The 140013-nt window shown below is 47.2% G+C and overlaps 1 protein-coding gene across 1 annotated transcript; it reads left to right on the top strand.

Annotated features, from left to right (window-relative positions):
• The first annotated feature begins 20761 nt into the window (after positions 1-20761).
• Positions 20762-102416, top strand: LOC119444632 (nose resistant to fluoxetine protein 6). The gene is made up of 12 exons (XM_049664676.1): positions 20762-20781; positions 21044-21153; positions 32319-32492; positions 33276-33369; positions 38728-38823; positions 39215-39380; positions 42821-42900; positions 43738-43860; positions 81895-82015; positions 96206-96392; positions 100172-100314; positions 102104-102416. Exons 1-12 carry the CDS (start codon positions 20762-20764, stop codon positions 102404-102406), a joined length of 1617 nt encoding a protein of 538 aa, XP_049520633.1. The 3' UTR covers positions 102407-102416.
• Positions 102417-140013: the final 37597 nt, after the last annotated feature.

Raw genomic sequence — 140013 nt, 5'->3', positions numbered from 1 at the left:
CTCTAATACTTAACACACTCTGGGCCGCCTGAGGTGGCGAGTTCGAAAGAGTACGGTTTCTGCACAGGTCAGACCAGCTCTAGCCACTGGGTATTTTAACTTTCCATGCACGTACGTTGCCATCTTTACTTTGGATGCAGTCACTCACTACACCAGCTTTCCAGGACATTATGGTAGCGTTGTCTTCGTGAATAAATCACAACACTTTACTTATGCTATAAGTTTTTGATGCCTTGCTCATGTGAACGCTTCAAAGTGTCAGGAGATATTCACGAAGCCATCGATTTTATACTCATTCCAATATTAGCTGCCTGTGGACCCGCAAACTAAGCAGCTCAGTATTCCACTCTCCCCGTTCATTCGAAGTTTAGGATTATACAGGAGACGGCTGCCTAACAAAAAAATGAGACGGGTTAGAATGTCTGGTTCTTAAGAATAGCACAATAAAGTTATGGGTCTGCAATTGACAACGGCTTCACTTTCACTCAGAAGGTGCTCAGTTGCTGTAGGTCAACAGACGCCTTTCCCAATGACTAGCGAAAGCACATCTTAACAATCCTAGCAGCTCCCAAAAGCCACCCCACCAAGGAGCTCTCTGCAATAAATTTCCAAGTTGTGCCGTGGTCCGCAGCTAGGGCTTTCGCTTCGGGCTCGATCTCGCGGGAAGCAACGGCCATCCTCGGCAGCGAGGGGCTGCCGGTTTCACACTATAAAATGGTTCCCGGCCCACATGGGGGCCAACGTACATCCCGATGTTCCCAACGCCAATGAATTCGCCCACGACCGTGCGCGAGGTTTCGCTCCCCGCGGCGGTGCCGGCGGATTCGAAGGCGGGACGCCGGGAGGTACAGGGACTCGCTCCTCACTTTCCACGAGATCTTGACTCATTATCATCTTTCGCGGAGGGCTTTTCCCTTCCTCACCCTAGACTCACTCGATCGCAATCGACGGCCTTTAGGATGCTCCAAACGGGGTGTTTCCCTTCGAGGGGCAGATTTAGTCACTTCTCGCCCAACATCGAACCGCAATGTCCGGACTGCGGAGAGGCGTACTGCTCATTAGCTCACATGCTCTGGCAATGTCCTGCGTTACGCGACACAGAGTTCAACAACGAAGAGGTCTGGGAGGAAGCCCTTAAAAGCGGCGACCTCTTGGTTCAACTTCGGGCTGTCCAGAGGGCCTGCGAGAGGGCGGAGGGCCACGGTCTTCCGGTCCTGCGTGGGAGCGGCCCGCGACTGCTACCGACTCCCCCTGAAAGGGGCGTCCCAAACGCAGTTCCTCAGGACCTGAATAAAAGTTCTTTGTCTGTCTGTCTGTCTGTCTGCCGTGGGTAGAGCATTACTGGCTGACTTCATCTTTCCCGAACAACTGGTGCATCGAAGCTAGCTAACGTGCAGTTTTCTTAAATGTAGTAGTGCTGTCCGAGTATACTATTCTTGCACAAAATCTTTTGAAGGCCATGAGGAACGCGTTTCCAGTAAGTCCAACCACATGCTCAAAGCTGAATTGCTCTAACTATGTACACTTAACACCACTGCAGTCTTTCACAAAAAGTGGCCCTGCAAAGCCATTCCCGTAACCCCAAAAAGGCGCGAATTGCCACACGATCACTGGGAGGAGGGGCAGCCGGTGAACTCGCAGCCTTCAGTCGGAACCGAGCACAAATCACACATTTTCGCAGCAATCGCTTCACTGCTTGTCTCACACTGGCACCGAAAACCAGACGCGAAGTTCAGGTAAGGTGTCACGGACACCTCCACGAGCACCGTTCTGTGCGCGTGAAAAATGACGTGAGTAGATGTGAGTTTAGTTTCTGCCATGACAGGTTATTAGTGATATGGCGCCTAGATACTTGTAGCTGACGACGAACTGAGAGGGCAACCGTTAAGATTATAGCCCTGAGAAATGGACTGGTTAATCTTTGGAGACCCCTCATTGATTTACATTTGTTAATGTTTAGTTCATAAGTCATTTATCACACCAATAAGAAAATTTTATTAGGTCATATTGAAGAATGGAGAGTCAGACTCATTAGAAATTACGCGGGTACAGAACGCATTCGTCCTGCAAAGAGTATTATATTAGAAGTAACAAAATTAGGCAGGTGATTATATAATTAGAAAACGAAGAGGCCCAAGCACTGACCCCTGATGAACACCGGATGTTACATTGCATGATTTAGAGTCATGTTCATGACATAAACGTACTGTGTTCTATTCTGAAAGAAACATTCAATCCATTTAAGCAAGCTACAATCAAGATGGAGAGCGCGAAGTTTCAGTCATAGCAGTCGATGTGAGACGGTATCGAAAGCTTTCGCGAAGTCAAGGAAGATGCAGTCAATACTTGAAGGTCGATCTAAAGCGGAAGACAAATCAATAGTAAAGGGTAATAATTGAGTCTAACAAGAATAAGGTTTATGAAAACCATGCTGCTGTGACGCAAAAAAAGTTATTAGACTCCAGAAAACTAATCAGGTTGCAGTAGATTATGTGCTCTAATAACTTGCCTGGAATAGAAGTTGAGGATATCGGCCGGTCGTTTAAGGGGTTATGTATATCACCAGACTTATGGACTGGAATCACCTTCGCCGTCTTCCAGCCGTCCGGAAGTGCTGAACTCTGCAAAGACTGAGTAAGAATATATGACAAGACAGCAGATGAATACGCTACAGTACTCTTAAGGAATTTGTAATTTATGGTATCAACACCTGCTGATGAGGACAGTTAAGCTTTTTTAATGAAATTGTATATGCCATCAACGTCGGTCGATTGGCTATCGCAAGGTATTGGCTATGTAATTGGGCTCCGCTAAGCACTACCAAGTCATCCCCAGCATTTTTCGGAATTTATTAATTATTAATTGATTATTTATTAGCTATTGATTGGCTATCAATGACTGCCTAAGCTTAACTAAGCATCCAGGCTAAGCATTAGTACCAACAATGCTTAGCCTGGATCGGCCCACATTTTTTGGCCCTGACGGACGGACTAACGGCCGGCTTAAACAGCTACACTGTTTAAAACGCCGCCTAGCTTACCTAAGAACTTCTAGATATCGCTGTTAACCGAAGCCGCACTTCAAACCTGTCTCCAGCAGGTATACAAATCATATTATGTCCGTCGCTAAGCAAACATAACGTTGCAGTCACCGAGATGCACGTGTGCAAAATAGTAACGCAAAAACGACCGCGTACATCAGCATGTACTACATACAAAGCTCAAACAAATACGATACTCAACGCGTAATCAGCGCCTAACAGCCGAAATGAAAGAGCAGCAGGCACTTTTCAACGTTTGCCTCGCATGCTGCAATGAACAGCCGATGTAATTTCTTAAAATACATAAATTTGTCTCGGTGGTGGAGTTGCAGAGATGTCTGGGAAGCTCGTGCGCAGTGACCCACGAGCGGGGACTGCGGTGCTGTGGTTGACCAGCTGACTACAACCAAGATGCTGGCAGTGCTACTACCGGAAAACCAGCGCATGCGCAGATCGGTCGGTGGGATCGGTCTTCGCTGGTCGATCTAGAGCGGTGTGTTAAATCCACGAAAGAGCTACAAAAAATGGCACGGGGCAACCCAATGCAGATCGACCAGTGAAAAATAAACATGCTCCGGCAGGGAACGCAGCGGAAGTACGTTGGGCGCCCGCCATACCGCCAGCAATATCGCGATTTCATGATTTGCAGCTCAAGCCTTCAGCAGCGCTTCTAGAATGCTGGAGTGGGTGCAGCGGACGCTTTGGCAAGCGCCGAGGGTGAAGCAAAAAACGCTGAAATTGCGGTGACGACGCCGTCGCCTTATCCTGAAGCTCCCGCTGTTTCGGCAGCGCCTATTGGCTAGGGCGAGCTCACGGCAGTGGCGCACCGAAGGGGGGTGGGGGGGGGGGATTCGGGGGTTGTAACCCCCCCCCCCCTTTTGTTTAACCCCTTTTCTTTCTTTACGCATTTGAGTACTGCAACTAAGATGTCAGACGCGCAATCGTCTGCACACTCGCAAAAAGCGCATTTTAGACAATTTCCCGTGTAGAAATCAAAATTAGTCCTGTTTAGATGGTATTGGCAAACTGTCAACCCCCCCCCCCCCCCCGGCAGAGATCCTGGGTGCGCTACTGGCTCACGGGCTCAATAGCTGTCTGCTTTACGCGCCATCGTTGTTGCGTCGTTTCCACCGCTCTTTCTCAATTTTATTGACCGCGTATCAAAACAACATGCAGCGGAGTGAAACGCCTGTCACAGCGCCATGTAGCTGCGCTATAGGGTCTCCGACGCGACCAGCGTCCTGCCGGCGCTACAGTGTGGTATTTACGATGGACGCCTCAAAAAAGAGCTGAAAACACATGAAGGAAGGAAAAGAAACGAGGGAGCCTACCGCAACGCGATTGACGCTGACTGTGGTGGCCCAACACGTGGTGAAAACGTCAAAGCACGGATGTAGGGTGGCTAAAATTCTAGCCACCCTAACGGAGGATACTCCAGAGTGCGCGATAGAAGTACTATTGCCGGTTGATTTTTGAGGGGCGAAGCACCTTAGGGCCGAGCCTTGTCCCTCGTCCGTTGTCCATAGCTCTGGTTTGCATGGAGACCTCTAGGGGCGCTGCGGTGCACAAGGGCTTTACACGTGTACAGGGCTTTATACTTTACACGTGCGGTGCTGCGGTGCACAGCGCTTTATACTTTACACGTGTACAGTATATATATATATATATATATATATATATATATATATATGTGTGTGTGTGTGTGTGTGTATGTGTGTGTGTGGTGTGTGTGTGTGTGTGTGTGTGTACGCCAGCTCCGGCTTCCGGAAGCCGGCTACCGCTTCCGGCTTCACTTCCGGTTCCGGAAGCCGGCTTCCGGTGTTTTGCCTGAATGATCCCCCTGTGCTTCGCCCACTCATCATTATTCACTTCGTGGATGTGCGGTGTTTTTTTTTCAATACACATTCGAAATCATTTGCAACTCTTGAAATAAACAAAAACAAAACCGAGGGAAAAAGAACCAAGAAAAAATCTTTTTCCTTCCTGCATGTGAGCAGCTGCCGGCCGAGCACGCACTGAATAAAAACTACCGGTAACCAAACGTCTCAGCAAATCTCGATGCTCCGTGATCTCGACGCAAGAGGTCACGTGTTGGGCCACCATTGCTGGCTACACGATGTGTTCGCTTGCCAAGGCTGGCTGCGTGACGTAATGCTTCCTCCTATATTTTCCTTCCTCCGTGTGAAAACAGACAAGCCAGCGGACCAATCCGGAAGTGACGCCAAGCGTCGTCGGAGTTCCAGTGAAATCCGTCTCTGCTCGGCTGAGCAACGAGCAACGATCCGTCGCGGAGCGGGTTGATCCCAATCGACCAGTGGAAAACTCAAACTTCCTCTAGATCGACCAGTGGAATTCAATTTCTTCGCCACGGAGCAAAGAAACGTTATCCAGATCGACCAGTGGCATTCACCATTAGATATAACACAAGACAGCCTGTAAATTTTTAACAGCGAAGCAGTTTATAAACCAGCCGTAATTTGTGGTTCGTATCAAGAAACTTTCAATAAATAAAAGAAAATAAACTTTCCCGCCGAGGCATGATTCGAACCCGCGTACCCACAAGTCCCAAGGCGAGCTTCGTAACCATTAGGCTATACAGTCACTTCTTTTTCTTTATTGCATGGAAATATTAGTAGTTATATGCGAAAATTAGTTGCGTTACATTTATATACAAATGAAAAACAAATTCACACAGGCTAGGCAGTCAAATGAAAGCTCAAAAATCGGGCAAACAAACACAAGCGTCCAGATACGAAATCCATTCAGGAACGGGATCAAAGGTTTTAACCACACTCCGCACTTGAGCAGCCTCTTCTCGAAAGACAGACCTTGTCGAGCGTGGTGGCTCGGCATGTCTGTCGATCATTCGGCTTCTCCATAATGAATACACTCCTAATAACACAAACATATCAAATTGTGCATTACTGATTCTCTTTTTGAAACGAAGGAACCGGATACCGTAAGGTGTGAGAGGAAATTCTTTTTTGATTGTTCCTTGTAAAATGTCCCAAAAATAAAATGCATCACGGCAAGGAATAAAGCATTTTATTGTCTCAGGTTGGTTGCAAAGTCTACAATTTGTATTCCACGGTATCCTTTTCCATGAAGCCATGTTTTAACTGGCAGGGTGGAAGTGTGCAACTTAAAGAAAAATGTTTTCGCTGCTGGCGCTATACACATTCGACGAACACGGCAAAGAACATCTTGACCAAATAGAGACAGATACGGCTTTTCATACATAGGTGCAGGGAAAAGGTTATTTACAAGTGCTATATTTACCAATGTTCGATCAACGCTAAATAAATATTCAAACGTGCATCTGGCGTTTAAAAATCAAATAGTATCCACGAGTTCGTTTAGGAAGCCCCATAACGGCAGTTCTTGAGCAGTGTTTGACGTGACAAAAAGAAAAGGCAGGTGTCAAGCAAGACGTGTTCTATTAACTGCAAGAAGGAAAGGATTACAGACATTTTTAAGGCAAAATAATCGCGCGACAAATTGTCTCACAAACAAATGCACAAGACTGAGACCTCCCTTCTCAAGTGGAAGAAAAAGATTGTCCCTTATCATGGCTTCACATGATGACTGCCAAATAAAATATGCAGATATTCTCTGAAATGCCTGAACATAAATGCGAGGGCAGTGCAAGACCTGCAGAACATAAAGAAGCTTAGAACCAAGAAATATATTGCACGCCTTAGCTCTTGCGAAAATGGAGAAGTCAAGTCCCTGCCAGATTGTCACCTTTCGATGGATAGTGGTTAACCTCCCTGCCTTTACTCTCTCGCTTGCTCTCTTCTCTCTTCGACGGATAGTGGTTGTCGCGAATGTCCAATGAGGTCCACTATTAGGGAAGTTATCGAGAGGCACACCAAGATATGGCAGCGAAGACTGATTCCAATGAATATTCGAGAACATCGAGGGAGTTAGAGCCCACATGTCTAGCCAAAACCCCCTACTTTTATCAAAATTTACACTAGCTCCTGCCATTTCACAGAAACGCAAGATAGCGTTTATTGTCTCAGTATTACTGGGATTATCGACGCAAAAGAAGGCAATATCATCCGCATAAGCTAGAACTTTAATTTCTTCATCTGCATACCTGTATCCTTTAATGCTTGAGTTATAAAGTACGCTTAAGCAAATAGGTTCCAAGTATATTGCGAAAAGTAAAGGCGAGGGCGGACAACCCTGACAGACGGATGACTGTAGCTGTATTACACCTGAGAGGGTACGGTTCACAATTAAGTTCGTAGTGCACTCTTTATAACAAAGTGCTATACCATTATATAACGCATCACCTAACTGCCGATGTCGTAGTAATCGGAACAAAAAAACTGCTGAATCTTACCAAAGGCTTTGGCGAGGTCAATCTGAAGAAGAGCTACCTTCTAAGCACTCAAGTACTGAACGAGCGATATGAATATTTGTTTGTATAGCGCATCCTTGAATTCCGCATGTTTGATGGTCACCTACTAATTTAACAATGACTGTCTGCAACCTATTTGTAAGTACTTTTGCAAATATTTTATAATCGACGTTATATAATGATATCGGCCTATATCCGTTTGCTCTCTTTAATACTCCATTATCAGTGCTCTTTGGGATTAGAATCGCATGGCCCTGATAGAAAGATAGAGGAAGCTCACCGTGTTTATAGGCGTCTTTGAAAAGCCGCTCAAGAAAGGGACATAGGAATTCCTGAAATGTTACACAAAACTCGGCATTAAGGCCACCAGGGCCAGGCGTTTTGTTTTTCTGCAGAGCTTCTACTGCAAGTTTAATTTCCTTTCGAGTTATTGGCTCGTCAACGCTGACTCGATAATCTTCTTGTAATTGTGGCATAAGAAAAATAAATTGATCAGCTTTTTCTTTGTAACCCTTCTGAAGCGTGCCTGCAGTGAAAAGATTTTTTATGGTGATCTTGAAATATGGTGGTTATCTGCGACATTTCTGTATATATGGAACCACCAGATTCAATTTGTAATATTTGCTTGGAAAGTGCGTGTCGCTTTTCATCCCCGAGAGCCCTTTTTGTGGGCTCCTCATCCGTGAAACCTGTTGTGCGTGAACGCACCACTGCTCCTCTGTACGCTTCCATCTCATATTTCTGTATTGCTGCTCGAACTGTATTTATCTCGTCGCTATACAACCCTGGCTTCTGGCTTTCGAAATCGTGCAGCTTATGAAGTAGATTATAAGAAAAGGTGATGTTTTTCTGCATTTTTTCTTTGAGACAGCACACATGAAAAAGCACTCGTTTCATTTTTTACTCTCTGTTTGAACATTTCCCATTGAGCAAACAGTGAGAGCTGTCGACATTGCGTTATCTCTAGTAATAATTTTTTCACTTTGTTTACAAACTTTTCCTCTCTTGAAAGTTCTGTGTTACGTTTCCACAATTCCCAATTTGGAGTAAACTTGCGAAACTTTCTGGGATACCATGAAACAGCTACTAGACAATGGTCTGTGAAAAATATAGGGTTTCACGGCGTAGTTGTGAATGTGAGACCAGAGATCCGTCGAAACATACACATGATCAAGTCGAGCATGAGAGACGCCTTGAAAGTGCCTGAACCGCACGAAAGAAGGCATGTAGGCTCCCAAGTCTATTATATTGTGCTCTTCCAGTAATTGCTGAAGCAAAGTTGCACTTGCATCATAACGCTCTGTTAGGTATGAATGATCTCTAGGATCACAAACACAGTTAAAGTCTCCCAAAACCACGAAATCTTTGTCGGTGTCTAGGAACGGAGCAAGACACAGAAAGAAAGCCTTCCTGTCACTCACTCTTAGGCGAGCATCATACACAAATAAACCGCCAATTACGGGAACGAAAAGAGAGGTCACAACATAGAAAGCGGCCTTCCTCATCAACACGTAGTGACAAATAAGCGTGATTCAACAGCTTTCTATACTAACAAAAAAAGCATCCAGCGGAAGCACCACACACTTGGCTAACACACACCTCGTAATCTGGTTGAAAAACTTTCAGCGCAAGGTTGGCATCGGTAGTAGCAGAAATCTTGGTCTCCTGAACTGCACCAACATGAATTTCATACTGCCTAAGCACGTGGAGTAACTGCTGCTGACGCCTTATACTCCGCAGCCCACGCACGTTGAGTGTCACTACACATAAGGGGAGGGTGAAGGCGGTAGCCGTTTTGCTCACCTAAAGCTTTTGTTCTTCATCGCCCTTGGCCACAGCTGAATCTGTGGTCTTGCTCCCTTTGCACTTCTTTATATAACTCTCCTGACTTCGCTGACAAAGCCGCCGCGGCACACCATCACCAGGGGTGGGACCTCGTTGAGCACTAGAAGGCACACTCTCCGGTGCCGGTACTGCACTCCCCGTTGCATCATCGGTGCACGTTGCCGGACGCTTCCTCGCTTGACTGATGTCCATCGCCTCTTGTTGCTTGTCGCCATCAGGGGGCTTTTCTTTAAGGTTTCCTAGGTCATGTGTGCAAACCGAGTTATTGCCAGTAGCTTCGCTTGTGTTACTTGGGCTGCTGTGGCTGCACGGCATTGGCTCTGAAGACTGCTGTTCTTCGTCCCTGATGCCGCCTGTAGCTTCTGCGGTGGCATAGACTATCTCTGTAGCATCCATGAGATGGTCCAGTTGTGGCTCTTCTGCGATATGCTGCCCAGAACGAAGCTTATTGGCGTAGGTCGATACACAGGCGTCCACCCAGTGACCAAATCGGTTGCAGTGCAAGCATCTCGGCGTTCTGCATTGTCGACGGACGTGTCCCACACGCTTGCAACGAAGAGACAGCGGAGGCCTGCGGGGATAAGTACCAGGCACTGGTGTCCATAAATGGACATAATGTGTGGTTTCGAGCTTACGGTGACAGTATCCTTGAGCACCAAGGAAACCTCCCGGTTTGTCGTCACCCACTGTTCCATACCAGTGCATCTCCACACCTCTCTATCGACAGACTTCACCTGACCGTACTCCTGGAACGCCTCTTGAACACTTCGAGCTTCAAGGTGAGGCGGAAGCGATAGTAACTTGAGCTTGATATTTTTAGTCTCCGGATCTATCACCATGCACTTCTGTCCTTTGACACGGAGCTCACCACAGGCGACGAGTGTCTGTTTCGTCGCACTACTAGCGCAGGTAAACATCCATACATGGCTCATCTGATACTGTCCTACACCTATAATATTCGCAGTATTCACTACTTCAAGCAGAACGTCTCGGAAGTCAGGAGGACGGTATGGTGTGCCACTCAAGTCCGCATGAAGAAAAAAACCGGCAGATCCTACGCCCTGTAGGAATCGATATTATGCGAAGCCCTGTGCGGGGAAGCCTACCAAGTTAACGAAACGACCATGAGAGCACCAAGACGTAGGCGGCTCTTTCATGACTTACACGACACGCATGTCATGAGTCCTCAGGAGTCCCTTTAGCTACACCTAAGAAACCCTACGGCGAAAGCCTTAGTCATACTCGTGACTTTGACTTCTACCACTATCCGTTAGTGTTTCCTTCACTTAGTACCCACGTCCTAACCCATTTCAGTGTTTTTGAGTGTTAATTTTTTTTCGCTGAGTCATTGTCATTTTTGCTCAGTCACGGTCATGACTATGACTTCGACCAACAACCTTAGCCTCTTCCTTCACCTAGGATCCCTTCCGGACTCACTCCAGTGGTTTTTGAGTGTTAATCTTTTTTCGCTGAGTCATTGTCATTTTTGCTGTGTCGTTCTCATGACTATGACTTCTACCAGCATCCTGTAGTGTTTCCTTCACTTAGTACCCATGTCCGAACCCATTCCAGTGGTTTTTGAGTGCTAATCTATTTTCGCTGAGTCATTGTCATTTTGATGTGTCATGCTCATGACTATGACTTCTACCAGCATCCTGTAGTGTTTCCTTCACTTAGTACCCACGTGCGAACCCATTTCAGTGGCTTTTGAGTGTTAATCTTGTTCGCTGGGTCATTGTTATGACCTACATGACACGCAAGTCATGACATTTATGTCATGACCTATCACTTATGTTCTTCATACACTCCTGTCATACAATACCAATTTTGGTATCTACCTAGTAATAACAAAACAATCATGAGAGCCCCAAGACGTAGGCGGCTGTTTTATGACCTACATGACACGAATGTCATGGCATTCATGTCATGACATATAATTTATGTTCGTCATATACTCTTGTCATAGAATGCCATGTTTGGTACATACCAAGTTAACGAAACGACCATGAGAGCACAAAGTCGTAGGCGGCTAGATAGATCATCATCATCAGCAGCAGCCTCTATTTTATGTCCACTGCAGGACGAAGGCCTCTCCCTGTGATCTCCAATTACCCCTGCCTTGCGCTAGCGTATTCCAACTTGCGCCTGCAAATTTCCTAACTTCATCATCCCATATGGTTTCCTGCCGACCTCGACTGCACTTCCCTTCTTTTGGTATCCATTCTGTAACCCTAATGGTCCACCGGTTATCCATCCTACGCATTACATGGCCCCTACCCAGCTCTGTTTTTTCTCTTAATTTCAGCTAGAATACCGGCTATCCCCGTTTGCTCTCTGATACAGACCGCTCTCTTCCCGTCTCTTAACGTTAGGCCTAAGATTTTTCGTTCCATCGCTCTTTGTGCGGTCCTTAACTTGTTCTCGAGCTTCTTTGTTAACCTCCAAGTTTCTGCCCCATATGTTAGCACCGGTAGAATGCAATCATTGTACACTTTTCTTTTCAACGACAGTGGAAAGCTCCCAGTCAGGATTTGGCAATGCCTGCAGTATGCACTCCAACCCGATTTTATTCGTCTGTAAGTTTCCTTCTCATGATCAGGGTCCCCTGTGAGTAATTGACCTAGATAAACGTACTCCTTTACAGACTCTAGAGGCTGACTGGTGATCCTGAATTCTTGTTCCCTTGCCAGGCTATTGAACATTATCTTTGTCTTCTGCATATTAATCTTCAACCCCACTCTTACACTTTCTCGGTTAAAGTCCTCAATCATTTGTTGTAATTCGTCCCATTGTTGCTGAATATGACAATGTCATCTGCAAACCGAAGGTTGCCGAGATAATCGTCGTCGATCCTCCCTCCTAAGCCTTCCCAGTCTAAGAGCTTTAATACTTCTAAGCATCCAGTAAATAGCATTGGAGATAATGTGTCTTCTTCCCTGACCCCTTTCTTGGTACGCTTTCTACTTTTCTTGGTGGAGAACCAAGGTAGCTGTGGAAAATTTGTAGATATTTGCCAAGTTATTCTCGTATTTCCGTAGATGACTATCATGCTGGCGGCATCTGGCGGCCGAGAAAGAAATTATCGCCGTCTTGGTCGCCAAGGCAACCGGTCACGTGTGTTGCTCCCGTTCGCAACCGCGCGCGTTGCTCCCGTTCGGCCGCACGCCTCACAAGTTCTCCTGAGGGCACTCACGCGTCCCACCTGCGTCCCCCCATCTGAGGCTAGCAAATTCCGAACAAGGGTACACTGCACGTATCAGCACTGTTAGTATTACGGCCCTCGAACAGACACCGCTGTTCTTTGACTTAAAGGCCCACAACAGCAACGTTACGGCGTGCACACTGAAGCGAACGCCGTACGCCCGTGTCGTCTGCTTGGCGTCTGCTTTGAGCGGGAGACACGGGCGCCGCGGAAAGCGCCCGAGCAGCCCGCCGGGCTTCTGTTTTTTTTTTTTTTTTTTTTTTTTTTTTTTTTTTTTTTTTTTTTTTTTTTTAGAGGCGAAGCTCCTTATAGCGGCACCCGTTCCGTCCCCGTCGTCGTAGTAGTAGTGTGTAACCAGTCTGAGAAAAATGAGAAAAAGAAATTCCGAAGTTGTCCGTAGCGCGGAATCGAACCAGGGACCCCTCGCTTCTGAGCGCGCGGCGTTAGCCCACTACGCCACGAAGCGAACATAGACACACGCACCACGATGGCAATAAATACCCAACATTAACGAAAGGCCGCGTTTCTAGCACGTTTCTAACGCGTTTGTGCTAGCGCGTTACGGCCCGTGTAAGAAGCTGGTGTAAGACGCTGTGGCCTCTCCGCCTTACCTTCAACGCGGTTCGAACGCGCTGCCCAAGGCGGTGGCAAGTCAAGTTCAAGTCGAGGAGCGTTTATGAATACGGGGGGTATTCTCTCTCAGCAGTCATGTGATGGCCTCGGCAAACGCGGTGCACGTTCCGGCATGTGTAAATGGCTGCGTAAGACGCTGTGGCCGCTCCCCCTTACTAGAGAGTACTGCACGTTTCTAACGCGTTTGTGCTAGCGTCCCCTTAAGCGGGAGATCCGATGATTCCCTCCGGAGCTTCGCCCACTCATCATCATTCACCCCTTGGATATGCTGTGATTTTTTTTAATGCGAATGCATTTCTTAGTCGGGGAATTGTCAGGCGTCTGTCGGTGTCCGCGCGCCGGCAGGTGTTTTATCTCTCCGCTCTCACTCCCTCTCCCATAGCAACAGCTGCGGGCGCGCGCGCTTATCCTGGCCCCAGCAACCGGAGCAGATGTTGCAGGCGGAGTAGCGGAGTAGCGGAGAGGAGGAGCGCGCTCTGGCGTGTGAGCGCGCTCGCATCGCGGGAACTCTAGGGTGCCTCGATGCCCAGCACCGCCGTCCAGGGTGGAGACAACCCCGCTGGCGCCGCCATATTGAGTCACACGAGCTGAGACTCAGCTACGCTTGCGTTCATAAATAGTGTTACTCGCGGCGGACTTCCAAGTGCTTTGTCTTGATGAGGATTTTTTTATCGGTATCGCATCTGCACATCTTTATAACCAATAGCGTTTACTCGTCGAAGGTCCAAGACGTAAATGTATGGCGCCGGGAACATGCCCCAAGTGGCCTAATTCAATTCACATTTAATATGCCGTGTGTTTGTTTGAAATACGCACTATTTTTTTGCGCTTCGATGCTTGGTATATAAGGTTTGCGACCCCCTGTGTGTGGAAGTTTTTCTTTTTCGCTGTTGTATTTTGGTTTACACGTCAAGCCTCCTTTACCGTGGCCAGCCACTCGCGCACAGCGGTTAGTTTCCCTTGCGTTGCGCGTGCTCTTCGCGTTCGTTGCAATTATTTGACGATATCTACGCGCAATTTTGCTTTTTTTTGCCCACAAAACTGTGTGCTGACAGGATTAAGCTGGTGTAAAAATAACTGCGATGTGAAAATAAGGTTTAGTTAGTGCTGTAGAGAACCATGTAACGTAATTTGTCTGTGTCAATCTTGCGTAGTACACACCAGAAACCAAACGATGCAGAAAATACATTTACTTATAATGTCTAGTACAATCAATCATGAAAGACATATGTACATGAAAAATTATATGTAATGTGGGGCGCCTGAAGGTTATGTTGAAAGACGAGAGAAAAAAAACTTCGCAAGGTAGGCTCGACACACAATTCGGGATAGTGAGAGTTTTTTTTTAATTTATTCATTACATGGGGGGGGGGGGTTCAAGTGAGTACGTCAACCTTATTACACACAATATAAATCGAAAACAAGAATGAAAACAAGAAAACGCAACCGCGGGTAATTTTAATCAAGATATCCAGCCAGAATACATCAGCTACCATCGAATACGTCGCATCAGCCAAACACATCGATGGCGAGTACAGAACATTTTATAAATAACCATTACAACACTGATAACTACATTGAAGAAATAAACAACACTGCATACATATCGCGTACAAAAACCGTAAATGAAACTAAGACAGTCAAATACGCTTAGCAATTGTTTTCACTTCGAAAATATAGTCCATGATGATGTAGGGCTGTTGACTTTAACAGACGGCGCCCATCCTGTCGATTTCCCCCGTACTGGTCCTCTTCAAAGTGTTTCTAAGTACAAGTAAAACAACAAAAGTGATTATTGATATGAATAGTTGCCTTGTAAATACAGAGAACCCATTACAGTGCTTAAAAATAAATTTTCGCAGAAGTAATGCTGCATTACCTCGCTTCACACGTTTCGAAGAAATGTACAGGCTACAACAAACACCATGCCAGAAAGCGCCGAAACATTTTGGTCCCATGATGCCCCTTAACTCCACTACACCTGGACATACCGTGCACAGGCATTTAAAGACCGTCACAGTACCCACTACGATCGGGAATGAGCACGAATGACCATCGGCTTACGAGCACCACGCTACAAATATATTCGTCTAAAAAATCAGCTATATAACGTAACAACCTGAGACCCGCAAGATATCTGCTGAGAATCGAGTAAATCACAATGCTTCGCTTACCACGTACACAACAGCCGCTCTCCCCAGAAGAAGCACTGCGTTCTTTAGTCCCAAATAACCAGTAGCGAAAAAGAGAAACTGAGGGGAAAAAAACGAAACAAGAGACACACGATGTGTGCTTCCCGTGAAAAAGTAAAATAGGTGGTTTACATGACGATTTGTAGCTAATGTAAGGCTATTTCGCGGCGAAGCATTTTCGTCAGTTCTTAAAATAAGGGTACTACTCCCATAGACTGCTCCGATCAAAACGGCAAAAGACTATGCGACGCGCGCTCGCAAACCATAGGCTACTCAGCATCGGTGCAGTGCTTAGTTCGTGAGCGAACGTAGGTACGTGAGCGAGGATCAGAGAATACTTTCTTATTTATGAAAAACACCATGCGATAGTCTAAACTTTCTTGACACTTACCTCGCAAATGTAGGAGCTATCCGTTGCCTTCCAGTGATACCGCTTTACTTGGGCTTCCCATCTCTTCCTTCGCTCTGGGTCCCGGGGGAAGCGTAAACAACGAAGCCCTTTACGCGTCGATCCGGTGCACTTGGGAACACAACAGCCCGTCATGTCGACTCGATGCACTTGACAAGCTTGTTATTCATGCGGCTGAACACTGTCCAGCAAGTAGAAGCGTCAGCGAAGCATCCGCGCGCACTGTGTCTCCAACTAAGCACCCGCACCAAGCACTCGCAACCGCTCGCTGTGACTCAAGATGGCGTCGCAGAGAGAAAGCGGCGGCGCGGGTGCGGTCAAAGGATGGCACCACCCTGAACGGCGGCGCTGGCATCGAGGCACCCTAGGGAACTCTAGGGTGCCTCGATGCCCAGCGCAGTGCCGACGTCCAGGGTGGAGACAACCCCGCTGGCGCCACCATATTGAGTCACACGAGCTGAGACTCAGCTACGCTTGCGTTCATAAATAGTGTTACTCGAGGCGCACTTCCAAGTGCTTTGCCTTGATGAGGATTTTTTTATCGGTATCGCATCTGCACATCTTTATAACCAATAGCCGTTAACTCGTCGAAGGTCCAAGACGTAAATGTATGGCGCCGGGAACATGCCCCAAGTTGCCTAATTCAATTTACATTTAATATGCCGTGTGTATGTTTGAAATACGCACTATTTTTTTGCGCTTCGATGCTTGGTATATAAGGTTTGCGACCCCCTGTGTGTGGAAGTTTTTCTTTTTCGCTGTTGTATTTTGGTTTACACGTCACGCCTCTTTCACCGTAGCCAGCCACTCGGCCACGGCGGTTAGTTTCCCTTGAGTTGCGCGTGCTCTTCGCGTTCGTTGCAATTATTTGACGATATCTACGCGCAATTTTGCTTTTTTTTGCCCACAAAACTGTGTGCTGACAGGATTAAGCTGGTGTAAAAATAACTGCGATGTGAAAATAAGGTTTAGTTAGTGCTGTAGAGAAACATGTAACGTAACTTATCTGTGTCAATCTTGCGTAGTACACACAAGAAACCAAACGATGCACAAAATACATTTACTTATAATGTCTAGTACAATCAATCATGAAAGAGATATGTACATGAAAAATATATTTACTGTGCGGCGCCTGAAGGTTATGTTGAAAGACGAGATAAAAAAAAATTCGCAAGGTAGGCTCGACACACAATTCGGGATAGTGAGAGTTTTTTTTAATTTATTCATTACAAGGGGGGGGGGTTCAAGTGAGTACGTCAACCTTATTACACACAATATAAATCGAAAACAAGAATGCAAACAAGAAAGCGCAACCGCGGGTAATATTAATCAAGATATCCAGCCAGAATACATCAGCTACCATCGAATACGTCGCATCAGCCAAACACATCGATGGCGAGTACAGAACATTTTATAAATAACCATTAGAACACTGATAACTACATTGAAAAAATAAACAACACTGCATACATATCGCGTACAAAAACCATAAATGAAACTAAGACAGTCAAATACAGATTAGCAATATTTTTCACTTCGAAAATATAGTCCATGATGATGTAGGGCTGTTGACTTTAACAGACGGTGCCCATCCTGTCGATTTCCCTCGTACTGGTCCTCTTCAAAGTGTTTCTAAGTACAAGTAAAACAACAAAAGTGATTATTGATATGAAAAGTTGCCTTTTAAATACACAGAACCCATTACAGTGCTTAAAAATAAACTTTCGCAGAAGTAATGCTGTATTACCTCGCTTCACACGTTTCGAAGAAATGCACAGGCTACAACAGACACCATGCCAGAAAGCGCCGAAACATTTTGGTCCCATGATGCCCCTTAACTCTACTACACCTGGGCATACCGTGCACAGGCATTTAAAGACCGTCACAGTACCCACTACGATCGGGAATGAGCACGAATGACCATCGGCTTACGAGCACCACGCTACAAATATATTCGTCTAAAAAATCAGCTATAAAACGTAACAACCTGAGATCCGCAAGATATCTGCTGAGAATAGAGAAAATCACAATGCTTCGCTTGCCACGTACACAACAGCCGCTCTCCCCAGAAGAAGCACGGCGTTCTTTAGTCCCAAATAACGAGTAGCGAAAAAAGAAACAAGAGACACACGATGTGTGCTTCCCGTGAAAAAGTAAAATAGGTGGTTTACATGACGATTTGCAGCTAATGTAGGGCTATTTCGCGGCGAAGCATTTTCGTCAGTTCTTAAAATAAGGGTACTACTCCCATAGACTGCTCCGATCAAAACGGCAAAAGACTATGCGATGCGCGCTCGCAAACCATAGGCTACTCAGCATCGGTGCAGTGCTTAGTTCGTGAGCGAACGTAGGTACGTGAGCGAGGATCAGAGAATACTTTCTTATTTATGAAAAACACCATGCGATAGTCTAAACTTTCTTGACACTTACCTCGCAAATGTTGGAGCTATCCGTTGCCTTCCAGTGATACCGCTTTACTTGGGCTTCCCATCTCTTCCTTCGCTCTGGGTCCCGGGGGAAGCGTAAACAACGAAGCCCTTTACGCGTCGATCCGGTGCACTTGGGAACACAACAGCCCGTCATGTCGACTCGATGCACTTGACAAGCTTGTCATTCATGCGGCTGAACACTGTCCAGCAAGTAGAAGCGTCAGCGAAGCATCCGCGCGCACTGTGTCTCCAACTAAGCACCGGCACCAAGCACTCGCAACCGCTCGCTGTGACTCAAGATGGCGTCGCAGAGAGAAAGCGGCGGCGCGGGTGCGGTCAAAGGATGGCACCACCCTGAACGGCGGCGCTGGCATCGAGGCACCCTAGCGAACTCTAGGGTGCCTCGATGCCCAGCGCAGTGCCGACGTCCAGGGTGGAGACAACCCCGCTGGCGCCACCATATTGAGTCACACGAGCTGAGACTCGGCTACGCTTGCGTTCATAAATAGTGTTACTCGCGGCGCACTTCCAAGTGCTTTGCCTTGATGAGGATTTTTTTATCGATATCGCATCTGCACATCTTTATAACCAATAGCCGTTAACTCGTCGAAGGTCCAAGACGTAAATGTATGGCGCCGGGAACATGCCCCAAGTTGCCTAATTCAATTTACATTTAATATGCCGTGTGTATGTTTGAAATACGCACTATTTTTTTTTGCGCTTCGATGCTTGGTATATAAGGTTTGCGACCCCCTGTGTGTGGAAGTTTTTCTTTTTCGCTGTTGTATTTTGGTTTACACGTCACGGCTCCTTTACCGTAGCCAGCCACTCGGCCACGGCGGTTAGTTTCCCTTGAGTTGCGCGTGCTCTTCGCGTTCGTTGCAATTATTTGACGATATCTACGCGCAATTTTGCTTTTTTTTGCCCACAAAACTGTGTGCTGACAGGATTAAGCTGGTGTAAAAATAACTGCGATGTGAAAATAAGGTTTAGTTAGTGCTGTAGAGAAACATGTAACGTAACTTGTCTGTGTCAATCTTGCGTAGTACACACAAGAAACCAAACGATGCACAAAATACATTTACTTATAATGTCTAGTACAATCAATCATGAAAGAGATATGTACATGAAAAATATATGTACTGTGTGGCGCCTGAAGGTTATGTTGAAAGACGAGATAAAAAAAAATTCGCAAGGTAGGCTCGACACACAATTCGGGATAGTGAGAGTTTTTTTTAATTTATTCATTACATGGGGGGGGGGGGGTTCAAGTGAGTACGTCAACCTTATTACACACAATATAAATCGAAAACAAGAATGCAAACAAGAAAACGCAACCGCGGGTAATATTAATCAAGATATCCAGCCAGAATACATCAGCTACCATCGAATACGTCGCATCAGCCAAACACATCGATGGCGAGTACAGAACATTTTATAAATAACCATTAGAACACTGATAACTACATTGAAAAAATAAACAACACTGCGTACATATCGCGTACAAAAACCATAAATGAAACTAAGACAGTCAAATACAGATTAGTAATATTTTTCACTTCGAAAATATAGTCCATGATGATGTAGGGCTGTTGACTTTAACAGACGGTGCCCATCCTGTCCATTTCCCTCGTACTGGTCCTCTTCAAAGTGTTTCTAAGTACAAGTAAAACAACAAAAGTGATTATTGATATGAAAAGTTGCCTTTTAAATACACAGAACCCATTACAGTGCTTAAAAATAAACTTTCGCAGAAGTAATGCTGTATTACCTCGCTTCACACGTTCGAAGAAATGCACAGGCTACAACAGACACCATGCCAGAAAGCGCCGAAACATTTTGGTCCCATAATGCCCCTTAACTCTACTACACCTGGGCATACCGTGCACAGGCATTTAAAGACCGTCACAGTACCCACTACGATCGGGAATGAGCACGAATGACCATCGGCTTACGAGCACCACGCTACAAATATATTCGTCTAAAAAATCAGCTATAAAACGTAACAACCTGAGATCCGCAAGATATCTGCTGAGAATAGAGAAAATCACAATGCTTCGCTTGCCACGTACACAACAGCCGCTCTCCCCAGAAGAAGCACGGCGTTCTTTAGTCCCAAATAACGAGTAGCGAAAAAAGAAACAAGAGACACACGATGTGTGCTTCCCGTGAAAAAGTAAAATAGGTGGTTTACATGACGATTTGTAGCTAATGTAAGGCTATTTCGCGGCGAAGCATTTTCGTCAGTTCTTAAAATAAGGGTACTACTCCCATAGACTGCTCCGATCAAAACGGCAAAAGACTATGCGACGCGCGCTCGCAAACCATAGGCTACTCAGCATCGGTGCAGTGCTTAGTTCGTGAGCGAACGTAGGTACTGAGCGAGGATCAGAGAATACTTTCTTATTTATGAAAAACACCATGCGATAGTCTAAACTTTCTTGACACTTACCTCGCAAATGTAGGGCTATCCGTTGCCTTCCAGTGATACCGCTTATAACTTGGGCTTCCCATCTCATTCCTTCGCGCTGGGTCCCGGGGGAAGACGTAAACAACGAAGCCCTTTACGCGTCGATCCGGTGCACTGGGAACCACAACAGCCCGTCATGTCGACTCGATGCACTTGAACAAGCTTGTTAGTCATGGTCGGACTGAACAACAGGTCCGCAAGTAGAAGCGGCAGCGTAGCATCCAGCTCCCCGCGCACTGGGTTCTCCAACTAAAGTCACCCGCACCAAGCACTCGCAACCGCTCGCTGTGACTCAAGATAGGCGTTCGGCAGCGAGAAAGCGGCTGCGCGGGTGCGGTCAAATGGATGGCACCACCCTGAACGGCGGCGCTGGCATCGAGGCACCATAATGGAACTCGGCGGAGCTCGAGTCTTTATAAAGCAAATAAATCATGTCTCATGGTGTATTTTTCAGGGTCGTATACTCTACATTGGCATTCTTTGTTCTTCTGGGAACAGTATTCGACGTGCTAGAAAGGTTTAGGAAGAACGAGCCTCCTCTCCTGCGGAAGGACCAGAAGACAGGTGAGACATCCGGTGAAAGTGGCTAGTGAATGGTCATGAATAGTGAGTAGACACGACTGACTTCAGGTTGATTTTGTGTGCTTGTGTATATTCAAAAACAGCTGCACATAGTGTTCAGAGAGGGCATGGAAACGTCGAAGAGAGAAGTTTCGACCCCCTTTCGTCGGTGTGCTCATCAGTGGTCATTCACGCCGTGTATATTCGATTATTTTGTGGACATAGCTGGGCTCATGACAACCTGAGCCACACTGCCATTCTCGGCATTCTGAGGTGATATTTGCCCCCTCTCAGAATATACCTCAATGTCCGCCCGGCTTTCATTAATTTCCTCAAAGGTCACCGATCCCCAATTTTCAAGCTGAAGCCCCATAGCTAGAAACATTGAACCTGCTCATCAACAATGACGCTAAGCTTCGGAATATGAAAACAACTGTTGCTAGTGCAGTATATGCAAAGGAACGTTGTACTATAGATCAGTTTATATATCTTTGCTGTGCCCCCTGGCTCTGCCAGCTGCTCAACAAGCTATTTAAGTCGTCTGTCAAGTAAAATTATACAATTTGCGGCTATCTTCGTCCCGCAAATAAAGGTACTATCACTGCGAGTGCTGCTATGCATCTTTTCTCTCCTATGATGCAGACTTTGTGGCTTAATTTAAATTACCTGTTTGAATTCATCGCTCTTGCATATACACCAGACTGCGCCTTTTCAGTCCGCATGCTAACCGAACCTCCATATGCATGCATGCTAGGCGACCCACTTCCCGTGGTGTTGGTAAAGCTGGCCTTCCGCTTCCTTCGATTGACTGCTTTTATGCCGCTAGTCAATAATCATCACCTTCCTGGTGATGATTATTGTGCGTGTGGATTCGACATACGCTATGCGCCAACTTCGTAGTGTTGACCGTTTGTGCACTGTACTAACAGACCTTCACAGTTCTGCGGCGTTGTGCCTATGAGTATGCTGGGTCCGTCTGTCAAATATCAGCACGCATGTCGGAGTGAATTCTACCAGTTATCCTGCGATGCTTGTCTGCTAGAATACTCTCGTTGGCTTCCGGAGATAAACATTTTAGGGGCGAAGCTCCTTAGGGTGTGGGTTGTTCCCTCCTCTGTAGTAGTAGTATGTAGCCACCTGTAGTTTTATGAAGTGTTCACTAGATGGCGTTCCGGTTCCGGTTCCACTTACGGTTCCGGTTCCACTTCGCGCGTTCACTCGACGTCCGCTCCCGTCGAGTGAAGCCGACGGGAGCGGACGTGTCGAGTTGAGGTGCCGTTTCAGCGCAGCAGGAGCAGCGTGCCAAATAGATAAGATTTCTTATTTTATAGTTCCTCTTTGTTTTGTTTTTTGTAGGAGGGTTAGCCTAGCCAAGCAATCTTTATAAATTATTTCATGCTTTTTCACTTTCTTTGTCTTCTCGCTTAGGTAGAAATAGGTAACAAATTGTTTTTTTTTTCTTTTCTTTTTGTCACATCCACGCCTTGTTAGTACGAGATCATGGTTGGTACTCGGGGAAACCCACGCGTGCGTTGTTCTGAGTGCGAGCGTTCCTACGCGCTGGAAGAAACGCGGTTTAAGTCTGCACGCGAAGCGAATGGTGCCGATTTTATCTGTAGGATGTGTGTGCTAGGGTCGCGGCTAGACCGTCTCGAGCAAGAGAAAGATAAGCTAGCTAAGCGGGTTGGAAAGCTTGAAAAGGAACTTAAAAGTGAGCAGAAACAGAGGGAGGAGGTAGAAGAAAAGCTAGTTAACGTAGAGATGCAGCTGAGGGCCACCATTCAGCAAAGCAATGGTGAACCCATCGAGGCGAGCACCGTGAATGGAGCTGGCTCCGATGCGAGTGCAGAGACAGCCGAACCCGGAACCGTCAGTGATAGTCACGAGGGGGATACCACTGACGCAGCCGCGGAAGAGAACAAAGGCAAGGGCAAAGATAAGACAGGAGGGGAGGCCATTGTGACCTCGGGGGCAGCTTTCGGCGGTGAGGGGGAAGAAAAGCGTCGAGTAGTCTTTGTTGGGGATTCCAACATGCTTAGAGTAGAACCTGACGATAACAGAGAGGGTAGGTGCAGGCGAACGAGTCCAGGTTAGCGCGCTTCCGGGAAAGCCGATTAGAAAGGCGATAGCGAAGGCCAAGGAACGAATGTGGGACACAATGGAGGAGAGACACCTAGTGGGCATAACGGGCGGAGTGATTGATGTACTGCACGGACGAGCAGCAGGGATCACAAAGCAAATAGCCAAAGGGGTCACCGACCTGCGGAATGTTTCAAAGGAAGTGCAAATCGCGGTGTGCACGGTGCCAGAGGTTGAAAGGCAGGGCTATGAAATTGAAAGGGCAATTCTTGCAGTAAACAGGGAAATTTGGACTCTAGCTAAAGCAATGAATTTTACGGTCATTGACATCAACCGAGAAGTGCACCGAGCAGGCCGCGAAGGCGCTTTTGTGGTTGACGGGATACATTTTAGCGAAAGGGTAGCAACACCGGTCGGACGTCGATTCGCAGCGCGAGCTGTAGCTTTTTTAGGCGGGCCCCAGGCAATCAGGAAGCAGGATTAAGTATTGAACGTAGCGAAACACCAGTAAAGGGCAGAATTAGACGACCAGGAGTCAGGAAAAGACGCAGAAAGGATAAGAATAGAGAAGGTAAAATTTGCTACATTAACATGCAGGGTGGTCGCAAGCAGGAAAAATGGCTGGAAATTCAAACGCAGCTGAATGATGAAGCGATTAGCGTGTACGCCTTGACCGAAACGCATCTAAGAGATTTGGAGCAGCCGCCTGTTATTGACAATTTTGTATGGGAAGGGTGCAACAGAATGACCGGGTCAAGGAAAGGCGGAGGCGTAGGCGTACTAATTAGGCGAGGTCTGAAGTGGCGAAGGGTAAACGAGACATGTAAAGAGCATTTATGGATTAGTGGCACATGGCAAGGTAAAAAGACGTGGCTGGGAGTAGCTTACCTTTGGACAGGTAGTGATAGCAGAGAAAAAAATAAGGAATTGGTTGATTGCATTAAAAGCGATATTAATGAGTTCAGTAAATCGGGCCAGGTGATATTACTGGGAGATATGAACGCACACATGGACGATTTAGACGGATATACTGATTACAACGGCTCTCTAGTGCTGGATCTGTGTGATGAACAGAACCTTATAGTAGTTAACAGGGAGAATAAGTGTCATGGACAGGTAACGTGGCAATGCGGAAACAGGCAGTCATGTATCGACTACGCCTTAGTCTCAGAAATGGTCTACGAACAACTAGACCAAATGATAATAGACGAAAATGGAAAAAATAGCCTGGGAAGCGATCATAGACGTTTAGCATTAAATTTTTGGCGAGATACTAGCGCAGAACATGAACCAATAGCCTCAGAATTTTTAAAAATGAATGACGAGCAAATAACAGAGATCGCAAACAACATAGAGAAGAAAATTGAGGATTTTCCTACAGCAGTCTGGGAATATAAGGAACTGGTAGACGTTATGCAGCATGAAATAAGGCGGACACGGCAAAACAATTGTTGGATTGGCAAGAGGAAACCACGTAAGTGGTGGAACAAGGAAATAAAACAAGCTATAGAAGAGCGTAAAGAGGCATCTAGGGCTCATCGAGAAGCCAAAAAGTTGGGATTACAAGAAGAAGAGGTGCTCCTTAGATGGAATACATACCGAGAAAAGAAAAGGGTTGCGAGTGAGCTCGTGCAAGAGAAAATTAAATGCGCAAGTGAACGTTGGGTGCATAACATTCACAAAAGAGACAAAAGCGCTCCAAAAAGATTCTGGAACCATATAAAAGCACTCGGAGCTCCAACTAAAAACTCGCAAACGGCTATAAGGGATGAAGACGGTAACATCTACGAAGGAGATGATGCGATGCGGTACATCACAGACGTTATTAGGGATAACTTCGGCACGAGAAAAAGCGCAGTTCAGACAACAGATCCAGCAACAGCAGAGAGGCCAGAGAGATCAAAATTTAGCACAGAAAGCTTTTATTGGAAAAAGGCAGCAGAAAATGTCCCTAACAACACGGCAGCTGGACCCGATGAAATCCCAATACAGCTAATCAAAAACCTCGGTCCAAAAAGCAAGGCACTGCTGACTAATGCCATAGAGCAAGTGATTAGAACAAAGAAAATTCCCGTTGGATGGCGTGAAAGCAAGATGAATCTCATCTACAAAGGCAAAGGAGATAAGGATAAGACGAGCTCGTACAGGCCAGTTAAAGTAACGTCGGTGATATATAGAATGGCAATGGAAGCCATAAAATTAGAACTGTCGAAGTGGGTGGAGAAAAACGATGTATTGGGGGAACTACAGAATGGGTTCAGGCCAGGCAGACGCTTAGAAGACAATATGTTTGTACTAACTCAGTGCATAGAGATTTCAGTAGCTCAGAAAAGACCTTTATGGATAGCATTTCTAGATATTAAAGGAGCTTATGACAACGTAGACAGGGAATTGTTGTGGGATATTCTTCAATACGAAGGCATAGATGACGATTTCGTGGAGCTGCTGAGGGAGATATATAGAGACAACCAAGTACAAGTGGTATGGGAAGGTAGAAAAGGAAATGAAATGGTGGGAATTCACCAAGGATTGAAGCAAGGATGCCCTCTGTCACCATTGTTGTTCACGCTTTACGTCAAGGGTATAGAAAGACGACTGGAAAACAGCGAATTAGGTTTTGATTTATCCTACATGCGTAATGGACAAATGGTGCAACAGAAGGTCCCCGGACTGATGTACGCAGACGACATTGTGCTACTAGCGGACAATAAAAAAGATTTACAGATACTTGCGAATATTTGTGGGAATGCAGCGACAAATCTAGGCCTTAAGTTTAGCACAGAGAAATCAGGAATTATGATCTTTAATGAACACAGGAGTAACTTCGTGGTGTCAATTCAACAGCAAGTAATACCCATAGTGGAGCAATATAAGTACCTCGGCGTACACATAAACGAAGGAAAGAATTACTCAAACAACCACCAGGATAATCTGAAAATAAAGGGGAAGCGGAATGCAGCAATAATGAAACACAGAGCACTGTGGGGCCACAATAAGTATGAGGTGGTGCGTGGAATCTGGAAAGGAGTAATAGTGCCAGCGCTAACATTCGCAAATGCCATTATATGCTTAAAATCGGATATATTGGCGGGTTTGGAAGTTAACCAAAGATCAGTAGGCCGGTTGGCTTTGGGAGCCCACGGTAATACCACAAATGAGGCAGTGCAGGGTGACATGGGTTGGGCCTCTTTTGAAGTCAGAGAAGCACAGAGCAAAATTAGTTTTGAAGAAAGGCTCAGGAACATGGATGAAAATAAATGGGCGGCTAAAGTGCACAAGTATCTCTACATGAAAAGCGTAGACACAGAATGGAGGAAGAGGTCAAGGAAGTTGGCAACCAAGTACAGGATAATCGAAACTGCAAATAGACAACCAGGAGTCATCAGAAAGAAAGTGAGAGAAATAGAGACCGTGAATTGGATGCAAAGAATGGAAACAAAAAGGACAATGGAGATTTACAAGAATGAGAAGAAAGAAATTAGAAGGGAAAATCTGTACGATAACACAAAGGGCAGTGCCTTGCTATTTGAGGCTCGAGCCGGTTGCCTAAGGACGAAAACATATCGGAACAAATATTCGGAATTAGATGAGACATGTGCATGCTGCAGTAAAGATCCAGAAACCGCTCAGCACATCCTGATGGAATGCGACGGGATCCACCCAGCGAGAACCGTAGGTAACGTGCAACTCCCAGAAGCGCTTGGTTTCAAAGTGGAAGGAAACATAAACAGATCAGCCGTAGAGATCAGCAAGAGACGATTGGAGTACTGGTGGAAAAAAAGCAGGGAAAAGATGGATACGACCTGATCTCTTAAAATCATAGGCAGCGGCACAAGTTAAATTAAAAAAAAAAAATAATAATGAGAGGTATACAAAAATGCTAGATAAAGAACATGTATAGTATACCTGATTAAATCAAGCAGGCTAGGTGACTATTTGTCGCCGCCCCGTTTCAAAGGGGATGCCAATAAATCATCATCATCATCATCACACCGCGCGCGTGGAACGTTTATGGCAAGCGGAGCAGACGCGTTGTACGCAGTGTCTAGGCGCGGAGTCTTGCGAAGCTATCACACAGCTGGTATGGGGTTGCTAGGCAACGCAGTGACGTCATAGCTCGGTGAGGTTTTGTGGCTCGCGGCACAAATTACGGCCGGCTTAAACAGCTCCGCTGCTAAAAGTAAAGGTTGAGAGTGGGCTGAGGTTAGCGCTTGGGACCAACAGCAATGCTTTAGCGACATCCCTTCTTTCAAACATGCGAGATTTTTGTAAATCCCACGTTTTATAAAAAAAGTTGCAGTGGCTTAGCTCGGCTATGCCAGGATATACGTAGCGTTAGCAAAGGTTCAGCTGATTATTCCTTAGCTTTCCTGGTTGTCTAGATTGTCAAGAATTAGCTTGATTGTCATGCTTACTGCTGCTCCAATGACACACACGCGGTATACGTATTATGTGGCACATGTATATAGCCTTCTTCTGTTCATTCCTCCTACGCTCAACCGCTAATTGCCAGGCAACTACTTCGGGATCCGATGAATCAAGCTTCTCCGTTCTTCTGCGCTGTTGAGCAGCATTTGCGCTCTCCTTCTCCATGGCTATACCACACTGGCAAACGCCAGTCAGAAGCGCAGCGGCTCCAGCGCAGTGTCAGACGGCGACTGCACAGCGAGCGCGCGCCGGCGCCAGTGCGTCTACCACGGCTACGACGTCACTCCTCTGGAATGCGCATACCGGCGGCGGTGAGTCGCGCGCGGCGGCGGCGGAGTGCGCGAGAGGTGCCGGCTCCGGTGGCTCCGGTGCGCAAGCCGTGTGACATCACTGATCCTTGCGCATGCGCAGCACGGCTCTTGATGTGCCGCGCGAAACGGGCTTGGCTGGGCCAGTGTAGCTAACGCTACAAAACTTTCTTCGCGAACCTTCCCAGTATTCCTGTCCATGGCGGGGTGCTGCTGTCTTGCCGCATAGCTTATACGCAGGACAGCATTACTATCTTTATTACCCTGTGGGAAAACGCCTCGGTCCCACGGTCCACGGCCACAGCTCAGTCCCGGCCGGCCGCGCCCAAGGGTGGCAAGCCGCCGCTCGCGCGTCCCTCCTCTTCTTTGTCCACGGTTGGCTCCTATCCACTATTCACGTCAGCATTCCCATAACCCTTACAGGTGTTCTGGCAGCCGGCCTTGTTTTTTACGGAATTACTGCGTCTTAAAACAAATGGTACCTAAATATCTAGTTGCAGCAAAAAATTTTCACCAAGCGCATAATTCCTTTAATAAAAGAAACATTTCGATACCTAATTTACTAGGGTTTGGGGTCTGGTGCATCCACCTGCTTGGTTGGTTTTCGCCGAGCAAAGGGAAGTTTACTGTTAAACTATCTTTAGGATCGGGCCGATCTAGTCGCCAGACCGACTTTTGGATACAGTGTCACGTGGTCGGGGTCACCGCGTCTTGCCGTCTTCACTAGAAGACAGGTAATAGCTAAGGTGCAAAACACTGTGTAGAATATTATCACTTGCGTGGCATTTATATAACCGCTTCACGAAAGATTCGCTTCTCAGATTCCAATGCGTGGGTTGGAGCTGCGTAACTTTTAATATAAAGCTTTCAAATCTGATTTGAAAGTTCATACTCAAACTTTACCAGGATATATTTTGCGGCTTTGGAATCGTTTCGAGCCCCTATGTGGAAAACGTAGGTACAAGGCTTCAGTCCCGTATGACTGACTCAGTGGTAGTGTGCATGATGGCATCAAATAAAAGCTTTTCCGACGAAGTTATAGGTGCCCTGAAACACTTTTCGAACTTAATATGAAAACGCTGCCGATCTGCTGTAGAGGCTGCTTGAACATTTGAGCGAATTATTACTGCACTGCATGCAGCAGGGAATTTTCGATCTACTGTCAAACTCAGCGAAAAGTCACTTGCTCTCGCTTCCGCGATGTCGTCATGCAGTGTCATCGAAAGCAGCTGGCCCACCAACGCTATTGGCTGATTGCGTGATCGCCATAGCATTTTCAGTAATACATAATTTTCAGTAATTTTGAGTTGTATAAAGACAAATGATTATGTCTGCGATCTCAAAAAGACAGGAAAATCATTTCATATTTGCACTGCACATAGCTGTGTGTGGCCTCCAAGACTACAGTGGCGTGCTGCGTAGTGTAGTCTACTGCGGCCGCCGCGGGGTGCCGCGACGAGCCTTTACGTCGCCGCGACACTCAACTTTTAACCGGGGCTTTGCCCTCTTCGCTTTTCCGCTATGTAGCTTCTAGCGTGCTCACGGAGACGAAAGGAGAGAGAAAGCTGGGTATCGGTGCGATAACTCCACTTGTTGCCCCTTTTCGCGGAGCAGTTTGTTTTAGAGAAACGAGATGGCGCTCACGGCGGCGCGCCATACGTGTCCTCGGCGACCGCGCAGGAATACGAAACCATTACCGCTTCTACCTTGCTTCTGTGTGATCAGCTGCCGGAAATGCAACTGAGTTTTCGCTAACACACTGTACTCCAATCATGCTAGATTGAATCACGTGGATTGAAGACGTGTGCAGTAGTTGGCTGCAAAAATAGTGACTGGCATGTTAAGGAATGGAATGAATCTGTGTGGCCAAGTTCGCGGACCGCTGTTGCAACTTTCCGAACGTGTTACCGGCACTTCGAGATGGACGGCTTTCCTTGAGGATACAGAAATTTGCTCATCCGCCAGCCTTGTATCGCTAACTTCAAAGAAAGGGATTCATCCCCAGAACGTCGGTAAGAGCGAGTACCACTCGTTAAACAATGACAAAGGGAGTAGCGGCGCTTCCTGTCATAGTAAGTTTCTCGCACGTTATCTATACACATCTGTCCCAAAATGGCAGGAAAACTTACGCCCACTCTATCGCCGACGTATCAAGAAAAAATGTCGCAGTTTCACCCGAAAGGCGAAGCATCAGTTGCGATAGCAAATTAGTAGAGAGCTATACGGAGTAAGGATAGTAGTTTTATCAGCTGTATAAACTTGCACATGCAGCAGCACCAGCAACGCGCAGAACTGTTGTCGCGAACGCGCGCGGCGTTGGTCACTGTTGCCGGTGCCTCTGGGGGCGGCTCGGAGGTTTTCGACGAGATCAGAATGGGACACTCGCCGAGCAGCGTTGGGAATCTTACCCACCTTCTTGCCTCGCAACGTTTTTATATAATACACGTAGGTCTTCGAGCCATTCTACAATAAATACTTTTTTATCATCATCATCATATAAATGCACATTTGGTGCCGCAGCTAAACGTCGCCTCCCCTCCCTTCCTCCCGTCCCCCCACGGCCTTTCGCCCGATGGAAGAAGCCGCGTTTGCTCTCTATATGTGGTGATTGTAAAGGAGGAAAGATACGCTTAATTCTTCCGCCCTTCAGGGAGCACGGCGCAGAACGCGCGTTTGCTCGCCGACGTGCGTTCGCTACCCGTGAAAGCGCGCGTCCCTCGCGCCTTTTCACTCGCACATACAGCGTCCGGGGCGCGGCGACGATTTCATCGCCGTTGACGTCATACGGAACCTCACGCCGACGCCGACGGCAGAAATCTGCTTTGGAGTGTCCATACAATTGCTATCGCAATAATAAGTGAATGGGCGCACACTTGTATATATGCGCACTGTATACACACAATAAATGACGGACTACACCGATGGCACACGAATGGTCGAAGCTGAATGTTTCGTGACGGTCCACAAGAGTAAGCGAGTTACTAGCTGTAATATATATTTGCTACAATGTATTACAATGTACAAAAGAGCTAAGTTTCAAGCCTTGTGCGCAGCGAGAACAAATATATCGGAACTGAGCACACCCGCGAGCGATTAGGCAGAGAATAATCAGATAGTGGCCGCACCGAGGAACTTCACTGAGCCAGAAACTGACAAGCCACTGGTTCAATATACTTGCCGAATAAAGAACAAAGAGCAAAACACATTATTCCTGACTGAATTCATGAGCGGAATGTTTGGATAGCTTGGAATACATATTTAGCCCCGCTTTTAGAACAAGCACAATATACGCTGCTGGCGCCGTTTGGACATAGCTTAATCAGCTCCGAAAGCACTTTTGCATGTTCTCTGAAGCTGTGATCAAAGCTTCGTGTCGTCCACCTAGTCACCGTCTACGATATCTCCGAAAACAGAGATTTTCTAAGCCGCGCCGGCGTCATGCACTTCCATTGTAAACAAGGAGGCAACGGAGGCAGTTGAGGCAAGCAATGGACGCGTCACCACGTGATCGAACATGGCAGCGCCCACGGGATCGCCGCGAAAAGGGTCAATAGTTGAAGGACTCGAAATATATTGGCGGCATGAGATTCGGAAGAAACGTACTTTAATAGGGAGGCCATTTTATGACTCGTTAGAAAAGTGCTTCAGCGCCTCTTTCATCTACATGATTAACAGCACACTGCGGGCAGTTTTAAATCAAGAAATTGCCGTAATTTCACAAGCGTGCCTCAAGGCGAACGAATAGACGGGCTGGTCTAGTCACCTGTGTCATTTTACTGCTGCTGCACGTTGACGAAACCATACACTTTACACAGGCACATTGCGCCGCACCCACATATAGCTATGATAATAAGATTACCATACGGCACATGTGACAATGGCGTTTTTTAAAATCTGTTCCTAGTCGAGGAAATATTGCATTGATTAGAATCGAAGACAAGAGTGCAGTGGCAAATACAACGCTATCCACCTCAAAGAGAATCTGTATAGATGCTCCAGCATATTAGATTCTCTCATTTCCGGAACGTCAGAGCGGAAGCGCGAGCTCAGCGTGTCCTTCCTCCCCCTCCCCCTCCTCTCTCTATCTCACCTTTCTATTCCCTCTTTCCCGTCCCCCAGAGTAGGGTAGCCAACCAGACGCATTTGTGGGTAACATCCCTGCCTTCTCTTTCTCTCCTCCTCCAGAGCGGAAGCGAACTTCTTCCAATATCTGAGTCTCTCGGGGACTATTTTTGAAGCGCGTAGGCGCACAAAGCAGCTGCAGGTCCTTTTTGTGGGTGTATCTTGTACTGAATTCTCCGACTATCGCTCACTATACGTTCGACATAACGGTATTCAATCGGCCTCCCGCAGGATTCTGGGCGGACACGTTGAAGGCGTTTTCTGCCGTAAGAAACACGGAATTGCTGCTCAAGGAAACACCACCCGAGCACGAGTGCCTCAAGTGCCTGAACGGGCTGCGCTTCTTCACCGCCCTGTGGGTGATCTTGGGACACAGTTACAACATACTGGACCCGCATATCCTCGGTGGGTCCGCTTACAAGTCAGCCGTACCTTCAACCGTAAACACAGGTGGTATATTGAGCGCACTGATGCCAAAGGAACTAAGACGACACAGAAAGCAAGTACAACTGGACCATGGAGCTAACTACCAAGTAAATTTTATTGGAGGAGCCCCGAAAGAAACAAAGGAAAGAGAAAGTGAACAAAGAAACGAATATATGAAAAGCTGAAGGGAAGTGCGTCAGCACGCCACCACTTGTCCTATCTGAAAAAAAAAAAGTTCACTCCTCGATAAACACACGGTAGCTACCAGTGTCCCCTTTTATGTATGTTTCTTAAGGTTCATTGTTTTCTTGCTGTTGCAGTAAAGTCTGGAAATGACCGATGACTAAAATGGCCGATTTAGTTGACATTCAGCTCTGGCTCTGTGACCCTTGTTTCATGTGTTGTCCTTGTCCTTTTAGTGCTGCTTCACTACACCATCAAGATAGACCAACTCGCCCGAGTCAAAGTGTTGTTAGGATAAATAAGAGTGTCAGAAGTACACGGCGCGGATTGGCGTTCGACAGATCTTGGCCTGGAAATCACTGGCTGGTTCATTTTAACCAAACATGCGTCTTCAGCGTTACATAACACGGAATGATGATGCTCAAGGCCAGTTATCTTGCTTGTTCATATTGTCTTCTACACCTCACTCACACTGCTCCTCACTAAATTTTGAAGCCACTGGATGCCGAATGTATGTAAGTGGGCAGAACGGCAATCACTTCCCTCATTGCGCTCTTTGCCTTTTCTTCCTTTTTTTAGGAAGAGGTCTTGGAATCTTCGAGATGACGCATGAATTTTTCTTTTGCATTATCGCGAACGCCTACCCCAGTGTTGAAACCTTCTTTGTTCTCAGGTGAGGTGCGCTAAATAGAAATACCAGTCAACCTTGACTCATGCATTCTTTGTTGAAAACTCTGTAGCCGTTTATTTGGCGTAAAATGTTTGGTACTTAGCGGAGAGGATGAAGATACAGTTTGTCAATTTTTAGTGTCATGTTAGGGCAGCCGCAATCGATGATGTCAGGCTTACGTCACAAATAGCGCTGTTTTTCGGTTATTGACGTCAATCTTTAGCAAAAGTTGCGAGCATTGGTCTTTACTTACTAATGGATGCAATGCAATCAGTTTTACGGCTGACCATTTAACTCAAGCCGAGCAAACACTAATGGTGAATTGCACTGGTCGATCTGGAGCACGTGTTCTTTAAAAATTCGAAACATTTCTTGGCGAACATTTGCCACTTTGAGAGTATCTATCTATCTATCTATCTATCTATCTATCTATCTATCTATCTATCTATCTATCTATCTATCTATCTATCTATCTATCTATCTATCTATCTATCTATCTATCTATCTATCTATCTATCTATCTATCTATCTATCTATCTATCTATCTATCTATCTATCTATCTATCTATCTATCTATCTATCTATCTATCTATCTATCTATCTATCTATCTATCTATCTATCTATCTATCTATCTATCTATCTATCTATCTAGCCACCTACGTCTTGGTGTTCTCAGGGTTGTTTCGTTAACTTGGTATGTACCAAAATTGGCATAGTATGACAGGAGTCTATGACGAACATAAATAATAGGTCATGACATGAATATCGTGACATGCGTGTCATGTAGGTAATCAAACATCCGCCTACGTCTTTGTGCTCTCATGGGTAAAAAAAAACCAAAGTAGCAAGGAATCGAGAATTATAGATAGTAATGGGTGCAAGTATGGTTATGATAGTAACGATAATGATAGTAGAATACAATAATGACATAATTATGACTATGCCTCAGCAAAAATGACATTGACTCACCGAAAAAAGATGAACACTCAGAAACCACTGGAATTGGTTTGGACGTGGGTACAAAGTCAAGGAAGCACTAAAGATTGATGGTAGAAGTCATAGTCATGAGCATGACTTGGCAAAAAAGACAATGACTCAGCGTAAAAAAATTACACTCAAAAACCACTGCAATGGGATCCGACATAAATGATAGGTCATGACATGAATGTCATAACATGCGTGTCATGTTATGACATTAAAAAAAAACAGCCGCCTACGTCTTGGTGCTCTCATGGTCGTTTCGTTAATTGGTAGGCTCCCCGCACACTGCTTCGCATAACATCGATTCCCAGAGGACGTGGGATCTGCCGTCTTTTTTCGTTTTTTTCCTCCGTGGCAGAGAACTTGAATTCCACTGGTCGATTTACAGCTAGTTTGTGTTTGTTCTAGTCACTAGTCGATTCGGATCAACGTGCTCCGCGATGGGGCGCTCCTTGTTGATCCACCGAGCAGAGACGGATTTCACGAGAACTCCTCCGACACGTTGCTGTCACTTTCGGATTTTCCGGGTGGCTTTTCATCTGAAGGCCGAAGTGAAAATGCAATATGACGGGAGGATGCCGGATTGAACTTCCGCTGCGCTCCCTGACGGAGCATGTTTATTCTTCGCTGGTGGATTTGGATTGGGTCGCCCCGTGCAGGGTTTCGTTGCTCTCTCGTGGATTCTGCACACCGCTACAGATAGGCCAGTGGAATCCACTATAAGTCAATGACCGTGCCGGGAAATGGGGTGGGCACTGAAAAATGGCGTCGCCACCGCTTTATTATATTTTCGTCTTTTCTTGCTTACCAAACCTACGCCTATAGAACTGTTAAAAATAGCCTATTCGCAATTCCATACGTGTGCTCTGCCAGTGTGAGTTAGTATTTTTCTTGGGCGTCCCTTCAAAAACTTGCATTTACAAGAACTATACGTTGTCACGGCTGCTAGCGTATTTTTTTTTCTTACAGCGAAGCTGTTAAGGGCTAGTTCGCCCAGGATCGTGTCTGTGTGTAGAAAAAACTATCTTCATCAGCATTTCGGCTCCATGTGCATGGCGGTTTCCTGCCAGTTGCACAGGTGTCAAAACGAATGACATGTTAGTCTGATAGGTCATGACATAAATAACATCACATCCTTGTCAGTTATGTCACAATTAACGATAATAAAATGACGTGTGGCGCATACCCGCATTGGATATGCTGGTATGAGCCCGGGATATGCGGTTATGAGCCAGCGACAAGAAATAAAGAAAGAAGGAAGGAAGGAAGGAAATAAAGAAAGAAGGAAGTTAAGAAAGAAATCACGTGTGGTCATACCCGCGTTGGATATGTGGGTATGAGCCGCCGAGAGCAGGAGCGGGAGAGATCTCACAGGGTCCTGACGCGGCCGTGCAATGTGCCGCGGCTCTGAACGCTGTGACTCATACGCTAGTCTATGACGATGTGGCGGACTTGCAAGAGCAAACGAATTACTTGGCCATCGCGCCGGTCGAGAAAAAAGATGCCAGTGTCCTTTCTCTTTCACGAACATGCCGAAGACGCTCAATATAATCAATAATGATTCACTATATACATTCACTATAGCAGACCCACCATGGTCACAGCTTCGTTGGCTTCCATATTCACAGTAGTGCAAGGGTTCTTAATTTTTTATTAAAAAATTGGCGAGCTTTCTTACAGAAAACCAAAAGGGTCAGGACTAAAGGCACTGGCGTGTGCCTGACTGAGGCGTAAGAATAAGGAGAGAAAAAAGAAGGGGGGGGGGGGGGAAGGACCTGAACAAGGAATTCATGAGGCAAGATCGAGAAAAAAAATGATACCCTACAACCTAAGAAAAACAAGCACGATGATGGAAACCAGAAAAACAGCATGAGTACATACTGAAACTACACAGTTTGGGCGAATAATAAAAAATATAATTAACCATATTTGTAGTACTGCTATTTCTATTCTTAACGGAACGATTCGCTACAGTACGCCTTCGGGAACAAACATATAGAAACGCTACAGTATTCATTGGGCTGAAACTGGCGGGAATAAGTATTTACAACGTAAAACACACAAAATTCGCATGGAAACTACACATCACACCAACTAACTATATTCGGTTACATATATTTCTTTTATATAATTTTATTGAAGGCGATTGCTTTATTAGGTCTAACATTTTCTTGTTTTCATTTAGGAGCTTAGGAATTGTATAAATCCAGCTTTTAATCACATATTTAGTTCTAATCTTAGGTAGTTTATGGTTAATCACACGAAATTTGCAGTCTGTGATCGTTTGAAGACAGATAGACTCAAAATTTGCGCAGTTTTTTTTAAAATTTGCGTGAACATATAAAGCGAGAGTTTGTCTGTATAAAGAAGACTTTGTTGAACTAATTTATACCTACTTTTATATGGAGATGTGGTAACACTGAAGCGGATGCGTTCAAGAGCTTGGACATCTCTCTCTCTTTTTAAAACCACTAGTTTATTTAAATTAGTTGTCGCTGTGGAGCTCCAGACCACTAAGAAGTATTGTAGGTGGGACTGAATAATGCATGGTTTATAACCGGTTAATTAAAGAATTAAAGAATATATTTTCCATAGTGCGCCAACTGTTCGGGATAGCTTCCTTTGGAGGTGGGATATGTGGTCATTCCACGATAAATAATCCTGAAAAAAAAATACACCTAGGAAATGTTTACTGTTCGTCTTTTCAAGCAATACGTCTTGGAAAGCAGGTGGAAACTATTATTTATATGCGAGTTGCGACCTCTGAAGATGACATATTTCGTTTTACTTGTATTAATTTAGGTGTAACTCATTTGCATCTAACCATAGTGATAGTTATCTTAGCCATATATTAGCTTTTAATTCGGTATCTCCTTAATTTATAATTAAAAATACATTTGTATCGTCGGCGAAAAGTAATGTCTCCTCAGTATGGTGTGCGTTGCAGATGTCATTCACATATAAAAGAAATAAAAAGGCGACCTAATATCGAGCCTTGTGGTACTTCCATTGTAATTATGTTGGGATCTGAAGAACAGCTGTTTAATGTCAAGTAGTGTTTCAATTTTCTAGATCACTTTTGATTAACTGTTAAGCCTGGATAACAGCATAGCTTATTTAATAGTATAGAGTGAGTAACTGAGTCAAACACTTTCTTAATATCTAAAAATATTCCCAACTTAAACTGTTTGTTTTCAACATTCTCAACCAGTTTTTCTTTAATGCCTAGGAACGCTAGCTCAGGGTACTTGGTTTCTTGAAATCCGAAGTGCTGGAGTACTATGAATTTGTGTTTTCCTAGAAAGTCAGTTATTATTTTAAATATAACGCGTTCAATTACTTTCGAGAATACATACGGAACGGAGATAGGACGATAGTTTCCTAAGTCATCTTTTTTTCCACCTTTATGAACAGGAGTTACGCGTGATACTTTTAATTCAACGGGAAAGTATCCGTCTTTCAGAATGCAGTCACAAATGTGTGCCAGTGGAACTGAAATCATTGGCGCTACAGCTTTGATAGGATCAGCCTTAATATCATCGGGACCAGATGCAGTTTTACTATTAAACTATTCACAGATTCAATTATACTAATTATTTCGAATTCGCTAGTAGGCACCAGGTATAAAGTATCAGAACAATTTATGTTTATATAACTGCTTGGGTAAACATTTATTGTATTATTTAATTTCCTACCACAAGTTAGGAAATGGTAATTAAATTTGCTGGAAAGGTCTCGACCTGTGATAACTTTGCCAGCAAATTTCATTTCATCAGGGATCGAATCGGGGGGCTTTGAATGACAGATTTCATTATAGATATTCCATAGTTTATTGGAATTATCAACGCCATCAAATTTATTGCCGTCAAAATTGTCTTTTGCCTTCCTGATTTTCTTGTTCAGGTCAATGTGATACTTTTTATATTCATTGAATTTATCGCTATCTTTCAGTCTCGAGGACTCTTGAAACAGCTTGTTCCTGTATTGTATTTGCTTATACATTGGAGGTGTCATCCATGGTTTCCTAACGTTTTTCTGTTTTTCCATATAACTACTGGGAATGTCTGGTAGTATAAGTCCAGTATCTTTTCGTAAAATCTTGAAAAATAGACCGAAGAGTGGTCTTCGTTCAGGACTTCGGAGCTGTCTGCATCAAGCACGATCTGCTTGAACATATCAATTTTAGATTAATCTATCCTTCTAAATTTATGACACTTATTATATTTCTTTCTTCCTTAATGTTTTTCCTAAGATAGAAAAAAACAGGCAAATGATCACTGGCATCGATTGACAGTGCTCCAAAGACTATATTGTTTTTCACACTATTTGTAGATTGGTGTTGGTGAGAGACACCAGTGTTTTGTCTTTTTCTTTTTCAGTGGTTTCCTTCTAGTGTACCAGATGTATCCCAAGCTCAAGGACATGCGTTCAAGGATAATAGTTTTCTTCACGGCTGAGATAAGACGCTACATCAGGTGCGTAAGCGCTCCTTTCTTTCTCTGCATTTTTTGACGCTCGGGCATCATGAGAGAGAGGTTCACAGGAAGATGGCCCTGACGAAGACAAGTCACTGTGTCGAAACGTTGGCTTCAGCGACATTCCATTTTCTGGTTCTGTTACAGTTAATCATGCATGATGTAAGGTTGTTTATCACAGCGTTTATTGCAGAGGGAAGAATTATCTCGCTGACATATTAGATATGCCCATAAGAACGACACCGTAACAATGCTGTAACATTAGCGCGATCCAGATGACAGTGAAATTTATTATTATTTTTAATTGTCAGGCCTGCGACATGTATACTATTCCCTTATTGCGTAAATATGTACCTCCGTCATGTATTATTCCCTTCCGATGGGTCCGCAGATTGACCGTGCCGACGGCGTTTCTGCTGGGTGTGGTGTTCCTCTTGCCCTTGGTGGTGCGCGGCCCCGCTGCCGACCAGTGGTTGCCGGGCAAGGTCGCCAAGTGCTACCAGAGCTGGCCAGCCGTGCTCCTGCACTACAACAACTGGCTCACGCACGTCCGCATTGTGGGTTTACTGTCTCTTACGTTTTGGAATATCGAAAGTAGGGCGTGCATGTACTCTTCATTCGTCCCGGCTATGCCCGCCTATGAGGTCACTTTATGGCACATCATCTAACGGCAGACATTTACCGCCACGGAATAGAACGAGTAGCAGTACCGATTGAGCTGGGAAGAAAGGAACGATTAGAAGAAAGCTTTTCCTCTGTAGCTGCTATCTACATTGATGGAGGCGGAGAGATAGTTTTGCATGGCATCCACGTTACCTTGCAGGTACTGCAGTACTTTTGTAGAAAAAAAAATGCACCAATAGGTAGTAGGGGAGGGGGGGGGGAGTTTGACAGACGGTGTCAGAAAATTTGCACACTGTCCGCTTGCTTTCTGCATTCAGTGGTGGCACCTTTTCTGCAGACGTTCTGCGGATAAACTACCATATTTTTTTTGCAAGGGGCACTGGAAAGCATCATCCTGGCGTATTCCTTCGGCGATTTTCTTTCAGCTAAGTTCGTAACGTCTTCACATAAAATATTTTAACTTTGACGGGTTTATCGGCAGTCCATCGTAATTCGTGACTGAAAAGGGATATTTCCGAAGCTTTAACGAAGTAGTGTAACTAAAATAGTAGTAGTTAAAAGCTAAATTTTACAATCCGTATAACGTCACGCTGTAGTGCCACGTCTCAATGTGTCCACGTTAGGTTCTTCTCATGGGAACGTTCAAATAAATACCCCGCCAAATTTGGGAATACGTCTAAGAACACAAGTTTATATACGCAAAATAAATATTGTGAGATGATTAACATAGTCATAATTATTTGCTAAAATCGCTGAATGCGCTGTATAGAGCTCCATCCAAACCGTAGCCATTCCACTCTGTGAAGGTGAATGACCAGAGAAGCTGTTTAGCACACGACACAGAGGTGACATAGAATTTTGAACAAAGGTACGAACATATTTATTGTATTGATGGGTGGTCATCGTGACGATACGTGGTACGTACACTCATTTTCGTATCACCTATAGTCCGTACTCTCAAGGAGCAACGCGCCTACAAAGAGCGAAGGCAGGAAGAGAGACGAGAATGCAATTGTCGCCGGGAGTGTGGAGTAAACGCGGCCTCCCCATTACGACGAGAGAAGAGAAGGGAAATTAAAAATGGAGAATAGCACCTTGTCTTATACACACGCGCGACGGTGCCACCACCATGGGAGAGAGAGAGAGAGAAATAACATTTATTAGCCCCGAAGGAACTAAAGCCCAAGTCCGGGCCTCCTGGTAGGCTCATGCCTCCTGGCCCAGAACGTTCTTGACGTGCTGCACCAGAAGCGGCCACCATAGTTTTTCAAACCTTCGTGGGGGCCACTCCTCCCAGCTGCCAGGACGCTGGTTGTGGGGTAATTTGGAAAGTATTGTCTTTTTGAAGATGGCGTTTGCAGGGCACTCCCACAAGATGTGTTTATTTGATGGATAGGCCCCGCACTGCTTACAAATGGGGGAGCCTAGGTCCCTGTTAATATAATGCGTACAGTGTAGTGTGAATAATGTGTGTGTTTGGGTGCTTTTCGTATGATTGAAGCGTCCTCTCTCGAATGCGTGTAGGATGGTGTGTTGAGAATTGTTGATGCTTCCCTGCGAGACTTCAAAGTATGTATCCTTTCGTTCCGCTGCATCTTCTGCTCTTCTCTGGGGTTGTAAGTATCTTCGACAGGCCAAAGGATAGGAGGTCCCGGATTTTCTGCGCGGGTGAGCTGGTGTGCTCTTACATTTCCTCGCAATCCTTGATGGCCTGGAACCCATTGTATGTGTATGCGTAGAAGGGGGTGAGCATGCATGTACATGTGGAGCTTTGTGCGTATGGGGTAAGGAAGGTCATCATTTTGAATGTCTCTGCAAGCGCTTTGACTGTCTGTTCGGATTGTGATCGTGTCAGATGTGTGTGTCATTTCCGTTATGGCGAGCATTACTGCCAGCAATTCCGCGTCGTGAGGCGTTGGGACTCCCAAGTAATTTTTCACAAGCGTCGAGTCATGGCCCACGACCGCTGCTTTGCTGATTTCGGCATTATGACTGGCATCTGTGTAGTACGTGCTTTTATCCTCTGTCCTCTGCATTACATTTGTTCTTATTGAGCGCCTATTTCGATTCTTTTCCGGGTGCATATTTTTTGGAATGGGATCTACGGTTATCCTTGGCAGATCATCCCGTGGTGGTAGTTTCGGGGGAATTGGGGGTAAGTTAGCGGTTTCGTATCCCAATCTATTCAGTATTCGTCGACCCTGATTAGATGATTTAAGTCTCTGTATTTGTGCTTGATTGTGCATGTCAATTCTGTCTTCTAGTGAGTTAAAGAGGCCGGTTGCTTCAATTTTATGGTTAGGTGCAAACTTAGGAACTCCCAGGGCAAGTCTAGCACACTTTCTAATTATAATGTCTATCTTTTTGCGCTGAGTGCTGGTTATCTTAGCGTATGGTAGATAGTACATTATCCTAGAAAAGATCAAGGCTTTTATAACCTTACGAAGTTCATGTTCTTTCATTCTTCTCCTTTGTCTAGTTATTCTACGTATCATTGCAAGGATTTGTTCCAGTTGTACGGTCAGCTTCTGCACCCATGTTGATGCTTTACCATTGTCCTGTAGAAAAAAACCGAGGATTCTTATGGTATTCTTGCGGGGTAAGATTGCGTCTTTCATTCGAAGTTTGATTAAATTTTTATATTCTTCGGCTCGCTTGCTAACGTCTTCACTAATGACAATATATTCTGATTTCTGAGGGGAACATTCTACCCCTAGTGTTTCGGCGTAGTCACGTATAGTATCTAGTCCACATTGAATAATGTGTTCTTGCCATCCTGGTGATCCTCGACAGCACCAAATAGTTACATCATCGGCGTACAGATTATGTTCTAGGTTTGGTATTTGTTCTAGTAATGCGGGTAGCTTCATTATCGCAATGTTAAATAAAGTCGGCGAGAGAATAGAACCATGGGAGAGTGGTAGGAAACTAGGCACGCAAGCGGTTGGAACGCCGACAAAGAGAGGATGGTGCGCACGTAGACATGGCCGACGCAGATAGACCTTTTTTGTCTAAGAACCGATCGTAGTATCTGTTACCCTTGTTCATGGGACCTCTTTAGGTCCCAGGAGTATCAAGGGTAGTTCAAGGGCCCGTAACAGGTACAGGAGCTCACCACCCGGAGCCCACAGGGGTACGGGCAATTGCACTTGGACCCTTTTTTCCCAATCACCAGGATCAGGTCACATTTTTGCAAATGCACAGCAAAAAATGCACGGAAACCTAGCCATAAACACTTTAGCTGCAAAACTGATTAGCAAATCAACCTATAACTCAACGCGATGCTGTGTAGTTTGCGCAGGGCTGCACATCATGTCACCGAAGAAAAGCTGTCTCTGTAAACGCAGCATCTCACTTGCTCGTTTTTACGCAGTGCTCCGGCCACCTGTGGTACATAGCATGTGACATGCAGATCTTCACCCTCGTGTCCATCCTTTGCATCCTACTCTCCATGTGAGTGACGAGCACAGTTTTTTGCAGATGTCTATAGCTGTTGTCGAGTCACGTGGCTTGCCATTCCTCAGTCACATAGAGTATTTTCAGCTCCACGGACCACTTATACTTGTTTACACCAATTTCCACCATGAAGAGCCACAAGTGTAGTGCGTCAAGGTAACCAAATAGCCAACACCTTTTACTGCAGTAAACGGTGACAGCCTGCAGGCCATACTCGTGTAGACGCCAACACCGCTATACTCGTTTAATAATGACTGTATACGTGCCGACACCCTAATGAAATAAATACGGCTGCGCGGCTACCAGTGCGCTCCGCGTAGGGTTGTAGGGTTGCGTTTCTCAATATAGTAAAACAACATGCGACTAATGGGTACGCGTCAACACATTTCATTGCAAGGTATCTTTGGTGGAATGTTCCCAGTGCTTGATTACGTGGGGAAACATGCACATGAGGGTAGGTGCTGGGTTATAGTTTATCAACTGTTAAAGTCTGAGAAACAAACAAACAACGTGTTGCAATGTGTGCGTTACGAAAGAGGCAAATCGCAATGTAATGTCATGTTGTAATGTCAACACTCGTGTTGATGATTGGGATATTATCCACAATAAACTAACCTGAGGAAAACCATTCTGTCGCTGTCCGACGGGCTGTCCAATGCAGTGCCAGTAGCCTGATACCAATATTACTCTAACCTGTTGGTAATTATGCTGCCGTTTGATAGCGTAATGGATAAAATATGGCCGTTAGATAGCGTTAATATTGTGTTATCTAAAGAGCCGTTTGCATTTATAACTTTTACCGCTTTTCTGTTTGTTTCGCCCGGTGCTTTGTAGAAACGGACGGCTGGGAATCGCTGCCATGGTGTCGGTGTCGATCGGGTGCAACGCCTTCATCGCCTACTTCACGCATAAAGCACAGATTGGGCCTTCGCGTGTCAGCTCGGGTGGCGACGTTTCGTAAGTGACAGTCCTATCATTCATCGTGAAGCACATACATCAATTGGACTATCTACTGATTGAAAAAAAAAACTTGGCACTGAATCAGAAGCCACTACCACTTACGAATGTTTAGGCTTCCTCATATGAGTAATGTGTGTACTTATGCACGTCCAAAGTGAGTTCAAGGTAGTTATTAAAATAATAAGCGTTGGGGTCTCTCTTCTTTCCTTCGTGTTTGCATCTAAATTTTTTTCGCTGGTTTTCCCAAGTTACATTAAAATAAACGCGGAACCGTTTTTATGCGAAAGCATTATGTGCCCCATTACACGAAAATCCGTCGGCGTGACTGGTAGATGGTGCCAAAAATGACCGAAGCCGCAAAAAGTAAATCGTATGTCAAGAAATGCTAGGATCGACGTCACATTTTTCAAGGAGGTTCCTGTAAACAAAATTAAATGAATAACTTTGAAGTCAAAATTTGGTACATTTCGGTCATGGTAGGAATCGAGCCCCGGCCTCTGAAGTGCGAGACGAGTACGCTTCCACGACGCCACGGCAGCTCGGCGGGTGTGGCTTACTAAAGGTCCGGACTAGTGCGTGCGTCATTGGGCACGTAACGGCAAAGACAATGCGGCGGAGATGGCGCCACGTCTAGAGTGTATATACAATGAGCGCGTTCATGACATTCCGATGTCTACAAACAGTATAATGCTCTCGCATTCCCACACGTAAGCCATCTTAAGTGTGCTGCCGAACTTTTTTAAAGCGCTTAGCTTTCTTTGGAAACTGGCGTGCCTCATAATCATATGGTGGTTTTGGCACATAAAACCCCATAATTTTGTTTTCTTTGAAAACTAACCACTATTTTTTTGTGAATGTCTAACCGATTTTGTAGGCCGATCCCGGAGATTGTGCAGTCAGTGTGGAAAAAACCACATGGTGGTTCGGTGCCACCATGCGATGGTACCAGTGCCACAGGTACTGTTGGTAAAGGGTGGTGGTGGTGAAAAACTTTTATTTGTACGACAAAACGTACGAGGAGGTATGCTCGGGACGACCCTGAAGAGGCCGCCCCTTACAAACACTAGGTGGAGTCCCTAGTACGGGACCCCAGTGGCAGTAGCCGCCGCCTGGGCGCGCTTAACCAGGACCTTTTGGGCCCGTAGGTCTGAGCAGCCAAGCAGGGCAGCCTCCCAGTCCTCTCGGGTAGGGTTGGGTAAGGGGGAAAAGGCAGGGTTGGATGGGCAAGCCCACACCATGTGGTAGAGGTCCGAAGACTTCTCCGCACAGGGCGGGAAAGCTCCAGTAAAGGCCGGATCGAAATGTTTAAGAGCCGCCGGGCACAGCATAGTGTTCGTGAAGAGACGGAACAGGAGACGCTCCTCCTCCTTTTTGAGGCCTCTACGCGGGCGGGGGTAGAGTTCGTGGCCGGATTGATAATAAGCTGTAATTTCTGCATACGAGTAGATTGGGTTTGGGGTGGAGTCCTGATCGGCGGGGTCAGAGAAATAAGGAGCCCGGTGAGAAAGCGCGCGGGCGGCAGCATCCGCTGCCTCATTTCCCTCTAATCCCATGTGAGCAGGAGCCCAAACGACGTATCGGGGGTCGGGGTCCCCGGTTCGGCAGCTAGATTGAAGGACGCGATAGGCCAGGAATGGTATCTGACCCTGTTCGTAGTTCCGACAGGCCCCTCGCGAGTCGGTAATGGTGGTTTGAGAGCGAGAATCGGATGCAGCCAACGCGATGGCGACTTCCTCCGCATATGTTATGTCTAGCGCGAAAGCTAAGGCCGTTAACTGTTTTGCCTTCGTGGACCACCGCGGCCGTAAACCATCCCCCATGGTGTGGGCCGGTGGCATCCACGTAGAAAACGACGGGTTTGGAATCATAATGGCGCGCCAGGGCCTCCGCCCGAGCCAGGCGTCTGCCATCATGGTGTGTGCATGCCATGTTCCGGGGAAGAGGGCGCACGTGCAGGGCATAGCGCCATTCTTGTGGCGTACGTACGCGCTCTTCCATCTGTCTGAGCGGTTGGAGGTGTAGTCGGGCAAGGAGGCGGCGACCCGACAGTGTCTGAGAAAGACGTGTGATTTGGTTGGTAAGATGAGCTTCCTTGAGCTCCCGATACGTATTCACCATCCCCAGGCCCAGAAGGCGCTGGTTAGAGGTGCTGACCGGGAGATCAAGGGCCCGCTTAATCATCTTTCGGAGGATGACCTCAAGGGCGTCCTCCTCATGCTTGCGGAGATGGAGGTATGGAGTCGAATACAAGATTCGACTAGTCACAAATGCATTAGCCAGCCGCAAGGCATCTTTGCATCTGAGACCCCCGCGCTTGTTGGAAACCCGGCGGACCATGCGGCCCACCTGGTCCCCCACCTTCCGCAGCTTCCCTAGTGTTGTGTCGGACCGGCGGTGTTGGTTGATGAAAAGTCCGAGGACTCTAATTTCGTGTTGTTCAGGGATTCGACCATACTCTAGAGAGAGAGCAATTTTGGACGTGCATTTGGGCGAGGGGCGGAGATGCACGAATTCAGACTTTTGGGGAGAACATTGGAGGCCACAAGCGTGAGCATATCGGTCCACTATGGTCGCCGCTTGCTGCAGGTTGGCCTGCATGTCTCCCAAAGAGCGTTGCGTGGTCCAGATGGTGATGTCGTCCGCGTAGAGTGCGTGTTGCACCCCCGGGACAGCCTCCAGCTGGGCAGGCAAGTTCTTCATGGCCAGATTGAACAATAGGGGGGAGAGGACAGCGCCCTGTGGTGCACCTCTGGACCCTAGAGTGTATGGGCCATGTTCGGTGTCCTGTATGTGCAAGTATGCGTGTCTCTGTGTTAGAAATTGTAAGACGTACTGAAAAGCGTTACGCCCGCAGTTGGTTTGAGAGAGATGAATTAGGATGATTTCATGAGTGACGTTGTCGAATGCTCCCTTAAGGTCCAAGGCCAGAACCACCTTGTCGTTATGGGGGCATTCGATGGGGTCTAGGACTTCCCGATTAAGTTGGAGGAGGACATCCTGTGCGGATCTGTGGGGGCGAAACCCGAACATGGTGTCCGCAAATGTGTTATGGTCTTACATGAAAGTAGACAACCGGTCCCGCACCATCGTCTCCATTAACTTGCCCACACAAGAGGTGAGAGAGATGGGGCGGAGGTTGTCCGGATTTACGGCTTTGCCAGGTTTAGGAATAAAGGTGACAAGTGCTGTCTTCCAATCGATAGGGATGGGCACTTCTCCCAGCCAGATAGAATTGAAGTATGCCAACAGTGAATTGTAAGTCGAGTCTCGGTAGGTTTGCCAGGAGCTTGACTGTAATTTTGTCCCGTCCGGGTGCAGTGCCACGTTTCATTTTGGCCAGGGCTGCCTTCAGGTCATGGAACTGGAAAGGTTGATCCAGCTCGGCATTCTCAGAGCCTGCATATGAGTATGCCAGTCCCTCGGGTATCCTGGGTAGTGCACAGGTATTGGTCCCTGAGCTTGTGTGCTAGCTGAGTTGTGTTACCAGCAAAGCCGTGGATGGCGCGCTGCAAGTGTTTCTGCGTTTCAGTGCGGGTTTGTGTGGGGTCAATGAGGGCGCGAAAGAGACGCCATGTGTTTCGGCTGGACATTTGTCGCGCAGCCGTATTGCAGCGGCTAACCCAGTTGGAGTCGGCGAGCTGGGCCGCATACTCTGCCGCCTTCTGGGTAAGCTCTGCTATGCGAGATTTTAGTTGCCTATTGTGTTTCTGATGGCGTCATCGGCGGACGAGGCTGTGCCGGGCTTCCCAAAGGTGGAGGAGGTGGTTATCCACATCCGAGACCGCCTCTGAGAGTTTGATGTGTGTTTCCGTAGAACGCAAGCTAGAAACCAATTGCTGGGACCAGGCCTGGTAGCCGTGCGTGTGTATGGGAACAGTGTCCTGCCAATTTTGTCTGAATTTCGTCCAATCTGGGATGTGGGCTTGTTTGAAGGGTCGTGCCATGGGGCGTGTGCGAATGGTTGTGTTGATGAGACAATGGTCGCTACCGAGGGTTTCCTCAGTATTGACCCAGTCAGCGAACTGAATGTTGCGTGTGAAGGTCAAATCCGGACAGGTGTCCCTGGTCACGGAGTTGCCAATCCGAGTTGGGTGGACAGGGTCAGTGTGAAGAGTGAGGCCCAGCGTGGACGTAAGCTCCGCCAACTTGCGGCCACGCTTCTCTTCACGGCGGTACCCCCAGACCCGACTGGGGGCGTTGAAGTCGCCCACAATCAGGAGGGGGTCCCGGCCCGCAACTCTCAGCGCACGACTGAAGAGGTCCGCGAATGAGACGTTTTGGAGTTTTGGAGAGCAGTATACGTTGAGGATGTGAATGGATGGGTCCTGTTTGCGGAGCGGGAGGAGAGTCACCATTACGTAGGAATAGTCGGTTTGGAGGTCAAGATAGACCTTGTTAGCTGTGTAATTTCGATGAACGCAGAGACAAGACGAGGGGTCCTGCTGGAACGTCGAATAGTTCGTAAGGGTGGCGCCCTTCCCTGGCTCTTGGAGGGCAACCACCGCGGGCAGATGCTCGAAGGTTGAGAGGAAAAGTCGGAGGTCCGCTCTCTTGGTGCGAGAGCGGAGGCCCCGACAGTTCCACTGGGTTATGATGATGGGGGACGCCGATTTGGAGGGGGCAGAACGCCTAACTTTAGGGGTTCCCGCCATGGTTAGGTTGGGCGTTAAGAGTGAGTGGAGCTGCCCCAGAGCCAGTAGGCAGGACCAGAGTTTTGGCACCTAGGCCTGCCAGGGTGCAGTCTTCGTCATCGTCAATGTCTACAATGCGACACGAAAATTTGGAGGGGCGGCCGGATACGTCCCTAAGGGGACCCGCTTTGCGCAGCGTGTGGAGTTGCGCAGCGACAGCTTGATTAACTTTACTCGTGATCAGCTCATCAATTTTCGCGAGCATCTGGGCCATCGCGGTGCCGATCAGGAGCTCCATTTTTGCGCTGAGGCGCGCCTCCATAGTCTCAAAAGAATCATGGCCCGACGGCTTCGGCAGCGTAATCTCACTATCCATGGACTCCGCATTGGAGGCGGAGGGGGAGGTAGGAGCAGACGGTGGGTTGGAGAGTTGAGCCTCAAGGCTCGCAATTTTAGCGCGGAGAGGCTCCGTGTGCTTACGGATCTCCTCGGCAATTAGAGTAGGAGAGGGAGGGGGGGGATTGGAAAGGGGAGGCTGCCCCACCGGGACCGCTCACCTGTTTGCCATATTTCACTGCGTTCGCCCAGGCACCGGCTCCCGCATCCTTTCGCTGTTGTTGCTGCTGGCCGCGGTTCCCCTTGCCGTCGTGTGGTGGCTGCTGCTGCGCCGCTTGGCCCTTGACGTCACCTCCACGTGGTGGCGCCTGCTGCGTTGTGACGTCGACGTAGCGTGATCCGCCGTGCGAGAACGCCGCATGATTACGAGTCTTCTTCCCCGACTTGGGGAGGCCGCTCTGCTGAGGGGTGGTCATCTTGGGTTGTCTGTATTTGGCTGTACATTCGCGCGAGTTGGTGGCGTGGCTTCCTCCACAGACCGCGCACTTTGGGTTGCACTCGTGAGGGGTCCGCACCCCCTCCACTAGCTCCGCCTGCTGTCCACACAGGCCGCACTTTGCATTGGCTGGGTTAGGACACGAATCAGCCCGGTGTCCAACGGTGCCACACAGTCCGCAGGCCGGAATGGTCCAGTAATAGGGTTGAACGAAGGTGATTTCCGAGTTGTAATGAATGTAGCGAGGCTTGACTCTGCCAGCAAAGGTGAGTTGTGCCTTGTTCGATGTGCCGAATTTTCGTATATCCAAGAGTTCGCCTGCGCGCCACTGCAGAGCCTGGCGTAGGGTGTCGGTCGTCTCGTGGTTGGCGACCGTGACCACGCCGTAGCAGACGTCCTCGCCATGTTGCTTCAGGTGGCCGTGGGCGGCCATCTTGCCTTTGTCAGTTTGTAGCTCGAAGTCGCCGAGCAGCTGGTCCGCCGTTTGGACCTCCCGCGTGCTAGCGATGATGAGGTTCTGCTCCGGCGAGAGAAGCAGGTTGAGCGTCGCCGCCTTTTGTACTCCGACGAGAGTGACGAAGGCGGCGCCGAGCGCGCCACGTTGAAAGACGTCTCGTAGCGCCACTGGCTCACGAGGCTTGATGATGACGACAAAGTCTTCTGGGTGTGGTCGAGGCAGAGGCTTAGGCTTCCACGTCGTTGTAGGCTTGCTGCGCTTCGCGCCGGATCCTTGTGCCGCACGCGTGGCGGATCCTGTCTGAGTTGAAGGTGCCTTGCCGGCGGGCGGGGCCGATGGAGCCATTTTCATAGCTTTGCGCTGGGAGCGGCGCTCAACCATGCGAAAGAGTTCTTCGTTGCGGATGGGGTCCGCAGCCGCAGATTGCTGTCCCTCGAGGACCGGGATCGTCGCCCACGCCATGGCGTCGGGATCGTAACCGCGTTGAGCAGAGAGATCCGTCATCTTGCAAGACCGGTCCGTTCTCACCCGCGCGCCGACGTAGCCGTTAGGCTCAGCGTCGGCAACGCGAGGCCGGAACGGAAAATCGCTCTAAGTTTGCCAAAAATGGGCCCACCTGGATGAGATTGGTGTCCTCGGGTGCCGGGCAGCTTTAGGAGTCCGATGGAAGCAAAATTGATGGGTTTGCACGAAATTGACCGTGGCTTTCGTCAGTAATTGACGGAGCCGATGCACCACACCACGCAAGAGGCAAACGCCAACCGCGGTCCCTCCCCCCCCCCCCCCCCCCCCCCCCCGGCGGGGAGCCGTTGTGGAGATCAAACACGCAGAAGTTGCCGAAAAATGGGCCCACCTGGGCGCGGGTGGTATCCGGGTGGAGCAGAGAACTTGGCGGTGACGATGAGTCCAGAATTTTGGGACAATGGCGTGAAGCACCGCAATAATAGGTGATTATTGACGGAGCCGATGCGGAGAGCGTCCGCCGTCTTCGAGCGCCACCCGCGTTCTTCTGGTAAAGGGAGCGTTCTCGGACTCTTCCCCCGTGGTAGCTAGCGTTTTGAGACACTGTCGTTTAGACGCTGTCGTTGAGTCGCTGCGCCTCTGGCTGAAGACGCCGAAGCTTTCGTTTGAGATGCTGTGCCTGTGTTCGCAGGCGACCAGAGGTGGTCGCATAAATGCTGCATTGGGTTCCGAACTGGTCCTTGAGGAAGTGGCGCTCGAAGTACCGGTTGGCTCCCGCGTGCGCTTAGACCATGGTGGTAGCGGGAGTGCCACACATAAGACGTAGTGCAACATAGCGTCACGAATAACCACCTCCAGAAGTGTTCTAAACGCAATTCTCGGATAGCAACTGAGGTTGGCTCTTCATAAAATTTTTTGAAACAGTAAGCTAATTATATCACAGTAAAAAGCTGCATATCTCTACCCCTGAGTGCATTTGTCGTGTGCGTGGGCAAAAACTCGACTTATCAGGATGCGGCAGCGCCGGCCGTGTGAGGGAAAAAAAAAGAACCAGAACGCTTGCCTTTGCACATAGCATTTGCCGCAAGCGTTTCCCGGTGAAGATTACGGTTGCATAAGCTGCGGTTGCCGGTAAGTGGCAACTGTAGTATACGAAGCAAGGAGTGACGTAACCACACTTTCGTATGTAAAAGAACCCGCCTAACAAGTGACTTGTGTTGTGACAGTGCTATGGGAAGGCCAGGTATAGTGAGGACTCCTGAAGAGCAGCGTGCATATGCGGCGCATATGCACGCTGCTCTTCGTCAGATTCCGTCAGAAGGGCATGGGTTCCATTGGAGTGGAAAATTGCCAAGGTCATTCCGTTGCTTTAAACATCGAGTGGACGGCTATATATTAGACAATATAAAAGGCGATCGCTTTACTTCAAAATTTAGTAAAATGATTGAAAGAGTTATCAATAATTCGTATCCAGTGGCGTAGCCAAGGGGGGGGTTGGGGGGTTTCAAACCCCCCCCGAATTTTTCCGCAACCCCCCCCCCCTTACTTTTTACCCACCCTTTGTTTTCGTCGCTTCGCGCTGCCATAATTCATGAAACGGTGCTACTATCACAATTTAATTCCTGGACTTCAGATTGGGTGGTACTTTAAAGCGAATCATGTCTGCATATAGAAAAAAAACTGTCAGTGGTTTCCAGCAGCTTTGACACTCTGTGAAAGTTTTGGGCGAGAATGGGATTAAGTGCATTTATTGGCTAAATTGCGCATCAGCGAATAAATACAAATGCGGACAGCCGCATTAGCAGCCGAAGCAACAGGCCCGTTGGATTTAGTTGCACGTTAAAGACCCCAGGTGGTCGAAATCTCCGGTATACATTTCCGCCGCTTCCCTTCAGGTGCCGGTTAAGGCCGCGTGCGCAGGATGTTTAGGCTACGTTCACAGCTGGTGCTTGGTCTCAAAGCTGTAGGAAGCGGCAAAATCTTGCAAAAATCCGCCCCCAGCAAAACAGGCAGAGCTGTGAGCCAAATCGGTCTCGGGCCGATTTTTTCGCCATGGCGAAGCGGACAAAGACGCGGAGGAAAGTCGTTCTGCTCACTTTATGCCCGGATCGGACATGGCCCAGAAGTGTAGGCTGTAATGCTGATCGACGCGATCAAGAACCAGCCCTTGCTCTACGACGCACTAAAACGTACTGTCTGCACGTCTCCACAGACGTTGACCTGGATGCACGGGCTGAAAAACGCAGCCGGTCCCCGTTGAACCGAGCTTCTTCTATGTCCCCTCAGAACAAGTCCAAAAAGTCTCCGCCCAGTACAGTTCTCAAGGAGAACATTTTGGAGAAGGTTGTTGCTTCTGCAATACTATCTTCAAAATAGGATCTTTGAGAGTATTACAGTGGAACTGTCGTTCGATATTTGCTGCTTATACAGATTTAGATTGTCTTACCGTTCAGTTAAATCCTGATATTATCTTGTTGCAAGAAACTTGGCTTACACCAGATAGAAATTTTCATTTAAAAAATTATCGTTCATTCCGATTAGATCGATCTTCGAGAGGAGGTGGTTTATTGACACTGATATCTTCCAAAATTTGCCATAAGGCGAAGATAGCTCTAAAGCTACTGTCCTCCGAGTACGAAATACTAGTGTTAGACATAAGCCTTCCATCCTGTCGGCCATTTTTTATAGCCAATGCATATTTTCCCTCAGGTGTTCAGGACACGCGCCCTTTGGATACTATCATTACTACTTGCGGAAAAGATGTTTTACTAGCTGGGGACTTTAACTCTCACCATATTACATGGGGATTAAAAACAGATCAGAGTGGCAATCGCTTATGGAACTGGTCCCAGGACAATAATCTTACGTGCGCAAATTCCGGACGACCTACTTTCGTCAGAGGTCAGGCTGCTTCTGCCTTAGACTTGACTTTTGCAAGCTCAAGCATTTCCCTGGCCGCCTGGTCGACTGTTGATCATGCCACAAATAGCGACCACATACCGATCATTTTTGATATTTTACGTCCAGTTACCTCCTGCCTTTCTAATGCGCGTACTTTGATAAACTGCAGTAAATTTCAAAATTCCTTGCGATCCGCATTGGCTTCTCTGACTGATGTTAATCTCAAATCGAAAACACTGAGCATTTGTTCTGTTTTAAAAGATTCGCGGGAAAAATCTCAATTTGTTATACAATCAGTTAAAACGAATTCTTCCCCTTGGTGGAATGATGACTGTTCGCGTGACTACAGGCGAAGGAAGGCAGCCTGGAAAAAACTATTACATAATCAATGCCCTCAAAACTGGCTGGATTACAAATTCTATGCAGGTACTTTTAGACGGACAGTGTTGAAGGCTAAAGATGAGTACGACACCCAGCATTTTGCATTTCTTTCTAAATCAAACAATAAACGCGCGCTGTTTAGGTTTCTACGCGCCAAGAAAATGATTCCGCGACCAATAAATGCAGAATCCGCAGTTTTGTCTCCAGAAGAAATAAAGAATTCGTTGGAGGTAATCGCTAGAGGGCTAGAAAGTCGCTTTTCTGCCCAACAACCTTTAGCTCCATTGCTATCCCCATCTGAGGAAGATTTCACGGAAATTTCGAAGACTGAATTATCAGATATCTTACAAAACTTTCCATCAGCGGCTCCGGGCCCCGATGGAATCACTTCGACCATGTTAAAAATTTTATATAAAGAATCACCAGAATGTTTATTAGACATAATCAATTATTCCGTCAGAAGGGCATGGGTTCCATTGGAGTGGAAAATTGCCAAGGTCATTCCGTTGCTTAAAAATCCGAGTGACGGCTATATATTAGACAATATAAGGCCAATCGCGTTAACTTCAAATTTAGTAAAATTTATTCAAAGAGTTATCAATATTTGTATCGTAAATTTTCTTAATGAGCGATCGATTCTAAGTCCGAAACAAATTGGTTTCAGATCACAGTGCTCTATATGGCAGGCCCATATTGACTTTGAAAGCCGTATTCAGTTGGCAAGGCGCCAAAGACAGTATGCGGCATTAGTCACTCTAGATATCTCAAAAGCATATGACAGTGTTGAACATGTGATATTGATCAATCAGCTTCAAAAGATTAACCTTCCAAAATACCTTCAAGTATGGATTTCAGAATTTTTAAGGAACAGAGAATTTTATTGCTTCCAAAGCGGCATTTCGGCATCGGCTAGGTACGCACAGTCAAGAGGCGTTCCACAAGGGGCAGTACTTTCTCCAGTCTTATTTAATATTCTAATGAGTTCCATCCCATGTCATGATGATGTACATACTTATGTGTACGCTGATGACATAGCGTTTTTTTTCATCGGCAAATGACATCCAAAAACTTTATCAAGTATTACAGACATACTTGTCTGCTATAGAAAGATGGCTTGATGCGATGCATCTGTCTCAACGTTAACAAATGCTCAGTGCTACCGTTTCCATTAACGGACCCCATATATATTTCACTCTCTTATCATCTAAATATTATCCCACAAGTAGAGACAGTCAAGTATCTTGGGGTGATATATGACGGTTCACTATCATGGAAGGCACACATTGACTATATTGCAACAAAAGGTATTCGTGCGGTTGGCTTGCTGCGTAGACTGAGCAATAGTCGATCAGGAATGCGAAGAGCAACGCTTTTAACAATATACCGCATGTATGTTCGACCGGTATTGGAATTTGGATGCGTACTGTACTCTGAAGCTCCTGCATATAAACTTCGCCCCCTTGTTCTTCTGGAGAGGCAGGCCTTGCGACAATGTTTAGGGCTACCTAAATTTGTAGCAAATGAAGTTTTGCATCTGGAAGCTAGGATGTCATCTCTTGTTACGAGGTTTCGATTATTAGCTGTGCAGTCATATTTAAGACTATATGAATCCCCTATAAGGCGTTCACAAACAGTTTTCATCTCCCAGCCGGACTTGTTTTTCGGATTGTACTGGCCGCGATTCCACACACCACAAATTATTTTTATTCAAACTCTCCTAGATCAAATAAACATACAAATTCGTGAGGTGAGTCCTGTTGTTTACAACACCAATTCCATTAAAATTCAGTATGATGATATTTTCCCTAAAAATGCAAAGGCATTATCTTACCGCATGCTAAGCTCAATATTAAATGATTACTTTTTGCACGTTCCGATCGAGACAGTTATTGCCACTGATGCTTCTCAAAATGAAGAAAAGTGTGGAATTGGAATATTTTCTCCTATTCTTGATTGGTCGTTCTCTCTTCGCCTCCCAGACTTCGTACCGATCTTTCTAGCGGAATTTTTAGCTGTCGTTCTAGCCCTCCGTAAACTCAATACATCAACATGTTCCACAGTAATCGTGACGGATTCTTTATCTCTGTGCTCCTCCCTCACAGCGTCCGATAATTCCCCAGTTTTGCGAGCTTTCAAATCGTTAGTGCCCCCTCACTTAGCTTTGATTAGATTGGTGTGGGTACCAGGGCATAAGGGCCTATTTCTAAACGAAATGGCAGATTCGTTGGCGAAAGCGTCCCTGAATGGCCCGGTAATTCATATTCTACCGATTTCAGCTTTCATCATAGGGGCTCGATTTCGGAGAAAAATGATGCTGCGTGAATTTCACGCCCCTTCTTTAACAAACTCGTCAGATTTTCAGCACTTGTCGCATTATTGGAATAGCAAACTCTGTCAAACGCGATCACTTGAAGTCGCAATCACTAGACTACGCTGCAGAATTCCATTTTTAAATTTTTACCTACACAGAGCTGGTCTGGTTCCCTCACCTAACTGTTCCTATTGTGGACAACATGAAACATTAGATCACTTTCTCATTGCCTGTCAAAGATATTCTGAATTGCGAAAAAGAACCTTAGAAACACCGTTCCGCCTTCTTAGATTAGAATTAAATGTTCAAAATTTACTATCATTGGGGGCCTCTACCCTTGGGCACAGCGACGGGAAGGTTGTAGATGCCATCCAGAATTACATTACAGGGTCAGAAAGATTTAGATGACAGAATCACGGCTTAGGGTACCGAAATATTTTTACAAATTTGACGACTTGCTGTCTACTTTTTTTTAATCCATCATTTACTCCTTATTCTAATCAAGTCATTTGATATATTCTATTATTCATTCTCAGATGCGTATATATTCCCACATTTATGTTTGTTTTGTTTTATACATCTCCCTTCTGATTGCTATTTCAAACTACCCGGTTCTTGGCCAATCCCCCAGAGTGGGTATGTGCCAGTAACTCCAAGGCTCTACATCTACATCTACATCTTGCCCTAGCGTCCTCTTTATATATTTCGTAAATATATCCTTCGCCTCTATCTCGCTTCCGTCACACTTTGGTGGTGGTGCGGGGTACGTCTCGCCTCGCAACGGAACTTCGCAGCGGCCGTCGTTTCGGACATCTGTCTGCAATGGCGGAAGACACAGTGTCTACATCAGCGCCCGCCACTTCAACGGTCGTGCTTGTGCAACCCCGGGATCCTGGCACGTTCTCCGGTTCCGGTGACGTGGACGTTGAAGACTGGCTGGCGGAGTACGAATGCGTGAGTAAGAACAACAGATGGGACCCTACCCTGATGTTGGCAAATATAATCTACCTGACAGGCACTGCGAAAGTATGATTCAATAATCACGATGCTGAGATTGGGAGCTGGGGCACCTGCAAAGAAAAACTCCGAGAATTGTTTGGGAAGCCCATTGGCCGGAAGATCGCCGCTACAAAGACGCTCGCGTCACGTGCGCAGACGGCTACTGAGTCTTATGTTGCGTATATAGAAGACGTATTAGCGCTATTGTACGCCGCGAGCTTGAGGCCATGACCCCTGCTCCTATTCACGCCGGTGACTCGAGCTCGATTACGGCTCCATTCGTTCAAGCCATTGTCCGGCAGGAGCTCGCCAACATGGGCATTCACTCTGTGTGCACCGTTGCCAGCCCAACACAAACTTCGTGGCGTCCGCCCTCTTCCTATCAAGAGCAGCGATTCGCTACTCGATATCGCGACCCTGCTGCGTGGCGAACCCCTGACGATCGACCGATATGTTTTACTTGCCACCGTATCGGCCACGTCGCCCGTTAGTGCGCCACCCGCTGGTCCTCGGCGCCTCGAACGCTGTCTACCCCTTACCGCCGTCCCGAGAGCACCCGCTTTCCGCCTTCAACCCAGTCCTATTTCCCCAACGCCGATGTTTCCCCAGGATAAGTAGCCGCTCACCGTCGCCGCATGGTCACCAGTCACGCTCGCCTCCAGGCCGTCGCCCGTCGTCTCGCTCACCACAGACTCGCCGCTCGTCGTCCCCCTTCAGCCCTACTCGTGCCTATCAGGAAAACTAAACAATGCAGCGCCCGGAGGTGACGCTGCATTGACGACTGCCACCGCAAATCCTCTTCTGACGCTGCCGACAAGATGAAGCTTGTTAGACGTCTATGTTGACAGCGTAACTATTTCTGCGCTCATCGATACTGGAGCGCACATCTCTATAATGAGTGCAGATTTTCGTCGACGCCTTCATAAAGTGCTCACGCATGCCGCCTCCCGCATCCTCTGCGTCGCTGATGGAGGGACTCCTGCCGTTCTTGGGATGTGCACCGCCCGCGTCTGCATTGATGGTCATCCTACTTCCGTCGAATTTGCCGTCATCGAGAAGTGCCCCCCTGACCTTATCCTCGGCTTAGATTTTTTGTCCACTCATTCTGCCCTCATTGATTGTGCGACCGGCGCTCTTCAACTTGAGCTGTCCCATCCACCCGACATAACGCCACGCTTATGCTCTCGCCACCACGTTCGTTTGCCACCTCAAGCTGTTACATACGTTACTTTGACGTCTTCACGCGACATTCCCGATGGCGACTACGTCTTGTCTCCGATTATAGACGTCCTGTTAGCCCGCGATGTCGCCCTGGCTCACACCATTGTTTCCGTTGCTGACAATACGGTGGTCGTGCCGCTTCTCAACGTCAGCCTGTTGACTCAGGTTATCCCGCAAGGCATGTCGCTGGCCACCATTTCTGCGATTGACCCCTGCAAGATTGCCGCTTTGGATGCCGATGTTTCGCCGCCTTCTTGCTCCACTAACTTCGTGCCTTCGTCTTTCGACGACATTAACAAGATGATTGCTTCCGATCTGACCCAGCCGCAAGCCTAAGATCTCTACCGGGTCCTGGTGTCCTATCGTGTCCTATCGTGACATCTTTGATTTTGACGGCCGCCCTCTAGGCCAAACATCTGTCGTGGCTCATCGAATCAACACTGGTGACGCCACTCCTATACGCCGACATCCATATCGCGTATCGCATCACGAACGTCAAGTCATCCAGAACGAGGTCGACAAAATGATTACAAAAGACGTCATAGAACCTTCATCTAGCCCGTGGGCCTCCCCTGTCGTTCTCGTGAAAAAAAAAAGATTGTGGAAATATATGCAAAAAGTGCTAAAATGAGAAGCATGTACATTTTACTTGAATAAATCATGCAGGCTAGGTGACTACTTGTCACCGCCCCGTTAAAAAGGGCATGCCAATAAACCATCATCACCTTCATCACGAATCGAAAACATATTTATACCATATATGCAATCAGCCCTCCACGATTGATCAAAAAATTTCCGGGCCAACCCCACTGCGCCTGTCTCACGCGACATCACCAAACCTCGAAAACGCATCGCACGTCAAAATGACGTGCACGCGGTAAAGGACGCATGAATATGCCGAGCAAAACTGAATTTCTTTCTGAGAAGCTAGAGACTGCCCTTTTCCGAAGGAAAAGAAAGCTGTCCGCCGATCGCTCAGGCACTGGCTACTCTGAGCTGCCGTGAAGCATGGATTTATTTTCGTATAATAATAAAAAAAAAAAACATTCCGCGGCAGTATCGAGTTCTTTCGGCACGTATACGACATCGCTGTGTCAACTCTTCTTTTCTGATGATCCGTTTTAGTGGCATATTTAACATGCCAGTTGCACGCCGCCGCGATTTTCGACCAGGCACCGCAAGCTATTTAAGAGGAAGCGGACGAATCACTGACGCCGGCACCACCCTCCTCATCCGGTTATCACTGTGTTGACTCGGCCCCATCGAAACTCTCCACTTGAGCGTGCTCTTCGCCTCTTGTCAGCCAATTAGAAAAGTGGTCGCAGTTTCACCTGAAAGGCAAAGCATCAATTACGATAGCAAATTTCTAGAGAGCTATACGGAGTAATGATAGTAGCTTTATCAGCTGTATAAACTTCGACATGCAGCAGCACCGGCAACACGCAGAACTGTTCTCGACGCCGTCGGCGTTTTGCCCGCGTTCGCACAAAATGCGTGCGGCGTTGGTGACTGTTGCCGGAGCCTCTGATATAAATAGGCACTTGTGCCGCAGCTGTGGGGACCCAAACAAGCAGCTTCGTTTTCTGTCCTCGTCCGCCTACTCACTACACCACCAATACTGGCCTATTTCGACCCCTCATCGCCTACGGAACTTCGCACTGATGCCAGTGGTCATGGAATTGGGGCTGTCCTTGGCCAAACACAGCACGGCAAGGAACGTGTCATCGCCTACGCCAGTCGCCTTCTCGTCTGAGCGAAACTTTTCCATCACTGAACGCGAGTGCCTGGCTTTAGTGTGGGCTGTCACCAAATTCAGACCTTACTTGTTTGGTCGAACTTTTCTTGCGATAGCAATTATATGGACACTCCAAAGCAGATTTCTGCCGTCGGCGTCGCCGCCGTCGTCGTCGTCGCCGTCGCTGTGAGGTTCTGTATGACGTCAAAGGCGATGAAATTAGCACCGCGCGCCGAACGCTGTATGTGCGAGTGAAAGGGCACGAGGGACGCGCGCTTTCACGGGGAGTGAACGCACGGCGGAGAACAAACGCGCGTTCTGCGCCGTGCTCCCTTAAGGGCTGCAGAATTAAGCATCTCTTTCCTCCTTTACAGTCACCATATATGTAGAGCAAACGCGACTTCTTCAGACACGTGAAAGGCCGTGGGGGGGGGGGGGGGGGGGGGGAAGGGAGACGACGTTTAGCTGCGGCACACAATGCCTATTTATATAAAAAAGTTGTCGCAGTTTCACCTGAAAGGTGAAGCATCAATTGCGATAGCAAATTTGAAGACAGCTATACGGAGTAATGATAGCAGCTTTATCAGCTGTATAAACTTGGACATGCAGCAGCACCGGCAACACGCAGAACTGTTGTCGACGCCGTCGGCGTTTTGCCCGCGTTCGCTCAAAATGCTTGCGGCGTTGGTGACTGTTGCCGGAGTCTCTGATATAAATAGGCACTTGGTGCCGCAGCTAAACGTCGCCTCCCTTCCCTCCCCCTCCCCCCCACGGCCTTTCGTGCGTCGGAAGAAGGCACGTTTGCTCTATATATGGTGATTGTAGAGGAGGAAAGAGACGCCTACTTCTGCAGCCCTTAATGGAGCACAGAGCAGAACGCGCGTTTGTTCTCCGCCGTGCGTTCACTCCCCGTGAAAGCGGGCGTCCCTCGCGCCCTTTCACTCGCACATACAGCGTTCGGCGCGCGGCGACGATTTCATCTCCATTGACGTCATACGGAACCTCACGGCGACGGCGACGGCGACGGCGACGCCGACAGCAGAAATCGCGTTTCTAGCGAGTGTCCATATAATTGCTATCGCAATAAAACGTTGTGAGGCGAGAAGTGGTAAAGACTTCCGACGCTGCTCGACGAGTGTCCCGTTCTGATCTCGTCGAAAACCTCCGAGCCGCTGCCCAGAGGCTCCGGCAACAGTCACCAACGCCGCGCGCGTTTTGTGCGAACGGCGGGTATACTCTCTCAGCACGTCATGGACGGCGTCGGACAAACAGGTGCACGTTCAGTGTGTAAATGGCTGCGTAAGACGTTGTGGCCGCTCCCCCTTACTAGAGAGTACTGCACATTGTCTAACGCGTTTGTACAGCTAGATAAAACTACTATCCTTAAGCGGGAGATCCGATGATTCCCTCCGGAGCTTCGCCCACTCATCATCATTCACCTCGTGGATCTGCTGTCATTTTTATTTCTGTAATTACAGACCATCATGCTCTATGCTGGCTTTCGTCGCTGAAGGATCCGTCTGGACGTCTCGGCCGCTGGGCATTACGGCTTCAAGAATACTCGTTTGCTGTGCACTACAAGTCTGGACGATTGCACCAGGACGCTGATTGCTTATCACGTCACCCTGTCGATGCTCCCGACCTCATTGACCCTGACTCCGACGCCTGCGTACTGTCCATCCTTGCTTTGGATGATATCCCCACCGAACAGCGACGAGACGCGTCCTTACGGCTCATCATCGACCGTCTTACCTCTCCATCACCAGACCATTCTGTTCGCCTGTTTGAGCTACACGACAACGTTCTGTATCGTCGTAATCTCAGCTCAGATGGCCCAGAGCTTCTGCTTGTCTTACCCCGCCATCTTCGCTCCAGTGTTCTTCACCAGCTTCACGACGTACCAACTGCCGGTCACCTAGGTGTCTCGCATACTTACGCCCGCATCCGACGCCGGTTTTTCTGGCCTGGTATGTACCGTTCTGTGCTCCGCTACGTCGCTACTTGTGAACGCTGCCAACGCCGCAAGCGCCCTTCAGCGCTGCCTGCAGGCCAGCTACAACCTATTGATATCCCTGCAGAGCCATTCTTCCGCGTCGGCCTTGACCTTCTAGGCCCTTTCCCTACGTCCACCTCGGGAAACAAATGGGTTGCGGTCGCGACAGACTATGTCACGCGCTTCGCAATCACCAGGGCTTTATCGAGAAGCTGTTCTACAGACGTCACTGACTTTCTCCTACACGACGTAATTCTACATCATGGCGCCCCTCGGCAGCTCCGCACCGATCGCGGGAGGTACTTCCTATCAAGAGTGGTAGATGACATTCTTCGTGCTTGCTCCACTGAACATAAGCTCACCACCACTTATCATCCGCAAACGAATGGATTGACCGAGCGTCTGAACCGAACGCTAACCGAGATGCTGGCCATGTATGTTTCACCAGATCACCAGGACTGGGACTGCACGTTACCCTTTGTTACCTTTGCGTACAATTCCTCGCGGCATGACACCGCTGGATATTCACCGTTTTATCTACTGTTTGGCCGACATCCTGCATTGCCCTTCGAGACTCTCCTTCCTTCGGCTCCTCACTCGCCTACTGAATACGCCAGTGACGTCGCAGCTCGAGCCCGTGCCGCTCGTCAACTTGCCCACGATCGACTTTCTGCTTCGCAAGCAGCGCAGAAGTCCCGTTACGATAGCCGACACAGAAGCGTGCACTTCACGCCTGGCTCTCTGGTCCTCCTATGGTCGCCATGCCGCCGCATTGGCCTATCAGAGAAGCTGCTCTCACGTTACACCGGTCCCTACAAGGTTCTTCGTCAACTCGGTGACGTAAATTACGAAATTGTACCCCTGGATCCTTCTTCTTTGACCTCATCACTGCCAACTGAAGTTGTTCATGTATCCCGGTTGAAGCCATACTGCTCTTCTAGCTCCTCGCCTTCATAGCAAGCGCCAGGATGGCGCTTCAGCCGCCGGAGAGTGATGTTACGGAGCGATCCATACATGGATCCAACGCGATGCTTGGCAGAGTGACAAAGACGACGAGGAAGACACTAGCTTTTGGGCCGGATCGGACATCTCTTGCCCTAGCCTCCTCTGTATATATTTTGTAAATATATCCTTCGCCTCTATCTCGCTTCCGTCACAATATGTCTGTCACGCGAAAAGAGTAATGCCTTGTATTTGCAGAAAAATGCGTATTTTCCGAAGTTAAGACATTTCATCCTTATACAGTGCATGAGATCGTTGGCATATTTATAAGCGATAAGGAATAATTGAAGCCAAATAAAATCATCATCAGACAGGACCTTGTTAGCAAAATCGCGTCCGTAACGCGAATAGCATTACACCTTGCCCATAGTGATACATAGGGTGGGTTGGTTGAAAAACTTTATTGTAGAAATACGTAGTGCTCAATAGAAAACGCATGGGAAAGGCTATAGTAAGGGTGGGCCAACTGAAATTTGGGAGTGGGCCAATTTGAAATTTGGGGAGAGGCCAATTTGAAGTTTGGCAGTGAGCTAACTGTAATTTTGGTGTGGGCGAATTTGAAATTTAGGGGTAACACAACTAAAATTTGGGGGTGGGCCAACTTAAATTTTGGGGGTTGGTCAACTTTAAATTTGGAAGTGGGCCAAATAAAATTTTGGAGTAGTCCAACATACATTTGGGATGGGTCAACTGAATTGTGAGGTTGGGCCGACTTGTAATTTGTGGATGGGCCAACACAAATTTGGGGTTGAGCCAACTTAAAGTTTAGGGGTGGGTGAACTTGAAATTTTTTGGGTGGGCCAACTTTACACTTGAAGGTGGTCTAATTTGAAGTTTAGGGATGCCCCAACTGTAATTTAGGGTTGGGCCAACTGTAATTTGGTTGTGGGCTGATTTGAAATTTAGGAGTAGCCGCACTGGAATTAGGGGGTGGGCCTCCAATTTGTAATTTGTCGGTGGACCAGCCTAAATTTGAGGGTGGTCAAACTGAGATTTGGGGGTCGGCCAGTTTTCAGAGAAAGGAGCAGACAACACCGCAAGCAACCGGCATGCCTCTCTGTTGTAGACTATTTTCTAGTTGCTTGCGTTTTCCGCCCGCCTGTACCTTGCCTGCGACAAGCTCTCGCCTGCGTTCTAACTCTGCCTCCATAAGAGCTGTGTTTCGTATACTTTTCTTCGCCGCATTCTGACGTCTCCATTCCTGATGCGGAGCATATTCACAATATATTATATTCAAAGTGATTAAAAGCAATGAGATCACCCACAAATTATTTCCTGACCTATGATGCTACGCAACTGCCGCGATGTCGAATGTACCGGTTGCGTGTCGAGACCGTGTCTGACATAATTTGCGACATAAAGTTCCCGACAATAATTACTATATAGAGAAGTCAGATGCTGCGATTGTTGAGCCACCATGGTAATGGTGATTTGTACATGGATTTGTCTCATCTTTGTGCTAGTGGCTTGAGACGTTCATGTGGCTTTGTTTAGTACGCTTTATCCACCTTCATTGTCTTCAGTTTCAAAGCAGTCTATACCTGTGTAAATGCAGAAGACCCTATATGAACACGTATCACCACCATCATCATGATCATCGTGAGCCTATTTTTTATATCCATTGCAAGACGAATGCCTCTCCCAACGATCTCCAATTACCCCAGTCTTGTGCTAGATGATTCCACGAACGCGCATGATAGCTACTAATTGCAGCGGTTGAGCCTGCCGAAGTGGCGAAATCAAAACGTGCCAAGCGTCTCAACGCGCTCGCTTTCGCACGAGAATTGTCACAAGGGTTGTTCTATGTTGCTCTTTGGCGCGTGTGTCCGGAGCGTTACAATGCTTCTGGTCACCGTCCCCTGTGGACACACGATGGAAGGCTCTGTATGAGCTGCATGCGACAGCGGCCGACGCAGGCCGTGTTAACTCGGGCTTCTCCGTACTCAAGGACTATCGTGTTCTGCTCCGTCTGCCCACCGGGGTTGGACTGAAGATGACTGTCGTCCTGTGCTGCGGCCTTGCAGAACTGCTTTACAGAATCAACGATGTTCACAAGCCCTTAAAGGACGCCAATGTGATACGGCCAGGTGAGCGGAGTAGGCACCTACCTAATGTGACATCACGAACAACGCTATACGCCGCGCCTTCGTGGAATTCGAAGAGGTCAAAGAAGTGAGCGATGAGAAATGAAAAATTGCTGACTTTAAATACAGTTGACTCGACGAGCAGGGTTGTTCATCGTGTCCTCTGAGATGGAGTAAGCATCAAGCGCATTCCCCATCAGATGTGAGTGTGAGGAGGGACAGTGCTGGTTGTTGTTTCTGGTGGTGCGCCCACCTGCCTGAGATGACAAACCACATGCAGTGTGTGCATGCGCCACTAGTTGGTGCCAGTGCTTCCAAGCCTATATATTCAATAGTGCAATAGTGAGTAAAGCCTTGGGGCCATGTGCTCGCTAGGCGGCGTGGGTACGGCTCGTTCTTGCCTAAGGACGAAAAGATATCGGAACAAATATGCGGAACTAGATGAGACATGTGTATGCTGCAGGAAAGATCCAGAAACCACTCAGCACATCCTGATGGAATGCGACGGGATCCACCCAGCGAGAACCATAGGTAACGTGAAACTCCCAGAAGCGCTTGGGTTTAAAGTGGAAGGAAACATAAACAGATCAGCCGTAGAGACGATTAGAGTAGTAGTGAAAAAAGCGGGGAAAAGATGGATACGACCTGATCTCTTAAAATCATAGGCAGCGGTACAAGGTAAATTTTTGAAAAAGAAAAATAATAATGAGAGGTATACAAAAATGCTAGATAAAGAACATGTATAGTATACCTGATTAAATCAAGCAGGATAGGTGACTATTTGTCGCCGCCCCGTTTCCAAGGGGATGCCAATAAATCATCATCATCATCATCATCATCTTGCGTGAACGCTTCATGGTGTCAGAAGTGGGATGGCGATGCAGAGGTTTCTCGAAAATTTCGATTTTTTTGTGGGAGGGGGGATACCGTTGGAGATTGTTGTGGAAAGGGGGTGAAAAGTTGGGTTAAGTGTAACGCGATAACTGTCTCTCAATAGACAGTTATCGCGTTGCACTTAACCAAACTTTTCACCCCCAAGGTATTGGTTATATCTGTTTTGAGCGAAAGGCGGAGGGGGGAGAGCTTGAAAGGGCTAGCGCTCTTTTTACCACATTGCTTTAGCGAAGGCTGAACGCTTTTTTAACAAATGGTGACGGAAAACCTGTTAATCAGCAGAATTACACTAATTAACATTTTAAGCAAGCATACTAAACTACATGTCACAAGGGAGTTCGTCCTTGTTAGTGCATGTCGAGCTTATGTCGTTGCGCAAAAAATGCTACAACGAAGGTGGAGACAGGCCGGCACAGACAGGCGGGCACGAACGAATGCTGTATAGAAGGCGAAAATGTGTGCCTCGTTTGGCGGGATTAAAAATTTGTAGCGCGCAACTACCTGCCAGAGTGATCTGTCCAAAGTGACGACGACAAACAAGCACGCTTACGGTGCGTGAGCAGTGGGATCGGCAGCTGCAAGATCGCAGTCTAGCGACCATTTGTCGCGCCCCTGCTTGATTGAGCGGGCCCTGTTAAAATATAATTTCTGACATCAGGCGCTGACGTCTGTCTGGTTTTTCCTCACCCACAAATTTAAAACTATATAAACGCCCTCTGTTTCACTATTCACTATTTCGTTTCTTCATATTCACTATACACTTCTCCGTTTCACTATTATTTCCCGGTGTTTCTCGCATTTATACCAAAAACATCAGCATACGACAATGAAACTGCAGGTGATTCGCAGCAAATGCTTACGCATTATTTAAATACATTCCACAAGAGATTCTGCGTGTCATTTTTTCTCTTGAGGTTTCCAGGGAACCAGTGCCAAATTTAAAACGACGTCGCTATTTGTTGTCAAATAAGGTGTTTCGTATGTTACCGTCGAAGTTATGCTTGATTATTATGCTACGTAGTTGGGCCCCCTAAATTTCAAGTTGACCCACCCCAAGTTTTAGGTAGGCCCACCCCTACTATAGACTTCTTCATGCATTTTCTATGGCGCCCTATGTATCCCTCTGGGTAAGGTGTCACACTTTTCGCGTTACGGACATGATTTTCCTAACAAAGTTGCTAGGGTACTTGCCAAAGAATACTGAAGTGGTGCTGCCATAAGTCAATCTCCCGCAGCTGCGTAGTTTGACTTACTGTTTATCATGGTCGAAATAATAGAGTAAGATTAACGGGAACGCTAACTCCAACGTTTCCCGTAACTAGGGTCGCCGATAATTTTCAGGAATTTTTTGAAATAACGCACTGCAACGGTTTTCCTACAGGTGCTCAGTAGGCCTCTCTCCTCTCTTTTTCGCGGTTTTGTCTACAACGCTGTTCAGTTCTTGATTTCCCTATTCTATTTTGCATGGTTGTGAGCGCCAACATAGAGAGTTGCCTCTTTTATCAATCTGGCTCGCGGCACATATCCGTTGTATTCTCGACAAATAAAGATGGCGTCGGTGAGACATAAACGGCACTCACAGCGCCCCGTGCTAGATCGACTTTCCTGACAACGTTCAGTTGGTGGGCGTAGTGCCACTCTCAAAATGCGGTAATTAGTTTGTGAATATTCCACAAGGCATTGTTATCCGTGCATGATATACCAAGAAAGTTAATGCTGGCTTCCTCGCCGTCAGATATATTAGTGGAGAAGCTCGCGTGAACGATCCCCTTCGTTGTGCAGACGAAAGGTTGCAATGTCAAGTATAGGCGATGAGAAGTACAACGCTGTACCCAGAGTGGCAAATCTGAGACGGGAGCTTTGCCAGACGCAGTCAATGCTTCTTGTTGCCTTTTCATGTATGTGTCAATGTTCCTTATTTTTATTTGTGTGTAGGATCAAATTGCACGGATGTAAATAACCAATTAACCTTGTCACGGCCACGAATTCAATGATTTGAAAATTCATTGGTTTCATTGGGGATATTTCATGTATAGGCACGCTGACAATTTTAATCTGACACTTTTGTTCCTGCCTAAAATCAGCGTCGGCGGTAGTTGATATATCGATGTTTGGAAAGCGCTGAAGGCATGATGCTAAAATGAAAACTGCGTATACTGTTGGATATATACATCCGGGACGGCTATTCACAGCAGCAAATGGCTCTAGCGAGCCAAGATTATAAAGCCCGGCCCACATGGAGCGAACTTTCACGGCGAACTTCGTGCGGCCATCACCAGCGCGGCGGAACGCCAGCGTGCCGCCGCCGTCTGCACCCATATGCGGCGAAAAACAGGCGGCCGCCGCCGCCACGATTTCAGTGTTGCTAGAAACAACGTGATTCCATTCCCAGTAAAATGCTGTGAAAAATAGTTTTGTATACGACTGAACCGTTATTTATGCAATGGAGGCAGATAGGACGACTTATTGTCTAGATTTAATGTCCGTTTGCAATTTCGGTCATTTTTCATCAAAACATGGACTGGAGGACGCAGAGAAATCGCTGAGCTGGCCACGTTGTGCAGTGGCAATCGTGATGGTGATATGGTTAGTTCTAGCCATAGAGTTTCACACTATAAAACCTAGAGGGAAATGTGGTGCTGCTGCGCTGTGGTATGCAAGGGAATGCCGGTATATTGTGGATTCGGATAGGCATCGTTCTTGGAGAGCCAGAACGCCTTGAACACGCGCCTGGCTAGCACCGTTCCGTCTTTCACAATGATTCATTTCCTGCTAAAGCAGGACGTAAAAAACTGCTTTAGCTTTAAAAACATGTTTTGTTTAATTTTGAGGACATACTATTGGATGCACAATTCTATGAAACGTAAGAAGTATCAGCTGGCCGCTAAAGTTGGAGGGCAGACGACCAGATTCTCGCTCGCTTTGGAACAACTTGTCGTCTGTTCTTGCTTTTCTTCGCTTTATGCTGCATTCGTAGGTGAGTAAAATTTATTGAGAGATGTAATATGGGTGAATGAAAGCCTTTTATAAGCCTTTTATAAGACGCGTTATTTTTGTAGCCATATCCGCGTTTTAGACGAAGCCTCGTTCAACACCAGCCAACACAAGCCTCGCAGACACATATCCCGTCATTCTCATGAGGACACGGCAGCCCTTTAAGAAACTCGCATAGACGGTGGCGCCAGTTTACCCTCTAGGTGTTATAGTGAGAAACTCTATGTTTTCAGCCATTTGTAGTACGCGGGGCAAAGTTCGTATTTTTCCATCTTCATCAGAAGTACCTCATAGTAAACCGAGTTGAATGCCTTAGACACGTCAAAGTAGATGGTGTCTACCTGGCCGCGATTAAACACGTGAGGCCCACTGTATCCAAGAAAGGCACATCAATTTGATTCAAAGGATTGTCCTTTAAAAAAATCGTGCAAAGACGAGATTTCTTGTTTGAAATATGAACTCATTCATTCGTACATTTCAAAAACCTTTGCAAAACAACAAATTAGTGACACTGGTAAAAAATTATCGACATCACAAGAATTGCAGATTTAAATACAGGGTCAACTACTGACAGCTTCCAACGGCAAGGAAGAACACCAATGCTCAAAGGCAAGTTGACTAAATACGTCAAAACAGGATTAAAAATGTAAGCGCATCCTTTGATTATAAAGCTGGTAGTTTCATCTGCTCCTGTTGAAAGTTTTCGTTTAAGCGTGTGAATCACCGAAAAAATATCATGTTTATCGACACATTGATACACTAAGCAATCAGTGCAGTCATCAAATGTGATAACAGCGGTTGTGCTGCCTGGGCGCACAAAGCAAGAGCTAAAGTGTTCAGCGAAAGGCGATTTGAAACAAATACTGTCACCCATTTTCAGAAAAGCAGCGCACACCTTATATCTACTTCGCTTCCGCACAAAAGCCGAAAAAGAGTTGAAGTTCTCTTCAAGAAGTTTATGGTATTCAGCTTCATCACGTACATTAAGTTTTTCCCAATTTGTCTACATAATGAATATTTTTGGTACCACTACTCACTTTCTGATTTTACGTGCAGGTATTGATACCGCTGTTTGTTCTTCAAGTAATGTTTCAAATTGCAAGAAAACCTGCTAGGGAGTCTAGACTTCCTCGGATGACATCGGGGAATAATTTTTTTGATTAATCCTTGTACAACTGGTATCGGTAGCTCAACGCATAAGTCAACATTCCCGATCTCAAAGAATCGAGACCACTCATAGTTGTGAAGCACAGTGTACAACCCAAGGTTATCACCGTAAGCATATCTAAATTCTTCTGGTTTGACTTGACGCACTGGACCGACAGACAAAAAGAATAACAGAGAGGTAGCGGGCAATGAAACCTATCTACCAGAACAAGAGGGTCACGTGCCACTTGAACATGAACAATAGGCATGTTAGGTATAATTAGATCTAAAATGTTCCCAGCGCAGCTCTTCATCGTGTTATATTGACGTAACCCATGAAGTTAATAAAATCAATGCGACATACGGCTTTTTCTCGCACTGCTGTGCAATCACTGTTGACCAAACCAAATGTCCATTCTACATTAGGAAAATAAATGTCCCCGTAAATATGAACCTTGTACTTTCAAAAATAATTTTTTCCACAATATCCGAAAATATCCGTCCGTGCCCTCAAAGGCGTGTGTGAGGCGCTGGACTGATTTGTTTGTCTCATTTTTTGTACGAGTAGGGTCAATCAAGGCTCGTAGAACGTGCCACGTACGGGTCGTACCCAGTGAGCCTCGAAGGGAGTCGCTGAACTGGGCCCACTTTATTCGTGCCAGTTGCTCAGTATACTGCTCAGCCTGGATGGTGAGAGCTCGAGACGTCGGTTATGTTTTCGGGTCTTCCATCTACGGATGAGGCTTCTTCTGGATTCACACAGGTGCAGGAGATGGCCGTCCACTTATGGGAGTTGAGATGTTCTCTTAATGGCGGTGGTGCAACGGTCCCGAATTTTTTTAATTTGCTCGCACCAGTCAGTGAGGTTTGTGAGGTTGCCAATTGAATGTTCCCTCTCGCGACGGAAGGCGTCCCAGTTTGTGATGCGGGCTTGTCCAATGGAACGACGCATCGCACTCTCCGTAATTTGTGTACGGACAGTGCAGTGGTCGCTACTCAAGGATTCCTGCAAGTTGTCCCAATTGTAGTTTGCACTGGCACGGGTGAAGGTGAGATCGGGAGAAGTGTTCCAGCATACGCTGTGGCCGATTCGGGTAGGGTTTGCGGGGTCCGTAAGCAGTTAGAGTTGGAATTTTTCGGTGGCAGCTGCAAGTTGTTTGCCTTTGACATCCGAGCGATTGTATCCCCAGCGTTCATCGATAGCGTTGAAGTCCCCGAGGAGTACGAGTTCCTTTCGCTGGGCCAATTTGCAGGCCCCCTGAACGAGAGCGTGGAAGTCGGTAGATTTTTGTTTCGTGGGACTATATACATTGACGATTATGATGCTTCGCCTCTCGGCTTTCTTTTTGCGCCTGATAAGTAGCTCCACTATCACATGGTCGATGTTGGTGTCTGGGATGTTGGCAAGGCTAATTGCGGTTAACGCTTTGTTAATCAGCACGGCCGCTCTGCCTTCTGTCAGGATATCGTAGGACTCATAGCCTGGGAGTATGGGTGATGTGCCAGGTTCCTGTAGCGCTATGACATCTGATTGAGCAAGGTGTGTGTTGATGTATTGCTGGAGGAGGCTCCGCTTTTTGCGGCAGCCTCGGCAGTTCCATTGCCAGATTTCTAAAGGTTCGCCAATGGGTGGGGTTATGCTGCCTATGGCTAATTCGTGTTGTGGGGAGGTGTGGTTGTCGGGGTGTCGGCTTGCGAGGCCGATGTGAGGGTGAGGTCAGCGTGTGTTGATGCCGGTGTGGAGTAGAGTTCGGGGGCAAGCGATTCGAAGCTTAATCTGAGAGGGACTTGGTGTTTCGTGGTGCTGGAACAGCGGGTGGCCCTCTTAGTTCGTATATTACCGCCTGTTTCGGAAATTTGGGCCTCGAGGCGTGTCTCGAGGGAGTCAAGGCGGGCTCCGAACTGTGTGAAGTGGTGTGTGAAGACGATACTGAATTGTTGCGAGAGTTGTTGGGAGAGCACAGACAGCATTTCGCGTATCTCTTCGCGTGTGACGACGGAGTCTGTCGGGGTGGGATTCGCCTAGCCATATAAAGCTTAGCTTTATAAACAAGAAAGGACCTAGCAGCCATCAAAACAGACGAAATTGAAAAATGTTTCGAAGAATGTAATTGCAGATTAGACAAATGTATTAAGTGTAATGGAGAGTACTTTGAAGGTGATAAGGCTGTTTTGTAAAAAATAAATAAATGCATAGCTTTTCAGACATATTTCCGTTATATTTTGGGGACCTGGCCCCTCATGTGTATGTATTATTATTTATTAATCATGCCAAAACCACCATATATTACGTGCCAAAACCACCATCTGATTATGAGGCACGCCATAGTGATGGAGACTCCGGATTAATGTAGACCACCTGGGGTTGTTTTACGTGCACCTAAATCTAAGTACATAGCTGGTGCCAGCGGAGTGGCCAGGGGCATATTCGGGACTTTAGTCGCTTGAGTCGTCGACGCCTAGCCTGAACCAGCCCAACGCATGGCGCGTCAAGGCTTGGCATGCCCGCCGTCGCTTCAAAATTTCAAGAAGCCGTTGAAAGGTAGGAAACGCATTCACAGTCTTGTTGTTGCCTCCACGCATGGCTCCTACCCACAGTGGGGATCGACCACATTCGGTTGTTTAAAAGCGCATTTAACCAAATACCAAAGGTTGGTCAAGGCAGACATTCAACAGGAAGCAATAAACAACGAAGTGCTAATAGAAATTTGAGAGAGCCTATAAATAAATTTAGGAGAAAACAGTCTTGGCGAAGTTGTCGGCATAGTCCTGTCGTCGTCTTCCTTCGATTGAAGTCAATTACATGGGCCTGTGCCGATTTTTTTTCGTAAAAGAATGGGTTTCCTGCCAAGCGGAGACGCGCACTCCAACAAAAATTTACACCCAAGAGCCCCGTTGCCGGGGCGCAACTATGGGCTGTCCAGAGGGCCCACAATGCGGCGGTCGGGCATGGCCTGACTAAACGTGGGAGCGGCCCGCTGCGCGCTGAGTCGCGTACCTCAGGAGTTTCATTAAAGTTTTGCATCCATACATCCAACCCCCTAACTCTGCAGGTACGTTCGATTCGCCTGCACCACCTGAACCAGTTCACGAGGTGCTGCACCCTGCCATACGTTTAAGCGGTGCAGTAATGGCGACCGTTGAATCACGCCGTTTCAAAAGGTGCAGGAAGTGGTTCAGGCGTATAGGTGCGAAGCAGCAGCGCCGCAGATGACGCGGCACACGGGCAACGCGGGCACGAGCGCCGCTAAAACGCTGCTTATGCGCAAGTCTGGGCCGGTATTTTGTAGCGGTGCCTTTAATGTAATAATGCCTTTTCGCGCGTATCGCGCTTTGTCAGTGGTCGGAGCGACGGTCCGCTCGCGTTATCAACGGGATCGGCCGGCCGTGAGCGGTGGATGATAAGACTAGAGTAGTATAAGTCACAATGCCTCGCTACAAAATCGCGGCCCTGGTGCGTACTTACGCCCCAGAAGCCGATCATACCTGCAGTTCAGGACCTCTCAAACTTGAGCACTCCGTGCACGTTAGTCGGACATAATATAACGCCTGCACCGCGTCGACACCTTGGCATTCGTTTCGAGTGTCGCGCTGTGCCTGACCCGCAGAAATCGAGCTGCACAATTCCTGAACTTCTCGTGAACCGCCGTGAACTGGTTCATAGTGGCGCAGGCGAATCCGACGGACCTTACCTTTCCTGCCGAGAATGCTGTGTTACGCTGATAACGCGCAAACCTTTCGTGCCCGCTCGTGTGCTCTTTTGCAGACAGTTTATTCTCTCTCTCAAAGCGGTCGGCCATGTGGACAAAGTGTGCAGAGTGCTTCGTATGCGCTGTGCTTTCGACGTGCAGTTGGCGTTGAAGCGAGAGACTGCACGCAGATCAATTTGCTCGCTGTTGCTGCCGCAGAGCGTTTTTACAGCGAGTTTCCACGCTCATCGAGTGATATCTGTTTATGTTTACATGTGCGCAAGTGACACCATGCTTGTTAATCTAGTTAGTAAGCGAAGGTTTACGAGTTTATACCGCAGATAAAGCTGCTGTTCTTACTTCGTATAGCTGTCCACGTATTTGCTATTGCAATCAATGCTTTGATTCAGAAAAATGCGTCTCGGCAGTTGCAAAAGTGATAAACAATAGACGTTTTGTAGTAAATCAGTGCGCCATATCTTCCGATAGGCTTCAGACTTCCTGGATGCACTTGTACGCATGTGTGTCCGAGTTTCGAGTAGGTAATTTCTGTACCCGTAGTGCTTGTACACCATCGGCAGCACCCACAGGAAGACTTATGTTTTCTAATGCGTCAGCATAAGTAACATCTTATTACTTAGCGTGGTGACAAGTTGGCGACAAATTCGGTTGACAAGATTTTAAGAACAAAGGTTATTTGGATTTCAGTACCTACGCTCACGTCGATGTTTCGATACACCAGCACTGTTAATCTGCAGATGTTCTTTCGGAGCAGGAGGAGACTATGTTCCCGTATGACCGTCATGTGGCTCGTGAACGGATTGCTTATTTGGTTACCCACGTGCACCACCTCTATGATACATCGCAATAACGTTGCCTCGCGAAGTCATATAACGGCGAGACAGGAATTGATCAAGTTATAGTGTCCATCCCGACTGGGACCGCGGACAATCGCGTTTACCGGTGATTGCATGTGCCCTATGGTGTATATCAACCTGGACCGCTGGTCTCAGCAACAACTACCTCCGTGGTTGATGTCTCCCACAAGCCAGCCGAGTGCTTTACTATCTCGAACGTGGCTCCTGGTCTTCGTTGCATAGCTTAGACCTGTATATATTTATTTACTTTTATTAAATATTTATTTAACTTGTTTATTTATTTATTTGTTTTGTACATAATTCAACCCTACAAAGGCTTATCGCTGGAGTGATGGAAGAACAATCATTGCAAAACACATATTCTACATAAAAAACGAGGTCAGGAGCTGTCAATAGCGGCTTCAAATTTCTTCATTGACCGAGGCGTAACACCGGGCAACATGTTCCAGCGTTGGAGAAAGTGCGCAAAGTGTTTCGTATGCGCTGTGCTTTCGACGCGCAGTTGGCATTGAAGCGAAAGACAGCATGAAAGTCAATTCGCTCGCTGCTGCTGCCACACTTCCTCACTAGAGCGTTTTAACAGCGAGCTTCCACGGTCATCGAGTGAGATCTGTTCAGGTTTATTTGTGCGCGTGTGACACCGTGCTTGTTAATAAATGCGTTTGGGTGCTTCCAAAAGACAAAACAATAGTGTTTTTTTAATCGATCAGTGCGACATATCCTTGATAGGCCTCAGACGCTCAGCACTTAATCACTCAGCACTCTAAGTGCTGAGGGAGCACTCTGAGGTAAACCGCTGAGTACCCTCTTTCCTGTTTTGGTGGTCCTCAAAGGTACAACATGCAAGCAAATATTGAAATAAATTATGTTTAAATCTGTCAGCTTTTACATAACCGTGTACAACCATTTTCATTTCAGTTATTTCTGAAACTGCCCAAGAACAGTCATTGTCATTTTTGCTGAGTCATGCTCATGACTAAGTCTTCCATCATTATGCTTTAGTGTTTCCTTCACTTAGTACCCACGTCAGAATGCATTTCAGTGGTTCTTGACATGAACCAGACAGATTACTGAAATAAGAAAATCACAAAGAAAAGATAGACAATAAAGCAATCACCTAAAAAAAGAGCGATGAAAAGCAGCAGTTTAAGCAAATATGTCCGTGCTACGAAAGGATGAATTATAGGTGATCAGCAAACGAGTCATGGGACAAATGGAACGCATCTCAGGATAAAATCTATCACAACATTTTGCGGCTTTTGCATGGGGCACACGAAATCGCAGTGGCGTCAATAGCACGTCACAAAAGATGGATCCACCCACTGCTTTATGAAGGAACTGCATATCATACGCAAGTTGCCTGTCGTGAAGAGTATACACATACTAAGGTCGGCTAGGAGAGAATCATAGTTATGGAAACGATGGGGACCAATATAATATCATGAAGGTTGCGTGCGAACTTATGCTGAACACTTTCGACTCGATTGGAACAGCTAGCGCATAGGGATGGTCGATTAAATTTTTTAATCGATTAACGATTAATCGTTCGTCGGTTTAGCGTATAATCGATTAATCGCTTTCGATGCGGGGTTTTTCGTCGATTAATCGCTTAATGGACTTTTTTTTTTCGGGCGCTTTAAAAAGGCTGAAACACCGTTATCTACTCACGTAAGGAGCTATTTTAACGTTTGAAAGGTGGAACCAGGATAAGAAATACGAGCGTATAAACTTTGATAAAGAATAATATTTAATATGTTAAAGGTCTACTATAATTGCCACTAGTGACTAGTGAAGGAATAAGCAATATACAGGGTGTTCATATTGACACGTGTACTTGTTTATGATTCCCCGGTGACCGCTCTTCACTGGCTAACAAATGTTAAACGTTATCGCTCGGCGCAGGAAGCGCCTGCATGTATCGGAATTTCTCTCGAACGTTATCGATGCTTCTATCCGTTGTCTATTGTCACGGACGCTTATGTAATCTGATTGTATGAGCGACGCGAATTGTCTAGAACTTTCTGGAAGACGCGCGGGCACCAGGAGTTAATCTGGAACCTTCGATGACTCACGTATAAAAGCCGACGCGTTTCGCCGCTGATCAGATTTCGACCATTGCCGACTGTGTTCGCCGCTATCCTTGTGCTTCGAGTGTAACTTGCTTTTGTGGGCACAGGTTCGCCCAATAAAAAAATTGCCCCCACCTCCCCGAAGGGAATCGTGAGGAAATGCGAAGGCATTTCTTGCGCCGAGAGTACACGGCGTAGTAATTTTAATGGCGTAAACTAATGACGAGACGAGGATTTGTACCGTAACCATTTATTTACACATTCATCAGCCGCACGCGTTCCGGACCATGTCTGCGTCCGAAGTGCACTGGGAGCGCCTGCTCGAGACTCTGGAGCGGCTACGAGTCGGACCCGAAGGTACGTTCTCGGCTCGCCGTTGACGTCTCACAGCGGCGTATCGAGCACACATTTCCGGATCTTCGGCTCGGCGTTGGCGTTTCGCAGCGGCTTCCCGAGCACGGAGTTCGGTAACGGCAGCTCGCTTAGCTCGCTTGCGTTCGGCATCACGCGCTCTTCGCTTCGCAGCCTTGTCTTCCGCTTCTTCTCCTCCGGTTGATGATGACGTTGAAGCTACTGCAGTGACGTCACCTCCAGCGAGAGGTGTAATGCTCGGGTTGGATTGTACTACACTTCTTGCTAGGGGTACCGTTGCCGTCAGACATTCGCCTTCACCGACTTCTGCCATCGCCTTGAGAGGCGTCCAGCCAGCGAACGGTCGAGAGTGAGGCGCGCGCTTCACTCCATTTATATACGTGCGAGCGAGCGAACCGGAGAGTGGGGCGCAGGGAGGAGAGAGAGCGAACGGCGAGAGAAGGAGCGGCGAAGCACTTCACCTACCCTCTCCTACACTCTCTCCACACACGCGGGAGCTCCGCCGAGTTCCCGCGATGCGAGCGCCCTCACACGCCTGAGCGCGCTCCTCCTCTCCACTCACTCTCGGCTACTCCGCCCGCACCACTCCTCCGGTTGCTAGGGGCGAGGATAAGCGCGCGCGCCCGCAGCTGTTGCTATGGGAGAGGGAGTGAGAGCGGAGAGATAACACCTGCCGGCGCGCGGACACCGACAGGCGCCTGACAAAACACATGGGCGTTCCACTTACTTTTGTGCTTCAATGCATTTTGTAAAAATGTAGGTGGAACAACAGTGCATTTTTTACGCCGAGTATATGGATGGCGCATATCTCCAAAGTGGTGTCATTCTGGAAATTCATTCCAAGTGGATCATCGCCTGACAAGCTCACCGGCTACAATTCGTAAATTGCTATATGTGTCGTAAAGTAAACTACTAGGAAGTTAATTATTGATTTTTGTTAATTAGTTCAATATGTGTTTCGGTTTCTCGTGCTAATGTCCGCATCATCGAATAACCCAGCTCAATGATAAGAATTACGCTACCTGCCACAGGTGATTTCTAAAAATTCCGTAAAACTTAAAACTGAAAAAACTTAAAACTTAAAAACTTAAACTGTATGTTAAAAATGGCACTTACTGAGGAGGGTGGGCATGGAGGAAGGAGAAATTAGAAGAGATCATCGCAGCACGACTGACATGAAGAACTAACGGCACAACACGTGATCGCCACATCAGAGCGCGCGGTAGGTTTATTGCTGCCGGGTGCAAGGCAGCCGCGCAGCTGAACAGGTGCGCACCGATTTGAAACTATATACTGCGAACCAAACATTACCAGCCAATACGCTGTCTCTCAGGGTCACGTGCTGACCCTATACTGCGAGGTAAAAAGCGGCGGTGAGTTCGCTTGCCAAGACTTGCTGCCTCACGTAATGCTCTCTCCTGGTTTATTTCTTCCTCCACGGGGGTGGCCTCTGTCCGGCGCCAGGCACCCTGTGCGACGTGTGCGTAAAGCGGGGAAGCGCTTGGCCAGTTCGGCAGGACTCGGGAAAAGAGTTGACAGTCGCTCTCGGTCTTCTTTGCTCGTACTCCGCCTTCTATAGTATGATTTCAAAAATTTCACGCCACTTTAGTCACTGTCTGGAAAACGATTAATCGACCTGCTTTAATAGATCAAACCGATTAAATTAAATGTAGACATCGATGACGATTAATCGTTTTGCGGTGTACATTTAGTCGATTAATCGATTAATCGTTCACCGATATTACCATCCCTACTAGCGCAGACGCTATTCCAAGCTACCGACGGGAACTCGAGACGTGGTCTCACAAGAGCACAGGAAAGAGTGCGCAGACACTCATATTGACAAAATTTTCTTGTTGACCTTGAAATAGCACTAATATGTCTCAATGCGCGCAAAACAATTGAAGAGACATGCAACCGGAAATCGTGCCTTGAGTCAACAATAACACCAAGGTCTCGTACATGGGGAGCACAAGATATTTTTCGAAGAGTATAATTAAACATAACTGTGTCGTGTTGTCTAGTAATAGACAAAACAAAAGTTTTCTTAATGTTCAAGTTAAGCCTATTTATCAAGCACAATTTGTCGATGTTGCTAATGTCAGTTTGCAAATGGCGGTAGTCCCCCAAATTCTCATTTTACGGAATAAATTTTAAGTTATCCGCAAACAACAAAACCCTCGAGCTCATGACATGTATGTAGGTGCAAATCATTGATAAAAACTAGAAACAACATAGGCCCAAGGTTAGAGCCTTGAGGCACTCCCGATGACGATACAAATTCGTCGGACACACAGCCAGAAAATCTGATCAGATTACGGCGGCTGCCAAAGTAGCTTTTCAGCCATAGAGTTTCACACTATAAAACCTAGAGGGAAATATGGCGCTGCTGCGCTGTGGTATGCAAGGGAATGCCGGTATATTGTGGATTCGGATTGGCATAGTTCTTGGAGAGCCAGAACGCCTTGAACACGCGCCTGGCTAGTCTGTCACAATGATTCATTTCCTGCTAAAATAGCACGTAAAAAACTGCTTTAGCTTTATTATTACACAAAACATGTTTTGTTTAATTTTGAGGACATACTATTGGATGCACAATTCTGTGAAACGTAAGAAGTATCAGCTGGCCGCTAAAGTTGGAGGGCAGACGACCAGATTCTCGCTCGCTTTGGAACAACTTGTCGTCTGTTCTTGCTTTTCTTCGCTTGAAGCTGCATTGTAGGTGAGTAAACTTTATTGAGAGATAATATGGGTGAATGAAAGCCTTTTATGTAGATTTTATTTTAACACCAGCCAACACAAGCCTCGCAGACACATATCCCGTCATTCCCATGAGGGCACGGCAGCCCTTTAAGAAACTCGCATAGACGGTGGCGCCAGTTTACCCTCTAGGTGTTATAGTGAGAAACTCTATGGTTCTAGCCACCCTAATAGGGTTCAGCCGCGGTATCCGCGGTGTTGTGCTAGGTGCTGTCTAGCCGAGTCAAATGCGGCGGCAGGAAGTCGGACGCGACCGCGCCCTGATTGGTCCGCGCTGAAAGCCTTCGAGCGGTTGACCACCTGCGAACATATCTAGCCCGCCTTGATTGCCGGCGAACAGCCGCCGGCCGCCGGGCGGACACCGCGCGCGGCCACCATTCGCCAGCTTTTCGCAAGAGAATCGCCGCTCCATGAGGTTCGGGCTTTAAAAGGGTGCGAATCACGCTTCCGATGCCACACGTTGTTCAGCATAGACAAATCCCAGGGAGCTCGCAAGAAAACGACCGTGCGTACATCCCTGCGCACAGCACCTTCTATCCCGTGGACTTTCCTATAGCTTAGTACTATGGGTCGAATGGTATATTTGTCGCTTGTACGCGCATTTCTTGATCATGTGGCTTTATTTTGCAACAATGCATTTCTTTTTCCAATCTTATTATCTTATCCATCACTCCAAGTTATGCAGACGGTAACTGTGGTTCAGTGTCGTCCGATCCCATAAGGAGAAGCGAAATCACTTGCGTGTGAAGTGCATTGTTATAACATGCGACCCCCTGGGACTACATACCTTCGTAAGAACTTGCAAGATTACTTTACCAACTGCTTGAAAATTGCCGCTTTCCTGTTGGGCTGGCAATTCCGTGCACTCTATGTGAGAAACAAATGCACGGCTGCGGTCGCTATTTCGCGTGAGTAGATTCGTCGTACGGGTACAGAGAGCTCATTACGGCAACTGCAAGACAACGAGGCATTGCATTTGTAGACGGACACTGTCACGCTTGTACCGGTTCGCTTGTACCGGTTGTATCACTAGTATGCGGACTGGGCCATATCAAATCAGAGTCGCATAGAAAACATGTCCATTCTCTGAAATTGTTGTCTTTGTGAACAGTGTCGACACAGAAGCGAACAAAGAGTAACTACAGAACTGAAAATCACAGCCCCGTACGCCTGCCTACCTTGGTGCACAGGCGGGAGAGCTGCGTGCCACGGCGTTGCATGTAGGCTCCCTAATCAAAAAAGAAAAACGAAAATAGAAAACGCCTTCTGTTCCCGAAAAAGAACATTATCATAACGGCGACAAGTGTCATAATAAATCAGCGGTGATTAGGCAAAGATACAAGGTCTGCGAAAGAACGTTTACTGCCTCTATTTCACGACCGGCAGTGAAGCAATGGCGTCGTCTGGACTTTTACACTTTGCGTAGTCGATTGAACTCAATTGCAATAGCATTTAATACAGAGATTCTCCTATGTATTGGGCATGGGCAATTTCAACAAAACAATTATCGTTTCCTTTAGAGTCGCCCACGTACGTCGCCCGTTTGCATCCGAAGACATAGTTTAGAACAATTTGCTGTTAACATGGTCACATAGTTACACAGAGTTAACATGGTTGCTTGACGGATCATAAGTTCACAAGAACTTTGTTTCAGAGCGGCGTCTTTCTCAGGCTGCGCACTTTTATTTATAGCTTCCTTTGATGCACATCATATTCTTTGCAGCAAGTGCCCTCAATTAAAAATTATAAACTGTTAGCATTTAGGTACAAGCATAACTCAGCTTTCTGTAGAATTCTTATTGCGCGAAACAACTTATGATCGTGTAATACGGTAATTTGGCCAAATATCGCTACTACTTCAACAGTGATCACGGGAAAACTTGTTTACCATTGCAGATGATCCTTCTCCTTCACTCTTATTATTTTATTGACGTAAAGTTCTTAGAGCACTCAGATCTTAGCACTGGAAGAATAAGCTAAGCATACCGTTGCCATGCGCTTAGGTATAAGGGATGATTTCCACAATAAAGCTTGTAAGAGAAATCACGAGCACCTTGCAAGGATCAAAGACAAAGCTTAGACGAATTCGTGCTATTACATATTTGCTAACTTTACGCCCAAGTTCACAAACTGTAGCCAATATTTCACGGGATAGCCGAGACGCAAGCGTAGATGTGTAAGTCGCAGGCTGTTAACAAAGTCCTCGTGGCACACTCGTAGGAAGATGATGCAAGCTCTTGACCTGGTCCATCAACGACCCTACCCACACGTCGGATCGTACGTCGTCGGAGCCCTGGCGGGATTCGCTTTCCTCCGATTCCGAAGCGTGCGCATCGGCAGGGTGAGTGTGCTGCAACGAGCAGAGATAATGAAGACGTCCCTAGTTATAGATGAAACGGGAGAAAAGCTTAACTTTCGTGCGAGTGTGGGCAGGGCGGGGTCTTGACGCTGGATAGAAATTTCGCGATGGCTGTCGGTTTAAAAGTTCGACGACTGCGATATTCTGACGTTGGGCTGGTTGGAGAAGCATACTTTTGTTTTGTTTTGTTTTTTGCACTGTTATGGTGGACTTACAAAAAAGGTAGTACCCCACAGCAGCGAAACTTCACGTAACTACGAGTGAGCTGGTATGAAAGAAGATATTGTCATCCGGGCCCGGGAGCCGCGAGAAGCCACAAAGGAAATCAGCGAGGGCTTCTTGGGAATCTGAGAGAGTGGAAACGGGGGCTTGCTGCTCATGATTAGACGTACAGCGCAGTCACACGAGACGACCAAGAGTGGAAGCAGATACGCACAGCGCTGCACACCTCTGCTTCCGCTCCTGTCCATCTTGTTCCTGCGTTGAATGCGTAAGCGTGTGGCATCGCACTACTCTTGGTTGGACAGAATTTTTATGTTTTCGTAAAAGTGCAGCCTTGCGCATTTCTGCGGAACTGATTTTCCATATTAAGCGAGTTGCTAGTTCGCGCTCGTGTACGTGTGGTTTCTTTGCAGTGTTAGTGTTACTGTCTATGTGTAAGGCCCTCGCAGCGCACTTTGTTAAAAGTGTGAGACAGGGGTATATTGCACTTGCAATGGACTGTACTATAATGTTTACACAGCGGCAACTTGTTTCTCAAGTACTGTGCAACACTTCTGCAGGGTAGTGACATGGCTATTTGCACGTACTGTGAAAGTGCACTTGGCACTGATCATACTGTTACGGTGAAGTGCGTTTATTAAGGAAAATTATGAATGCGAGAGGCCTAGGGACTGATGACATCACAGTCCGAACTCACGTCGTCTTCCTTCACTTCCAAGCATCCCCACGTATCGTAGCAATACCCCTTTGCAGACGATGCCCACCGGGTGAGTCAGTTGGAGTTCCGGGGGTGAAAACGTTTAAGACGCGTGATATGGACGACGTTGGTCTTGCTTGAGCGGACGGCCAGTAGACAAGAGTCGGCATATAACGTACGTGACATCACAGAGACGTGCCATAACGACAAAGGGGCCGGTGTAATGGGCCAAGAACTTTTGGCATAGGCCGCGCTTCCGAAGTGGCGTCCATAGCCACACCAATGCGCCTTTCTCGTACGATACGCGCTGATGGCGCTCGTCATAACGGGTTTCAGAGCGTTCTTAGGAGGCAAAAGTACGAAGCCGGGTGATGCGCCGGGCCTCTTCTGCGCGGCAAAGTGTTTCGGCCAGAGAGTTTCGTCGGTTTCGGAGAACGGAAGGATAGAATCGAGAGCTGTACGAGGTTGGCGGACGTACAGGAGATAAAATGAGCTGTATCCGGTGGTCTCGTGTTTTGCGGTATTGCAGGCGAAAGTTATGAAAGGCAACACAGTGTCCCAAGTTTTGTGGGCGGAATCAACATACATCACAAGCATGTTCATGAGAGTTCTGTTGGTCCGTTCAGTTAAGCCGTTAGTTCTGCTGGTGGTACGGGGTGGCGTGACGAAAATGAGACAGAAAAACGGAGGAGCTCTTCAACCACATCGGCAACAAATTGCCGATCACGATCACTGATGGGATCCATGGGGGGATCCCACGAGGGGATCCATGGCGTAATATGATGAATGAGAGCATGAAGTGTGAAACTTCAGCGGCCGTTGCTGCACGAATCGCCGCACCTTTTGCATAGCGTGTCAGGTGATCGACGCACACTATAATCCACCGGTTGCCTGTCGTTGATCGCTGCAAAGGGTCGAGTAGGTCCACACAAACTACCTCAAACGGTGAAGCAGGGGGCTCGATGGGATGCAGAAGTCCTGGAGGGCCGATAGTTAGACGCTTGTAGCGTTGACACAGTTCACAGCTCGCAACGTACGCTGCTACACTTTGGCACATCTTCGGCCAGAAGAAGCGTTCTTGAGTGCCCAGAAACTTCCTGGAAAATGCCATATGTCCAGATGTAGGGTCATCGTGCATTTCTTGGAGCACATCACGTCGCAAGCTTGTAGGCACGACTAGAAGCAAACGGTCACCCTTGCCAGAATAATTCTGCTTGTAAAGAATGCCACCCTTTACAACGAAACGGCGTTGACCATTCGTTTCGGAGATAAATAGAGGAGCCAGACTGGTGTCGCTGCGTTGCTCTGTGCGAAAGGTGATAAGGTCGGGAAATAGAGGGTCAACAGCTGCTATAGATATTCATCGAAATTGCTTGCCTCAAACTCGGTCGCCGGAAAGGGAAGCCTTGATAAACAATCAGCGTCAGCGTAACGACGACCGCTCATGTAACACACTTCAAAGTCATATTCTTGTAATCGTATGGCCCGACGAGCAAGACGGCCGGATGGGTCGCGTAGTCCGGTGAGCCAACATAACGAGTGATGGTCGTTGACAATTGAGAATCGGCGTCCGTAGATATACGGGCGAAACTTGTGGACGGCGAAGACAACTGCGAGACATTATTGCTCCGTCACCGTGTAGTTGCGCTCTGGTTTACTTAAACAACGACTGGCATAGGCTACCACATGTTCTATGGTGTCATGCCGTTGAACCAAGACGGCCCCGAGGCCTATACCATTGGCGTCGGTGTGTACTTTGGTTGCAGCAGATAGGTCATAGTGGCGAAGTACGGCCCTGAAGTCAGTCCAAATTTGAGCTGCTTAAACGATCACTCGCATTCTGCTGACTATTGAAAAGGCACGTCCTTGTTGAGTAGACATGTCAAGGGGTAAGCCAGGTCGGCAAATTTCGGCACGAAGCGACGGAAGTACGACAAGAAACTTCACAACTCTCGTAGTGACTGCGGTTGGTTGAAGCTGCGAACTGCAGCGACCTGTTGAGGGTCAGGCCGAACGCCGTGCTTGTCGACAAGATGACGGTTGCCGAAGTGCCACTTCGGCAACCAGAGTCTCACGGTTGCCGAAGTGCACTTCTTATATTCAAGGTGAATGTAAGAACGATGTCAAGATGGCGATTGTGCTCGTCCAAAAATTACAACGTCATCAAGATAACATAAGACAAGTTTCCTACTTCAGTCCACGCAGAATAATATCCATGAAGCGCTCAAACGTGGCTGGGGCGTTACACAAGCCAAACGACATTACATTGAATTGAAACAGACAATCGGGGGTTACAAAGGCCGTTTTATCCTTGTCATCCGAATGCATGGGAATTTACCAATAACCGGACGTTAGATCCACGGAGGAGAAATACGAGGCAGAATGCAAGCAGTCAATTACGTCATCGATCCTGGGAAGCGGGTATACATCCTTTTTGGTGATAGAGTTGAGACGTCAGTAATCCACACAGAATCTCCAAGAACCGTCTTTCTTCCTTACAAGGATCACAGGTGCACCCTGATATCATCTCGACCGGGTGAGGTGGGTCGTCACCGCAGGAATCAGGAAACCACGATGAAGGCGGGCATCGTGATGATGAAAAATAGAAAAGATTGTATTCACTTCATTGGTACATGGTTTTGACTCTATCCGAGTCTCGAGCGGTTCTGATTAACACGGGGGCCAGGACGGCCTTAAATCCCCTCGTGGTGGCCGGCATTTCCTTCGGGGAAGTCCTCTCTCCGGTGGTCAAGTTGACGACCTCCTCGCCCTCGGGTCCTCCTTCTTGGTAGCTCGCCGTTTTCGTCTGCTCCGTAGAGGTGAGAGCTCTCTCGGGGCTGAAGGGGATTATCTCGTCACGGGAAAAGCGCTGGGGCTTGCTTCCCACATTGGAGAGATACAGATTCCAGGCATAACCTGCCGATGACTCCTTCGGGGAACTTGTGGTAGTGTCAGACCTCTGTCGGGCGGTCAAGTTGGCGACCTCCTCTCCCTCGGGTCTTCCTTCTTGGTAGCTCGCTGTTTTCGTCTGCTCCGTAGAGGTCAGACGCTCTCTCGGGGATGAAAGAGGATTATCTCGTCATGGGAAAGGCGCTCGAGCTTGATTCCCACATTTGACAGGTGCAGTTCCAAGCCGATCATAACAACCCCAAGGGCTGCATGACTCCTGAATGACCTTCTGCTTTAGCATTTCTTCCACCTGTTGAGAAATGATTGTGCGCTCTGCAGGTGAGACACGATACGGTTTCTGCAGGATAGGATGAGCAGATCCCGTGTCAATCACGTGACGAGTACGTGACGAGTACGCAGCCGCCCTTTGCTGCATCGAGCAAGAGCAAAGCAACAGGATTTAAGGCCGTCCTGGCCCCCGTGTTAATCAGAACCGAGGCTAAAGAGTCCTCCCCCCCCCCCCCCCCCCCGATCTAATAAATGTTTTTCTACCGAGAGCACCGTGACTAAGGAGCATTTCAGAGATTCCACTTGCATCGATGGCCGTGAGAGCACATGCACGCGTGAGAGCACGGGTACTGCCGCAGTAGCCGTGCAATATTCACATCACCTAAGACATGTCGTGAGATGAAACCATTGCGATTTTCGCAGGGCGTAATTAATTCTTCTGGACGTTAACAAAAGGCAACATATGTATAACCTCCGTCAAGGCTTTCTAGAACACTGTAACCTTGTGCTGTAAGAAAAGAAAGCGTTAAAATCGAAAGCGCAAAGAAAAGAAAACGTTCAAGGTACGGTACCAGATTCTTGTGACTTTCCTTCAATCTGGTACCATCTCTAATACCTTAAATGTTCCCTCAAATATGCATTTCTTCGTTCAGCAGCATGGTGCTCCAACTGCTCTAGACAGCAGTGACGGGCACTGTACTTAAATTTTGCTCCACCGTTCTCGAGGCTTACTATACATGTTGTTCTTGGCGTAAAGCACGGAACATGAAGCAAGGGAACAAGAAAAAGGAAAAACAAAGAGAAGCGCTAGAGATGGGCAAAACGGCTCACTTCAGTGAGCGGCTCGGAACGGCTCAGCTCACTGAAATGAACCGGTTCATTTGAACGGCTCACCGGTTCACTTAAACCTGTAACCTGTGTTATGCATATTCTATAGTTATGTGGCTTTGAAAAAAAAAACTATATATGCATAATTTAATAACCGTGTTATTGATATTTTCGCTATGTTTAGAGAATATTTTTACAGATATTAAAAGCGTGAATTTTTAGTTGTAATGAAGCTTTCTTTTCTGATATTGGGGATAAAATGCTTATGATACTGTGACAGGCAGAACGCGACGTACTTTTCTGAGAAAAAAAATATGTAACTTCATCGTCATTACAGAAGCTTGTCCATTTTTGTGGTACTTTAAAATCACATTTTGTCAAACTAAGAACACAAAATGATTGTACATTATGTTTCAAATTTATTCATTTATTCACATACGTACGTTCACTATAATATGAGTAAGCTGTAACGACATGCAAAATGAATGTAGGAATCATTTCTTGAAGTACAATACAAAAATCATACGAAATATCCACAAAACTGCCGCACGTACCTTTCTTTTTTTTTTCTCTCTTGAGTGCACGCGCGATATTGGCGATCATGCCATCATACACTAGGACAAAAAAAAAATAAAGAAATGAAGTTCTATTACAACACAACAGATCATTGGCCTCGTTTTATTTACGTGCTAATGATACACGCTCAGAAAATGCACTGAAGTGGATGTCATGGGCGACATTTTAATGATTACACTAATTAGCACAAATGAAGACCAGGACGTAAACTGTACTACACCTCTTGTCGTTAAAGGGCCCCTAAGCCACCCAGAGGTCGAAATTTAGTTGTGGTGTTGCAGCTGCGCACGAGTCAACAACGAACACGTAGCCGCGAGAATTTTTCGAAATGGTGCCGTAATAGAGGAGTTAGCGTCGGCCACGCTAGCGTCAAAAACGCGCGGCGACGCGTCATGCCGCCCGCGGAAAAATCGGCAGGAATCAGGGGTTTTGCGGCGTGCCGCGCGAAATGGGTCTCTGCCGCTAGCGTGGCCGTACCTTTACACGCGTTTGATGATCGAAAAAGGGCCCTCGCTCGTTTCGCTCTTTCCTTCGCTACTCTCCTCATCGGCTGCTCTCCCCTCCTCGCCGAGTGCTTCTCGAAAGGTCACGTGACAAACGTCATCGCCAACGCGCTTCTCAAAACACTGCATACTTCCGCTCACGTCCACGCTAGCGGCACATATACCGACGGCGAACCGCCCACCAGTGCCGTAGAACGTCTGCCGCGCGAGAGATGTCCAAAGTAGACGGCAGTTCGGCCGGCGCCCCGCCCGATGCACCATCAATGGCCCAATCGACGACCGCGAACCTGCGCGCCTCCGCCACCGGCAACGAAAACATGCAGCTGCAGCCGGGAAACGACGGGCTCGGCTGTGCTCGCATCGCAGCCGACGGCGCCGCTAATATCAGCGTATTTTTCTTCTTTGTGTACAAGTATTGCGAAGACCGATAACAACTATAAGAAAATATTGCGGCTCGTGAGCGTCGGTATTTCATTTCAAAGTGCCGTCCGTTTTAGCTTTGAAGGGAACCACAAAAGGCCTAGCGACGATATCGGCGCCGTCGAGCGATCAGCGGCGGTGAATCTGCCGCACAAATGAGTCCCGGTCTCATCCTGTCTACGTACGGCAAGGAAATCTCGCCGTTCGCGAGCAAGAACCGCTGTCGAACGGCGGCCCGCGAATGGAAAACGGCGTGCGATGAGTTACCGTGCCGGTAACATGGACTCAGCGCTTCTCGGATACGCGCTGTTGCTGCGGTGCCGGCCCGTGTTATGCGAAGCGTACCGCTATAGACGAGAAAACGATCGCCTGAAGGCGCTGCTGCGCCTCCAGACAGCTCCCCCAATGTGGAAATTTCAAGCAGCGCGGTCGCTCCGCGGTGCAGTCTCCGCTTTGTTTACATTGTTTCGCCCGCGCTTTCCTTCGCTGCTCGTGCTCACGGCGCCCCGTTTTCGACGGCGGCAGATCGCATGCTTGCTGAACAGCGATGCAAAGACTGCAGTGCGATTTCAAGACGGTTGCCGACGCCAACAGTTTTTTTCGTGGCGGCAAACTCAAGAGAGGGGAGCGTCTGCTTCCACACGTGTGTGGTGTTGAAAAATTGTGGGCGGTGATGTGACAGTGAAAGCCAAGTGCGTGTCGGAGGTGTCCAACAAGATAGTATACGACATCGAGTTAGAGGTACACACCGAGTTCAGTCATTTAGTCACTTTTATTTCTCTATGATGCAGTCACAAAGCGGTCATCCATGTTTGCAGAAATGTGCAGAGACGGTGACGATTGCGGTTGGTTTCGTTGGTCGCTGGGCGCGCACACACGGCTGCTCTCAATTTGGCTCCCAGGGAGTGGCATCAGCACTGTCGGAACAGAAAGAACACATGCATTAGGCACCAATAAGCCAATAAAATTAATTAACGATGTAAGTACTACATATGTGCATAATGCCTTATATCATGCTGTATAAATATTTAAAGTATATCATGCCTTATTCAATGCTAGAGTCATGGCAACTCATTGCATTATTGAGCAAGGTATCTTTTCGCTGGTCATGAGAAATCACTCGTACAAACTGCTCCGCGAAATGAACCCAGATCACGATAACCAGCGATTACCTTGGGACCAGCAGCACGAGCGCAAGTATGAGCGATACATGCCTCACCAAAGAAAATCTAGTTTCTCGTCGGGCGAATGCCCCGCCGCAGCAAAAGTAAGCTCACACCGATGGCCGGCTACTACACGAAACGAAGATTCTTGGCGGGAAGAGTGAAGAATATGCAAGGTGGCAATTACTTTAAAGCATGATTGGATATTGTGAACCCAGAAAGCATGGCCAAGCAACAAACATAACGCGCGCGTCTCGGGCAGCTGCTTTGCAATCTGCCGCTTACCGACGCATGCGATGACCGCAGCTTGCATTAAATACGGAATTCCACCACACAAAAGACAAGTAACGTGCGGCCCTATTTGTTGCCTGTACAACTGGGAATTTAAGCTGCAGCGTTTGGAAAAAGGATATAATTATCTTGAGCCAGTCTTTGCCGATGGTGAGTGAAAGAACAGTACAATCAATTAAATTCGTAGGTTTTACGTGCCAAAAGCACAATATCATTATGAGGCACGCTGTAATGGAGGGTCTCAGGAATAAATTTGACCACCGGGGGTTCTTTAACGTGCACAAAAATCAAAGTACATGGCAAGAACTGTATTCTTGTATTTCGCCCCATCGAAATGCGGCCGCCGTGGCCGGGAATCGAGCTCGCGTCGTCCAGCTTAGCGGCGCTACACGTATGCATTTACCGCTAAGCTAACACGGCGGATTTCACTGTACGATTCAACTACGCGACCCGTCTAAACAAACGGCCATGCGCTAAATGCAGGCACATTACTATTGCGTTTTTATCGAGCGGCCGTGATATTGCACGCGAATGCGAAAGTACGTGACTTGACTCGGCGCACTGCAGTTATCCACGCTTGTCGTCTGTCCTCCTCGTACCACCTCTCCGGAATTCTGTAGAACTTCACGGGTGGCTTTCGGCTTTTCGAGGCTCTTGTGGCAATCAACAACACAGCAGTATTGCGTGCCACCTTTCCTGGTTGATGAGGTGGCGCTCGCCGTCACGAAAACAACGCACGCGGTCGCTCGCGCTGTAGAGAACACAGCCGCGCGCTGGCCCGGCGGCGACCTTCGACACTTCCATCCTGCCGCCAGGGGAGTGGGCGGCGCTGGTGCCGCGCGGGCAAACTTTAGGTTGCCTGGTCTATATAGACCCTGTGTTGCGCGCACGTCTAGAAAGGCCAACACTGTCGCACTCTGTTCGCGCAGCTAATCAGACCGCTAAGCACGACTGTGTTGGAACGCGATCGATTAGGCACTTGCGTTGCAGGCTGTAATTACCAATTCGCAAAGGCGCAACAAACGAGCAACACGACGAGGAAGAGCAGAAAGCGCGCGTACCTGCTAGCCGACTAACCGGAAGTCGTAAGTTCTTGTTCAACCAATGGACATCGTTTCCGCAGTTGACATCACCAGATTCCCCCTGCTGACATCGTGACGACCGCTGGGGATACCGGAAAGGCGAGGGGAGGAGAACGGCATTTTTTTTTTGTGGCGCTCCCGCAGCGCGTAGCGCTGCAGCGTTTGGCATCGTTGATCGTGACGGCATTCTGAACTCTATGCGCGTTTACTTGAAATGTTCAAAAATATCTGAGGTGGTTTAGGGGCCCTTTAAAGACACGGAAGACCATCTTCGAAGTGTTATTGGACCAGCGCACGATGTGCGATCGGTGAGAGTCGTGCGACATCGTTCGAACAGCACCAGGCAACGAACGGTACCATCCTTTGCCAATTAAGACTTCTTTACTTCTCCCTTCGGGGGCATCGGGTGCCACACCATAAGACGCACAAAAAACCAAGGGGACTGCTGCGCACACCATGCACTACGAGCGAGTACCAGTAGCGTGAGTGGGCGAACACCGGCGACCATTCGTCGGTCAGAAATCAAAAAAAATTTCACAGTTTCGCCCTAAGGGCGAAGCAATGAATGCGATAGCAACACAGCAACGAAGTAAGGTGAGCGGCTTTGGTAGCAATATGAATTGTAGTAAACATGAGCTGATTAAGTAAGCAGGTGTGCTGCGCCGTAAGTAGACCGACATGAAGAGAGACTCGATGACCACGAGAAGGCGCGTGTGAAACGGTGGTGTTGATGAGAAGCGCTTCCCGTGGGCAGCGCGTGCGAAGGGACACACCTGTAGCGCTGCACTGCCGATCCGGGCAGCATTGCATGTGTAGCGTGCGTTGGAAAATGTGGCCCGACTATTACTAACTGAATGAACAAGCGTGGTGTGAGCGCGCACAAACATGAAAAGATCACACTGAATGACTGCAGACAACGACTGTCAAATCGCTGGCAGCAAGCCCATACGCCGCAGCGGGCGAAGGTACATGTACGTGCGGTCTATCGCTTCAACGGAAACTGAGCGGCGAATGCACGGCGCATAAAGGTCAGAGCCGTATGGAGATAAGAGACGTAGCGGGCGAGCGACGAGCGCGGTTGTTGGCAGAGTAGATGTGCGCCCCCCCCCTCCCTCCCCCCACGTTCCCTCCGGCGCTGGCTTCCCGCTTCCTTGCTTGCGCGTGGGAGATTGAGTGCGTTCGCTCTCCGTGATAGCGCGCGTCCCCGCACACTTCCGCTCGGGCATACGGAGCGCGGCGAAGATTTTATCTATAGGGAACCTCACGGCGACGGCGACGACGACGGCGACGCCGACGGCAGAAATCCGGTTGAAGTGTCCATATAATTGCTATCGCAATAAAACATCGAAACCCAGCAGAAGACCCATCTCTGACGGAACGGTTCGGCACGGCTCATTCAAGGAGAGAGAACCGGCTTCCTCACTCCGAAAGAACCGCCGCTCACTTACTCAACCACGGCTCCCTCGGTCTTCAAAAGAGCGTCCCGCTCCTGAGTGAGCCGGGTCTTTTGAAGAGCGAGGGAGCCGAGGTGAAAAGAGCGGCTGGCTCCTGAGCGCTCAGGAGCGAGCCGGATCTTTTGAAGAGTGAGGGAGCCGTGGCGAAAAGAGCGGCTGGCTCCTGAGCGCTCAGGAGCGAGCCGGATCTTTTGAAGAGTGAGGGAGCCGTGGCGAAAAGAGCGGCTGGCTCCTGAGCGCTCAGGAGCGAGCCGGAGCGCTCAGGAGCGAGCCGGATCTTTTGAAGAGTGAGGGAGCCGTGGCGAAAAGAGCGGCTGGCTCCTGAGCGCTCAGGAGCGAGCCGGATCTTTTGAAGAGTGAGGGAGCCGAGGTGAAAAGAGCGGCTGGCTCCTGAGCGCTCAGGAGCGAGCCGGATCTTTTGAAGAGTGAGGGAGCCGTGGCGAAAAGAGCGGCTGGCTCCTGAGCGCTCAGGAGCAAGCCGGATCTTTTGAAGAGTGAGGGAGCCGTGGCGAAAAGAGCGGCTGGCTCCTGAGCGCTCAGGAGCGAGCCGGATCTTTTGAAGAGTGAGGGAGCCGTGGCGAAAAGAGCGGCTGGCTCCTGAGCGCTCAGGAGCAAGCCGGATCTTTTGAAGAGTGAGGGAGCCGTGGCGAAAAGAGCGGCTGGCTCCTGAGCGCTCAGGAGCGAGCCGGATCTTTTGAAGAGTGAGGGAGCCGTGGCGAAAAGAGCGGCTGGCTCCTGAGCGCTCAGGAGCGAGCCGGATCTTTTGAAGAGTGAGGGAGCCGTGGCGAAAAGAGCGGCTGGCTCCTGAGCGCTCAGGAGCGAGCCGGATCTTTTGAAGAGTGAGGGAGCCGTGGCGAAAAGAGCGGCTGGCTCCTGAGCGCTCAGGAGCGAGCCGGATCTTTTGAAGAGTGAGGGAGCCGTGGCGAAAAGAGCGGCTGGCTCCTGAGCGCTCAGGAGCGAGCCGGATCTTTTGAAGAGTGAGGGAGCCGTGGCGAAAAGAGCGGCTGGCTCCTGAGCGCTCAGGAGCGAGCCGGATCTTTTGAAGAGTGAGGGAGCCGAGGTGAAAAGAGCGGCTGGCTCCTGAGCGCTCAGGAGCGAGCCGGATCTTTTGAAGAGTGAGGGAGCCGTGGCGAAAAGAGCGGCTGGCTCCTGAGCGCTCAGGAGCAAGCCGGATCTTTTGAAGAGTGAGGGAGCCGTGGCGAAAAGAGCGGCTGGCTCCTGAGCGCTCAGGAGCGAGCCGGATCTTTTGAAGAGTGAGGGAGCCGTGGCGAAAAGAGCGGCTGGCTCCTGAGCGCTCAGGAGCGAGCCGGATCTTTTGAAGAGTGAGGGAGCCGAGGTGAAAAGAGCGGCTGGCTCCTGAGCGCTCAGGAGCGAGCCGGATCTTTTGAAGAGTGAGGGAGCCGTGGCGAAAAGAGCGGCTGGCTCCTGAGCGCTCAGGAGCAAGCCGGATCTTTTGAAGAGTGAGGGAGCCGTGGCGAAAAGAGCAGCTGGCTCCTGAGCGCTCAGGAGCGAGCCGGATCTTTTGAAGAGTGAGGGAGCCGAGGTGAAAAGAGCGGCTGGCTCCTGAGCGCTCAGGAGCGAGCCGGATCTTTTGAAGAGTGAGGGAGCCGTGGCGAAAAGAGCGGCTGGCTCCTGAGCGCTCAGGAGCGAGCCGGATCTTTTGAAGAGTGAGGGAGCCGTGGCGAAAAGAGCGGCTGGCTCCTGAGCGCTCAGGAGCAAGCCGGATCTTTTGAAGAGTGAGGGAGCCGTGGCGAAAAGAGCAGCTGGCTCCTGAGCGCTCAGGAGCGAGCCGGATCTTTTGAAGAGTGAGGGAGCCGAGGTGAAAAGAGCGGCTGGCTCCTGAGCGCTCAGGAGCGAGCCGGATCTTTTGAAGAGTGAGGGAGCCGTGGCGAAAAGAGCGGCTGGCTCCTGAGCGCTCAGGAGCGAGCCGGATCTTTTGAAGAGTGAGGGAGCCGTGGCGAAAAGAGCGGCTGGCTCCTGAGCGCTCAGGAGCGAGCCGGATCTTTTGAAGAGTGAGGGAGCCGTGGCGAAAAGAGCGGCTGGCTCCTGAGCGCTCAGGAGCGAGCCGGATCTTTTGATCCGCTCTTTTGAAGAGCGAGGGAGTCGTGGTTCAGTAAGTGAGCGGCGGTTCTTTCGTTCTTCAGCCGAAGGCGAGGGGGTGAAGGCGACTCTTGCGAGGAAGGGCGAAGGGCAGTTGCTTTCTCGTACCGCTAATAGATGGTGCGGAAGTCGCACCCAGCAGAAGACCCGGCTACAGTAACCCGGCTCTGACGGAACGCATCGGCACGGCTCTCTGAACGCGAGAGAACCGGCTGCCTTTCTCCAAAAGAACCGCCGCTCATTTTTACTGAACGACCGCTCACTCGCTCTTTAAAAAGAGCGCTCACAAGATCCGGCTCGCTCCTGAGCGACCCATCTCTAGCGCCAACTTTCAACTGCTTAACAGCAGTCCAGAATAGAAAAGGCACGCAAGAGGCAAGAGTTGTAGTGTGTAGGAATAAATAAATTTAACAAAATAACGTGTTGCATAGCATTATATTTTGTGGCAGATCAAATTATAAATGAGGCCTAGTTATGTCAGTGACAACGCAATAAAACCCGTCGTATTACTACCAACGTTGTAAGAAGGACATTTTAATTGGTGTTGTCCCGGCTAAGGCTGACGGGGCGCAACGTTGGGCATGCATTGAGCCTGCTTCATGTGCTGGTATACGGATGGTGTTGAAAGCATGTCTGTTTGCTTTTTAAAGATAGTAGTTTCGAAGCTAGTAGCTTTTCTGACATCCCTCCCAATCACGGCGAGATAAATTTGTTGTAAGGATCCGCAACAGTATGGAGGCTATTGTTGCCAAGGACGCTGTTTAGTAATTGAATTAACGGAAAGAACTGTTTGTTCCAGTTTTCCTCGACAAGTTTAAGTTGACAGGATATGGAAAGACAGCTATAACGACCGACTGAAACGCCCCGTCAACGAATTAAAGTGATAGCGAGGATATGAGGCAAAAGCTTACTAATAAAACGCAGAAGGACATGAGCGCTATACATAGAAATTAAGTGCAAACAATGTATACGTACAGTGCACCCTAGCCTACAAATGTCATTTAGGAGTAGAGAAAAGTACATTAATATAAATTGTAACGACATATCTTGTTCAAATACTCATTTCTTGCGTTTTAGTTGCGAAATTGGGCAGATTATAAGAGCTTTACTGTGGTGAAATAATGGAGTGTTAGCGGGCAGTTTTTCAGGCAAGATGAGAGTGAACTAATCATAGTTGGTTGTTGGCCTGAGGAATTTGTGGGGAGGTAATATTCATTGGCATTCTCAGTCGCGTAAAACATTTACTTCCGCAAAAATAAACTTTGCATCAAACTTTCTTAACCTGCAGTACCGAAGCATTAGGTAGTGGAGTATAGGTACAAGATTGGAAGGGAGAATAACACAGAAAAACACGTACATCAGACTTTAACCCGAAGTAGTAAGCGCGAGTGCAGCAGGAGAAAAAAAAACTAAACGGAAATGTTAGCATCACAAGGAGTAATTAAAACATGTATAATTAAAGAGAAAGTATTGCTGACAAACGTTGAACAGGTCTGGCCACATCACCGTTACTAAGCGAACAGAGGAGTCACTGCATCACGTGCTCGTTTCAGTTTGAGTTTATTTCTCGGAACATGTCGAAAGTACAAGGTCTGATGAGGAAAAAAAAAGGAAATAACGCCTGACTGGCCGACGCTCCCAAAAACTGTTCGTTTACAGATGGCGCAGCTGACCATGTGGTCCTTCTCGACGGCAGCCTGCGTGTACGGAGTGTTCGGCGCTTTCAAGTGGCAAAAAGGAGAACCCCCTACTGGCGCTGACGTGGTGCTGTACAACGGGCTTCACCGCACACTCTTCGCAGCGGGCATCGGCTGGGTCCTGTACGCGTGCGCGTCGGGACATGCGGGTCAGCCTCCCTTCGCATTCGTGTAACAAACTGACTCGGGAGCAGCGGAGTTTAAGCTGTCGAAAATAATAGGTTCTCTCTTTTAAACAAGCTTCAGCAATGGTAGTGTGATGCCTCACCTCATTGGGGAACGACAGAAACTGCACTCTGTGAGAACAAAGCATTTCAAGGCTGGTATAACGTAGTGATTCTTATCGCTCGATTCATTCTTTTCTCATTATCCACCGTTCATGACCGGCCGATCCAGTTCATAACGTGGATAGGGTGGCGCTCGGGCCATTGACGAAGCTTGAAGAGGAGTTGCATTAAAATAGAATCATTATACATTATCCCCGCGGCGTTACTACAAGCTTCAGCCACAGAACCGCACTGTAGCCGCCCTTGTTGCGTCCGCGCTTCAAGACATAGTTCCCGATGCTGTTAGACGGGCTAGCTGGTTACTAGATTATTCAAGTTATCATTGATGTTATCAGCGCAATATAAATGGGACGCTAAGTGAAGGCGCAGACATCTCAAACGCTTTTTGTGTGTGCGTCTTCACTTGGTGTCCAGTTTTTATTGCGCTGGTATAGCATGAAACAGTTCCCAATAGACGCCGATTATAGAGTAGTTCGAGCCTCTAACTGGATGTAACAAAAATTATCAAGCATAATTGGCTGGCGTGTCTATGCGAGTAACCAACAAGTTGGGCATAAATGTATTTGCTACAGTTTTCTAAGGTTGTCTCCGACTATATGGGATAGCACGACGACAGGCAGCTAGCCTTAATTCGCAAGACAACTGTCTGGGTCGCCGCTCCTTAATTTTGGTGCTCCTCTATCCGGTGAATCTAATAGTCGACCCGTGATTTGATCTCTGAAACTCGGCGGCACTCGGTGCTATATGTTTGGACCTGACAGATTTTTAGGCTGGCTAAAAGTAAAGAAAGGTGAACGGAAAATTGAGGGGGAAAAGTTGCGAACACTCCTTTTCACGAAGTCGACACGAGGTGGAGTGCTTACGGAGGAATGGGCTGGTGAAATGTGAATTTTAAACATTACATTTCATCTGCACATTTCTTGAATATTTGCTTTCTCCACTACTGTCTCAAGCAGTCATTTTTAAAATTTTGTTCGCGGAAGTTATCCGATTCGCATCGGAATTTCATTTTTATCACTTCAAGGGGACATAAAAAGCAGGAGCAAACTAATTTAAACTAGTAAATTATTCTTTCGCAACTATTAACACGACAGCGCTCAGGGCTTCGTGTCGTAGAAAATCCGGTGTCGGTAACGGCGGCGTTGTCCGTATCAGAAAAATCAACCCGAACCATGCATCTCCCAAGCAGGCCCTCCGCGTGGCGCATAGGCGTTACTGACCTAATTGCATATCTCAAAGTAAAATGCGTCAGAAAATTTGTAAAATACGAGGTAAACACAACCTACAGACATGTTATCGTTCGATTGTAATTTGAATATACGAGAAAACATGATTCTGTTACGCGGAAGCTCGGAACACAAACCCCTTTCCCAGCTGCCGTTTGAGGTCTGTCTTAGTGTTTTTGGCACGGCTGTGCACTACCTCTGCGATCGGCCCACACAAGAGGCCGCGCTTCTACCAAACAGAGCGGCGCGCGCAGCTCCGTTCCTTGCAACCATCCAGATGGCGCTCGCATCCGCGCATCTGCGGCAGCGGCGGCACCTGCCATGCGGGGGAAAGAACAAAAAAATCCAGAATGCTCGCCTTCGGGCATAGCGTTCGCCGGCAGCGTTTACTGGTAAACGTTAGGGTTACATAAGCTGCAGTTGCCGGGAAGCGTGAGAAGCAGTCAGGAATCTTTGAATGGTTTTCCATTTCACTCTTAAAGGCGAAGCTAATGCGTCCTCCAAGTTTTTTTCTTTGTTCATTAGGCAGGATAATATCGATTACTGGGGGCGAAAGTTAATGCCAGACTTCCATTTTTTTATTTATGCCGAAACATCAACGCTAGTATACGTCTGTGTGACGTCAAGAACTTCCAGGCATTGTCTCGTATTTCGGCCGTTTTGGAACGGGAAATGTTCTCAACACTTGCTAAGTGAAGTCTGGTTTCCTTAAAATGCGAAGTAGTCTGTTTTTTTTATTGCGATAGCAATTATATGGACACTTCAACGGGATTTCTGCCGTCGGCGTCACCGTCGTAAAAGCGCGCGGGGGACGCGCGCTATCACGGAGAGCCAACGCACGGCGGAAAGCAAACGCGATTGTCGCCCAAAAGGCCGTGGGGGTATGGGGGGGAGGGAGGCGGGGCGACGCTGTGCTACGGCATCAAATGCTTATCTTGCAACCCAGCGCAAGGAGAACTGGCAACGCAATCTCCCACGCGAAAGCAGAAAAAAAAAAGCGGGGAGGCAGCGCGGAAGGGACGGGGGGAGCAGCTTCTACTCTGCCAACAAATACGCTTGCACTGGCTGTGGTGGCCGTCGCCCGCACCGTCTCTTTATCTCCACCACGGCCGGGCGCGACTGGCGCGCGCCAGTCGAGCCCGGCCGTGTCTCCACACGGCTCTGACCTTTATGCGCTGTCCATTAGCCGCTCAGTTTCCGTTGAAGCGATAGACCGCACGATTCTTCGCCCGCTGCAGCGGCCGCGCCAGCGTTTTGACAGTCGTTGTCTGCGGTCATTCAATGTGATCTATTCATGTTTGCTTGTGCGCGATGACACCACGCTTGTCAATTCAGTTAGAAAGCGAATGTGTCCAAGTTTATGCGACCGATAAAACTACTCTACTATCCCTACTCCGAATAGCTCTCTACCAATTTGCTATCGCAATTGATGCTTCGCCTTTCGGGCGAAACTGCGACATTTTTTTTTACTGATAAAATATTAGCTTTACGATTGCAGACGCTTTTAAAATCCGAGACAGCACGACGAGATATGGAATGAGAACCTGGCACCGCGTCATGGTGCACCACTCTAACGCGAGAGCGTTAAGGGCCCCGTGTCGCAGAAAAACCGATGTTGGCGTTGGTATCGGCGTCGGCGGCGTTGTCCGACCAAGAAAAAGATACCGAACCACGCCAACCGGCCCAGGCCCTCCGCGTGGCCCAGAGGTGCTGGTGAACTAATCAAATTTCTCCAAGTAAAGTGCGTCAGAAAAATTGTAGAGTAATACGATCGTCTATGGTAGTGCGAAAACATTGTAACAAACCGACGCTATCATGCCTGTAAGTTGTGGTTAAGTCGTACTTTACAATTTTTCTGACGCACTTTCCTTGGAAAAATTTGATTAGTTCACCAGCGCCTCTGGGCCACGCGGAGGGCCTGGGCCGGTTGGCGTGGTTCGGGATCCTGTGGGAGCCATATACAGTAACTCTACAGCAGCGGCGCCCGCGGCCCGCCGAGGCTATATAATGTGCAGAAAAAAGACAGCTGCAATTGCCGGGAAGCCTGGCAAACAGTCAGGGACCTTTGAGTGCTATCACATTCCACTCTTAAGGTGAAGCTTAACCGTCCTCCATTTTTTTTGCTTGAAGGTCGCGCAAGTCTGCGGGACTTTCCTTCGGCATTAGTACAATGATGACAGTATCTTTCCCCACTCTGTTTGTGGTTATGGCATCGAGCAATAAAGCATGTATCTGCTGACGTGTAACTCTCTAGCGATACTAGTATATGTACTGACCGCTGCATGAATCTGTCCTGAACCTGATTAGAATAACGACAAAATAACAGCTGAGAGGCCGATGTAACAGATATTCGTTTGCAACCTCGTGCAATAGCTGCGCGTAACTAACTGTCTGCTGGGGTTTTCAATTGTGCAGGTCTGGTCAACCGTTTCCTTGCGTGGGAAGCTTTTGTGCCCCTTGGCCGGCTGACCTTCTCCGTCTACCTCGTTCATATTGCTGTGCTGGTCACTTCGCCTGGAATGGCACGTGAGAGGATCTACGTCGCACATTGGTTTCTTGTAAGTCTAAATTAAAAGCTAAAACTCTGCAATTCTCCGCATTTTGGCTTTACCATTCGTCTTGCATCATCATGTTAGCTCATAATAAATTGAGTACGACGTTCATCTCAGCTTCTACGACAATAGTCGCGCCTTTTACGGGCTGCTGACAGATTCCATGGTTTGTGTCCGCACTATTTTCTTCTTGCTGTGTCTTGTATGAACGTATTGACCCTTTTCGCGGCGATTCCGTGGGCGCTGCCATGTTTGATCACGTGGTGACGCGTCCATTGCTTGCCTCAACTGCCTCCGTTGCCTCCTTGTTTACAATGGAAGTGCATGACGCCGGCGCGGCTTGGAAAACCTCTGTTTCGGGAGATATCGTAGACGGTGACTGGGTGGACGACACGAAGCTTTGGCCACAGCTTCAGAGAACATGTGAAAACGCTTCCGGAGCTGATTAAGCTACGTCCAAACGGCGCGAGCAGCGTATATGGTGCTTGCTCTAAAAGCGGGGCTAAATATGTATTTCAAGCTATCCAAACTTTCCGCTCATGAATTGAATCAGGATTAGCGTGTTTTGCTCTTCGTTCTTTATTTGGCAAGTATTTTGAAGCAGCGCCTTGTCAAGTTTCTGACTCAGTAAGGTTCCTCGGTGCGGTCACTATCTGATCATTTTCTGCCTAATCGTTCGTGGGTGTGCTCAGTTCCGTTAGATTTGTTCTTGCTGCACACAAGGCTTGAAACGTAGCTGTTCTGCACATGTAATACCTTGCAGTAAATGCGTATTTTTTCTTGTGGACTGTCACGAAACATTCAGCTTCGACCATTCGTGCGCTATCAGTGTAGTACCGTCACTTATTGTGCGTATACATTGCGCATATATTCAAGTGTTCACCCATTCACTTATTCTTGGCACGTTGGTGAAATAGTGGGTGTAAGTGTTCGTGCTGGTTGGGGTAGATGTGTGTAGATACAGTGCGCGAAACCTACTATATGACAGGAAACGGCGCTACTGCCTTTATCGTTGTTTAACGAGCGCTACTCACTCTTGCCGACGTACCAGGGCTGAAGCCCTTTCTTTGAAGGTTAGCAATACAACGCTGGCGGATGAGCAAATGTGTGTATCCTCGAGGAAAGCCGTACATCTCGAAGTGCCGGAAACATGTACGGACAGTTGCAGCAGCGGTCCGCGAACTTGGCCACACAGATTCATTCCATTCCTTAACATGCCAGTCACTATTTTTGCAGCCAACTACTGCACTCGTCTTCAATTCACATGATTCAAACCAGCATGAATGGAGCACAGTGCGTTAGCGAAAACTCAGCTTCATTTCCGACAGCTGATCGCGCAGAAGTTAGGTAGAAGCGGTAATGGTTTCGCATTCGTGCGCGGTCGCTGAGGAGACGTATGACGCGCCGCCGTAAGCGCCATCTCGTTTCTCTACAACAAACTGTTCCGCGAAAAGGGTCAATAGGCACTGCTCTGCGAAGACGTCGTAACGACGAAATCTCTAAAATAAGTCCATTTGCTGCACGTCACAACCGAACAGAGGCATTATTGCAGAAAAATACAGTGACTCCTCGTTGCCAGATTAGCAGTTTGCTGTGGCTCGTTATGAGCTGTGACGTATCCAAAGACTGCCGGCACATCTCCCGAGACGGGCTGGCACTTCAGTGGTGACAGCATTGAGCGTTAATCATCCTCCTCGTATGCTGCAGGTACTTGAAGTATTGATGATTTCAGTTAAATTAAAGCAAGGATTAAGCAAGATATCGTAACCACGCGTTTTATCCCTCGCACGTGCAGGTTCGTGGCTTCCTGGGCAACGCCGTGCTCAGCTACCTGTTCGGCTGGGCCTTCTATCTGGCCTGCGAGAAACCTTTCTCGAACATCGAGAGCTCCTGCTTCAACCGCTTTGTCAACCGACGCAGTCGCGAGGAGCCACGCGCCGATGAATCATGCTCATCGTCTATGGTAGTGCTCACCGCTAACCAGAGCAACGAGCTGCTCGACGAGACATCGGCTGCGAACAAGTTGCGTTTAGCAGTGCTGCCTCCGTCTGGTGGTGTCGCCGCGGACTACGGTGGTTGCTTCCGAGACTCACGCTAATCGGACCTGTCCGCAGAGATTGTTGCAAAAATTACTGTTGTGGAAACTCTGTAGCTTTGATTCTTCTGCTGCCATTGTAAGGACTCATCGTGCTGGCGGCTTGAGACGTTCTTATGGCGATATTTATTATGCTTTAAATAAATAATGTTTTTTTTCTAATCAAATGACGGGCACTAAGTTTCTGTGCACATGCATAATTATTGTGTATGGTTGCGTTTATGAGGACGAAATTTGTTCAAGATGATCAACTTGGAAACTCGCAAAGCGCTTTGAAGTGAGGACGAAGTTTAGGAAAATACACGAACACGCCATATGGTGAAGGCGACAACAACAACAACAACATGAATTAACTATCATTCCCATGCTCTCTAGCAGCTCCCATACAGACCACTGCCGGGGTTCCCTCTAGTAATTATTGCATGAAACTTATGTACCTGTCTGTGACGCCTAAATTGCATTTATTTAAACACTTGCTGCTGACTGTACCCATCGGAAGAAACTTTGGACACCAACGCTGCGTTCAATGGCGCGCCACGCCCATGGGCAGAACTCGTAAAAGGAAAAAGAGCTGCAGCGGTTTTCTTTACTGTTTTGCGACACGATGCAGTCGAGCTCTCTTGGGAGAAACGCAAAAATTATTCGCTACATCGAAGCGTTCATAGTGCATGCAGTCCCGAGAACCGAAAATGTACTTGAACTTTGAACAATAAAAATAGAAGAAAGAAAGATTGCAGAGAGCCACGGAATGGGAATCCTTACGTGCTGCCCACTACAAACGTTAGCTGGCCCGACGACGACGATCTTAATGTACGGTTTTTTTCCCCGACCTCCAAAGTTTCTTTCGTTTTGTAAACCATTCGTTCCCTAATTAATGTAGCGTTATCTTTATAATTATTTTGTTGTAATAACATTTGTACAATTTCCACTTTGTGTTGTCTTTTTCCTCTAAGCTGTTCTCTCCCCCTTCTTTTCCTTCTAACCCGTCCAGACTCCTTGGCCAAGCTCTCGTAGTGTGTAAGCACGTTTTGTATTGAGGAACAAGCAAACAAGTATATGCGGCTCAATATTTCTTCGATATTGTTCGAAACGTGTTAACTTAGTTTTAAATAATTGTTTTCAGCGTGGACCCAAGAACAGCTGTGTTATTATTCTTCAGTGCAGACAAGTGTTCATCGCGGAGGGTTTTGCTGCAAGCCATTTAATTGCTTCAGGTAAGCGTCATAGGTGGTCGTGATCGATGGTCTCACAGTTGGTTGCGAGGGTCGACATTATTGGTTGTGACAAGTCAAACAGACTCCGTAAGGCGCAAATTTTGCACCCTGGTGTAGAAATGGACAAGCTGCCCAGATAACACAGCTGCGCAGCACGACTGAAGGTTTAACAGAATTGACGTTTGGGCGAGTTGGTGTAGCTTCACCTTAAGTGACTGTTGACCCCGTTTTAAACAAGCCACCATCATTCACCGTCACAGTAATCAACTCACGACGGAAATAGTCGATGTTTACCATATATGTGGAGGAAATAAGTTTGTGCATCGGTTATCCTTCGGTGGCATGGTATCATGGTAAATAATTCAATTTCCTTGACACCGCTCTGAAGGATCTGGCCTGATATATTGTGCGGGCCAATTCTTGACGTAGAGGGTGCGTGAGCGTGGGCCCGAAAATGGCATCACGCTTGTTCTTGTTTTTGTATCGCCTTCATATAGGTCACATGATTTGAATGTGTTTATACAATTGGTTTGCTTTCAATAAACCTCTGAGTTGCGAGCTCAACGCCTGTCCCATTGCTTCTTTCGTACTTATCCGTGCCATTTTGATGCTCTTATTGAAGAAGATCATAAGACGGCTGAAGGCGTTCGTAAGAAAGCACACTGGTTCGAACTTTAGCAGCAAGAAACCCGTAATGATTACAAAGCGAGTGAGCTGGCGCATATTTGCGTATTAGAAAACGAACACGAAATAAAAGCGGGGGCAAGAAAGACGGTTTTACATGTTATAATAAATATGAATGCCGACAAACACGGGAAAAAATGAGCGAACTCTCACCTTGCCACGCTGGCGCGGATCTTCATCGCCTCAATTTTCACCGTTTTAACGTAGCCACAAACAACGCAATTTCGTCTCGCGTCGCCCAGCGCCGGCACCAATCTCGTTGGACCAGTGGGCGGCCCAGCGGGATCAACATACTACCAGCGTACGTTATGACAGCGTTTGTTGAACTATGTTTATTTGTCGCATCTTCAAGTATAGAACACGGAGTATGACAAAATTACGCTCTAGTAGCGCCCATTCAAACCAGATAACCTTTACGGAGGACCGCACAACCCAGCGTTTTCGCTACATCAGTTCACATGAACTCTTTTAACACGAAAGTGTTTTATGCCGGGGTCCACCAAGACTTCACTGACGTATTTCATACGAAATACGTCACGGAAATACGTATTTCCGTCACGGAAATACGTCATAGAACATAATACAAAGAAAGAAACCAGAAGAAAAAGTTCCACAAACATGGAAAATTTGGAAATCGAACCCACGACCTCTCGGTCCGCGACGATAGATCGCCGAGCGTTTAACCCATTGCGCCACAAACGCATTTGCAGAGAGCTACACAGACGCGCCTTATATATCTAACACTCCTCCGTGTACCCGCGCTCTTGCTCGGGGCGGTGCCGCCGCCTACGAGCAGAAAAGAGAAGTACTGCATTATGACACTAACGCGCACCGACAGTGAACGCTTCGGTGGTCTCAGCACTACGACGCCTCGATGCCAGCATTCGAAGGGACGCTGGCATCAAGAAGCACTACCAACGCCACTTAGGTGGCGTTCACCGTACTCAGCACAGCGGAGCGTGGCCTCCGCAATTAGCTCTGAAAATGTTTCTGAAGTTGATCGCGGAGGCTGCAATTACGACGCGCTGTACGCGCTGATTTGACTCGGTGACGATTCAGTTACGTGCTTTGTCTTGCGCGTTGTATTAGTGTGTCAGTTACGTGCTTCGTCTTTCGCGTTGTGCTAGCGTGTGCAGCGTAGTGCAGCTTCCATATGCACGACGGTTGCTCATGGTCATCGACGTTGGTAGTCGTGATGGAGGAGACGTGCCACCAGGCGTCAGCGTGGGTGCATCAACGCCTAAGGGCGCTTTAGCCACAAAACACCAATAGACATTATATATCAATGTGCAATAAACATTACACTACTTCTGTGAAGACACGTTTCACTTTCGTGTTCTATACCGATTCCTATATAAGAGGGATCAACCACATTTTTTTTTACACGCAAGCGTACAGACCCGTGTGTGAAATCGGCGAGACTATGTCGTAGGCCGCCGAGCTGGCGGAAGGTAGCCAGTGCTCGAGGAGGGGGGCACCTGAAGGGGGCGAGGAGGAGGTACGGGGAAGGTATGGAGGAGCGCTTGGTGGAGGGTGTAGGAGGAAGGAGGCGGTGTGTCGCGGAGGAGGAGGGTAGGTGGAGGTCCGCTGGGTTCACCTCCTCTGGCAGTTGCTACGGTCTCTGTGCGCCATGGATGTACCGGGTTCGTCTGGCGATCGAGAGGCCGAGCGCCGAGCAACAAGAACGGAGCAGCAACGCAAGCGGTGGCAGGCTGAGCGCGAGTCGACTGACTTAGAAATCGTCGGCAAGCGCAGGGCACGAGCTGAACAAGATCGGCAAATGGAGTGGGAATGGCTTGCCCAGGAGACTCCCGAAGAACGTGCTAAGCGGCTTGCGACAATGCGGCTCACAGCGCACTACAAAAGTGCGCGACAAAGCAGCGCGTGTACAATGAGATAGTCCACTTTAGTGTTACATGCTGAACATAGGAATATGTGGAAACAACTATAATCACCTAGTAATCTTTCTGCATATTGCTCTAGATGTGACTGTACGACATTGTGCAAAGATGCTATTTTCTTAGCGCACGAAAATAACAAAAATAGTGAGATAATCAAGCTTTTTGGCCTGTTCTCGGGCGCACATGCCACTTGTGTTAGCGCTACTCCTAAACGCTAAGTAGTTACGAGAGATCATTGCTTAATCACAGACAAAAGTAGGAATAAGTACTAATTGCGATTCATCATGGCTGTTTATATCCCTTCATATTTGTTGTTTGTCTGTGACAGTTTCGTGGACATGTATATGTTTTCTTTTGTGAAATTAATTAAAGGGTTTTGTTAAAAGAGTTTTGTTAAATGCTTTCTTTAACGTGTATTATACAGTTCTAAATTCTTTTTTCCGTTCGCAATATATTCAATAAACTTAATCACGTGGCTTTCCTCAGTAGATTACACTCTCTACCACACGTGCTTCTATGTTCAGTAGTTCTCAGATTACAAACATTGCAATCAGGCGCGGATCCGGATGTCCTGACCTCAGATTTCTGCATCGCCCCTCACTGACAGGGTGATGGCCCTGTCGCCATCACCCTGTTATAATATGGGCACCAACATTCTTCGAAAGTATTTTTCGCGAGTACCAGTGGTAGCAGCCATGTAGGAGTAAAGCTAGTTCGTTCACAAGCTTAGCTGTTTCCCGTAGGGCTGTGGTGTCGCGAAGTTGTCATAGTTATTTTTTCTCCTAAACACTTGGACCTCCTGGCGCCGGCCGTGCCTTACTCGTTCCGTCGGCAGCATCTTGCGAACGAGGGGACGTCCCTTTTGCCAAGCACGCCGATGCCCGCGCGAGCGCCTTCGCGCCTGATTAACTGAGTTCCCCCTCTGGGTGTCATCGGTTGTCTCTTACCGTTACCTGGAAAAGCCAGGCGTGCGGCGTAGCGCGTTCACACCGCAGAAAAAAAAAGGCTAACAAAGCGGAGAAGCGTCGACAGCAGCAACGTGAATACAGACAACGCGAACACAGACAGCAAAAGCTGGACCGTTCAAAAGCGGACAATGCGTCGAAGGACCATGAGTCCGAGGGCGAACGTCACCGTCTGCAGTCGCTCAGGCAGGAGAAACTTCAGGAGGAATGTCTTTCCGCGCCTCCTCCCGGCGGCAACATGCAACACATCAGCCCGCGCCCTCCTCTGAGCCCATATAGTTAGTGTACTGATTCGAGAGGAAAAGCTGGGTGAAAAAAGTGGGAACCCCATAGGCGCCGCCATGTTGCTGCGACTCATTATTGTAACACTAAAAATATTCGAACTATTATGCAAGAACAAGTGGTTTGAAGTTAATTCCCTATCTTTTTCAGAAAGATCGGATGGCTATTTAGACAATTTTGATCTAAAATTCACGGTGCCTAAAAGGCTGCGTTTGCAGGCGCCTTAACTAGATGGCGCTACCATACTGACGGAGGCTCGCGATCGCGTTGATTGCACGCCTCGTCTGAATCGCATCTCGTAGTCTGCGCCTGCGCGCCTGCACAGAGTAGCAACATGGCTGCACCGGCCCTTTCGGTTCTCGATTTCAATACATGGGCACTATGAGGAGCTTTTCCTCTAGTTTATGTTATATTCAATCTATGTCTGAGCCCACTACAAAACCTTCTAGTACACTGTAGCCGGACCAAACTGAGACCACGCTGTCATTTCTTGAGTTTTATATTCTCTCCTGTCAGAGTGCTCCAGTGTACAGTCTAATCTTGATAACTTTAACAGTGAATAGATCAACTTAATATGTCCACGTGTCCTTCACAGTTCGTCTGTCTGTCGTTCAATGCAGCGTAGCGACTGTTCGCAATTCCGTGCTAGAATGTCACAGAAAAGGTTATCGACATTTTTAAGACAAAATCCTTATATCTCTACGTTTCAAGGTCACTGTGAGTGAGCTCACCTTGCGCTCGTGCCACTACTCCCGCGTTCGTCGGCGCTGGGGAGGAGGAGGGAAATGTCAGCAACGGCGCCCGTAGAACGTTCAGGAAACGGCGGCAGCACGCTCGCAGCACGCTCGCGCGACTTGTATACGTCGCCGCGTAGGCTCAGAGCTTCATTCCACATCGTTATGTGTCCAACTAGGCTTTCGCCTTCACATTCTTAGAACGCTCTAAGCATCCCCCGTATTTTTTTTCCTGTGTTCAAGCATTCGTTTAAAGACACTGAAGCCAGCAAAGGTAAATACGCATAAAAACGTATAACTACGCTCTTTGATTTACGGGTCTTCTTTTGCTTAAAGTAAGTCCCCGCGAATGTATATAAAAAACTAGAAAAACAAGTTACCATTCACCATTTTGAAATTCCCTTCTCTTCAGTCGTAGTAATGGGGAGACCTCTGTGTCTTGTGCTAAACAGCTTCACTCGTCATATGCCTTCACAGAGTGGAATGACTCATGATTTTTTTTTGCTTCATATGAGTTCTAGCCAGATTTACACCAAGAACTTCATATCATCTTGTTACGCAATCTATATGTGACATAGAAATTGTATCGTGCGTTTCTACAAAAATGACAGAACTGCCCAGCCCGCACCTCAAACGTGAAACGAGCCTATGTCAATTCAATATAAACGAAGCGACGTCCACTCATTACCTCTCGATGTTGCCCTGCGTGGATTGTCAGGGAACTCAAGGATTGTCAGGAAGCAAACAGTGCACAAATGCAGCAGTAATTTTTTGGTATACGTTGTTTTATTCCCGTGCGTGTTGCTTTTATTATTCGTGATAAACCGTAAAAAAATATTTAACTGCTACGCTGTGCACTTTTTATTTTTAAGAGTTGAGCTTGTGTCCGACTTATTCAAAAGAGTAACTCTCCTCGCACTCTTACAACTTATCTGTTCTTCGGGAGGAGTATGCAGCTTTCAGTTTCACAACTAATAAGGTGGTTCCGCGACCGACCTGCTTAACGAAAAAGATCTCTTGCTGAAGTGTTCATATATAAATAATAACAACTAAACTAAGAACTACGCATAGGCAACTTCTATAACTCTACCGCTCATTGTGATCACATTTACACGATGACAATATCCAGTACAAGCACAGTACCGTTCGTACGCTACAAGTTTTTCATTATAACTTCGCATTCTTTTATTGTCGTACAATAAGTATAGGAGGCTAGAACCCGCCGGATCTGTTTGTCTGATAACCGAGGGCACTTGCTATGGATCCCGGCACACACTGGACTGAGCGCCCCCGACGAAGAGGCTCACCGCGTTTCTCGAGGCCTCACTCACCGAGCATCATCGGAGGAAGAGCCCCCGCGGGGTACTGCAAACGTCTGGGCGTGGGAGGATCGTTTGACCAGGTTCCACAACAACACGACACACTACCAGTTACAGAGACGCGTATACCCACCCCCTCACGCTAGGTTAGACAGGGCGCAAGCAGTACACTACAGGCAATTACAAACTGATTCTTACATAAGCCCCAGACTCATGCACGCCATGTATCCAGACATGTACACTACAAACAGATGCACATCCTGTGGCGAGGTTGCCACACTTAATCACATGTTATGGGAATGTCAGGACATAACAAACAATTCGGGCAGTGCCGACACCTCCGTCTCTTCGACCGCCATCCTCCGCTCGCGTTGGAAGACCGCACTGCTCAGCTCGAACCTGATAGTACAACTCTGGGCCGTCCATCGAGCCGAGGAAGCCGCTTCGAGACAAGGTCTCGGAACCGCGTCCGTGGCGGTTGACCAGACCCACTAAACATACGCCGGACTCAAATCTGATTGATTTGATAATAAAGTTTACGTTCTTCTTCTTCTGTTTGTCTGAGTGGGCGTTCTCGCGGAACTGGTGAATCCTCGAGCCGCGGCTGCACAGTGGGGAGCGTGACGTCAGCGGCCAACGCTAGCGTGCAGGCCTAGGATGCTGTCGCGTCGCAAACAAAACTTAGGGCCCATTCACACTTGCGACTAGGCGAGGTCGCGCGACCAATTGCGACTGGCGACCAGAAAACTACTCAAGACGAACGATGTTCACACTTACAAATGCGACCGACGAGTCTCTAAACCGAAATGTATCACGATATGCCGTTCACGTCTGCTTGCAATGTCATCGCCGCGTAAAATAAGCGTCAACTTATACGGACGTCCCGTTCCTTCGCACCTGATTGGTTCAGCTGTTCTGCGACTGCGGTCGCGCGACTGAAAAATTGAGCAGTGAGCGACTGGCCCGAAACGGTCGCATTTCGACAAAAGCGACCATTTGCGACTACTTGCGACTGGTCGCTTTCCGACCAACTTGGTCGCGCGACCTCGCCTAGTCGCAAGTGTGAATGGGCCCTTAAAGAAACGGGAGTAGATGCGCACCTTGTGTAAAAGGATGACGTCCCGTGGGAAACAAAACATGAAGCAAAAGAGGCTGGCTCGCGCTTTCGGCTACTACGCCACATCGTTCTTGTTGTAGGTGGCGTCGTGAGTCTTCATACGCGGTGATTCGCACATCGTAAACAACCAGCGTAGTTGTTGGCGCGTTGGAGCGGAAGCGTTAGCCCTCCAAAGCAAACAAAGGTGTCTCAGGTGAACACAAAAAAGCTTCTTAAGGAAATCAAGGTGTCCCAGCAATATTCCAAAGACGGACCCGTGCTTACTCACCTATAACGAATCTGCAACGGATCATTCCAAAATTTTATTATCAGAAACAACACAGACTTAGATATATCATCAGGCACAGCTGCCAAGCCCATGCGTTGGGCAACGTAATTTTTCTATAAGTTCGGAGAAACCGAATACGGCCCCAGATTCGCTATAGGTGTTGCACTAGCCGTATAAGAGGCGGGTTTATCGTGAACAGAAACGATGAATTTCGGTAAATAAAAAAGATTACTATCATCATCATCATTGACATAAGCTGACCCCGCCGGCCCCTCAGAAAAAACCTGGAGACGCCTTTGATTGCAATACAAGTTATGGTGCTGATGGCCGTGTTTGAAATGCACTGAAACTGCACTACCCTAGTTATAAGTAGGTCTTTCGATGGCTAATCACGTGCGTTTGAACAAGAAGATGATGATGAAGAAGAAGCCTCAAATAATGGCACAACCTTTCTGTAATTTTCTATAAATTTTCGGTAATTGGGCGGTAATTTGATTGAAAAATGAAAGAAATTAGTTATTTAATAAACAAGCAAAAAATAAAAATAAATGAATAATGGAAGATGAGAAATAAACGATAATAAATTAAATAGTCTCTAATACGGTAGTCAATAAGGTAATAATTAAGGTAGTCAGAAGGATAGCGCATAGAGCGCCTTCAGCTGAAGCCACCGGAAGTAAGTTCCCTTGTCCCGGAAGCCGACAATTTGATACTTTTTAGCGACGTTTGATGAGTGGATAAGAATAGTAACATGAACCTAATAATAAAATACATAAAATAAAGGATGGTCGTAAAAATGAGCAAGATAAATTTTGAATAATAATATTAATATTATTAAAACTGTGAATTTGTATTTTTACTTTCTGAACTATTTAAATTTATAATTAATTGAAGGAGAAAGAAATCGATCATGGAAAATGGGCCATATCAATAAGGCAATCCTTTTGTATCACAGAGGAAACTATAAATGGCTCGGCAAACGTTCATGTGGCGGTATCCAAATACCGTCGCTCCAAGTGAGCGTACAACAGCACTGCATAAAGGCAGTCCTAGATTTCGAAGCGTATTTTGCAAACATCGTTTTAGATGAGTACCGACACGATGATAAAAAGTGATTGGTGGACTCCGGCTCATTGTAGAGGTAGCATAATGGGGATGCCGCCAGACCACATCTGTACAAGTAAAAATTAAGTGGTGGAATACGGCAACGCAGCCTTGTAAATGATACTTCGAATTGCCGGTTAGGACATCATTTTGAGTTCCCAAGAATAATTTAGACGAACAAATTCTGTAGCTTTTGCTAATAATAGGCTTTTAGAGAAGCTCGTGCTAAAGAATCGGCTATTTCATTAAGATGGATGTATCGGCGGCCTGGTACCCATACTAAATGAACTAAACTTAAGTTGGGCGGAGCTAATGTATAAGACGTGTCCAAAGCTGTCGAATTTGTAGACGCGTTAAGCGGGCTGCATACAGAAAGAGAACCTGTGACAATAACAGCATTTGCAGCATGAAGGGGTAACTTTCGCAAAGCAAGAACTATTGCCGATCGTTCGACCTGGAAAATTGATGTGTAATCTGGCAGGCGAAGTGAGAAAGGCTAGTCGAGGGATGATGAGTGGATTCCCACGCCTGCCTTATTCACTTAACACGAGGAAGCATTCATTAGTCGCTATTATATTTATTGGGAAATGGACCAAATAGCCTTGCAAAAGGGCATTAAAATATATTAGGGGCAGCAATGTTGCGTTATTTGAAAAAATGTCTGCAAACTCAATTTTCAGTAACAACGTGGCCCTATCAAACGGAACGATTTCTCTAATGTGAACATTTAAAGGTGCTCTTTGTGCCTGCACAAATACAACCGGTGGGGTATGCAACCGTGGCCAGGTGTTCTCAAAACATGAATTCGGTTCACTAATAGAACGGCTACTTCAAGTGAGGAAGCCCGCGTATGCCCATTATCGGTATACCTGTCCCGTGAACCACTTCGTGTATATCTACGCTTACTAACACGACACCTATTGCCATCCATTGACGTCGATTCTACATGAGCGGCCGGACAGCAGTTTCACAAGTGCACTCCGCTGCCATCTACCCCACATAACATCAGGCTATGCCCTTCCATATCACCCCGTCAAACCCCACCGTGGGTGATAATTCAACCTTTGGTATGCGTGCATGTCTCCGGCATACTCAAGAAATCATTGGTTCCCGTTAGCGGACTACAACTTCCTCTGGCATACATCTGGTCAGAATACCAGACCTATGTTCATGTTTACACAGACGGATCCGCGTCACCAAAGGCATCGACAGCAGCGGTTGTGATAGCAGCCCAGCAGATGGCTCGAGGTTTCATTCTAGATCGTAATTCAACATCAACCGCTGCAGAGCTGGTGGCTATTCGGGAAGCGATTTGCCCCATCTGCGGGGAAAGACCCCAAGAGTGGTGCATTTTCACGGACTCAAAACCCGCGCTGCAAATTGTGGCATGCTTCCTGTGCCACACCGCATATCAGGTTCTGGCATTGCAGATCACCGAGCTACTTTCATGCGCTCAAGAAAAACACCACCTCATAGTGTCCCAATGGATCCTGGGACACTGTGGGCTCAATGGTAATGAGATGGCCGATGCTGAAGCAAGGCGCGCCCTCAGCAATGGCTTCTGAACTGTAGTGCCGATCTCGAGACCGGACATCACACGCCTCCTGTCCAAATTAATGAGGAGTGCGACGAGAACACACTGGGCCCAGCCAGACGCTCGTCACGTCCGCCTTAAAATGCTGGATCCCGATATGCAATTTGCTGTTCTGCGTGGAATTCCACGCCCTCATACATGCCTGATACACAGACTGCGATTAGACGTCGCTTTCATGCGCAAGTAGTTGCACATCATTGGACGGACAGACTCCCCGGACTGTTCAGTGTGTGGTGTCGTAGAGACAATAGACCATGCACTGTAAACGAAAATACCCCCGCATGGGAATTTTAACGAGGTGATGTGCCCTATATACTCCCATCCTTCAATATTTATTCCGATGTATGGGAGGAATACAACGGCATTCCCTCGTTTCACTCCGCTCACAACCTGTGGGAGGATAAGGGCGGACATGACGTGATTTTATTCCGCCTTCAAAATTTTGTTCTCCCCGGGAACTCCGCACAGGGAGTTTTAAAAAACTCCCCTGCCAGAACAGGTTGGTCACGTGGTGCTTCCCATAAGGCTGTGCGCCGCGCCAGCGACCGGCCGCGTTCGGCGGAGTCGGCGGTGCTCATGGCTGACGGTTTGTTTACATCTGTGAAGTGTCGTTCCGTGCCAGCGTTTCGCCGATTTTCTTTCCTATACTTCCTTCCAGAAAGTGTTATAGGCCTGTCTGAAGCTCACTGCATCTCATCTTCATGTGCGTTAGTGGTGATCACTCTGCTGACAACGATGAATGCAAGAGCAACGATTTCAAGTGCGGAAAAAGGCTTAGTTGTGACCACGAAGCTGCCGGTTGACTCGTGATGTCGGCTCGGGTTTCTGGCTGTGCTTCCGTGTTGCGTGACCTTAATTGACTTGTGTTCCTCAGTGAGTTCAATACCACTTTTATGTCCTTTTGAGTATATTCTGACAACGTCCGGTGTAAAGTGCCGCGTAGCAATGGCAACAGCAGCCACGGTTCGAGCGACAACGTCCGTGATAGCCACACATGAATGCCATATTCCGAGTTCGTCACGGTGCTGTGCTGCCAGTAAGTTAGACCGTGGCGCAAGCAACTCTTTTATGAATCTGTGTACGGATATCCTCGCCCAAGAAATACGGTAGGACGTAAGTACGTACTGTGAATAAAGCTTCTTACTGAGCGATGTGAATTGAATTGTTATCGCGCAGTTCTGTTTTGATCACGTCGTTGCTTCGGATATTGCATTAACATCAGCTCCATCCAACATACTGATTTAATTAGGAGCATACCTGCTGGCTCCGAGCGTGAGGATTCGTTTGCCAGATGAGCCATATGGCTCCGTTTCACAGCCGAGAGACATTGCTTGAACGCGGAGCAAGTAGTGCGGTCAAAAAAATGTATGACTACGCAATTTTCGGTGTTACGTAGGCTGCTACGGGTCATGCTCACATGTAATAAATTGTTATCCAGCCACAATTCTTTCGCATGAAGCTAATTTTGTCATGAAGCACGCGCACGTACATTTTTCTTGCGTACTGTAACTAACGCACTACTTTTTGGCCGCGGACGCCGGCAGTGTGCGAAGTCGCTTCAGCGCTCACGGAATGGCATTCTAATTTTGAAAAATTATGCCATGAACGTTGTTTTTTCAATATTCTAAGTTAACAGTTCCGTGTGGATTTATGTTTCATGTTGTTTTCAGAGAGACCGATCTCATATGTGCGAGCCTGTGAGTCGTAACTCTGAAAACACTACAGCTGCTCGCTAGGCCGTTTCGAGGCCCACATTATCGTGGCTATATATACTGGCAGGGTTGCTTCTTCTTGTGTGTCGAGTGTGCGTTGGATGGCTTTCACAGCTCTTCGTCGGGTGTTTCTCAAATGTTTGTGTTATGTATTGTTGGTCTGTTTGGTCTCGTTCACTTGTTTCGCAGAATTTGGCTTATGCTTGTGTGTATATTTCGGAAGTTGACCCGAAGCCTCTACATAAAAATTCTCCACGTCAAATTGACGTGTCTTTTTTATACTCCCGGTGCACCTCGAAAAAACTCGGTCCAGCTCGAAGTAAAAAATAAAAATGACAGAAAAAAAAAAAACTCCGAAGGCACCACGCAAAAATTCCGCCCGCACGGAGTAAAAATTATACTCCGATCATTCGGAGCATAATAAACTCCCAACCGGGGGGTCGCTAGAGGACAAGCATTATACTCCCACCTGAGAGTTATTTCCGTTTACAGTGTGTGCTCGTGGTGTGCCCTGAGTATGCGCGCGAAATACTGACACTGGCAGCCACCTTGAGGCATTTGTACAATAGACCACTGCCGGAGGACCTCTTGTTAGGCGCATGGCCACAGAGTTGGCAGACGATAGAGGCAATGCGTGCTTTTTCACGTTTCTTAGGCGACACGGGCCTGGACTCACGCTTGTGATAACATTTATGCAATGTGTCCTTTCACCTACTTCCTCCCATTATCATCCCCCATTGTGACCCTCTTTCTTCCCCTCTTCCGCTTCCATTACGTAGAGTAGCAGGCCAGATGCTCCATTTTCCGGCCGACCTCTCTACATTTTCCAATCATTAAACAACTTCTCTCTCCTCATGCCGCAAGATTTTTGCTTTTTCCTTCGAAATGGGTACGTGCCATAGTCGAGCACGATAATCGTCACCTCTGACCGCTGTATACACGTGGTCAGAGAAAAAATAACTAAAACGTATATGTTATTATATCAGCCATGTCTGACTGTTCACACACTTTTATTTCTGCTCTCTTTCTCTTGGTTTATTCAGCTTTCAACGTTTATTCAATTGATGCATTTTAGCCTGTGCCATTCGATTCTTGGCCAATCACCTTTTATGGGTGTGCGCCATGCTTTGACGTGATCATCATCATCATCATCGTCTTCTTCAACAAGAAAGAAGGCGGAAGGTTGCGACGGGTCAGTCTTGACATGTCCCGACAGACAGCGGCCGTCCTGTGGCGGACGCTGGTGGTGCAGTGCATCAAGCGGCAATACGTGGTATCCTTCACCGAGTTGCTTACCGTTCTACTTCTGGCCAGCCTAGCTGTGTCGCTGAATAACACCGGCAACAGGCCGCAATCGGGGCGGCTCGGCATGGCCCCCGGTGGGACCAGGCAGCGGCGCAGCGGCGACTACCAGAGACCGCTGGATCCTGGCGACGACTACAAGTACCAGGCGGTGTTCTACAGCCCGGAGAACTACTACAATGGGCTCCTCATGGCTACGGCGTACCCAAAAAGTGGTATGTGAAGTGGCTTCAGCAGTTCTTAATATCGTTCACATGAAGGAGAGATCCGCCTCCTCGCTGTATATGGTGGGCGCCTCGATACCGCGCTTTTCGTGCAGGTTGGTAACACGTCCAGTCGCGCCGTTATATTACGTCGAAACACGTGACAGACAGCTATAATTTAGGTCCTGCGCTCGCTGACAGCGTAGAAAAATAATTCAGTTTGTACACCAACGTGCAGTGCAATATTTATATATTATCTTAGAAACGGAGATAGAACGTTTACAATAAAGCAATTGCTTGAATGAGTTTCGAGCCCACCTGATAACGAGACGTTTTTGCTGCGGTTTCGCTTACGCTCGCGAAATTGTTATGAAAACAAAGTTTGCGCATATGGCGCAAACTTCACGTTTTACAGGATGCCATACAAAAGTGCTGACGCAACTTGTCGCACCTGGGGCATAGTGACCGTAAAACAATAACTGTACAGCAGACATGTCGCGAAAGCAAAAAAAAAATATATACATTAAGGGGTTTTACGTGCCAGAACCATCATCTGATTATGAGGCACGCCGTAGTGGGGGACTCCGGATTAATTTGGACCACCTGGCGTTCTTTAACGTGCACCTAAATCTAAGTACGCGGGTGTTTTCTACATTTAGCCGCCATCGAGATGCAGAAGCCGTGGGCGGGATTTGATCCCGCGAATTCGTGCTTAATGTCGTGAAAGGCTAAGCGAGGAGATGGGGTGAGTAATTACGGCAGCATTCAGTATTCGAAGGTACTGTAGTTGTCGACATACAAATCATGCGAGTGAGATATAAGAATGATAATGAGCACGTGGCAGAACACAGTAACATTAGCAGAGACACATCGTCCGAGTGAAAATCAACCTCGAGGTCGCGGTTCCGGTTTCGATTACGGCCGCGGCGGCCTAATTTTATGTGGGCGAAACGCAGAAACGCTCGCGTTATTAGATTTACGTGTACGTTAATAAACCCCAGATAGTCAAAATTATTGTGGAGCGTGCCTGATAATCAGAGAATGGTTCTGGCACGTAAATCTCTAGAATTTAATATTTTTGATTAGTGAAAAGTAAAAGCAAGGTACGACCTATGAACACCGATAAGTAAATAGCGTTCTTACATACATCTGGCCTAAACTATAAGCCAATGTGTTCGCGTTGGAAGTGCTTTATGCGTGTGAGCTTAGTATAGCGCCCCTAAATGTGTTGCTGGAAAACATATTTGCCTTACGTTGTGTTATGCAACTACCCATAGGTGAGCACAGCGATGTGAGAAAAAGCAGGAGAGTGATACACCTAATACTAACTAATATGGAGCCTACATGTTGACTGTACTTCAAACACTAATGTACGTTCAAAAGCTCGAGTATGCCTCAATAATCTAGGGTCCTCATCAATCCTACCTTAGTAATGGATTGGAGTCATTACACAATAAAGTCACTTGTTTTATCACTGGATTATACTCGTCATACTTAAGCGAATCTGCAATTAAACACATTCATGACATTATCTCACTAAGAAGAGAACGCATATTTCTCGTTTAACGTTCCTTCACAACATTTATCACAACCTCTCTAACTACTCCCCAGCTCTAATTAAACCTGCTAATCGTATATTTCCCCGTATTGATCATAAATACAAATTAGAACCTCCTTCCTTGCGCACTGACTCTCTCCAATATTCATTCCTGCATTTGGCCTTTAAGGAGTGGAACAATTTACGTAAACATGTTGCTGAATTTACTGAGAGCACACTGGATTTACTAACTTGCTTCAAGCCACAGTCATCTGAATTCTTTCTTTTTTTCTTAGCTATTAATCTTAGCATGTGGTGTCAAGATGACACCAGTTGCAAATTATGAATTCCAGAACTTCGCTAAGAAATGCATTGGCACTGCACTTACTTTTGTGCTTCCATGCATAAAACGGCGTTTTGTTAAGAAAGTAAATGCATCGACAGTGCATTTTTACCACAAGTTTGACGACGTATATATCTCGTAAATGGCGCCATCCACACTATTCTTTTCAAGTGGATGTGCCTTGCAGTCTCACCCGCTATAATTTGCAAATTGCAATGCGTACCGTAAGGCACGCATTTAGTTAAAAACTTAATAAGTGCAATTTTATCAACTAGTCCATTATGAAATTGAATTTTTTGTGCAAGTGATGTCCGCCTCTTCGAGTAGACCAGCTCATAGACTAGAATTGTGCTATCTGCCTCAGGCAATTTTAAACATTTTTTGAATGTGTTCACTGAAACACGCTGTAAAAACTCCGCGACTATGAAACCGTCAGCCTGCCCTGGTGCCTGATTGCGTAGTGAGTGCGCCTAGTCGATAAACTTTGCAATCTCAGCCCGAAGGGGAGAGATGATGGTAGAAAAAAAAAAACACCGCATATCCACAGGGTGAATGATGATGAGTGGGCGAAGCTCCGGAGGGAATCATCGGTAAACCGTGAATCTTCCGTGTAATTCGCCCAGTCTCGCCGCACTAAATCGAACGATTGACTTCCACCAATGACACGCGCCATATGTGACGTCATTCCTATTTTATAACAGCGCCCTTCATTATAATTGCACCATCTCCCGCTTAAGGGGACGCTAGCACAAACGCGCTAGAAACGCGCAGTCTTTCGTTAATGTTGGGTATTTATTGTCATCGTGGTGCGTGCGTCCATGTGCGCTTCGTGGCGTAGTGGCTAGAGCCGCGCGTTCGGAAGTGAGGGGTCCCTGGTTCGATTCCGCGCTACGGACACAACTTTCGGAATTTTTTTTTCATAGAAGTAGACGTGGCTACCTACTACTACGACGACGACGACTGCTACTACTACTACTACTACGACATACTACAGAGGAGGGACAGACACACACCCTAAGGAGCTTCGCCCCTAAAAAAAGAGGACCCACACCAGTAGCTCAGGTGGCTATATGGCGTTGCGCGGCTAAGCACGAGGTCGTAGGTTCAATTCTGGCCGCGGCAGCCGCATTCTGATAAGAGCAGAATGCAAAAAAAATTTAGTAATAAAGCTGGTGTGCTGTGCATTCGGTGCACGTTAGAGAACCCCAGATGGTCAGACTTATTCTGGAGTACCCCACTATGACATGCCTTATAATCATAAGGTGGTTTGGGCGCGTAAAACCTAATAATTTAACTTTAAATTTCGAAAAAAAAATAAGAGCGTGGTCTCCGAGGTAGTTGCAAGTATGTAAACAATGTCCACAATAAAGCAGTTTAGATGTTGTAAAACATATGGCACCTCAGAATGTTTACCACCCTTTGTAGAATGTATTTATTATTTGATTTATTTTTGTTTATTTATTTTCCCCTCAAGGCCAAAGACATTACAGAGGGGAGTGGGGAAAGATATAAACAAATACAACAGCAAGATACAGTGAGTAATAATAGCAATTTCAAACAGGCATGTTTTTAAATAATTGTGGTTAGTGCTTCGCGAAAACGTTGGCTATCAATGATTGATACAATGTCAGCAGGAAGGTGGTTTCACTCGATTGCTGTGCTCGGAAGGAAAGACTCAGAAAATGTTTTCGTTTTACAAAATGAAATACCTACCTTGTAGCGATGATCAATGCGATGGGACATATATTGCGGTGATAGAATAAATATGCCGTGAAGAAATGTATGGTAGTGTATGTTATGAAATAGGTTCAAGCGGCTAGTTATTCTGAACCAGTGCCAGGGCAGTGATTATCTTATGTGCATAGGATTCCATACAGAAGCAGTGTATTCAAGCTTTGGTCGTATTAAGGTTTTGTTAATTACTAGTTTAACTGAAGAAGGAACGGTGGGAATGTTGCGACGCAAGTATCCTAAAGCATACGATTAGCGTCGCCGATGATGTCGCCGCAAGCTTTTGACTTGACCCTCCGCCTCTCGAGTATGTCATACGTGTGTTCTTATCCCGATTCCTCCTTTCTTATACAAAAAATAGTTTATGGCTACCACATTGAACAAAAGGCACTGATTAGGACTTGGATTAGCTGGTAGCGCAAAAGTAGCCCATAAGCGGGTACACGGGCAGTCTAAATGGGTAAAGCTCACTCCACTTGTATTTACGTTCCCGCCAAACTATACAGCCATTTCGAAAACTAGTAATTTCGAATGCATGGTTGACTTGTCACTCATGCAGTTCGCTGTGGTCGACAAGGTCGCAAGTGGTCGGCTGCGCTACGCCTTAGTAGGCGTTCACACAGGCGACTGAAAGAGGGACGCGCAACCAAGTTGGTCTCAAAACGGAGGTCGCAAATGGCCGCTTCGGTCGAAAAGCGACCAATTTCGTGAAGTCGCTCACTGACTGGGTTCTTCATCTCGGCAAGTGCATTCGAAAAGCTGCCGAACCAATCAGCGGTGCAGGAGGAGGACATCGGAATATGCTGACGTTTTTTTTTTTTTTTTTTTTTTCACGTGGCCATGGTTTGCGAGTAGACGTTAACGTCAGAAATCGCCAGACATTTCGGTGCATCGCGCAGGTCGCTGTCGCCGGTGTGAACATCGGTGGCCGTGAGTAGCTCCTCGGTCGCCAGTCGCGGACCTCTGTCAGTCGCCGGTGTGAATGCCACCTTAGCTCCAACATTTGACTGTTTTTTACGTCGCACGCAGATCGGAAAGCGTTCAAGAACGAGTCCAGCCTGGTAAGCGCCTGCTCGCCCGTGTACTTCGCTGCATGCGTGCACTTTGACGGCCCCGTCGACGCCGTGCTGAGATACACGCTGCACTACTTTGAGAGCGACAACCCGGGAAAACAGGGCATGGGCATCGGGTTCCGCTACCCCACTCAGTTCTACGACGAGCACGAGGCGGACAGCGAAATGTGGGGTGAGAACAGTACACAGTTTTGTTCTTTTCTCTGCTTAGCGGCAGGCCACGTTGCCACCAAAATAATGAAAACGAAAAAATTGAATGGCTTGGCAATAGTTGTCGGTAAAAGGGCTTCTGCTTGAGTGTCTCATGCGTTTCCACCTATTTAGTAATCTTCGCAAGTTTCCTTGATTTTGCGAGATTACTCGATTAACGAAGATAAATAAATGGGCGGAAAACGCATGTGATTCTAAAACACAAGCTTTTTGCTCGTGAGCGTAAAACATTTCTCAGCTCTGGAGCTAAGTTATTTGTAAAGCGCGCAATAAACTCAATTTTAAATAGTTGTAATTGACGCCGCCCCATCATAGTGAAATATTTAGCGAGCACAATTGACAAGGACACAGTGAATGGGGACACACGAGCGCTTACTCACAACTGTTTATTTTCGGAAAGATACAGAACATAAATACCCCAGCTATCTGCACTGAGCGTGTGCAACAAGAGTCGTCAGTATAAACAGAAACAGATTAAAAACAGATTAAAAAGGTTCAACCAGTATTCAATAATGTAAATTCTTTGTCAGAAATTGCAACTGATGGTTGAATTATGCATTTTTCAGCACACTTTTTGATATGGAACGCTTCTGTTGTTTCAGGTGTTAGTTTGTTGTTATCTGAAAACAAAATGTTGTACCTTACGTCTATTATTTTTCCCATGGGCTAAAGAATGTAGCCAGCCGGTATGGCGTTGAAGTGGTTTTCAGTGCACCTAACAAGGTGCAAAAAACTGTGCCAAGCTATTTCAAAAAAGTTTGACAATAGGGTAAAAAAATGCAGCTGCGGTCTTAAAGAAGACCAAAAATTCACAAAATGCAGAATAGGTGTTGTGCACTGACTTCTATTAACCTGTGACAACATGTACATAGGACAAACCGGTTGGTGCATAAACATCCGTCTAAAAGAACATGAACGTTCTCTCGGTAAAGAAAATCATTCACACTTGTCAAACCATTGTAATCTATGTCATTGTGACCCAGTATTTTTTGGCACTGACATTTTGTTTTCAGATAACAACTAACACGTGAAATAACACAAGCGTTCCATATCAAAAAGTGTGCTGAAAAATGCATAAGTCAACCATCGGTTGCAATTTCTGACAAAGAATTTGCATTTTTGAATACTGTTTGAACCTTTTTTTTATCTGTTTTTAATCTGTTTCTGTTTATACTGACGACTCTTGTTGCACATGCTCAGTGCAGATAGCTGGGGTATTTATGTTCTGTATCTTTCCGAAAATAAACAGTTGTGAGTAAGCGCTCGTGTGTCCCCATCGCTGTGTCCTTGTCAATTGTGCGCGCTAAATATTTCACTATGAATTCGTACCAACTCGCCCAACTATCAGTTCTGCTGCCCCATCATACCAATGAAGCCTTGCCAAATGGTTGAAAAATTGGTCTGCACCCATCATAGGCACGCCGTGGTCGGATTACTTCAGTCCAACATTTCGCTCTGGTAAACATAATTTCCTTTTACGACATCTGAGACACCAGAGTTCGGGTTTACGTACTAATCTACGCGACGTCCACGCCCTGTGTAGTATGACATTTTGGGATGTCAGTTGGGAATAATACTAAATAGCTAATGAAAGACAGCGATTCATTCGCGTTGAAAACTTAATGTACCGCACCCGTCGGTCAATCCTAACAAATCCTTGTATATTTATTTATTTACTTATTTCTAAAAACCTTAACGCTCATAATTACTGGGGGTTTTGGAGGGGTTTTTCGTAATGCACCTGTAATAGAAAACACAATGTTTGACAAGAACATAAAGAATACAGCTTTAAACATAGCAACATTTTAAAGTAGTACAATTCATCAAGATAAAAATATCTTGAAAACATAAATACTAAGCTAGCAAGGGCATAGTTATAGGTTAAAACAAACATTTGAGATCAAATCCATACGTAAAAAAATACGTGATAGAACGACTGCAAAAGAACTCAGTTGAGGTGAGAGACAAAATAAGTAAGTGTACTTTCTAAAACTACAGTCGAATACATTTAAAACCAAGTGCTTGGGTCCTCCGAAATCATTCGTTACACCGGCCACTTCGTTGTAAAGGTCGTGCACTGTGCCGCTCGCAATAGAACCGAGACAGAATTATTACTTCGTTATACAGGCCATTTCGCTGTAGAGGCGCTCGGCTGTACATTATTACGCAGTCCGTCGCACTCAGTTATTGTTCTATAAAATAATAATACTTAAAACAATGAATGGTACGAAAGGGTGTTATCATCATGTCATGCCATTGTCCAGTGACGCATATACGTGTAATATTGCATATAACTTATGCTTCTTCATATCGCATACAATGTCGCTTGTGAAAAGGCTCTTGAGGATGCAAAATGGAAAAATTCGAAAAAAATCTGGAGCTTTTCAAATAAACACCTAAATCTCGCACCACGTTCCTTGCTTAACTCGATGGAAGCACACTGCACGAACAAATGACAGCAGACTTGTGCGAGCTTGCAGAATCACAAACCGATTTCGAGGGAAGCCGTTTCTTTCAAGCAGTTGCAATAAGAACTCGAGTTGACACATACTTTAAAACATTCATATTGTATATCAATGTTCCGTTTAAAACCTTGCCCGCATATAACGCCTTGAGAACTTGTGAAGAAATTTTCGCAAAGGTAGTAATCTTGCCACACACATTTTAGTTCGCCATAAAAATGTGCCCCGTTCAGTTAACAGAGGACACCAGCCGAATCTCATATCACGCAATAAAATGGGGGGTGGGGGGGGGAAACGTGAGTATAGAATTATGTTCAAGTTTTCTACTTAGGCTGAGAACATAAATATTGTCACGACCAAAGAAGACAACGAAGTGAGGCACACGAGCACAAGCATGTCCCTCTCCGAAGAAGATAAAGTTTGCGCGGCCAATTCTTCTTGGGCCTTGAATATAGAGCTTGTGTTTGTTGTTGTGCCGTCATCCTGTGCTGTTCTTCGCGTCCTGCGACACTGGTGGAGGTGCTGGGTACTCCCTGATGTCAGGAACTCCTGTGCGGAGTGCAACGCCCAGTTCAAACCCGCAACCTATTCCTGCAGTGGACACTCCTATCCACCGCTACAGTCACCGACTGCGGGGCCTCAGCCCGGAGGTAATCCTCTTGGAAAACTCCCCATCAACCGGACCACCACCTAACGAGATGGCAACCGCAGGACCTTCTCAGGTGACTCTGCAGCATCCTCAGACTTCCGAGACATTTCATGGTGATGCTTACGAGGACGTCGAAGGTTGGCTCGCGCAATACGAGCGAGTCGCCCAGGCGAATCATTGGACTGCAGAAGAAAAACTCGCACGCGTCTACTTCGCCCTGGCGGACAGTGCTCGTACGTCGCACGAGAACCGGGAAGCCACACTGACTTCCTGGACTGAGTTTCGACATCAGCTTTCAACGACATTCGCAAACAACGATCGTCGCGATTCTGCCCAACATCTAATCGAGTCGCTCATTCAGAAGCCGAACGAGAGTGTCGTCATGTTTGCGGAGGACATGACCCGCCTGTTCCGCTGCGCTGACTCAGAGATGCCGGAAGTAAAGAAAATCCGCCATCTGATCCGAGGCGTCAAAGAACAGCTCTTCGCCGGTCTTCTTCGCAACCCGCCGACAACCGTTGCGGAATTCATCTCGGAGGCTACGTCCATTGAACGAGCACTGCAACAACGTTGCCGACCCTACGATCGTCCAAACAACGCCTCGAGCAACGTTTCTGCTCTGGCTGCCGGCAATGAGTGTTCGCTTCGTGAGCTCATCCGGGAGGTTGTTCGTGAAGAGATTCGCAACCTCCTTGTGACCCCACAGGAGTCAGTCGGGGATTCTGTAGCAGAAGTTGTGCGGCAAGAAATCAGGCAGGCATTCTCGCTAACCGAATTCCTACCGGACCAACGGTCTGTGAACTACGCATCGGCTGTTCGTAGTCCTCCTCCAGCAGCAGCCTACAACTCATCACCAATGGCTCGTCCTTTCAACGAGCCGCCATCCCCGCCGTACCACGCGCAGCCACTGACCACGCAACCTAGTGTACCTGTGGAATACATCCCTCCGTCGGCCTACATCCCTCCGCAGGCAACTGCAGCTTGGCCACAGAGGACGCCCACAAGTCGACCACTTGCTCGCAACACGGACATGTGGCGCACCGTCGACCGCCGTCCTTTGTGCTTTCATTGTGGAGAAGCCGGCCACATTTACCGTTTTTGCCCGTATCATGACCGCAGATACCAGAGCTTTCCACCCTCTTTCCCTCGAGTTCGCTTCGAAAACAGGCGCTACAATGACATTACTCCACAAGGACATACATTCATCTTCGAAACCGCTCTCCTTCGCCTGCACCGAGATCTTCGCCGCAAGGTCGCAGTTACGCGGATGTAGTCAGGGGCGGCAGGTTCCCTAGCCCTCGTCGGGGAAACTAACAGGAGCGACCTATGGGAGGGAGGTTGCCGACCATCGAAATGCTACAACACCCCCATCACTATGTGTGCAATCGGACAATATGGCTCTGCCGACCCCAAGGGAAGTCGTAAGTGTCGACCTAACTGTTTTCTTAGACGGACACCCAGTAACCGCGTTAGTAGATAATGGGGCCGATTTTTCTATAATCAGCCAGAAACTAACCGATAGCCTTAATGAAGTCAGAACATCATGGACTGGTCCCCACATAAGAACGGCGGGAGGTCAATTGATATCCCCAACAAGCAAATGCACGGCCAGAGTTGATACCGGTAGCTCGACGTTTGTTGCCACTTTCGTCATCTTGCTGGAGTGCTGCAGAGACGTGATATTGGGAATGGATTTCCTGCATGAATACACCGCTATTATAAACATTCCGGACAGGTCGGTCACGTTTTGGATGAACGCAGATTTGGTCGTACCCTGTGATGATCAGCGACGTGAGCACTTACGTATCTTCGATCACGATGTAACCATCCCTCCGCACTCAAGCGCTCTTGTGCCTGTAACATGCGACTCGCCAAGGTGTTCCAACATGATCGCCGAACAAATTCCTGCTCTGCTGTTTAGTCATGGCGTATCAGTTGCAAGAGGCGTAGTTGACATAACTCGCGGACAGACGGATGTCCTACTAACAAACTTTAGCCCTGAACGCCGGCATCTGACAAGAGGTATGGCAGTCGCATACGTGGAAGAGCTCAATGAGGTTACCGACTGCATGATTGTTGAACAAGACGATTCCGCCGGCCTACCGACCGTGCCTCTATCCATTGATGTCGGCCCAAGTTTGCTACCTACACAGAAAGAAAGACTCCTCGAGCTGATTGATGAGTTTCGGAACTGTTTCTCTTCGACGTCCAAATTTGGCCAAACGCCGCTGACCAAACACCGAATTATTACAGATGAAACGGCCAGACCCATACGGCAAAACCCGTACCGGGTGGCAGCGCGAGAACGTGAAGCGATAGAAAACCAGGTGCAGAAAATGCTTCAAGATGACGTTATTCAGCCGTCAAAGAGTCCTTGGGCATCGCCGGTAGTGTTAGTCAAAAAGAAGGATGGCAGCTTGCGCTTCTGCGTCGACTACCGCAAACTCAACCAGGTCACTAAAAAGGACGTTTACCCACTACCCCGCGTAGACGATTCTCTCGATAGACTACGGCATGCACGTTATTTCTCGTCAATGAATCTAAGAAGCGGCTATTGGAAAATAGAAGTAGACGAAAGAGACCGCGAGAAAACAGCATTCGTGACACCTGATGGTCTCTATGAATTTAGGGTACTTCCCTTCGGCTTATGCTCCGCGCCGGCAACATTTCAGCGGCTAATGGACACCGTTGTATCAGGACTCAAGTGGCAAACGTGCTTAGTATATCTGGACGATGTGATTGTATTCTCTGCGACATTTGACGAGCACTTGAGGCGACTACGTGGTGTTTTTCAAGCCATACGGTCCGCTGGTCTCACGCTTAAGCCGGAAAAATGCCATTTTGGCTTCGAAGAGCTTCTTTTTCTAGGCCATGTTGTCAGTAATGAGGGAGTACGACCTGATCCGGAAAAGATAGCAGCCGTTGAACATTTTCCTGTGCCATCCGACAAAAAGGCAGTGAGACGATTTTTAGGGTTATGCGCATATTACCGGCGTTTTATTCAGAACTTTTCACGCATTGCATCGCCGCTGACACGCCTCACCAGAGAAGACGTAGCATTCGTATGGGATGAAGATCAGCGGAAAGCATTCGACGAGCTACGGCAACGCCTTCAAAACCCACCGGTCCTGGGACACTTTGATGAAGACGCCCCGACAGCGGTTCACACCGATGCCAGCAATATCGGCTTAGGAGCTGTACTTGTACAGTGGCAGGACAGCGCTGAAAAAGTGATAGCCTATGCAAGTAGAAGCCTTTCCCGCACAGAAGAAAATTATTCAACTACAGAAAAAGAGTGCCTTGCGGTGGTTTGGGCGGTGATCAAATTTCGCACATATTTGTACGGCCGCTCGTTTGATGTTGTCGGTGACCACCACTCACTCTGTTGGTTGACGAACTTAAAAGACCCATCAGGACGACTGGCGCGCTGGAGCCTTAAACTTGAAGAATTCGACATGGCTATTGTGTACAAGTCAGGAAAGCGGCATACGGACGCGGACTGCCTTTCTCGCGCCCCATTCGAACCTGCAAGTGCAGACGATGACGACGCTACAGCGTTTGTTGCAGTTGTCAGCACGGCTACGCTCGCACAGCAGCAACGCGAAGACCCAGAGTTGGAGCCCATTATTAGCTTCCTAGAGGGTCGCACTCTACTCTGCCAAAACGTTTTGGAAGAGGACTTTCATCATTTTGCTTACGCAATGACGTCCTCTATAAAGTGAACTTTTCTCCAAACGGAAGCCCTTACTTGCTCGTCGTCCCACCATCTCTCAGAAATGAAATATTGCAGGCATGCCATGATGAAGCAACATCCGGCCATTTTGGCTTCACACGAACACTCTGCAGAGTGAGACAAAGGTATTACTGGCCAAGATTGACGGCGACTGTTCCGCAGTACGTCCGGACATGCCTTGATTGCCAGCGGCGGAAAGTGTCAGCCGTCAAACCTGCAGGCTTCCTCCATCCTATTGAAGTACCCAAAACTCCATTTGCACAGGTCGGAATGGATCTGCTAGGCCCATTTCCAACTTCTGCTACGGGACACCGATGGATTATCGTAGCAACGGACTATCTCACGCGCTACGCCGAAACTAAAGCTCTACCGCGGGGAACGGCCAGTGAAGCAGCTCGATTTTTTATAGGGAATGTCGTGCTGAGACATGGCGCTCCCAGAGTAATAATAACTGACAGAGGAACTGCATTCACAGCCGAGCTATTGGGCACAGTTTTAAGACTTAGTGGCACATCTCATCGGCAAGCAACGGCGTACCATCCGCAAACGAATGGACTCACGGAGCACCTCAATAAGACACTTGCGGATATGATTTGCATGTATGTTGATGTGGAGCATAAAAACTGGGACGAGATATTGCCATATGTCACCTTTGCATACAATACGATTCAGCAAGAGACAACGAGGATGACACCGTTCCGCCTTCTCCACGGTCGCGATATCACAACCATGCTCGACGCAATGTTGCCGCATGAACATGGATGCGATGGCGTTGAAACTGACGCTGACTACATTACTCAGCGTGCTGAAGTTCGACAACTTGCACGCATACGTATTCGTCGGCAGCAGGAGTACGATGCAGGGCGCTATAACCTTCGCCACCGAAAAGTCTCCTACGAACCTGGAGAGAGAGTTTGGGTCTGGACTCCTGTTCGCCGTCGTGGCCTTTCAGAGAAACTATTGAGAAGGTACTTCGGCCCGTATAAAGTCATCCGACGTCTCTCTGACGTCAACTATGAAGTCGTCTCCGATAGCCCACATTCTTCAAGGCGTCGACGGCATACACCGGAGATTGTGCACGTCGTCCAGATGAAGCCTTATTTGTCCGAATGAAATCACTACAGCATACGCGAGAACCGATCCTGGCGTCGTCACGATAAAGCATCTGGACGATGCTTTCTTGGAAGGGAGGCTGTCACGACCAAAGAAGACAACGAAGTGAGGGACACGAGCACGGGCATGTCCCTCTCCGAAGAAGATAAAGTTGGCGCGGCTAATTCTTCTTGGGCCTTGAATATAGAGCTTGTGTTTGTTGTTGTGCCGTCGTCCTGTGTGCTGTTCTTCGCGTCCTGTGACAATATTTTGTCCCACATTGCGCATGCCATGAGCCCCCTTTCCGGCAAGTACGAACTTTGTGTCGTTTACAGTTATCTCGGGACATTGGGAAGCATAGGTGATAGTGGCCATATGACACTTTCTAACACTTGATTATTTTTTTACAAATGCTATAATTGATGCAACTGTATTTACCTTAATACAGAGATGTTCCATAGCCTTCTCTGCATTTTCACTAAATTTGACCTTGACAGCAATTAAGCTTATGCCAGGACGGGGGGGTAAATTTTGCACCGCTCATAAATTATGCCTATAACGCACCGGAGCCCTTGCACACGTTATTTATTGCGAAAGCCGTAATTAACCAACACACGTGCAACTTTCCTTATTCGTTACTCATAATATGCTCCTTATGTGCGACACTTCTAAGCAAGATGTGTCGTCTAGTTCACCGACGACACCAGAGAAACGAACTCAGAACCTCATATGACACGGGAAAGTAGACAAAGAACGACGGTTCAGTAATTATTTCGAACGCTATTATAACAAGGAAATTAAATTGTCGTCACAGATTACATCTAAAATTCTCCCAATTTCACCAAATTTGAGCTTGGTATCTCGTCCACTTTTAAAAATCTGAGATACATTGCGAATAATTACATTATGACACTACGAGCGCTTGAATTAGTGACTTTCTACGAAGGCTGTAATTAACCTAGACAGACTAAATATTTTTCGCTTGTCGCTGGCAACAGACTTCATACTTTAACGAAATGTAAACACACTGCCGTGCATAGTTTCCTTCTGAGACCAAGAAAAATCAACTAATTGTGTTGTACATCGCATAAGAATTAAAAGAAAGTGAGAATTCAGCAATTATATTTAAAGCACAAGATAAACCATACACGTCTCATACTTTCAGAACACATGGCTCCCATTTCTTAATAATTTCTCCCAAATTTCTGCCGTTTTTGGTGTTCTCAGGAAAGCGGGGAAACTTTTGAGGTGTTTAGTATAACGCTTTAAACAGGCCCAAAACGATGGTATAGCAATTTTCGTTTAACCCCTAAATGACAAACACACATCAAAATCTACCTGCCTCTAGCAATCCCTCACAGTTTCTCAAAATTTCAACTTCGTGAAAAATTGAGATTTCCTATTTATTTCTTCAGAAAACCGTGAGAACTGGCATGCAACGTTTTCGACGCTTCCTACTCACTTTCGTTCATATTCAGTTCGGCTGGGTACAGGAAGTTACAAGCAAAAACTCTGATGTACAATTACGTTTGTCGCACCAAAGCGTGCACAAGCAGATGTGAAAACTTATGGCAGAGAGCTGCGCTAGTTGGAATGTCGACATTGCAAGCATTTCCAGCACTTACGGGGAAACAGGAAAACCGAGAGATGAAAAGACAAGACAGGGAGGACTCTCCCTGTCTTCCATCTCTTCTTGTTTTTTCTCCTCTTGGTATTCTTCTTTCCCTTTATATGTAGAAGGCACGGGAAATTCATCAGATTTGAAAAACCACACAGGCACGTAAAACACAGCTCCAGTCTGACAACTGCTTTCAGGATTCGTTTTGTGCTGCAGTGCATCTTCACAATGTTCATTTAAGGCTGAGAAGCTGTATAGTTGTGACTTTCGTACAGCAAATTCTTCTGTGGTAAAGAAATAATTTTGTGCTGTAAAATTAAACATTAAATTCGTAATGCGCTAACGTGGTTCCTACAATTTAGGAATTCTTTCTGCTCCCCTAAATTTCTTTTTTCATATCCTTAACTTTATCCTCTTATAATTTTTTAAATATTATAGATAGTTTGTTGTACTGGCTCTTTTGTCTTTATTGAAGTGGTATGTTTTATTACTTTTGTTTTTATCGTTGCAACAATGTTACCAGCTTCTTGTGCTGGCTATTCGTTGTTTATTGAAATATTAGTTTTTTTTAATTTTGCAACCAATGTAACCTACCGACAATGCCTTCTTTGCGCTGTAGGTAATCGTAATAAATAACTAAAACAAAGAAATCCAACGTTGTCAGCCAGCTGATCCCGGCGATAAGGAATATATTTCGGAATGAATAAGGGACTTGCACATAGCGCGATAAGAAATATCATTGCAATAGTATTATTACACCGTCCCGTCCCTGTAGCTTACATGATGTTTGATCACTTGAGCCATGATTTTTTTTTTCGGTGAAGTTGCTTTGTCGGGGTCTGATTGTTCTTTTGTTTATAGTGCCGGCATAGTACGTGCGGATACGCGTTGTGCACTCAGAAGTAAAACTTCTAATTGTTCGCTTTTCAGAAGCTCATTAGGACTTTCCGATTTCAGGCAACGCATACTTGGCTCAAGCTGCCATTAACAAGGCTCACATCCAGCTCCAAAATACAACCGGCGCTGATGAAATGAATGTAAGTGATACCAAAAGGTCCTTCCAACCTGGTAATAAATTCTGCGAACAGCTTCGAAAGTGGAGGTCGTCAAAAACGTTCATTTATGCTAATATTTCTCGTTTATTTGAAAAAACATCTCTGTTTGCAACATTCAAAAGTCCTTGCTGCTCGAAGGTGGCCCGCACCAGTGTTAACATAAGAAGACCCTAAAGATGAATCTAAGAAGGAATTTGAGAGAAAAGGTAAATCAATTAGTGTTATAAAGTATTCTTTCAAACCTATATTTTAGTTATCCTTGCGATAATATGTCGGTTATTAGAAAAGAAAATGAAGGTTAAAGTTCCTTTGTTGCTGCTTTTTCTAATTTTGCGCCGAAATTCTAGCGCCGGGAAGTCAGTGTGCGGTCATGGATTTCAACGTGCTTTCTCGTTTACATGAATTTCTTCTATAAAGAATGAAGAAAACAAGACGAGCACCATGAAACAGGGGAGCAACCCCCCTCTCTCCTGCTTCGCCGCGTTCGTCTTGTTTCCTTCACTCTTTAGGTGATGCGGTAATTCGTGAACATGTTAATGAACACTAACTCGCCCAAACTGCCGCCCTTGTTTTCTCGTATTCGCGCCGTCGCTACGTAGTAGATGTTCGTGAAACGTCCCAAGTTCAATCTTAGGCTCCTTCAAAATACAATGCGGTCCACCTTTGTCAATAGAAATTTAACTAAGCCCGATCGGACGCTGTCAAAATTGACGGCGTCTTCGAAAACTGGTGCGGGAATTTCACGGTGGCGTCGCCACCTGTCTTTACTTTCTTAACTTTTTTTTAGGGCTTTTGTAAGGCTGCCTCTAACGGTAAGAGTAGCGTTTATTTTTAAAGTTCCCCGTTAATTTATTAATACAGCTCAACTTATCTTTATTTTTAATGTCCTTTCAGGCTATATATGTAAATTAGGTTACTGCAATGTAAGATACCTCATTGGTATCATGCGGAGTCTTGGTAAGACAGAAAACGCAAAACATCACAAGACGGGTTTCAAGTGCCCATGCTAACTCTTCGTGACGACTTTGAGATCTGGCACACGTTATTGTGATTAGTTTATAGTTTATCGTTAACCAATGGTTACATTGCAAACTAATTGAAATAGGGACTCAGCCTATGGGTGTAGGGTGAACAGGGATTGAACCAGGGCCTCCCACCACAAGACCCCAATGCTCTACCTATTGACACTCGCACGTAAATGTTACTATGCGTTCGAAGCGTTATCGAGTTCAACTGGTTTTGGCGTCTCCGCCGTTTGTGCCTCTCAGATCTCGGCCAGACCTTTCCCGCTTCCTGACTTCCCGGAGAACATCGAGCAGTACCGGGTCGGAGCCTTCGTGCTGCTGGCAGTGGGCCTCCTTTTTCCCGCACTGAGGCTTTTCTGGCGATTGTGCGACGAGAACTCCAGCGGACTCAGGGTGAGAGCCCGCCATTCACAGCCTCCTCCTTTTAAACATTCACATTTCGAAGACGTACGAAGTACACGCATGCAAGGAAGACCTAGGGCTCAGGCAGTGTTATCCTGCGGCTTCAAAGTTAAACTTCTTTGCCGTGGTTTGGCGTGGTTAGTCGGTTCCTAGCCTGCTAGGCATGCGAACCGGGTTGTAAGCGCAATGTTGTCTGCGTAATTAAGCAGTGCATACGTATCTCAAAAACGCAGACATCTTATTGAATACGGCAAATCTATCCTGCGGTAGCGCGGGAGGTGGTGGAAGATTTATGAAGGGGAACATTGTCATCCACCAACTGTTGCAGAAAGCTACAATGGAAAGCTCAAAGTATTTGACTGGGCACAAGAAATAGGTTCAAGCTACGGTGGCTTATTCAACGTAGGAACGGGCATACGCTTGAAAGATATGAAACAAAATCAGTATTCGGTGATGCGATATCGGGACACAAGCATGTTATGACGGGCATCCAATAACAGGAATAAAAGGTACACATTTTATACCATTGTGGTTTGAAATGTATCACATATAAATATTAAAACATAACAATATATAAAAAATAACATACAAAAAGAACATAGATTGAAGTCTCCGTAAATCTGGACACGGGGGGAAGCATATCGTATCTACTACATGGAACAAGGCAGATATGTATATAGGGTGCCCCAGCTAACATTTGCCGAGCTGTTAAAAAAAAAAGATTTAGAAAATACGGTGTAAGATAAAATGATAAGACCTACATTGTTCGGTAGTCAAATCTCTGCCGACCGAGCACCGTAGATTTTATAATCGTATCTTGCACTGAGTTTTAACAGCGGAGCTGTTTGAGCTGAGCGTTAGTCCGTAACATGCGAACAGAAAATGTGGGCCGATCCTGGCGATAGTGCAGAAAGCGTCCAAGCGCAATGGCACACACCCCTGTGAACTAGCGAAGCTGAGCCTGGCTAAGTCTAGGTAAGCGTGGTTGGGACTACCTAAGGTTGTAGGTATCGATTGGCTATCGATAGTCTATCGATAACCAATCAATAGCTAATCGATAATCGGTCAATAATCAATAATTCCAGAAAATGCTAGGGATGAGTTGGTAGAGCGTAGCCTAGCCCAAATACGTGGCCAATACCTTGCGATAGCCAATCAATAGCTAATCGATAATCGATCAATTATCAATGAATTCCTAGAAATACTGGAGATGACTTGGTAGTGAGTAGCCTAGCCCAAATAAATGGCCAATATCTTGCGATAACCAACCGATAGCCAATCAATAGCTAATCGATAATTGATTATTAATCAATAAATTCCGGAAAATGCTGGGGATGACTTGGTAGTGCTTAGCCTAGACTAAAAGCCAGGTCTAGTTAGGTGCCCATCAGCTTGCATCAGCTTTAGCATTGCGCCTCCAGTGCAAGCTACGCTAATTTTTTTCTGTAATTATTTTCCTTAAACAGCTTGGTTAACATTAGCTGGTAACGTTAATACACTGTACATCAAGAAACAGAAATAAAGAATACATATATTATGCGATAACGATTTACCATATAACATACAAAAAAGGACATTGACAATCCTGTAACTAAGTAATGCAATGGATTCGTGTGTTGCTTGGAAAGTAGGCAAACGTTTGTAAAATATAGCAATTTGGTGTTAGAGTTCACTGCAGGTCCACAGAATCCTGGCGAAAGGATTCTTTCAGACTCAATTTGGTAGTTGATGAAAAGGTCTAGACGCCCTAATTATTTTTCGCAAATGTTTTATGCTAACGTTATTCAATATTTTTGTACAATCAATAAGACCATTTACAAGCTTGAATAAGAAAGTTAAGTCAGCTTTGATGCCTCTGCGGGTCAGGTCTTCTGGACCGAGCGAGGTCTGATAGCGATGTTCTCATTTCCAGATCACGACCGACCTGTCTGAAGCACCAATATCGCTGTATTCATTCATTCATTCATTCATTCAATCAACCAATCAATCACTAATTCAATCAATCAAATGTTTCTTATAGTGCACAGGAACATCTACGAAGCCTTCGTACTGATGCACTTAACAGTAATACGCCAGGCAAAATGTGCAGAGAAGACTAATGTGGTAGACAAAACAACGTGAGATAGCGAAGCAAATAGGGAAACAGAAAACGAGGAGGCGGGCATAAAAGGGAGTTAATCATACAACGTGATTATTTACATACGTGGAAAACACAGGAAATGAACTCTGAAATAGGCAATACAGGCAGAATATACTTATTACATCTTTTTGGAGTCGAGTCACAGAAGACTCCCTAATGCAACAAGACCACGCTGGAAATGTGGCATGCTGCCTGGTATACTTTCGCGGCACGGAAAATGTCGCATGATTAAGAAACATTGAGCAATGCCCACACTCTGTCTACATCTTACACCAAAATGTAACAATAACTTTGTTGCTAATAAAAGGTTTCTTCTCCATTTGGTTGAGCACTGTCCTACGTCCACGTCTCCGTGACTTCGAAGACGTGGACGGCGCTACTGCATCCGGAATCGTGTCAGGGCTGCTAGAAAAAATTTTAGCAGAACCCATTTCACGATGATTGTAGACAATAATGTGATTAATGTGCACGTCAAATAACCCCAGGTGGTCAAAATTAATCCGGAGCCCTGCACTACGGCGTACCTCATAATCAGAACTGGATTTGGCACGTAAAACCCCAGAAAGAAGAATGTGATTTTTGTTCCCGACATCTTCCTCCTTTCTCACTCCTCTGTAGTTCAACGCGTCTCGCTCTATGCACACTCTGGTTCCATTTCGTTCACTTCACTCATTTCTCCACACTCGGCTACTGTCGCTGTAAACTTTTTTCACTTATCTGCATAAATGACGTCTTCAATTTTCTGTTGCTGACTTCATCACTTCTTGCCTCGCGTTCTGTTTGTCTATCCAAGCACCTAACCAGTAGTGTCATACCCATCTTGGAGGATTATCCAAGAATGTTCACATTCTTAGTCAATCACATTCACATCTCTCAGTCCTTGTCCTTCGCGCTGTACGTCGTTTTTACCACTGAATTACCAACTAGCCTAAGCAACCACCCAATGTTCACACCCCTAGTGTCATATGCTCCGTTGCACACATCCAATGTCCCAAGTTGTATATTCGGGCACATGCCCAGTGGTACGTACCCTGTGTCCCAAGTTGCCGTGGAAGGGCTTAGATGCGGACAGACATACCGAAAAGAATGCTAATCACACAAAGAATAGAAATAAAACTGCTGTAGAGAAACAACTTGGATGGAAATTGGGCGTTGATTCTGCAAGGTATTTTTGTTCCTTGTGCATTCCTTTACGTTTGGCATGTGATGAAGCATAGATGCCAGACGGGGGAACGAAAAGTTGTTTTATTGTTGCACTTGCATCCGCGTGTCTTCTATGCAGGAATTCCAGCGGCTGATGGGCCTGTCGGACTGCTTCTACTGGACAGGTCACTTCGCCTGCAGCTTCCTAACGTGCCTGGTGCACAGTGGTCTCTGCGTCTACTGCACCGTTGTGCAGTCGCGGAGCAACAAGGAGAACGCCTTCCTGGAGAAGACTGACCCTTCGCTGCTCTTCGTCGTCTTCGCCGTGCACAACGCGCTGCAGCTGCTCGTCGTCATGCTGGTCGCCTGTCTGTTCACCTCGAGTGAGCATCGACTAAGTAAAAAGAAAACAACTATGAAATCACTGCGTCTAATCAATAGTGACTCGTAAGAATTATTTATAAGATTGATCTCCAGCTTGAGGTATATCCATAGCAGATCTGCTTAGTTGTGCCTGCGTGTTCTGTAACGCTGCTCTAGTGTGGAAATGTACTTCTGCTCTAGTGTGGAAAAATTCACCTGTGGAAATGTACTTCCTATCTCTGTTTTTTTTTAGTCATTAAGCGGCGCCATAATATTGGTGACTCCCTTTGTAGGCCAGTGCACCAGACTAGTCAATGCGTTAGCACACTAGGAAGGCTTACGGCGCAACAAGAGACACTCCCTCGTCAGACTTCGCCTTACTAGAGCAGTAATTGTGCAGACCACCTATAGACGCATGGCAGTTTTCGTGAGACAGTATGGCGCCTGCCTTTCACCCAGTTCTGGCTGGATTCACCTGCGTCGCGGTGTTGTGCTTCGTGCTGCCTGCATGGGTTTTGTCCACCACCGGTGGCCTTGGCTCGTTGGCAGAGTTTCTGTTCCGGGACCGCCATTTGACGCTGCTGACCTCGGTGTTGCCAACTGTGGCCACCTACAACCTGCTGACTATTTTGGGCATCCAGAATGACTTCGAAGGTGCGTATTTCACGCCGGAAGCATAATTAGAGAGGTATAGCTGGAGGTTTGAAACTAGGGGGGCTTGAGAGTTGAAGGCTAACAAGCGTAGCTGAAAGGCAGCTAAGAACTGCGCAACGAGCGATGGAAATTAAAATTGTGCGTTTGTAACACTAAGAAGTAGAAAGACCGGTGGTTTGGGGAAACGCCGAATGTATTATGTGAATTCTGTGGATAACCATGAAATAGAATTGATCATCCAACACATAAAGCAGATCAGGAGTGTTATTTTCGAATAACGAAATGGCTGTGGAGATTAGAAACGCCGTCGATAGCGTGAGAGTCCACTTAATAAAATTCGCAGGAAAAGTGTTAAGATGTGGTTATCTGGAGTTAATTCGAGTTATCTGGGTGATGTTCTTGTATTGCAGTGGACTTGCGCGAAGTGCCACGGGGAATACTGCGAGAACGAAATGAATACCACACCGGACAATCAGTAATGAGCAGTCAGTCTGCACCGAAATGGCAGTCTTTGGGAAGGTCAGATGTTGCGAGAAACTTCGCTAGAATGAATGAAGAAGACGTTCGCTAAGACGTTGCGCGTAATTGTTTTTCGGCTATGTTGGCTGTGCTCAAATCTTTTTCTTACTTTTTTCGCCTATCTTACTTTTTTCGTCTACCTGTCGCTCCGTCACAATAACCTCACTGCAACAAATATACGTGCTTTGGTAAAGCAAACATCTGTCTAGAAGCGTTTCTGCTATTCGCTTACATTTGACAACCACCGTAGATAATTTCTGCACAAATGTGTTTTGCTACAGAACCAATGACAGCCGCGTTCTGCTGCTGCGCTCAAGGTCGCCGCTTTGATTGCTGACCATTGCCATGCATGAATATGGGCTGAACACAAGAACGCTCGTGTATACTAAGCTTTAGGTACGCGTGAAAGACGCATCCCAGGTGACTGAAACTAACCCCGAGACCTCCCATTACGACATGGCCCACAGTCCTACTGTTTCTTTGAAACGTTAAACCCCACGATTCAACCGAGCATACCGTGCCAACATTTCTGCACAGTGTATACATTGAACGCGTCGAGCAGCTTGCATGCAACGCGCTGTCACGAGAATTGTTCCACATTTCTCAACAGGCGGTGCCTCGTGGGCAAAGACGTACCGTCATGTCTTCGGTGTGTGCCCCGTCACCGTACTGGACATCTGGTTCGTAAACATTGTTATGGCAGGCATTCTGGTCTTGCTCGTGGCCTTCGCTTCTAACGTGTTTCCTTGGAACACGTCCATTCCGCTGCACCCGCTCTTTCTCTTCAAGGTGAGTCCTGCAGTAAGCGCGAAGGAGACATTATTAGGCTCATAGAATGTTCAAAACCGTTTCCAGGAGGACTAGAGCATTACGCATTCCGTCGTCTCCGCGGCTGGAGTGTTATGGTTCTGAATATTATAAAGTATACTTCATTTATCGCGTCGCTTTGAGGTTCGATGCCATCATCGGACAATTAAATTTCTGTTTTCTGAAGAATTCTGAAACAATGCGAGACCTACCTAACACAAAGCGCCTGGAATGAGCCAAAGAATGTTTCGCATTGATAAACTAAAGTTGCATCTAAGGACAAGCCCTTCTTGGATATTCTTGAAGAAGGTGAAAAAATTCACGGAACAAGTAAGGTACGCCGCATCAACACAGCAGTGCGCTTCAAATGCCGCATATCACTTTTTATGGCATTCATAACATGAACACCGACAAAAAGAAGTAGTAAATATGCGTGTCGCACAAATAAAAGGATGCCGCCTGCTGTATTTTTGAAACCATCGTGTACAATTGTGAATTCGGGAAAGCATTATAGAGTATCATAAAAGAAATTCAACGCCAAACGATACCACCAAAAGGTTGCTGTCACACGGAATATCATACCACAAGTTCAAAAGCGAACCTGCGTTTACTGACTAGACGCACATGTCGATTATGAGCTTCTCGCACTACTACA

Source organism: Dermacentor silvarum, chromosome 3 (assembly GCF_013339745.2).
Source record: "Dermacentor silvarum isolate Dsil-2018 chromosome 3, BIME_Dsil_1.4, whole genome shotgun sequence".
NCBI lineage: Eukaryota > Metazoa > Arthropoda > Arachnida > Ixodida > Ixodidae > Dermacentor > Dermacentor silvarum.
Note: the sequence above shows the minus strand (reverse complement) of the source record. Positions and strands in the feature narration are given on the sequence as shown.

Bases quoted from the DNA above. Each gene is read 5' to 3' on its own strand.
- LOC119444632 (XM_049664676.1), top strand. From the start codon at position 20,762: ATGGTCGGACTGAACAACAG. The intron at 38,824-39,214 runs GTGCGTAAGCGC...ATGGGTCCGCAG, and splicing joins GAGATAAGACGCTACATCAG to ATTGACCGTGCCGACGGCGT. The intron at 82,016-96,205 runs GTGAGTGTGCTG...GTTCGTTTACAG, and splicing joins GAAGCGTGCGCATCGGCAGG to ATGGCGCAGCTGACCATGTG.